Source organism: Sturnus vulgaris, chromosome 4 (genome assembly GCF_052056855.1).
Source record: "Sturnus vulgaris isolate bStuVul1 chromosome 4, bStuVul1.hap1, whole genome shotgun sequence".
Taxonomy (NCBI): Eukaryota; Metazoa; Chordata; class Aves; order Passeriformes; family Sturnidae; genus Sturnus; species Sturnus vulgaris.
Window position 1 is genome coordinate 417,800 of NC_142246.1, and position 120,336 is coordinate 538,135.

Sequence of the window (120,336 nt, forward strand, 5' to 3'; positions counted from 1 at the left end):
TTCCAGGATTCCAGGAAGGATTCCAGGAAGGGAAATCTGTGTCACGCCATCGCTGGGAGGGACCTGCAGGAGGCACAGCCAGGGAAGGACACCAGCCCAGAGGGGACATCCGTGGCCAGGGCTCTGTGCCAGCCCTGGCTCTCGGGGCTCTCTGCCAGGGCCCAGCTGAGCTCAGCTGTGACCCAAGCCCGGCTGCACTGGAGCACTGCTCAGCCTCAGGAACCGGGAAAGCCCCGGAGTTGGCGCAGTGTGCCCCTCGTCCACCCTGGGGCTGTCTGGGGCTGGTCCAGCGAGGAGCAGTGACAGAGTGACACCCAGAGTGACACCCAGAGTGACACCCAGAGTGACACTGCAGCCCTCCCCCTGGACTGCAGGGTGTCACAGCTTGGATTTTACAGTGGCACTTGTCGGGATGCTGGCCAAGTGGTCAATGTGCTTTTGGCTGCCAGGCTCCATATCCACTGTCACATCCACACTTTGGAGGACGATGACACATTTGGCCCTCTGAACACTCTCCTGTTCCGTGTCCAAGGCTCCTCATCCCTGATCTGAAACGTCACCAACTGGAAGTCTCTGCACAAATAAAAAAAAAAAACAAACAAAAACTCCCGGTGATTTCTAAAAATGCAAACCCAAGTGCAAATCGGAGCAGATTGGGCAATTTCTGCACACCCAGGAAGCAGAAATGCAAGGAGATTTTAGGAAACAGTTGGGGAGAAAGCAATCAAAAGGACAACAACAACAACAACAACAATCAAACAACAAAAAAAAAGAGATGTAGATGTGGAAAAAAATGGTGTGCTGGAAATGGCAGCGTTTAGCTGGAAAGGAACCCCCAGGAGAGCAAACAGAAAATGCTGAGGGAGCAGCAGAGGGGGGAAGCAGCAGCAGAGAGGAAAAGAAGCAAAGCTGGGGGAAAGAGAGCAATGGAAGCAGCAGAGAGAGCACAACCCATGGTTAATTAGGGAAGCAAACAGAAATAATGAGCAGCTAATTGCGGGAGGTTGGGCAATGAGCAGCAGGGAATGCTCCGGGCTCCAGGACAGGGAGCTCGGCTCAGGGGCTGAGCAGGACCCCAGCCCAGGGCAGGGCGGGCACAGCTGGCACAGCTGGCACAGCTGTGTCACCACAGGGAACAGCTGGGATCTACAGGGAGCGTGTGACAGAGGGGGTTTAGCACAGAAATTACCTCAGGAGCCCGAATCTGTTCTGAGAGCACATCTGAGCACCTGCATTGGATTTTCCTTCGTATTTCTGAGCCCTTTTTCCCAGCTGTCAGCACTGCAGGCACGGGCCATGGAACAACCTCGAAGTCCTGCAGAGCTGAAGGAAAATAAACCAAACAAATCAAAGAGTCCCCTTGAAAGCCATTGGGCTGGGACACAGCTGAGTGAAATATTTATGACAGAGTTCCTCCATCAAAAGGGCAAGAGGGAAACACGAGCTGAAGCAATGGGTGAGGAGCAGAGGCAGGATCTGTCAGTCTGGTGGAGCCAAATAGAATTTCAGATGCAAACACACTGGTGTTTGAAAAGAAACTTCTTGGTGGGGTTTTGTTTGCTTGGGAGAGCTCTCCTATTTCATCTTTTCTTATTCTTGTCCTTGGAATTATTGAAGTATCCAGGACAACTCTTGCAAATCAAATGTGAGTCCAATGCCTTTCACTTCTCCCTCAAAGAAACCTTTTCACCAATTAAAAATGAGAGGAATTCAAAGCCCGACTGAAGGCACATCCTATTGTCTGTAAATGCACAAACACCAAGCTTTCCATTTGAGGATTAACTCGATTTTTTACCTGTATTATTCTGGGGGAACAGTGCAAACCCCACTTTTGCCTGGTAGCCCATGGATGTGGGAAATGATTCCCCCTGCAAACCAGAGCATCCCGTGGCACTGAGAGCCCTCCCACGCTGGAGTCAGGATCTGAACCTCACACCTGTGCCAGGTATTTATTGGTTGCCATCCTTTGTTTTACCTCCTTAGCTGACTTTCCTCCTGCTCTTCTCTCAGAGGTGCCATTCATTTCTCAGCTAAACATTTCATTCAGGAGCAATGGATTCTTTTTTTGGGATAAATGGCTGTCACTGTCTCCTCTCAGCAGCAATTAAAGCTCTCAGCATCCCAGGTGACGAGCAGTTCGTGCCTCTTGTCACAGGTAACAAGTGTTTCTGGGGAAGGAGCTGGCAATAATTCCTCTGCCAGGAGCCCCTGCCAGCTCTGGATCTCCCAGGGAAAAGGCACTGGGACCCCCAGCCCACTGTTCCTGGGATCCCTCAGGATTTCAGCTTTTCTATTTCCATCGATTTGTAATCCTGCAATTCTCCAGTGTATAATTCCAAACTCCATATCCAGTGCCAGCTGCTGCTCTCCCATTTCGGGCAGACACAACAATTCCTCTCCAGGCTGGGAATCCAGGACACCTCAGGCCTGAGAGATGGAAACAAAAGGGATTGGGGGGAGCAAACTGGGGGTAAATGACTTCATTACCTGGAGCTGGAATTGGGAGATTAACCCCAATGTGCAAATGGACCAAACTTATCAAAGTGTGGAAACCTATGACTTGTCACCCATCCCATCCCATCCCATGGATCCCATCCCATCCCATCCCATTATCCCATCCCATCCCATCCCATCCCATCCCATCCCATGGATCCCATCCCATCCCATCCCATGGATCCCATCCCATCCCATCCCATTATCCCATCCCACCCCATCCCATCCCGCTCTGGGATGGATTTGAGGCCATGCACAGACAGGAATTTCCCTCTCTCTGTGTCTGACAGATAAATCCTTTGGATTGCCCTTGGTGCCCACCCTGAACCCGGCCATGGCATCACAGCTCACCCACTGTTCCTGCCAGTCCTCAAAGCCTGTCCCGGGGATTGCTGAAAGGAAAACTGAACTCCAGCAATGCACAGTGAAACACAGTGAAACGTGTCCTGGGGATTGCTGAAAGGAAAACTCCCTCCCATTCCCATTCATTTCCTCTCCCATTCCCATTCATTTCCTCTCCCCCATTCCTGTTCAGTTCCTCTCCCATTCCCATTCCCGTTCTCCCCATTCCCGTTCTCCCCATTCTCATTGCGGCTCAGTTCCATCCCAAAGGAGCAGGAATCCCCCGTGCAGCAGTGGATCCCTTCCAAGGCAGTCAGAACCCCACAAATCTCTGCAGTATCGGGGCGTGCCAAAGCCGGGAGCTGTTCTCTCTTCATTTACATCTCCATTGTTCCCGGGCAGCAGAGCAGCGATGTTCCCGTGTTCGGACTAAACAGACACACGGGGAGGTTTTGTTGCTTCCCTGAGTGCAGGAAGATTAATCCCAATTACACATCTGCTCTTCTCCCCGTTCACACCTCGGTTCCACCTTTGCTGGAATTACAGAGCCCCCCTTGGGGTGTTCATGGAGCTCCTGCATGGAGCGGGGTTGGGCCCCAGCAGGAAGGTCAGGGGGGTCAGGGGGGTCAGGGGGGTCAGGAGGGTCAGGGGGGTTCGTGTGGGAGGATGGAGCTGATGGGGGTTCATCCCACCAGGGCTGATCCCCATTCCCTGGACCACGGCCCCATGGAGACCCCATAGCCCAATGGGGACCCCATGGAGACCCCACAGCCCCATGGAGACCCCAGGAAGGCCACAGCAAACCAGGGTGGGGCCAGCCACCCCAAGGGGAGCACCCAGCACCAAATCCCACTCTGGATCTGGAGGAACAAACCCCACAGAACAAACCCTCCCTCCAAAGCTGCCACGAGCTTTACAGATCACATCCCGTCCTCCCTCCCTCCTTCCCCGCCGTGCCTGTCCTCAGACAGCCCAGACCGTGCAGGGACAATTTCGGTGCCCCTTGGACTGTCTGGAGTCTGGGCTGGCACGGGCAAAGAGCCAGAGGAGGAGGAGGAAGGGTCAGGAGGAGGAGAGGAAGAAGAGAGGAGCGAGCAAAGCTTTGTGCACCAAAGTGGGCAACGGCTGCTGCTGTGAAATACGGGTAGAAAGGAGCCAGAACAAAGGATGGGTTTTGCTCTCTGGCCTTCCCACGTGGAGGGAAGAAGGAACCATTGGTTGAGGGTCTGGAAAAGGAAATTAAAGTCCAGGTGGCGAGGCTGGGTGAGGGCATCAACCTGGCAAAGGTGGCACCGGGTTCTGCTCAGCTTCCTGAGGAAAACAAACACCCGGTGCTCTCCTTAAATCCTGGTTTGGGGGTGCTGGGTGCAGAATTTGGGATCCACGCACAGCCTGGAGCTGGGTGTGCTGCAGGGGGATGGAGGCACTCGGGATTTGGGGTTCAGGGGTCGATTTATCACCCTGGGTGGAAATTTGTGTTGTGTCCATCCCCTTTGTCACCCTCCAGGCTGGATATTTGTGCCCAGGCAGGTGGGGACTCCTCAGGTGCACGCAGGAATCAGCAGGGATGGACTCCCCATCCCAGGCAGGGCGGGTGGGGCTTGGGCAAACCTGGGATGGCAGGGCTGGGGCTGGGTGGGCTCTAAGGTCCCTCCCAATCCCTTCTTTGATTCTGTGACTCCCTGGGCAAGCTGGGGGAGGGGGGCTCCTCATCCCAGCGGTGCAGGGGCCCAGGACCCCCCTCAGCACCCTGACCCTCCCTCCCTCCCCCCGAGAGCCTCTCCCTGTCCCTGCAGCCCCCAGGGGAGGAGATTTCCCGCTGTACGAGCAGCGTTTCCCTGCCCACACACCGGGGATGGGAGCAAGGCAGAGCAGGATCCCAGCCCTTTCCAGCCTCCCGGGTGATCCCTTGGAGCTCCTGAACCCCCACCCAGAAACGGGGCCTTGCTGAGCCTTTAATGCACGGAGCAGCTGCTGCCCCTGCACCCCTCACCTGCTCCGAGAGCATCACTTGGGATCCATCCCTGGGGATCTCCAAGGACAGCCAGGGATCAAAACAGGGATCAAAACAGGGATCAAAACAGGGATCAGCCCCAGGCAGCCGGGTCTGGAGCGTGTCCAGAGCTGGGAAGGGGCTGGAGAATTCCTGGGGGAGCTGGGAAGGGGCTCAGCCTGGAGAAAAGGAGGCTCAGGGGGGACCTTGTGGCTCTGCACAACTCCCTGACAGGAGGGGACAGCCGGGGGGATTTGGGATCTGGGAACAGGGACAGGAGGAGAGGGAAGGTTTAAGTTGGATTTTGGGAATATTTCTCCATGGAAAGGGCTCCCCATCCCTGGAGGTGTTCAGAGCCCTGTGGATGTGGCACTTGGGGACTTGGGGCAGTGCTGGGAAAACCCTGGACTCGACGTTGGGCTCAGACAATTCCATGTTTCTCTTTACTCTTCCCCTTCCAGGGTTTTCCCAAGTTTCTCTCTGTGCTCTCCAGAGGTTCCTAACCTACATCATCCCAGGCACTTGTGGTTTCCTACAGATCTGATTTTTAAAGGCCAGGTTTTCCTAAACCCATCCCAAGGTCCAGCTGCAGCCACTGCTCACAGACAGGGTCACCTTTCCCTCCTCCCTCAGGTGCCAGCTTGGCCTCGGCCCTTTCTTCTACCCCAGGGAGATAAGAAATAAAAAGAAATAAAAGGAAATCCTGGCATATTCCTCATTTTTCCTCCTCAATTTCATCCTGAGTGCATCCCACCATTTTTTCAAACATCCTGCAGCACCAGAAGAAAATCAATTTTCTGGGGCTGAGACCCGGATTTCTCTGCTGTGCCCACTCCTTGTTCCAGGGAGGTTTCAGGGCTCTTTGTGGCCCCTTCCCAGCCACACCTGCCGGGGTTATTTCCCCTTTCCCTGCCCAGCCCGGAGGAGCCGAGCTGTCACCAATTGCCACCCTGTTCTCACACTTCCCTGGCTGCAGGGGAAGCAGGAACGGACACCTGGCTTTGTTTTTCTGTTCAAACTCTCCCAGCCCAGCCACATCCAGAGCTGAGCAAACGGATCTGATCTCCAGAGAGGCACCAGAGCCAGAAATTCAACCAGAAACTCCCTCATCGAGTGAGGAGGCCCCGGGGCAAGGACAGCTTCAGGTCCTCAGGTGTGCAAACCTGCCTCAGGTACGTGGGGAGGATCAGGACCCTGCTCAGGTGTGCAGACCTGGCTCAGGTACCTGGGGAGGATCAGGACCCTGCTCAGGTGTGCAGACCTGGCTCAGGTATCCTGGACAGGATCAGGACCCTGCTCAGGTGTGCAGACCTGGCTCAGGTACCTGGGGAGGATCAGGAAACCCCTCCTGCTCCAGCGGCGCTCCCGGCAGCGGGGGGGGGGGGGTCGGGGGGTCGTGGGGCAGGGGAGGGGCTGAGCAAAGGAGAATTCTGTGATGAAATGATTGAACTGGAGCAAAGCCTCCCTTTGGCCCTGTCCCAAAGCTCTACTTTGCCATTTTTCACTGGCAAATCACTGGAACAAAACAAACCCATTTTGTTTACGTGGGAATTTCTTCCCGTTTAAAATAAATACTTTTGTGTTTTAAGCTGAAGTGAAACAAGGGAAATATTGTTTCAAACAGAGACATCAATTGGGTTTTTTTGGGGGGGAAAAAAGGTAAATTGAAGCTTTTCTCTTTCAAAATTGTCTGGTTTGGTTATTTCAACCCAAACAAGAGACTGAGATTGATATAAAACCACAGCATGTTGCAGGTGACCTGAAAGTGGATCTGTCAGTGTAAAAAGTTCCAAGGGAAAATGTTTTCCTGGCTCCACAACAATTGATTCCTGAGCAGAATTAGGATTTAAAGCCTGGGCCACACGGTTTAATCCACTCCCCCCAGACCCAGTGAAATCCTTGTGGAGCACGAAGGGGGAGGAGGGGAAGGGGGCACAGAAAGCTGCAGGGGAAGGGAAGGAGCAGATAGAGAGAGGAGGCTCTGCCATCCACTTACCTTGAAAATGAGAAAGAAAGCAAGGAAAGAACAGGACAATTAGAGCCCGAGCATCACAGACCTTCCCAAAACTGAGAGACAGCAGGGGGAATTAATGGACAGAAATGCAACCCAGTAATTAATTGATAAATGGCATTAGAGAGTTTTCTAAAGAAGGAGAGGCCAACGTGACTTATCTTCCCCGAGGCAGGAGACAACTTCTCCCTGCTTTCACCTTGCAGATAAGGACACAGGAGGGGGAATCTTCCCATGTGGAGGCTCGGGAGGGATCTGGAAGGTGAAGACAAAAGCAGGAGCACAAGCCCAGGGCCCCACCTGCAGCTCAGGGGCTGTGAGCTGGGCAAGAAGAGCCTGGAGCACCCCAGGAATTCCTCCTGCAGGGATGGGGGCAAAGGGGGCAGGAAAACGGGAGTGAAGTGACTCCTGCAGGAGAGGGACCAGGATTCTCCTTCCCCCAGCACCGGGTGGGATTTCCTGGAACGATTCCTGCAATGATGGATTCCCCTGGACAAGGCAGAGCCAGCTCTGGGCTCCCCACCTGCTCCAGGTGTCCCCATGTCCTGTCCCTGCTGTCACCTCCTGACAATCCCACCAGTGTCTCTGCCCCTGAGCTGCCCAGCCGTGCAGAAATTCTTTTTTCAAGGCTGAATAAACCCAATAATTGGCACACTTGCCTCCTGGCCTGCCAGGCTCCTGCTGTTCCCAGGCACAGGGGATCCCTGAGGGAGGATTGATGGGAGCACAGGAATTCCAGTCTGGCACCACTCCTGTCACAGGCTCAGCCCAGTGACCTGGATCAGGTGTTCTGTGCCATCCCAAGGCTCAGGGACCTGGATCAGGTGTTCTGTGCCATCCCAGGGCTCTGGATCAGGTGTTCTGTGCCAGCCCAGAGCCCCAAAGGTGTGCAGGACTCCTCCACCACCCCAGGCTGCTCCAGCCCCAGTGTCCAGCCTGGCCTTGGGCACTGCCAGGGATCCAGGGGCAGCCACAGCTGCTCTGGGCACCCTGTGCCAGGGCCTCACACCTTCCCAGGGGTTTCCAGGTGCCAGGGATGTCACAGGTGCCAGGTGTGTCACAGGTGCCAGGGATGTCACAGGTGCCAGGGATGTCACAGGTGCCATCACTGCTTTTATCCTCAGCTGCCACGTCTGGGCTGGCTCTGAGCTGAAACCACAGGCACGGCTGATCTGATTAACTCTGTGTTCTGAAACCTTTCTGCATCTTGTTTAAATTGATTTTCTTTTGCTTCTGCTCAAAAAGGGGAAGGGAAGAAAAGCACGCAGCAAAATAAAACCCCAAAACGGCTCCAGCCAAGGGAACATCAAAGGAGCTGAGCTGTTCTCGGTGCTGCAGGAAAAGCCAAAGCCATGCACAGAGCAAACTGCACGAGGGATGATAATGAAGTGCCCGGGAACAGAGCCCTGCACAGGGCTGGAGCCAGGCCTGGGATGTTTGCAACACAAAAGCTTCACATGTGCTCAACCCTGCGGGAAAGGCTCTGCTGAGGAGCCTGTGCCCTGCAAAACCTGCCAGGAATCCTTTGGAGCTCAAAGAATGGCTCAGCTTTGTCTTGGAGCCACGGCTTTTGTTCCTGCAAAGGGCAGCCAGGGGCACAAACCCAACGGAGCAGGGGGGGTAAAGAGCAGGAAAAGTCACCTGAGCCTGTGTGAGCAGCAGAAAATGAGGCTGCTCAGCCACGGCTGGGCCAAGGCAGCAGAGTGGCTTTGGTCACCCCAGGTCAGGTCAGTGGGGACCCTCGTGTCCCTTTGGTCACCCCAGGTCAGTGGGGACCAGGTCCTGTTCTCCCCTGGGACACCCCTGTGCTCTCCTGGGACATCCCTGCCTTCCCTCACCTGTGTTCTCCAGACCACAGGGAGCAGCAGCTCCTTTCCATCAAGATGCCTCATCCTCACCCTCATCTTCATCCTCATCCTCATCTTCATCCACATCCTCACCCTCATCTTCCTTCAGCCACATCCCCAGCTCACCTTCACCTCACAGCTGGGGCTGGACAGGCTCTCAGCTCCCCAGGATCACCTGAGGATTCCAGAAATGAGCCAGGACAGGCTCTCAGCTCCCCAGGATCACCTGAGGATTCCAGAAATGAGCCAGGACAGGCTCTCAGCTCCCCAGGATCACCTGAGGATTCCAGAAATGAGCCAGGACAGGCTCTCAGCTCCCCAGGATCACCTGAGGATTTGGGAGATGGTCCAAGGGCTTTAGGCTCCCTCAGCAGCAGCTCTCCACAGGAGCTCAGTGTTTGCCATGCTTTGTGTCACACTCTAAAGGATTTTTCTCCTCCTCTCCGTGTAGAGAGGAGTTGATGCAGAGAACCCAAATCCAGCTGTGCTTTGTAATTTCATTTTTACCGGGCCCATCCGTGCCCCAGGGAGGGGCTGAGCAGCCTGGGTGTCTGCAGAGAGCAATCCCCTCCTGCCAAAGCAGAGAGACAGAGCAGGGCTGCAAGGTGACAAATGGCCCAACTTCCCCAGCTCCAGGAGCCTCTTCATTAACGGCTGCACTGCTTGTTTTCCCTTTCCTCTTTGATTTCTTCCTCTGGCTCCGTGCCTGTGTCTGGCTGCCTGCAGCTCCGTGTGCTCAGGATGTGCTGCTTGCCAGAGGCTGGGTGCTCCAGCTGCCCACCCCCCTCATCTCCTGCAGCCCAGCGTGCTGCACGGACAGAGGAAAAGAAAAGAGAAAATTTAAAAAAAAAAAAAAAAAAGGAAAGGAAAGAAAATAAAAGGATGAGAAAATAAAAGAGAAGAGAATATTTTAAAAAGGGAAAAAAAAAAAGGAAAGAAAATAAAAGGATGAGAAAATAAAAGGGAAGAGAATATTTTAAAAAGGAAAAAAAAAAAGGAAAGAAAATAAAAGGATGAGAAAATAAAAGAGAATATTTTAAAAAGGGAAAAAAAAAGGAAAGAAAATAAAAGGATGAGAAAATAAAAGAGAATATTTTAAAAAGGGAAAAAAAAAAAGGAAAGAAAATAAAAGGATGAGAAAATAAAAGAGAAGAGAATATTTTTTTAAAAAGGGGGGAAAAAAAGGAAGGAAAATAAAAGGAATTGTTCAAAAGTCATTTGGCAGCACACCCAGGCACAGGGTGGGGATGTTGGACTGTCCTGCACAGGGCAGGACTTGGCCTGGGTGGTCCTGGTGGGTCCCTTCCAGCCCAGGATATTCCGTGGTTTTACATCACAGGTCACAGCAGCAGTGTCAGCCCGGGGACAGAGCCTGCCTGGCCAGGACACCACAGCAAACTGGGCAGTCCTGGGGAGCCCAGGGGGAACCTTCCTGTCCCCAGAGTGTCCCGGGAAAACTCCACGTGCTGAACTCCCTGGGGGCCACTGGGACCCCCCTGTCCCCCCCCATCCCCTGGCCCCGCTCCCAGGTCCCAGCCCAGCCCCTGGGGTGGGTCAGGACAGGGCAGGGCTGGGACAGGGACAGGAGGGCTGGAGACTCCATTTGAGGGGGAATTGGGGTGGGGAGAGGGGAACCAAGGCATGGAGACAGGGAAACGGCTTCCCTGAGATCCTGGAATCCCGGCCAGCTCCACCAGGGCTGTGCTGGCTGACAGAGACCCCTGGGTGGCCGGGGAGGAGCAGACACAGAACAGGAGTGGGCTGGGAAGGGGAAGGGACCCCAAAGCCCAGCAGAGCCATGGCAGGGACACCTCAACTGTGCCAGGGGGATCCAACCTGGCCTTGGGCACTGCCAGGGATCCAGGGGCAGCCACAGCAAATCTGGGAATTGCAGCCCAGGCAGGAATTCCTTCCCAAGATCCCAGCCCAATCTCCCCTTTCCCAGTGGGAGCCATTCCCTGGGTCCTGTCCCTCCAGGCCTTGTCCCCAATTCCAGCTCTCCTGGAGCCCCTGCAGGGACTCTGAGCATTCCCTGGAATTTTCCCTTCTCCAGGGGAACATTCCCAGCTCTCCCATCCTTTCACAAATTGCACTGGATAAAAGGAAATGTCCTCAGAGACAAGCTGGAGGCTCAGCAGCTTTGGTTCCCCCAGCTGATGATTTTAATGGGTTTGGAAATGATGGGGCAGGGGAGGGAGATCAAGGAGAGAAGCAGCGCTGGAGGCCCGTGGCAACCGCGGCAATTCGGAGCAGAGGATCCGTGGCCATCTGCTGCCATCTAGTGCCACCCGGGCACCCCGAGCTCCTCCCTCTGCCAAAACTCCAGCCCTGCCCGTCCCACGGACCACTCAGGATGGACACACCGACCTTGAACCAGCAGTGTCCCCACCCCTGTCCCCAGTGTCCCCACCCCTGTCCCCGCAGTGTCCCCATCCCTGTCCCCAGTGTCCCCGTCCCTGTCCCAGCAGTGTCCCCACCCCTGTCCCCAGTGTCCCCACCCCTGTCCCCAGTGTCCCCTCCCCTGTCCCAGCAGGGTCCCCATCCCTGTCCCCAGGGTCCCCTCCCCTGTCCCCAGTGTCCCCTCCCCTGTCCCAGCAGGGTCCCCACCCCTGTCCCCAGTGTCCCCACCCCTGTCCCAGCAGGGTCCCCATCCCTGTCCCCAGTGTCCCCACCCCTGTCCCCAGTGTCCCCAGCCGTGTCCCAGCAGGGTCCAGCCCGGAGCTGGGCTGCACTGGCAGGGCTGTGCCAGCTCTGCTGCTCCCTGTGCCTGTCCCTGTGCTGGGAGGGCTCGTCCAGCCCCGGGACACCCCGGGGAGGGGAAGGGGCCTCGGGAAGGGTGGAGGGGTCTTTGGGCACGGCCTGTGCTGCTGGCCAGAGCAGCCCTGCGACACAAAGGGGGCTCTGCCACGTCCCCCCCCAGCCTGCACAGCTCCAGATGTGCGAGTGACCCGTGTGAGTGACCCAGCCGTGCACTGCTGGCACAGCTGGGGCACAGCTGGGGCACTGCCCGGCCTCCCTCCCCCCGGGGGCACAGGAAGGGACTGTGGTGGCCACTGAGGGGGCAGAGCCCAAGCCTGGGGACACGGGCCCAGCTCGATGGCATCAGGCAGGTCCTTGTCCCTCAGTGACCACAGCACTGTCACCCCTCCCTCTGTCACCGAGCTGGACGGGCTGATCCTCAAAGAGGATTTGTCCAATTCCATCACTGCAGGGACTTCTCCAAACGCCCTGCCCTGGGCAGGAGGAGGCAGGACACCCACGGGGAGCTGCTTCCCTCTCCAGCAGCTCAACAGGCCCTTCCTCAAGTCCCACCATGTCAGAAATCCTTGGGAGAGCCCTAAAGCAATGGGACTTTGGGAATGTTTAGGGATCAGTTCATTAATCCAGTCCTGGAGCTCAGTTCAGGTTGGATGATTCCAACCTCAATGACACTGATTTTCTGGGTTTGTTACCAGAGGAAATGTTGGATCCTTGATCCCAGCTGCCCATCCATGGATCAGGAAAGACCTGGAGGTGCCAGGGATCACAGAACCCCGGAATCATTGAGGCTGGAAAATCCCTCCAAGGTCACTGAGTCCAACCTGTGACTGATCCTCACCCTGTCCCCATCCCAGGGCACTGAGTGCCACATCCAGGGATGGGCACTCCAACCCTCCCTGGGCAGCCCCTGCCAATGCCCATTCCACCCTTTCCATGGAGAAATCCCTGCTGAAGATGCTTCAGGGAAGAACCAGATGCAACAACTTCAAAACCAGGCCTGAGGGAAGGAGAGCTTGGGTTGAGGTGGCCCCAGCCACAGCCTGTCGTGTGACAGTGGGGACAATGGAACACCAGGGCAGCTGCCTGAGGGCTGTCCCTGACCCAGGGCTGGACACGTCCCAGAAGGATTTTTCCCAGGCTGGGTGGGATCTGTGCTGGTGCAGTGACAGTCACCCACAGCTGGATCCCAGGTTTATGGGCCCCAGGGCAGGGTTAGGGTTTGGGATCTGTTCTCTCTGCTGGGGCCAGAGCCCTGGAGATCCCCTGGAGGCTGAAGGGGCAGGGGACAGAGAGCAAGAAAAGAGCCAGAGGAGCCAGGGGACTTTACAAAGTCTTTGTTGTCATTTCAGACCCTGATCGAGCCGCAGGTCAAGTCACAGGAAAGTGGCACAAACTGTGCAGGTCAACAGCACCTGGGATGGAGGGTTGGGAGGCCCTTCCAAGAATCCCTTTGTGAAACCTCACAACAGCCCTGTGAGGTAGGAAACACCCCCGGGGGGGGCTGAGGCACAGAGAAATGCAGCCAAGGCTTGGGACAAGCCAACGACAGGGGCAGGAGCAGCCCTGCTCGGGTTCCCTTGGGCAGAGGAGTGAGAGCAGCTCCCGGAGCCACTGCTGGCCTGGCCCGGGAGCGGGGAACAGGCAGCGCTGGGGGGGCTCCTGAGCCCCTCAAAAGCACCCTGGGAAGCGGCTGCCACCAGCACTTGGGGCATTCAGACATTCCCAGCCTTGCAGGTGACCCCAGCACCGTCACCTTTTCCTTGTGCAGTCGGGCAGGAGGGCGGGAGGAGCCTGAGAACTCGGATCCTTCATGGCAATGTCCCAGCACTGCGTGGCCCAGCCCAAACTGGGCACCACGTTGTTCTGTCATGGCAAACGCCTCCCCGAGACCATGGCAGCGTGGAGCTGGGGGGCTCCCCAGGCCTGCAGGAGGAGGAGGAGGAGGAGGAGGTAGCTACAAGGACACCACACGGTCACCAGGGACACCACACGGTCACCAGGGACACCACACTGTCACTGAGGACACCACACTGTCTCCAGCATCTTCCTTTGGTGGGGATGTTCACTTCCCCCGGGTGACCCCGTCCCAGCCCGTGTGCAATGTCAAGAGGATCCAAAGCTGGGAGGGAAACGGGCCAGGAAGGGCCAGGAGCTGTGGTGGGATCTCCATGGTGGAAACCCCCCCCCTGCAGCCCAGCCCTGGTGCCAATGTCCCCTGTCCACCCCCCACCACGGTTGGTGTGCTGAGTACAAATTCTGTCTTACAAAAATAGTCCTCTGGTATCAAAAGGGTTACTCAAACAAGGGACAGCCCTGTGGCCACAGCAGTGCAAATCACGAGAGCCAGCTCAGCAAGGGTGGGACAGGAGTCCTGGCATTGTCACTTCTTGGAGAAGGAGGTGGATTGGCCTTTGATGGCTGGGACTGGCCTGGAGCAAGAGGGAGCAGAGAGGAGATATTGGTGTGAGTGCAGGCCCCAGCCACCCCCAGCACCAGCTCCAGCTTCCCCAGGCCAGGAATTCCCCCATGGACACGGCCCCAAGGCTGGGCTCAGGAGTGGATCCTTGGGGCTCCCACACCCCCAGGATTCAGCAGTGCACAAGGGCTGGGGACAGGAGTGACACTGCAGAGGACCTGGACTCATGTCCCAGCTCCAAACTGGACACCCCCCACCCTCCATTCCCCGGGACACAGGGGCCCCATCCCAGCTGGGACATGTCCTGCTCCTCCAGGAGCCCCTGGGAACCAGGACTGGTCCCCATTTCCACCCCAGCAGGGCGATGTAAATGTTCTCTACTCACCTCTGAGGTGGCATCGGTCTGCAGGGGGGGAAGGAGAGAGCATCAGTGCTCATCCCTTCCCTCCCAAACCCAGCACAGCCCCAGCCAGGCTGGGAGGCCACGGGGACCCAGACCTTCCACCACCCACCCCTGGCCAGTGCTTGCCCATCCCAGCCAGACCTGGGGGGGGTCACTCCAGCCCTTCGGGATGTCCCCCCACGAGGCCCCCAGTGCCACCAGCTGATTTTCCCCATTTTCCCCCCTTCTCCCTGATTTTTCTCGATTTGCCTCATTCTCCCCTGATTTTCCCCATGTTTGGATCATTTTCTCCTGATTTTCCCCATGTTTGGATCATTCTCCCCAACTTTTCCTCCTTCCTGCCCATTTTTTTGCCTCATTCTCCGCCGATTTTCCCCATTTTTGCCTGGTTTTCCCCGGGTCTTGTCCCTCCCCACTCACTTGAGCGGCCTCGTGGGGTGGCCCGAGGCAGCGGCGCTGAGGTTGTGGGGAGGGACCGTGACCAGCAGGGTCTGCCCGTGGCCAGGGGGCAGCTCCGTGGCCAGCAGGGGAGTGCCCGGCAGGGGCCGGCGCGGGGCTGGCTGCTTTGGGACCTGCTGGGAGCACAGGGAGAGACCAAACCCCGAGAGGAACATCCATGGGGCGCCCCCAAAGCTCCGTCCCCTGCAGAGCTGGGGTCCCTCAAAGCCCAGAACAAGCCCCAAAAACCCCTAAAGATCCTCAGCTCTAAGGGATTCCTGCAAGGTTAGAGCAGCTCTGGCTCTCAGGGGTTGGGACAGCTCCTAAACTGAGCCCAAACCCAGCCTAGACCCAGCTTAAATCCAGCCCAACCCCAGCCTAGACCCAGCTTAAATCCAGCACAAACCCATTCCAAACCCAGCACAAACCCAGCCCCGATCCAGCCCAAATCCAGACCAGACCCTACCCAGATCCAGACCCAACCCTAACCCAGTCCACACCCAGCCCAGACCCAGAACCAGTCCACACCCAGCCCACACCCAGCTCAAACCCAATCCAAACCCAACCCAAATCCAGCCCAAACTCAGCTCAGATCCAGCCCAAACCCAACCCAAATTCAGACCAAACCCACCCCAAGGCCAGCCTAAACCCAGCCCAGACCCAGCCCAAACCCAATCCAAACCCAGCACAAATCCAGCCCAAACCCAACCCAAATTCAGACCAAACCCAGCCCAAACGAACCCAAACCCACCTCAAACCCAACCTAAACCCACCTCAAGCCCAGCCCAGACCCAATCCAAGCCCAGCCCAGCCCCAGGGCTCACCTGCGGGGTCCTCACGGGGCTGCAGGGAAGAGGTTTCCTGGGAGGTGGCAGCTTGGCCTGGGAGGCGCCGGCTTTGGGGGGGACCAGGGGTGATCTGCTGGCTGGGGGAGGGGGCCTGGCGGGTTTGGGGTCCCTGGGACGGGGGGGGATGGGATGGGGAGCGGGGCGGAGGGGGTGGACGACATTGATGGGCTGAGAGCCGGGCGGGGCAGCGCTGGATTTGGGGAGGAAGGCGGTCCCTGGACCCTGCTGGGGGGAGAAAACAGAACTGGGGGAAGGTCCTGGGTTCAGCCTCATGGCCCCTGTTCCCCTGGGTTGTCTCACAACAATCCAGGATGTGACCAAAAGTCTGGATTCTGTCAGCATTGGTTAAAACGAGGTGTGGCAGTGATCCCTTAATTTCAAAATGATAATAATTTGGAGAGAGGGAGTTTACATTCTCTATTAAAAAAAAAAAGCTCCTGCCTTTCTTGGCAGACACCTGTCTTTCAAACCAAGACATGGGTGATGAGCTGAACTGCACATGCCCCGTTTGTTTTCCTGGGTGATGAACACTGCTGTCCCCTCCAGGCCTGGGCTCTGCTTTTACAGCCACCACTTTCACCATCCCAGCCCAAAGCTGAGGTGGTGCTCAGTGCTGAACCTGCCAGAGTTGATGGTTGGATTTGATGATCTTAGAAATGGACATGAGAGGGCATTTCCAGCCTTCCTGGCTCTCTCATTCTGTGTTTGCTCCTCACTCACCCCATGGGAACACACAGGGATGAGAAACGTGCTGGAGATCCAGAGCACGAGCAGCTCTGGTGAATCCACACCAGCAGATGGAAAATAGCATCCAAAAATCCTGAATTCTTCCTAAATTTAGCCCTGGTGCTCAAAAAGCACCAGTGGATGCTAAAAGTTAAAAATTCACTGAAGTGTGGTACAGGATAAATAAAAGAACTTCTGGAAAATGAGGGAATAACCAAATGAAGGAATAATCAAACCAAGAGCAATGACCCAGAAAGGAACAACAGGACACCATAAATCAAACTACAGAGCCAAAGAGCGACTTGGTTTGAATTTTGGGCTCATTAATATCATTAACACCAACCCCACCCTACCACAGGCTGTGATCATCCCTCACTCCCATCCATCCCTTTTCCATACAGGAAATTTCCCAGTGGAGGCTCCTGGCGATCACCAGGGGAGTTTGAGCTCAGTAAATTCAGTTTTAGGAGGGATGGGCACAGCTGGCCCTGGGCTCAGTGCAGACACGAGGCAGGACCAGCACAGGGCACCAGGGCTTGCCCAGGTCCTGGGAGCAGATGGGATGTGCACAGGCCTCACATCCCAGCAGGGAAAACAAACCTGGCAGTGAGTTATCACTGATCTGAATGAGTTATCACTGATCTTAATGAGTTATCATTGATCTTAGTGAGTTATCACTGCCTTTGGTGTGTTATCACTGATCTTAATGAGTTATCACTGATCTTAGTGAGTTATCATTGATCTGAATGAGTTATCATTGATCTTAATGAGTTATCACTGATCTGAATGAGTTATCACTGATCTTAGTGAGTTATCACTGATCTGAATGAGTTATCATTGATCTTAATGAGTTATCATTGATCTTAATGAGTTATCACTGATCTTAATGAGTTATCATTGATCTTAATGACTTATCACTGATCTTAATGAGTTGTCACTGATCTTGGTGAGTTATCATTGATCTGAATAAGTTATCATTGATCTTAGTGAGTTATCACTGATCTTAATGAGTTGTCACTGCCTTTAATGAGTTATCACTGCCCTCAGTGAGTTACCACTGCCCTTAGGGAGCTGTCACTGACCTTGGCAGGGTGGCTGGAGGCTGAAATGTTCCTCAGGGTGAAAGCAGCTTTGGGACGGGCACTGCTCGACTTCCGGCCGATGGATTTGTTCCTGCTGGGGATGAGGGACGTGGCACAATAAAGCAACGAGGTGAGCAACTCCTGTCTCAATTAACAGCTCATTAACAGCCAGCCCACAGTGCCGGGGAGCAGGGCTGGTCAGTGTGTGATGGGCAGCCTGGAGGAATGAAATTCTCCTTCATACCAGGCCCCCTTCACCACTCCCTGGGACTGCCCTGTCCAGGGGACCATTGGTGTCCTGGGCTCAGGGAACTGAGCCTCGGATTTCCCAGGACAAAATTGTTCAGACTCACCCCGGGGTCTGTGCAGCACCAGCTCCCCACACCCAGTGCCAGGCTGGGTGAGACAGACCCAGATCCCAGGGGGTGAAACAATCCCAAATCCCAATGGGTGAAACAATCCCAAATCCCAATGGATGAGACAGTCCCAGATCCCTCTGGGTGAGACAGACCCAGATCCCAGGGGGTGAAACAATCCCAAATCCCAATGGATGAGACAATCCCAGATCCCAATGGATGAGACAATCCCAGATCCCAATGGGTGAGACAATCCCAAATCCCAATGGATGAGACAATCCCAGATCCCAATGGATGAGACAATCCCAAATCCCAATGGGTGAAACAATCCCAAATCCCAATGGGTGAGACAATCCCAGATCCCAATGGATGAGACAATCCCAAATCCCAATGGGTGAGACAATCCAAGATCCCTCTGGGTGAAACAATCCCAGATCCCAATGGATGAGACAATCCCAGATCCCAGGGGGTGCTCGGCTGAGGGGGATTTTGGGGTGCCCCACACACCTGCAGCCCCCGTGGCTCCTGTGCCTCGTCTCCTTGATCCACCTGCTGAGCAGGGAGTTCTCCTGCTGGTACCAGTAGTAGATGCTCAGCATCAGGGCGGGCAGCAGGAACAGGGAGATGACAACCAGGGCCATCAGGGTGGACTCGTGGTCTGGCAGGGCAAGCACAGGGGCCAGTGAGGGGCTGAGGCCTCACCGTGTGAGTGGTGGCCCCATCTGCCCATTCCTGGCCCCCCGAGCCGGAGCCATCCCTGCTGGCCACACCTCCAGGAAGGGGACAGACCCTCAGTGGCCTCTGATGACAACGGGTGGCCACCAACAGCCAGAGCTGGGCACAGCCTGGGGGGCTGCCTGGAGAGGTCCCACCCAACCCCTCTGAGAGCACCCAGCCCCCTCTGGCACCTCTGCAGCCCCTCTGAGAGCACCCAGCCCCCCCTGGCACCTCTGCAGCCCCTCTGAGAGCACCCAGCCCCCCCTGGCACCACTGCAGCCCCTCTGAGAGCACCCAGCCCCCCCGGCACCTCTGCAGCCCCTGGGGCACAGGCTGTGACTCACGGTGGCTCTGCACGGGGCCACTGTCCACGCTGCCCCCCAGGCCTGGCTTCTCACAGAACGGGGGGGCCCAGCCCGGGTCACAGTGACAGTTCTTGTTGCTGTTGCAGACCTGGGGACAGAGGAGAGGCTTGGACACCACCAGGATGTGTGGAAATGATGGTGCAGGGGGCAGGGATGGACAGATGGTGACAGAATCTGGGCTGAAGAAGCCTCACCCCTGACAATGGACATGACAGAATCCTGGGGTGGTTTGGGCTGGAAGGGACCCCAAAGCTCCTCCAGTGCCACCCCTGCCATGGTGTGACACCTCCCACTGTCCCAGTGTCCAGCCTGGCCTTGGGCACTGCCAGGGATCCAGGGGCAGCCACAGCTGCTCTGGGCACCCTGTGCCAGCCCTGCCCACCCTGCCAGGGAACAATTCCTGCCCCAAATCCCATCAATATCCCATCTACATCTCTTCTTTCAGCTTGAAGCCATTCCCCCCAATCCTGTCACTCCCTGCCCATGCCAAAAGTCACTCTCTCTCTTTTTTATCAGCCCCTTTTTAGTGCTGGAAGGTGCCAGAAGGTCTCCCCTGACCTTTCCCTTCTCCAGGCTGACCAGCCCCAGCTCTGAGAGCCTTAACCAGGCTGGGCAGAACAAAATGGTAGCAGTGCATGTTTTACCTGGCACAAAAGGGTTCATCAGATGTTTTAGGAGCCACATCCCTGCCATAACCCAGCAGGAATTCCCACAGCATTTCTGTTGCCTCGTGTGACAAATCCCTGCTCTCCACTGAGCTCAAACCACTGGAACGTTTCAGCTTTGGAGAACGGTGTCTCCTCCCATCCCTGAACCATTTCCCTGCCTTTCTGCTCTCCCACTTCTCTTTCCAGCTCTTGTTTTGCTCTCAGGGGGACCAGGCACCTGCTCTGAGCCCCAAACACTCTCCAGCTCAGATCAGACCCTGATCAGATCCAAGTTCTGCAGATGATCCTCACACCACCACCCATCTCCTTCCCCTCACTGGGACACGGGGGAGAAATCCCAAATCCCAGAGCCCCGCCTGGAGCTGGCACATGGGGCAGGTCTGAAAGGCAGAAATCCGGGGCCCATCCCTGGGGGATCGGGTTTGGCTCAAAGGCCCGCAGCTCCCAGCAGGAATTGCTGGGAAGGGCTCACCCCGTGGCCGTGGCAGCGGGACACGCACTTCTCCAGCTCGAACAGCGACACGTTCTGGCAGCGGCGGTCCTTGCACACCTGGGAGGGACACGAGGGCTCAGGTGAGTCAGACAAGGAGCCACGACAGGGGACTGGTGGCACTGTGGGGGTTCTCCAAAGGGTCAGACTGATGGAAAATGCAGGGTGGGGAAATTGTTCCAGCCCGTGGATTTCACTCCCTTTCCCTGTCCAGGACCCCAGGCACCACCACTCCCAGCCCCTCCACACACAGCCCACCTGCAGCTCCTGTAAAACCATTTCCCACCTGGCCCCAAAACCCAGGCACTGGCCAAAATAAACAATGCTGGATTTCAGATTTCCTCAGGAAAATGTCACTGTTCTGGCCTTCCCAATGAAAATTTCACTGTTCAAGAGCCAAGCAGGGAAAGCTGTGTCTGCACAGCCAGCTCTCCCTGGAGCACATCCCTCCTTCCAGCAGCCTCTGCCCTCTCAGCTCAACTGACCCCTCTAAAGGCCTTGGAGACACAGGGGCAGCAGAGACCAATGCCCAGGTAGCCCTGGATTTGTCACATTGGTTCCTGGCAGAGATCTCCTGTTTCCTCTGGGAAACAATCTCTTCATAGGAGGGATGGTTTCCATCATCCATTCATCCATCATCCATCCATCATCCATCATCCATCCATCATCCATCATCCATCCATCATCCATCATGCATCATCCATCCATCATCCATCCATCCATCATCCATCCATCATCCATCCATCATCCATCATCCATCATCCATCCATCCATCATCCATCCATCATCCATCATCCATCCATCATCCATCCATCATCCATCCATCATCCATCCATCATCCATCCATCATCCATCCATCATCCATCCATCATCCATCATTCATCCATCCATCATCCATCATCCATCATCCATCCATCATCCATCATCCATCATCCATCATCCATCATCCATCATCCATCCATCATCCATCCATCCATCATCCATCCATCATCCATCATCCATCCATCATCCATCCATCATCCATCCATCCATCATCCATCCATCATCCATCATCCATCCATCATCCATCCATCATCCATCCATCATCCATCCATCATCCATCATCCATCATCCATCCATCATCCATCCATCATCCATCCATCATCCATCATCCATCATCCATCATCCATCCATCCATCCATCATCCATCCATCCATCATCCATCATGCATCATCCATCCATCATCCATCATCCATCCATCATCCATCAATCCATCATCCATCCATCATCCATCATCCATCATCCATCCATCTCTCCATCCATCCATCCATCATCCATCCATCTCTCCATCCATCAATCCATCATCCATCCATCATCCATCATGCATCATCCATCCATCATCCATCCATCCATCATCCATCCATCATCCATCAATCCATCATCCATCATCCATCATGCATCATCCATCCATCATCCATCATCCATCATCCATCATCCATCCATCCATCATCCATCCATCCATCATCCATCCATCCATCCATCATCCATCCATCATCCATCCATCCATCATCCATCCATCTCTCCATCCATCAATCCATCATCCATCCATCATGCATCATCCATCATCCATCATCCATCCATCATCCATCATCCATTCATCATCCATCCATCCATCATCCATCCATCATCCATCCATCCATCATCCATCCATCATCCATCCATCCATCCATCATGCATCATCCATCCATCATCCATCAATCCATCATCCATCATCCATCCATCCATCATCCATCCATCATCCATCCATCATCCATCAATCCATCATCCATCATCCATCCATCATCCATCCATCATCCATCATCCATCCATCATCCATCCATCATCCATCCATCCATCCATCATCCATCCATCCATCATCCATCATCCATCATCCATCCATCATCCATCATCCATCCATCATCCATCCATCATCCATCAATCCATCATCCATCCATCATCCATCATCCATCCATCATCCATCAATCCATCATCCATCCATCATCCATCATCCATCCATCATCCATCCATCATCCATCCATCATCCATCATCCATCCATCATCCATCATCCATCCATCATCCATCCATCATCCATCCATCATCCATCATCCATCCATCATCCATCCATCATCCATCATCCATCCATCATCCATCCATCATCCATCATCCATCATCCATCCATCTCTCCATCCATCCATCCATCCATCATCCATCATCCATCCATCCATCCATCATCCATCCATCCATCATCCATCATCCATCATCCATCCATCTCTCCATCCATCCATCCATCCATCATCCATCCATCCATCATCCATCATCCATCATCCATCATCCATCCATCTCTCCATCCATCCATCCATCCATCCATCCATCATCCATCATCCATCCATCCATCCAATCCTGGGGCCATTCCCACTGGGGTTGCTCCACTCTGAATTGATTTGTTGAAGAGTCTTGGAGGCCAGAGGAACAATTTGGTGGTCTAAACATTCTGAGTATTTGGCACTGCCCACAAATGCCCAGGTGAGAAGAACCTGGTGGCCCACAAACACCTGGTGACAGCAGGTGAGGAGTCACTGAGCCTGCAGGTGTGGAAGGAACCACATCCCTGGGCCTGGCTGTGACCAGAGGAGCCCTGTGCACCCTGGGGCTGGCTCAGAGCCCTGAGGTGGTGATCTGCAGGACAGCCCACCCAGGAGGGGACACTCACCCGGGGGGGGACACTCACCCAGGAGGGACACTCAGGGGGGACACTCACCATCCCATCTCCACACTTGGTGCCCGTCAGGACCAGCCCGGGGTCGGACAGGTCCTCCTGGTCGTCCTTGGCGCTGTAGACGAAGGTGCCCCTGCACTTGACCTCGCGGCCCTTGAAGCGGATCGTGGTGTCAATGGACACCGTGTTGGTCCCCTGTGGCTTCTTGGCAGAGCTCTGGCACTGGATCTTCCCACACATGGCATCCCTGGAGCGGGCACAGCCGAGGGGAGCTGGGAGCCCTCACCATCCCAGCCCCCCCATCCCACACCTGTGGGATCGTTCCCACTGGATTTATGGCCACGCTGGGGACGTTCAGGGGGTTAAATGGACAGAAATGGTGGAGGGAACAGCCAGGGGGAGGCTCCAACATCCCTGCAATCACTGGGAATCCCAGAGAGCACACACTTCCCAAAAACACAGGGAACCCCAAAGTGCACACACTCCCTAAAAAACACAGGGAATCCCAAGGAGCACACATTTCCCAAAAACACAGGGAACCTCAGAGAGCACACACTTCCCAAAAACACAGGGAATCCCAGAGAGCACACACTTCCCAAAAACACAGGGAACCCCAGAGAGCACACACTCCCTAAAAACACAGGGAACCTCAGAGAGCACACACTCCCTAAAAACACAGGGAATCCCAGAGAGCACACACTTCCCAAAAACACAGGGAATCCCAAGGAACACACACTCCCTAAAAACACAGGGAATCCCAGAGAGCACACACTCCCTAAAAACACCTCCCTGCACTGGCTTTGATTTTCCATGGGGAGCTGGGAGGTGCTCGTGGTGGCACAATGGAATCACAGGATCCTTGGGTTGGGGAAGAGCCTGAGATCTCTGTCTGGGGACAGAGCCCAGGAGGGTCCTGGTGGCTCCCTTGAGGTGGGGCACTGCCAGTGCCCTGGCAGGGTGGCAGGGGCGGGAGGGGTCTCAGGGCCAGCGCTGCACCCACCTCTTGTCACACTTGACGTAGCGGCCCTGGCTGTCCTTGCCGCAGTTGCCGTAGGTGTTCCCAGCCATGTTCACGTCCTGGAAACAGGCATCGGGGGCTGGCCACGCTCCTGCACACAGGGAAAGCTCCTGGGGAATGCAGCCAAAACCCCACAGCACAGCTGGGTGCTCAGGCAGGGCTGGCACAGGGTGCCCAGAGCAGCTGGGGCTGCCCCTGGATCCCTGGCAGTGCCCAGGGCCAGGTTGGACACTGGGGCACCATGCAAGGGTCCCCCAGGAGCTGCTGCTGGGGGTGCCAGGCTGAGGACAGGAGGGAGGAAATTCCCTTTTTCTGGAGTCTTGTGGAAGATTTTGGTCATTGAATGGTTTGGGCTGGAAGAGATCTCAAAGCCCACCCAGTTCCACCCCTGCAATGGTAAATGAGACTGACAGTACTGCAGATTGAATCAGCACGTGCAGCTTGGCAACGAGGATGCCCTGGCAAGAGCAAACAGCTCTGACTGCAGGAAGATTGAATCAAGTCGGGCTTAGGGGAAATAAGATTTTACTTAAGTGAAAATGTAAAGTTTGTCTATGTGATGGTTAACTAGATGAGTGTAGTAAAATATTACCAGCCTTCTACAAATGGTAAATAAGCTCAGTAAAAATTGGATCTGATCAACACTCAGTGTGCCCATCTCTGTCTCGTGGTCGATACCTGCCATGGCAGGGACACCTCCCACTATCCCTGGGTGTTCCAAGCCCTGGGGCACTGCCAGGGATCCAGGGGCACCCCCAGCCCCATGGGCAGGACCCCAAGGACTACAGCTGGGCAGGGTGGGAGCCAGACAGGGCACTGAGCACTGACCTGGCCCCCAGAGCTGCACACACTGCTGCTGTGGGTCACACACAGAGCACTGACCTGGCCCCAGAGCTGCACACACTGCTGCTGTGGGTCACAGAACACTGACCTGGCCCCCAGAGCTGCACACACTGCTGCTGTGGGTCACACACAGACTGACCTGGCCCCAGAGCTGCACACACTGCTGCTGTGGGTCACACACAGACTGACCTGGCCCCCAGAGCTGCACACACTGCTGCTGTGGGTCACAGAACACTGACCTGGCCCCCAGAGCTGCACACACTGCTGCTGTGGGTCACACACAGAGCACTGACCTGGCCCCCAGAGCTGCACACACTGCTGCTGTGGGTCACACACAGAGCACTGACCTGGCCCCCAGAGCTGCACACACTGCTGCTGTGGGTCACACACAGACAGACCTGGCCCCAGAGCTGCACACACTGCTGCTGTGGGTCACACACAGACTGACCTGGCCCCAGAGCTGCACACACTGCTGCTGTGGGTCACAGAACACTGACCTGGCCCCCAGAGCTGCACACACTGCTGCTGTGGGTCACAGAACACTGACCTGGCCCCCAGAGCTGCACACACTGCTGCTGTGGGTCACACACAGACTGACCTGGCCCCAGAGCTGCACACACTGCTGCTGTGGGTCACACACAGACTGACCTGGCCCCAGAGCTGCACACACTGCTGCTGTGGGTCACACACAGACTGACCTGGCCCCCAGAGCTGCACACACTGCTGCTGTGGGTCACACACAGAGCACTGACCTGGCCCCCAGAGCTGCACACACTGCTGCTGTGGGTCACAGAGCACTGACCTGGCCCCCAGAGCTGCACACACTGCTGCTGTGGGTCACAGAACACTGACCTGGCCCCCAGAGCTGCACACACTGCTGCTGTGGGTCACACACAGACTGACCTGGCCCCAGAGCTGCACACACTGCTGCTGTGGGTCACACACAGACTGACCTGGCCCCCAGAGCTGCACACACTGCTGCTGGTGGGTCATGCACATGCCGGTGCTGCAGTAGGCGTGGCCGTGGGCGCACTCGGAGCCGTCCAGCAGGTACACGTTGGCCGGGCAGTACGGGGAGGCTCCGGTGCAGAATTCGGGCAGGTCACAGGATCCCGCAGCCTCCCTGCACATCGTCCCTGCCGCCTTCAGCTGCGGGGGACAGGGCAGGGTCAGCGCACAGCCAGGGGGACCCGCCGTGCTTCCTGGCACAGCTGGCACAGCTGGCACAGCTGGCACAGCTGGCGGCCGTCAACACCTCACGGGTGCCCCGGGAGCCTGCTGGGGGCTGTACAGGGACACATTCCTCAGCTGGGCCTCGGCCACAAAGCTGGGATTCTCCTGGGGAGGGAGCTTGGGACAGGACACAGGGAATGGCTCCCAGGGTGGATTGGACATTGGGGTTTGGAGCAGCCTGGGACAGTGGGAGGTGTCCCTGCCATGGCAGGGGTGGGACTGGGTGGGATTTGAGGTCCCTCCCACCCAGCCCATGCCAGGATTCTCCTGCAGGCACAAAGCTGCCCATGAGCCCTGCCCATGGGGCACAGGGACTGTGACCTTAGGGACAAGCACAGGAGTCCCAAGGGAATGGCAGGGTCGGGACCCACCTCATCCCCTGGGCACAGGGTGGGCACAGGGTGGGCACAGGGTGGCAGGGTGGGGTCTCACCTTGCAGCTGTGGCAGCAGTCACCGTGGGCACACTGGGCCCCCTCCTTGAGCGTGCAGTTGTGAGCATTGCAGCAGGGGTTGGTGCATTCCTGCATGGAGAGGACAACTCCATGGGCAAAGGCTCCATCCCTTCCCCTTGATCCCAAAGGTTCCATCCCTTCCTCTGGGTCCCAAAGGTTCCATCCCTTCCTCTGGGTCCCAAAGGCTCCATCCCTTCCTCTGGGTCCCAAAGGTTCCATCCCTTCCCCCTGAGTCCCAAAGGTTCCATCCCTTCCCCCTGGGTCCCAAAGGTTCCATCCCTTCCCCCTGAGTCCCAAAGGTTCCATCCCTTCCCCCTGAGTCCCAAAGGCTCCATCCCTTCCCCTGGTCCCAAAGGTTCCATCCCTTCCCCTTGATCCCAAAGGTTCCATCCCTTCCCCCTGAGTCCCAAAGGTTCCATCCCTTCCCCTGGGTCCCAAAGGTTCCATCCCTTCCCCTGGTCCCAAAGGTTCCATCCCTTCCCCCTGGGTCCCAAAGATTCCATCCCTTACCCAGAGCTGCCCCCAGCCCCTTCCCCACCCATCACAGCACTGCCCTTCTCATCCTGCAGTGGGGGAAACTGAGGCACGGGGGGCATGAGGAAGAACTGGGCACTCAAGGGAAAAGTCAAGGAGAAATCAGGACTGGGATAAATGGATTCAGGGACTGGGAAAAGCCCTTGGGATGGAGCCCCTGTGCTGGCAGCCAACCCTTCTTTGGAAATGCCCAGTGCAGGAATTCCCTCAGCTGAGATGGGCTGCAGGAGGGTCCCTCTGTACCCCAATCCCACAAGAAAATCTCTGTATCCCAAATCCCTGCAGAGTCACTCTGTACCCCAATCCCTGCAGGACCCCTCTGTACCCCAAATCCCATCAGGACCCTCTGTACCCTAATCCCATTATAACCCCTCTGTACCCCAAATCCCATTATAACCCCTCTGTACCCCAAATCCCATCAGGACCCCTCTGTACCTCCACCTCCCCGCAGTCACAGTCCTCTCCCTCCTCCCTGAAGCCATTGCCACATTTCCGTGCCACCACCAGGTCCTTGGTGTCGGGCAGGTTGAAGAGGCACATCCCCCCTCCCTTCTGGAAGTAATTCTCCAGCTGCCTCTTGCTGCAGGAGCTGAACACGCGGGGGAAGGGGTGCCTGTGTGGGGAAAGGGGGAGCAGGGCCGGGGCAAGGTGGGCAGTCAGGGAGAAATGGGGATTTAGGACATGGGCAGAGTGGCACAAAGCCTGCCAGGAGCAGATTCCCCACTGTGCAGTGAGCCCAGGAACCCCTCCCAGCCCAGCTGGCACAGCCACACCAAGAGCCAGGGCACAATTCTGAGCCAGAACCCTCAGGAATGGGGTGGGGGGCAGGCACAGCCTCTGTCCATCACCCCTGGGACATCAGTCCCCCCATCCTGAGACTGGAACCCCCCTGGGGTGAGCCCCAACCAGCCCAGCACTGCTGCAGGTGTCACCTCTGCCCTGGGGCACCACAACCCCCCCGAGCCACCCACAGGGCAGGGCCCCACACCTGCGGGGCCCCTCTGCTCCCCACACAGCTCAAACCAACCAAACTCTTCCTGTTCTCACTGAACCACAGCTGCAAACACCCACCTGGGCTGGCATGGGCGAGTCACTTAAATTAAAGAAATACAGAAAACAAAAAAACACCCAAAAAACACCCAGAGAGCAGCAAAAAAAAAAAAAAATAGAGCCTACAATGTGCAAGGAGCTGAGAAAAACTCATTTCACCTCAGGACAAACACTCATTTTCTACAGAACCTCTGAGCAAGATTCTTCTCTAATTTCACCGTTTGGGGGGTTTGGTGGTTTATGAAGAAGAAGGAAGCATTTCCTCCTGCTTAGAAACAGTCTCATTTCCTCTTAAAGCTGAAAAAAATTTTCATATCAGGACATCTCATTCTCGAGATGACTCAGAGGACATTTTATAAAAGAGTTTTGAAATCTCCTGAGCTGGAGGGAGACCTGTAAGTGCCTGCAGCTCATGGAGGCTGAGCAGGCCAATGTCCCCTGTTTGTATTTGTACATGTTCACATTCATGGCTGTGCAATAGGGACGGCCTGAGCAGTCAGAAATGTGCTTTTCCCCCCACAATCTGCCCAGGTTGAATCCTGTGGGGTCAATGCCAGGGTCTGGCAGCCCTGAAACCACAACTGGGGTCCCACTGTTGCTTCCCAATAGGAAGAGCAGGTGGGTTCAAATACCAGGGAATAAACAGGGAATAAACAGGGAGTACAATCCCTGCTTTTCCTCAGTGCAGGGATATCTGGGATGGGTGAATCACCAGGAGCTGGAAATCCCAAAGGGAGGAGGACTCTGGAAAGGAAACTGGCACCAGCCAGATGGGTTATGGTGCCACCCCATCCATGTTCAGGGACACCTCAGCTGTCCCAGGGGGATCCAACCTGGCCTTGGGAACTGCCAGGGATCCAGGGGCAGCCCCAGCAAATCTGGGAATTGCAGCCCAGGCAGGAATTCCTTCCCAAGATCCCAGCCCAATCTCCCCTTTCCCAGTGGGAGCCATTCCCTGGGTCCTGTCCCTCCAGGCCTTGTCCCCAATTCCAGCTCTCCTGGAGCCCCTGCAGGGACTCTGAGCATTCCCTGCAATTTTCCCTTCTCCAGGGGAACATTCCCAGCTCTCCCAGAGCAGAGGTGACAACATTCCCTGCCCACCCCCACCTGCACACAGCACCCACAGCCTGCTGGTGGCTTTGGGGACACTCCCAGGGCATTGGGGACACACGCAGGACTTTGGAGACACTCCTGGGGCATTGGGGACACTGCCGGGGCCAGCCCCACTCACCCGGTGGCTGCTGCCATGACACAGCCGCCCTGCTCCGGGGTGGCCTCCACGCAGCAGCCCTGGCTGTCGTGGACCATGCCGAAGTTGTGGCCGATCTCGTGGGCCATGGTGGCCGCGGCTCCGATGGGCTGCTCCGCGTGGTCCTGGGGACCGGGGCAAGGGCACGGGTCAGCACGGCCAGCACGGGCAGGGGACAGGGCCACCCACAGCAGGGATGGGGGATAAAGGCACCACACGGCCCTGGGATGCAGCTGGACCCCGCAGGAGGAGGAGGAGGAGGAGGAGGGCTTGGAGGGCAGAAATGGGGTTGGGACTCCTGAGATTCCAGTGTTGGGGAGCTCTTGGCTGGAGCCAATTTAAATCCCGGGGCACATCCCAAAGCCCAGACACCGGGGTGTCCCCCACCACCCTGCCCAGGGATCAAAGGTCACCAAGGCCACCCCGACCACCCCATCGTGCCCAGGGCCACCATCAGGAGCAGGAGAAGTTATCTGGGCAGGGGTGGCCCCAGAAATGCAGGCAGGGAGCAGGCAGGGGCTGCCAGCTGGGGATGAGGCTGGACCTGGGCTGGGAGACCTTGACCAGCCCCTGCCCGCCCCACCGGAGGGGTCAGGAGCTACAGCATCGTCCCTCACCTTCAGGCTGCCCCCAGACCCCCCCCCCCCCAGGCCGGGGTGGCACAGGGACCCCTCCCCTTACCACGCTGACCCCCCCGGAGTTGTCGGCGCTGCACATCCCCTCCAGCGGAGCCATTCCGATGGTGGTGCCCCCGAACGTCTTCCCCCTGCCCGGGCAGGACAACGGGGCACTTCAGCACCCAGGGGTGGGTTTGGAGTGCCAGCCCCAGCTGGGACCCCCAGCCCGTGTCCCCAGCCCAGGACCCACGTCAGCAGCTGGGCATTGTCGTGTTTCTTGCGTGCCCTCAGCGATTTCTTCCACTGCAGGAACGCCCAGAGCGTGGCGTTGGCGTCGCTGCTCACCGCGCACTGGTCCCGCTCCGTCCACACCTCCAGCCCAATCAGGGCCACCTTGATGTTCAGCAGCCTGTAGAACTGCGGGAGGGGACAGCTGCAGGGCGTGGGGACAGGAATTGCCCGGGCACCCTCCCTCCCTGGTGTGGCCGTGTTCCCTCTGGCTGTGACTGCAGAGCACACCTGTCCCAAAACAGGCACAGGTGGAGCCAGCCAGGGTGGCACAAAGTGACAACACCTCCGTGTGTCCCTTCTGTGCCAAAGATGGTGGCACTGATCCCAGGCAGGGCCCAGTGAACGCTCCCCTGTGAGCTCAGCCCAGGGGGACAAAGCCCTTCCCGTGCTCTGAGAAATCCCCAAGTCCCTGATGGGAGGCCAAGCCCTGGCACAGCTGCCCAGGGCAGGGCTGGAGTTCCCATCCTTCAAGGATGGGGATTTAAAGTCTTTTAAATTTGGGGATTTAAAGCCGTGTGCATGTGGCACTTGGGGACATGGGCAGTGGTGGCCTTGGCAGTGCTGGGCATGGATGGACTCAAAGGACTTCAAGATCTTTTCCTGCATTAACAATTCCATAATTTGATGATTCCTTGCCCTGGTGGCACGGGGACAGTCCCTGAGGGCCACAGGGGGGGCTGCAGGTGCCTCACCTTGTCCACGTAGTTTGCGATCTCCACGATGCGCTGCTTGGTGTGGCCCAGGTTGAGGTTCTGGTTCCTGTACTGGAGAGAGATGAGGATGAGGAAGGGTCACGGGGTAAATCCAGGGTGGGGACACAGAGGGAGCCTGGTTTTCTGTCCCCAGCACTCACCAGGGTGTGATCAGCAACGATGAAGAGCTCCATGTACTTCATGGTCCTCCAGGCATCTCTCCTGGCCTGCGGGCACACACAGGGCTCAGCAAAGAGGGGCAGCCCTCGGCTCTGGGCACCCTCCAGGCACCAGAGCAGCCCAGGAGGGACAGCTGAGAGGGGAAACTGAGGCACAAGGTGACAGGGAACCTTTGGGTGACCTCGTGTCATGTCCCACACCGTGGGACATCAGACCCAACCCAGGTGTCCTCTGGGCTCTCCTGCCCAAACTCAAGCCACCCACACGGACCCTCCCAGCCCACGTGCCTGCACAGCCCTGCCCAGCACATGGCAGCAGTGCCAGGAGACCCTGCCAGGCCTCTGCCTGTCCCCAGACACGTCCCGAGAGGATTTACCCACGTGGATTTACCATGAGGATTTATCCATGAGGATTTACCTGTGGGGATTTATCCATGAGGATTTACCCATGTGGATTTACCATGAGGATTTCCCTGAGAATTTACCATTAGGATTTCCCTGAGTGGATTTACCCGTGGGTGCTGTGGCTGGAAGAGCTGGGCAATGCCAGCCATGGTGCTCCCCAGCTCCTGGCCGTGCCCACAGGTGCCCCCTGGCATGGGCAGGTGCTCTGCTCGGTGGATGAGGTGCACACCTGGCTCGGGGCTCCCCAGGGGTCTCAGGTAGTAGCTGCTGTTGCTGCTCAGCACGATGAGGCCCCTGGAAATGGGAACAGCCCCAATGGCTCCCGTGCTGCCTCCACCCCACAAACCCTGGCACATCAGCCTGGTCCATACCCCAGGTGGGAGCAGGGACAAGAGCTGGGGATCTCCTTCCTCCCTACCCTACTCCTTCCCCCATTCCCAATCCCCCATTCCCAGTTCCCCCATTCCCAATTCCCATTCCCCATTCCCAGTTCCCCCATTCCCAGTTCCCCGATTCCCATTCCCAGTTCCCCGATTCCCATTCCCAGTTCCCCCATTCCCATTTTCCATTCCCAGTTCCCCCATACCGGATTCCTGAGCAGGTGCTGATCACGACCCAGGAGCCGCGGTGGCCTCGGACGTGGCCGTGGTAGTGACAGTGCTCCTGGAGAGAGGGGACACCTTCCTAGAGCAGCAGCCCCCACGAGCTGATCCCAGAAAGCTCCCAGGAAAGCTCCCCTTTTCCATTTCCCCATTTCCCCTTTTCCATCTCCCCATCTCCATCTCCCCATTTCCATTTCCCATTCCCATCTCCCCATTCCCTTTTCCCATTTCCATCTCCCCATTCCCATTCCCATTCCCCTCTCCCCATTCCCATCTCCCCATTTCCATTTCCCATTCCCATCTCCCCATTCCCTTTTCCCATTTCCATCTCCCCATTCCCATTCCCCTCTCCCCATTCCCATCTCCCCATTCCCATCTCCCATTGCCCTCTCCCCGCAGCAGGGGCGGGAGCAGCCGGAGTTCAGCCGGGGCCAGGGCGGAGCTCTCGGCGCTGGGAGGGTGACAAGAGGCGCTGGGGACAGGGGGAGCGCCGGTGCCGCCCGTGTTTGTGTCCCGGGCCGGGAGCCGCAGGAGCCGCATTCCTGCGGTCGGGAACCTCCCCCACCCTCCCGGAGCGCCTCTGGCTCCGTCCCGAGTGCCCGAACCCCGAAACACGGAGGGGACCCCCCCTGCACCCACCGTGTGGTTGGGGGTCACGGTCACGGGCTCGCCCTGCTCGCTGTAGTGAGTCTCGGTGTAACCCGGGGCCAGCAGCCTGCGGGGACAGAGGGGCAGGAGCCGGGAGCAGCACATCCCCTGAGCTGAGCCTAAACCCGGCTGGGCCATCCACACATCCCCTGAGCTGAGCCTAAACCCGGCTGGGCCATCCACACATCCCCTGAGCTGAGCCTAAACCCGGCTGGGCCATCCACACATCCCCTGAGCTGAGCCTAAACCCGGCTGAGCCATCCACACATCCCCTGAGCTGAGCCTAAACCCGGCTGAGCCATCCACACATCCCCTGAGCTGAGCCTGAGCATGGCTGAGACAGAAAAAAGAAAAAGAAAAAGAAAAAGAAAAAGAAAAAGAAAAAGAAAAAGAAAAAGAAAAAGAAAAAGAAAAAGAAAAAGAAAAAGAAAAAGAAAAAGAAAAAGAAAAAGAAAAAGAAAAAAAGAAAAAGGTTTCCTGCATTGCCCAGATCTTTGTGACCTTGCCCAGATCCCGGGGTGATGGGAAGCCTGCAGTCCCCCTGGGGGTGCCAGGTCCCCCTGGGGGTGCCAGGTCCCTGCAGGGGTCTCAGCCCCCCAGAGAAGGACAAAGCCTGCCAGGTTTTCCCCTGCTCTCAGTTTAGCTCTCACTTTTGGGGGTTTGGCACCATCCCAAAGGTTGAATGGTGCAGATGAAAATAAAGCAGCAGCACTCCCAGAATAGCCCTGTCACCTCTCACTTGCTGCTCGGCACCAGTGGCCCCAGCCACGTCCCTGGGGGCACCCTGAGTGGGTGCCTGGCACCAGTGATGCCAGTCACAGCCCAGACAGGACACAGCAGCTCAGCTGCTCCCTGCCAGGGACACGGGGACAGGGTGGGGACACGGGGACAGGAGGGCTGAGGACACGGGAAAGGCAAATCCTGAGCCCAGGGCATGTCCTGTCCAGGCAGGACAGAGGCCCTGGGAGGGGAGGGCAGCACGAGCCTTGTCCACCAAAGCAGGGGGAGGAAAACACCCCAGGACCCTTCTGGAGACCCAGCAGATCTCCCAGTGCCAGGAAAAAGATGGAAGGTCTCACCCAGAGCTCCCCCTCCTCCCTGCCCACCCTGCCAGAGCCCCCAGGGCTGCTCCTCACCCTCCTGCCCCCCTCAGCACGGCAAAGTGGCACCGAGCCAGAGCAGGGGCAGGACAGGACACTCCAACATCTGCAGGCCTGGAGCAGCAGCCACACACAGGCTAAGCTTTGCTCATCACCTTCCAACCCCATTGCCCTCAGCCCTAGAATGTGCAGAGGGACCCCCCAGTTCCCATTCTTGCACACCCTGTGCTCCCCTGCTGTCACTGGGGGCCCTGGGGGACACGGTGGTGGCCGGGTTTGTGTCCCAAGAGCTGCAGGAAGGGGATTCTGCCAGGACCAGCCTCCCCCAGCTGCTGCTGAGAGGCAGAAGTGGGAGCAGAGGGGTCAGCTCTGCCCTGCTCAGCACGGGGACACAAACCCACCAAGGGACACGGAACTGGGGCAGCCTGGGCTGGTGGAAAATGTGCCTGCCCGTGGCAGGGTGGCACTGGATCTTCAGGGTCCCTTCCAACCCAACCCTCTCTGGGACTCTGGGATTCTGTAAAATGCCGTGGGGTCTCAGGCAGAGGGACAGGAGGGCAGGGCAGAGGGACACAGGTTCTGTCCTTGGCCCAGGGGAGGCCAGGCTGGGGGGGTGGCACAGGGGACAGGGGACACGTGCTGCTGCCACCTGCATCCAAACTGAACCAGAGGAGGAGCCCAGACTGAGGTGACCGAGGTGGCAAAAGGAGCCACACTGGGCTGCCCCTTCCCTGCTGGCCAGGGTGCCCAGAACGCTGCCAGTCCACGTGGGACCCTGGCAGGGGTCCCCAGTGTCCCCTCCCCAGTCCCAGCCCCACACTCACTGGTTCCTCTCCAGCACCAGCACCAGCTCTTTGCCCTCAGCTGTCACAGCCACCTCTGCCCGGGCAGGTGCCGGCACCTGCAAGGAAAGGAGGGAACGGGGTTAGGAAAGATCCAGAACCTTCCTCTGCCCCCAGCTCCAGGTGTATCCCAGCCTCTCCTCCCTGGGGCTGCCACGGGGGAAGGAGATTTCTTTCCCTGAACTCCCGGCCCAGCAGGGATAACACAGGATTCACACGGAGATTCAGGGCTGAGGCAGCAAATCCCAGCTCTGCGGGGAGTTTGGAGCAGGGGAGAACCAGGATGGGACCTGGGATGAGGAGCAGCACCAGAAGCATCCCGAGCTCTGTGTGCTCCATCCCACCACGGCTCTGTCCCACTGCAGATGCTGAGCCATGGAAAAGGGCCCCAGCCCTGGCAGGGTTGGTAGCCACGTGCACCCCTGGGGGGGATGGAAATCACCACCAACCCCTCCCCGGGCACCGGATAAGGGCTGTTAAAAATACCTCAAAATACCGGGCAGAGAAAGGAAAGAGTGACTCAGCTTCCCCAGGATGCCGCTGGTTTTACTCATTCCCTCTCTTCGGAGGGTGTGAAATGGGAACCCGGCCTTGGATCCACCCCAGCACGGCCCAGCTGCACGGGACACGATGGGCTGGAGCCCCAAAGTGCTGCCCTTGCCTGTGTCCCCACACCCTGGGGACACTGAAAGCCTCATGGCCTGGGCTCTCCCTGGTGTCCCCCTCAGTCCCATCCATGAAGGATTCAGGGAGCCCAGCAGCTGCCAGCCCTCGGGGTCACCACGGGTCAGGGGACCTGGCCACGGCCCCGCGAGGTTTGCCCGGCTCTGAAGGGAGAGGGGACACGGGAAGGAGCTGTCCCAGCTTTGGCCACTCCTGGCACGCCCGGGCTTTGCAGCTGGAGCACAGGAATGCAGCAGGGAGGGGCAGAGCTGGTGATCCCCTGCTTGGGATGGAGCAGAGCTGAAATCCTGCTTCCCGCTGGTTCCTGTGGGCTTGGCTGCACTGCTCCCAGAGCAGAGGGGAGCCCCAGGGGACCCCCGGGGACCCCCACCCTTAGCACGGGACAAAGGGCGTGGAGCAGCTGATGGCAGCACTGCTGCACCCGGAGCAGTCTGGGGTTTGTCCCCCACGTTCCTGCACATCCACCCCAAAGGCAGCTCCAGAGCTGGAACCATCCCACAACCTGCTCCGCCTGGCCAGGGCACGGCTGTGGGTCCGGGGAGCCCCGTGGGGCTGGGGCACAATTCCAGAGGGCAGGGAGGGGCCGCTCCCCCAGGCGGGATGGGGATGGAGCCGGGGATGGAACCGGGGATGGGACCGGGGATGGGGATAGAGTGGGGATGCAGGGATGGAGCTGGGAATGGGGATGGAGATGGAGCCGGGAACGGGGATAGAGACGGGAATGGGGATGGAGCTGGGGATGGGGATGGAGCTGGGGATGGGGATGGAGCTGGGGATGGGGATGGAGCTGGGGATGGGGATTCAGCCGGGATGCGGGGATGGAGCCGGGCTGGAGCTGGATCTGAAGCCGGGCTGGCTGAGCTCCCCCTCCTTCTCCGCCTCCGTCTGCCCAGCTCCAAAAAAGGCGAGCGGGCACCGAGCCCTAAGAACAGAACGGCAGAGCGGAGCGAGGCCAGGCCCCGGCCCCGGCACTGCCCGGTGCCCAGCGAGTGTCCCCGGTCCCCGGTGCCCGGTACCCGGTGCCCGGTGCCAGACCCGAGCCGAGCCGGGCCCTGCGGAGCCGCGATGGAGCCGGGCAGGGGCTGCAGCCGCTCCTCCGGCGGCGCTGGGAACGGGCGGTATTTTTGGAACATGATCTTGTACAAACATCGCTGCTCCCTGGCCAAACATGGTCCGGACATTTTTCTTGCCGTTTCCCTCCTTTTCCCCCCTTCATGCCCTCCTTTTTTTTTTCTCCCCGTCTCTAAACTCCCCGACACTCGCTCCCTGCAGCCCTCTCCTCCTCCTCCTCCTCATCATCATCCTCCTCCTCCTCCCCACGGCCCTGCCGGCTGTTCCCGGTTTAGAATTCCCCAGCAATGACTCCGTGCCTCGACTCCAGGACCGTTATTGGCAAAATGTTCTTTCTTTCTTTCCTCCTTTCCCAGCTGCTGCCTTAAAGGAGCCGTGCGTGTCCGGGGTTATCCCGGCACTGGCAGCTCCCATCCCGTGCCCCGGGCTGCCAAAGGCTGGACAGCAAACGGCTGCTGGAGGGATGTGGGAATGGAGCCGGGCTCTCCGGATCAGTAGCAGTAAAAACAGGGAAAAGGGGAATTTGGGCAGCACTCGTGCCAGGCAGGAGCCCAGTACCCAACCCTGGGGCCAGGCAAGGTGATGGCACTAATTAAAAACTGCTCATTGTGCCTCGGGCACTAATTAAACGCTGTTCATTGTGCCTTTGGCCTGGCAGGGAGCTGAGCCCCAGGGGATCCTGCCACAGGACTGCACACTGGGAATGATCCAGGATCAGCCTCTTCCTGCACTCCTGCATCCTCCTGGTCCAGCATCTTCCAGTTTCCAACATCATCCCAGGCTCCAATATCATCCCAGGCTCCAACATCATCCCAGGCTCCAACATCATCCCAGGCTCCAATATCATCCCAGGCTCCAGCATCATCCCAGGCTCCAACATCATCCCAAGGTCCAGCATCATTCCAAGGTCCAGCATCATCCTGGCCTCTGCCATTGCCTCTGGTTCCAGCATCATCCCAAACTCCACCATCATCTCAGGCTCCAATATCATCCCAAGGTCCAGCATCATCCCAAGGTCCAGCATCCTCCTGGGTTCAGCATCTTCCAGGCTCCAGCATCACCCTGGATTCCAGGACATTCCTTACTCCACTATCATCCCAGGTTCCAATATCACTCCAGGTTCCAATATCATACCAGGCTCCAGCATCATTCCAAGGCCCAGCATCCCCCAGGGCTCCAGCATCATCCCAGTTTCCAATGTCAGACTGGGCTGCAGCATCATCCCAAGGTGCAGCATCACCCTGGATTCCAGGACATTCCCAAGTCCAGCATCATCGAGGTTCCAATATCATCCCAAACTCCAGCATCATCCTGGGCTCTGCCATTGCCTCAGGCTCCAGCACATTCCAAGCTCCAGCAACATCCCAAGCTTCAGTATCATCCCAGGTTCCAATATAATCCCACAGTCCAGGATCATCCCACACTCCAGGATCATTCAAGGTTCCATCATCATCCCAGGCTCCAGCACATTCCAAGATCCAGCATCATCATCCTGGGCTCCAGCAAATCCCAAGTTACAATATTATCCTGGGCTCCACCATGACCCCAGGCTCCAGCATCCTCCTGTGTCCCAGCAATCCTCACAGGCTCCAGTCTCATCCTGGCTGGATCCCAGCAATCCTCACAGGTTCCAGTCTCATCCTGGGTGGATCCCAGCAATCCTCACAGGTTCCAGTCTCATCCTGGTCTCCAGCTCCTTCCCAGGCTCCTCCTGCTCCCTGATCTCCTTTTTCCAGCAGCCATGAACAGAATGTCCCAGTCCCTGCCAAGGCTGCAGGACCCCCCTTCTCTCAGTCCTGGGTGTGCAGGTGGTGCAGGCCCCTGTCCAGGACATCCCAGCACAGCCAGTCCCACAGGAATTAGGGAATTATGGAATTGCAGCTGGGATGACTCTGCCTCTGGACTGGCCCAGGGACCCTCCAGGTCCAGCTCAAGTCTGGTTTTATTTTTCACTCCATTGATCAGAAAAACCTCAGTGCTCTCTGCAGAGGGCCAAGGGGGTTGAGCTGCTCTTCCCTGTTTCCCCACAGCTCCTGGGCATCCTCCCCATCCAGGCTGGGAAGCTCCTGCTCCAGCAGAGTGCCTCACCCAGGAGCAGGCTCAGGGAGCACCGAGTTCCTTGGGAAATCACCGGTTAAGCCAAGTCCCAAAGCCCAGCTCAGAGCCCAGCCCATCTGTCAGGCAGCTCCCACAAGCCCCGGGGCAGCTCCCAGATCCGGCTGTGCCGGAGAGGACAGGGCTGGAAGTTCCCAGGAGAGCTCCATGGAGGATTTGCTGATGGGATTCGCAGCTGCTGGAGCAGCTCAGCCACACCAGGGCCTCCCCAGGCAGCTGCATCCCAGCTCTGAGGCTTGGGGGAGCAGCTCAGGGGTTGCATCACTTGGCCAAGGCCAGGAGCAGCAGCCGGGAGCTCATGGACGAGCCTCTCACACCAACTGCTCTCTGCAAAGGCATCCCTGGGAGTCAGGAAACGGGGCAGCGTTGGGGATGGTTCACAACAAACCTGGCAGGGTTTGCTCAGTCTGGCCACACCTCGGAGGGGGAAAAGGGGAAAAGAGGAAAAGGGGGAAAAGGGGAAAAGGGGGAAAAAGGGGGAAAAGGGGGAAAAGGGGAAAAGGGGAAAAGGGGGAAAAGGGGGAAAAGGGAAAGGGGGGAAGAGAGAAAAGGGCTTCCCTGCAGGGAGCAGGGCAGGGAAGTGCCCTCAGCACCTGCAGCACATCCTGATCCATGGTTCCTCCCCTCCCCACCCTTCCTGCTCCAGGGCAGGGCTGGGACCTCCCCAGGGTGTGCAGAGACCCCCGGGAGGGGCCGAGGGTCCCGCTCTGACCCTGCCAGCTTGGGGTGCTCCAGCTCTGCATCCCATTCAGCAGGGAGGAGGGGACAGGGGACAGGGGCTGCTCCAGGGCCAGCCCGGGGTGTGAGGGGACTCCATCAGTGCCAAGGGCTGTCCCTGCACAGGGATGGGATCCCAGGAGACCCGGAGGGCAGTGGAGGAGCTCCTGTGCTCCTCCACATGGAGCAGGGCTTGGAGCAGCCTGGGACAGTGAGAGCTGTCACTGCCATGGCAGGGGGGTGAGAAGCTCTTGAAGGTCCCGTTCATCCCAAACCCTTCTGGGATCTTGAGGCTGAGGAGAAAGAGGGGCAGGAGGGGAAAGGAGGGGCAGGGGGGGAAAGGAGGGGCAGGGGGGCAGGAGAGGCAAGATGTGGAGCAGGATGTGGAGCAGGATGTGGAGCAGGATGTGGAGCAGGATGCAGGGCAGGGTCCGAGGGAGCTCTTTGCAGTCAGGGTCCCCACGACCCCCTCCCAAATTCCCTCCATGTGTGCCGGGAGCCCGGGGGAGCTCAGCCCGAACAATGGCACAGGGGAGGGGGCAGGGCCAGCCCACCCAGCGCTGCCAGCCCGCACACGATGGCACCGCCGGGCCGGCACCGCCCTCCTGCTGCACGGGGGTGTCCAGGGACCACGGGACAGCCAGAGCATCCCACGGCATCCCACAGGATCCCACAGGATCCCACAGCATCCCACAGCATCCCACGGCATCCCACGGCATCCCACGGCATCCCACAGCATCCCACAGCATCCCACGGCATCCCACGGCATCCCACGGCATCCCACAGCATCCCACAGCATCCCACGGCATCCCACGCCATCCCACGCCATCCCACAGGATCCCACAGCATCCCACGGCATCCCACAGGATCCCACAGCATCCCACATGATCCCACAGCATCCCACGGCATCCCACGGCATCCCACAGCATCCCACGGCATCCCACAAGGAGCAGGGCCAGGGCAGGGATATAGGGATGAGGGGATGTAGGAGCAGCAGAGATGAAGGGGTGTAAGGGATGATGGGATGTAGGGATGAAGGGATGTAGGAATGAAGGGGTGTAGGAATGAAGGAGCAGCAGGGATGAAGGGATGTCGGGATGATGGGATGTCGGGATGAAGGGATGAAGGGGTGTAGGGATGAAGGGATGTAGGGATGATGGGATGTAGGGATGAAGGAGCAGCAGGGACGAAGGAGCCTGGGGGGGTCACCAGGCTGGATCCCATCACTCCGAGGGATGGCTGGGCTGCTGGCTCCTGGCACGGCTTTCCCCCAGCCGTGGTTATTTCCAGGAGCTTTGCTGGAGGGCAGGAGGAGACAGGGTGGGGACAGAACCGACTGAGTTCATCCTAAAAATACGAATGTCAGCAGTACCGGGGCAAAAAGGGCCGGTGTGGGGCTCAGCCCCATCGCTGCCCCATCCTTCCCCCACAAAGCCTCCCCTCTCCAGCACCGACCACGCCTCTGTCCCCTCCTTCCCCGCTCCACGAACAGGAGGCTCCTTGTTCCAGCCTGGAGCTGGAGGCACAGCAGATGCCAGGAAACACGGCGGGACCAGCCCAGCCCCCGAAATCCCCCGAAATTCCCCAAAATCCCCCAGCTGGGGTTTGCACCCCCAGCACCACTTGGGCACCGGGTGTTGGCAGGAGCAGGAATGAACTCCCCTGGCACGTGTGCCCATCCCGAGTGGCTTCCGGATTAAACACAGACAGACCTGGGGCTGGGAGGGGACATTGCTCCTGTCGGGGAGGGGACATTTCTCCTGATAGGGAGGGGACATTTCTCCAGGCCAGCACAGCGCCCAGCCGGGCTGTCCCAGCCCCGATTCGCAGGGAATTCCTCAGGACAGGGAGAGCCAGGGCAGCACCAACCCCTGAGCCCCGCTGGCCCCGCCTTTGGCATCTCCCGGAGCCACAAGGGCTCACCTGGAGCATCTCAGGTGGCACCAGAGTCCCCTCCCAGCAGTGTCCCCAGCCCAGCTCCAGGGCACGGCAGCTCCTCGGAGCTCTGAGTCCCGGCTGGGGAGGGGCTGGAGCTGCCCGGAGCAGCCCCCGGCCCCTCCCAGGGACAGCTGCAGCTGTGGCTGAGCCCAGGGCCGGGCAGGGGGCCAAGCCCTGGCCACAGGAACCTCATGCAGGGATCTGGGGACAGGGGGGGTGCCAGGGAGGGGGTGACAGCCGTGGGAGGGGACATCCTCTGCTCCCCCCCGGCCTCTTCCCAAGGGCACAGCTCTCAGATCTGGCAGCACTTCCCCTTTCCTTCTATCCCAGCCAAACCTCGAGCTCCAGATCAGCTCCAGCTCCTCTCTCTGAGCTCTCCAGAGCCTTCCAGTCACCCTGCAGCCCCTGGCCATCCATGGATCCTGCCCAGCATCGTTAACACCGTGTTTAATTAACCCCCTCTGCATGCTCTGCTTTCCCTGATCATCACCTGAGGATGGAGATGGATCCTGAAACTCCCCAAGTGCTCCTGAAAATCCAAACCCTGCTCATGGATCCTGAAATTCCACAACTGCTCATGGAAACTGAAATTCCAAATTCCACACCCTGCTCATGGATCCTGAAACTCCAAACCCTGCTCATGGATCCTGAAACTCCACACCTCCATCCTTGTCCCTCCAGGAAGACCCAGGCCGAGGAGGGAGGAAAGGGAGGGCTGGAGGAGGAGGAGGAGGAGGAGGAGGAGGAGCTCTCTGCCCTTACCTGCTCCTCCAGGCTGACGGCTCTCCGGGCACGGCCCCCCAGGAGCCAGTGTGGGGTGACCCGCTCTCCGTGGGACAGGGGCCCTGGGGAAGAGAAGAGCTGGTGAGCAGACCCAGTGAGAGCCTGGGAGCTGGAAATCCTCCATGGCCACCCCAGAGGGGGATTGGGAAGGGGCAGAGCTGAGGAACAACACCCAGAGCCTCCTCTCAGGTGTTTTTGGGGATGGGCACAGCACAAAGTGTCACCCCCCAGCCCTCGTTACTGGCTCCAACCCAGGTCCCAGAACAGTGCCCTAAACCCCCTAAATCTCCACCCTGGAGAAGCAGCTGGCACGTGGGAGCTGTGGCTGCCCCGGGTTCCCTGGCAGTGCCAAGGTCGGACACTGGGGCTGGGAACAGCCTGGGATAATGTTGGAGTCCCTGCCATGGGACATGGGAGTGGGGCTGGATGGGCTTTAGGGTCCCTTCCAACCCGAAATGCTCCATGACTCTGATTCCTGGGACAGGGAAGTGTGGTCCCATCACCCCAAATCCAGCCCTGATCTTTGCAGCCAGAGTTGGGTGGGAGCAGGAGCAGGAACAGGGCAGGGACAGGGACAGGAACAGGGGCAGGAACAGGGGAGCTGGGAGGGCTGTGGCTGTCAGGGTTTTCTGTGACTGCCAGGATTTTTCTGTGGATGTCAGGGTTTGGCTGAGCCATCCCAGCCCCCCTGGGCAGAGCAGCACAGGCCATTCCTTGGCTCCATCCAAGGCAGACAGACTTTCTAAGATTATTTTTTTCCTAAACAATGTGGCTGGATTTGACTCCAGCACAGGGAGCAGCCACTGATGACTTAAGCCTGGATGACAACACAACAAAAAATTAAAATCTGAAGCTGCTGCAGAGAGGGGACGGGGCTCCCCTCATGCCAAATGCCAGGGGTTGGGGCCACCTTGCCAAGCCAAATGTTGTCAGGGAGAGCTGGGATGGAATGATCTTCCCCAGCAGAGTTATTTACTCAGGGAGTGCAATAGCAGCGCTCAGGGCTCTCCAGTTTTATAGCCTTGTTTTGGTTCCTCGTGCAGAGACCCAGCGCTCTGGCTTGAGGGAAGCTCAAGTTCTTGAGGAGACAAAAGAAAAGCCGAGGTGGGGCCATGGGCTGGGAATTGCTGCCGGGGTTTGATGGGATCGGGTCACCCCCGGCGCTATCGCCGAGGTATTTAATCAGTGCCATTAAATATAGCCCGCAATCAGATTCCAGGAATAACTGCAGATAAGGGGTGGCACCATCCCAGCCTCCTTCTGCTCACCCCCTCCCAAAGCCAAGCCAAGGCCCCCAGCCCAGCTCCTTTTCCACGGGGAAACTGAGGCTCAGCGGGGCCGGGGGAGCGGCTCCGGCGGGGTTTGGTGCCCTCCCATTCCCGAGTAAAGGAATGAATCCCAAGAGCTTCCATTCCCAAAGGGAGGAGGGCAGGGAGCCGGCCCCGCTCCCGGCTCTCTCCCACGCCGGCTGGGGAGGGGATGGGACATGAGAGCCCCGCTCTGCTGGGCTGGGCTTTGGGCCACGGCCCAAAATTCCCTCAGCTGCGAGATTTCAGAGATGAGATGGCAGTTACGATATTTTAAATTTCCCACTGCTTTGGCTTTAAGTTTTGCTGGGAATCCAAGAGACTCAGAGCACGAAACGGAGCCTCAAAACCTAACTCAAATAAACCCAAATGCAGCACAGAAAGGGTTTCCCACACCCCCCTTCCTCCGATTTCCTGGAAAACGCTCACTCCCAGCCCTTTTGGGGAATGCTGTGGGCAGCAGCGCTGCTTTGGCTTTTGGGATGTTGGCACCCCGAGTTGTGGGGCCGGGGGAGCCCCGAGGGAGCCCCGCAGATGCCGGGATCCCCCCGGGGCAGGCAGCTCCCCCTTCTCGGGTTATCCAAACCCAGCTTGGGCTCCCACCGCCCTCCCCGCTCCTCTCCAGCTGCTCCGGCTCTCTTGGAGCCGCTGGAAAACTCTCAGCAGCAGCCGAGAGAGAACACGGCAAAGCTCGGAAGTGAAAAAAAAAATAATAACCAAAAATGTGCTTCGGGTAGAGCAACATCAGCCCTGACTTCTTGAATGGTTGGGGAAGGAAACAGGGATGAGGAAGAGGCTACAGGCGGCCGAAGGGGAACCGGCACCCCCCTCTCCTGCTCGGGTTCCCATTTAAAAAGTGATAGAAGCCTCTGGGGAAAATCCTGCATTTCCTCACGCACAGAACGAGCCGCGTTTCACCCCAAAACCCGCACGGCAGCTTTACAAACCCCGAACCCCTTCCCAAGATCCACGGCCGGGATGGGCACGGGATGGGCACGGGCTGGGGGCTCTGAGCCGGCCCGGGGTTCTGGGGGGTGAGAACCGGCCCCGTCCCTGTGCTGGAGGTCCCCGATCCCGATCCCGATCCCTCCCCATCCCCTCCCATCCCAGCGGGAGCCGCAGCGCCGAGCGCGGCAGCGCCGGGACGGGAGCGGAGCCGCGGGTGCGGGGTCTGGGGGCTCCCCGGGGGGAGCGAGAGCAGCCCGGAGCCCCCCATCCTATCCCATCCCATCCCATCCTGACCGCATTCCCATCCCACCCTCACCCCATTCCCATCCCATCCTCACCCCATTCCATCCTCATCCTCATCCAATCCTCATCCCCATCCCATCCCGACCCCGCGCCCCCAGCCCCCCTTACCTGCCGGCCCCGCCCGGCCCCGCGGGGGGAGCCCCAGCAGGACCCCCAGGAGGGCGAGGCGGAGCCCCCAGGCCTTGGCCGAGCCCCGGCGGAGCCCGGGGGGGCCCGGCCCGGCCATGCCGCCGCTCCCGGGGCTGTCACCGCCCCGACTCGGCGCCTCCGGCCCGACCTCCTCGTCTTTATCCCGCCGGGTCCCTCCCCCGGCGCAGCCCCGAGCGCGGCCGGCCCGGCCGGGGGGCGGCGGGGAGGGGGCTCCTTGTTCGCCTTTGTTCCCGTTATTGATTGCTGTGTTTCTTGGCCCGGCCCGACCGCTTAATGAGAACCAGACCCGCGGCTCGGCGGCTCCCAGGCTTCCCCCGCCCGCCGCGGCTCCAGCCGTCCATCATCCCATAGCCATGGAGCCATCATCCCATAGCCATGGATCCATCATCCCATAGCCATGGCTCCATCATCCCATAGCCATGGATCCATCCATCATCCCATAGCCATGGATCCATCATCCCATAGCCATGGAGCCATCATCCCATAGCCATGGAGCCATCATCCCATAGCCATGGCTCCATCAATCATCCCATAGCCATGGAGCCATCATCCCATAGCCATGGAGCCATCACCCCATAGCCATGGCTCCATCCATCATCCCATAGCCATGGAGCCATCCATCATCCCATAGCCATGGCTCCATCATCCCATAGCCATGGATCCATCACCCCATAGCCATGGCTCCATCATCCCATAGCCATGGATCCATCATCCCATAGCCATGGCTCCATCACCCCATAGCCATGGCTCCATCATCCCATAGCCATGGATCCATCATCCCATAGCCATGGCTCCATCACCCCATAGCCATGGCTCCATCACCCCATAGCCATGGCTCCATCACCCCATAGCCATGGAGCCATCACCCCATAGCCATGGAGCCATCATCCCATAGCCATGGCTCCATCCATCATCCCATAGCCATGGCTCCATCATCCCATAGCCATGGAGCCATCCAGCCATCCATTATCCCATATCCATCCCTCCATCCATTATCCATCCATGGATCCATCTATCCCTCCATCATCCCATATCCATATATCCATCATACCATCATCCCTCCATCCCCACCACGTCCCCCCTCTCTCCTGCCCAAGGAAAGCCTGGGAGGTTCCCACAGGCTGCCTGCACAAGGAGAGGAAACAAAAGTGATTAAAGCAATTAAATAACTCCACATATCCCACCAGAGACACCTCTGTGACCCCCCATCTGCTCCACAGTTGGTGTTCTTAATAATATTAATTATACTGATAGATATCATTAGTATTTACAATATTATGTACATTAATCAATATATTATACTTCCCTCCCACTCCCAGCCCCTTGGGGTGCTTCCCTGGGCTCTCCCAGGCCTCCCTGCCACATTCAGGGCAAGGATTTATCAATAGTTATTAAAATCCCAATAGCAATATTGATTAATGGTAGTAATTAAAGCTTTGCAATGATTTTACCCTGCAAATGGGGACAGCTTCCAGGCCCCCTACCCAGAGTGCTGCAGGCCCCACTGCCCAAGGTGACATTTGGGGACAGGAAGGCACCGGGGACTTTTCTGGGGTTTCCTGGTACAAAAGATGAATTGAAAGAGCCCAGCCCAGCAGCAGCAGAGCCCTGCTGGCACCAAACACGTTGGGATCCCGTCAAAGGGCCCTGGGGTGCAGCTGCAAACATCTGGATGGAGGTGGGGTCTTCCCCAGCACCTTGAGCCCCCATGGGCCCCCAGCTGGGTCAGGGACATTCAGCTGCTCCTCCCATCACCACGAGCTCTCCCCAGGCACCTTTAGGGAGCATTTGGGGAGAAATTCCCCCCTGGGAGAAAGAAGGGGAGAAGCTGTGGCTGATCCCTGGCAGTGCCCAGGGCCAGGCTGGGACAGTGGGAGGTGTCCCTGCCCTGGCAGGGGTGACACTGGATGGGGTCCCATGGACTTTTCCTGCACAGCCTCGGGGCTCCCTGGAGCTTCCACTCAGCCTGCAGGTCCTGCCAGCTCCACGAGAGCACAAATAGGGGACAAAGGCTCCAAAGAGGGTCCCTGTGGAAGGGTGGTGGGTACCGGGCACAGCAGGGCCGGTGCAGCCGCTGGGAATCAGCCCTGGCACAGCCACGAGAGATTCCAGGGCTCCCTGATGGGAAACAGCAGAGCCTGGCAGGGATTTCCAAGGAAAGGCGGTGGGGCCAGGGCTGGGATGGAGCAGGAGCCAGAGGGAGCCCTGGGCAGGCAGGGACAGTCCCTGGTGTCCCCAGCTGTGTCACAGCGTGGCCGGGCTGCTCCCCCAGGGAACATGGGGACATTTCTCCTCACTGCCCCTGCTCAGGCAGCAGCAGAGCCTCTGCTCCCCACCAGGAACGTGAGCAGGGCTGGGAGCAGCAGCTGGACCTGGTGCAGAGCCACAAAAGCCTTTCGTGGGCAGGGACAGGAGCTGTCCTGGCACCCAGCACGGGCAGCAGCTGAGCCTGGCATTCTGCAGAGAGCCCAGGGCAGCACGTGGGGAATGGGGCTGGGGTCACCATCATCCATCCCAGAACTCTGGGATTGTGGAGCAGGAGGGGCCCTGGGAATGGGGCTGGGGTCACCATCATCCATCCCAGAGCCGTGGGACTGCAGGGCAGGAGGGGCCCTGGGTGTGTGACCCTGCCAGGCTCTCCCTGTCCCCAGCACAGGGACATGGGCACTCCAGGGTGACCCTGGGCAGCCACAGCTCAAACTCCATCACCCCAAACCTGGCACGGGTCCTTCTGCCAAGGACACCCTCAGGTGTGACAGTCACAGAATTTGGGCATCCTTGGAGTTGGAGATCTCTGGGATCACCGAGTCCCAGCCGTGCCCAATCCTCACCCTGTCCCCATCCCAGGGCACTGAGTGCCACCTCCAGGGATGGGCACTCCAACCCTCCCTGGGCACTTCCAATCCCTCACCCCCCTTTCCATGGAGAAATTCCTGCTGGTTCCACCCTGAGCCTCCCCTGAGGCTGTTCCTTCTCCTCCTGTCCCTGTTCCCAGAGCCCAAATCCCCCCGGCTGTCCCCTCCTGTCAGGGAGTTGTGCAGAGCCACAAGGTCCCCCCTGAGCCTCCTTTTCTCCAGGCTGAGCCCCTTCCCAGCTCCCTCAGGAATTCTCCAGCCCCTTCCCAGCTCCCTCAGGAATTCTCCAGCCCCTTCCCAGCTCCCTCAGGAATTCTCCAGCCCCTTCCCAGCTCCCTCAGGAATTCTCCAGCCCCTTCCCAGCTCCCCCAGGAATTCTCCATCTCCTTCCCAGCTCTCTCAGGAATTCTCCATTCCCTTTCCCAGCTCCCTCAGGAATTCTCCAGCCCTTTCCCATCTCGGTGCTGCCCACACGAGCTGTGCCCTGACAGACCCGGTGCAGTCTCCTCAGAGCTGGTGTCCCCTCAGTGCCATCCCGGGGACAGCTGGGTCACACTGGTGGCACAGGAATTCTGTCCCACCCTGCCCATCCCAGGGGCTCTTCCCTGGCCGCAGCAAGGTCAGGGCTGGCTCTGGTTCCTCGTGGCTGAGTCAGGGGCCAGCCTGGACAATCCATGGAATGTCCTCAATCCATCCTGGGCAGAACATTCTGGAATCTCTTTGGCACTGTCAAGTTCGAAGGAGCCTCTGGTGAAGCAGCAGGGCTGCAGCACATGGCTACGTGAATAAAATTGGGTTCAAAAATCCCCTTTTTCCCTTAGGAAGGCTCCCACAAGTGGCCTCATCCCCCTGGAATTTGAGCATTAATCACCGCGGCTTCCATTTGTCACGCCGAGGTCGCTCACCCTCCTGCAGGGTCCCATTTGGCCGGGAGAATTCACTTTATCTGCTGATGTAGGGAGAAAAATATTACTAAAAGCTTGACTTTCAAACCTTGCTCGTGTGAAAGCGTGGGGCCTTTTCCATTTCCAGCCAAATTCCTGCCCCAGGCTGAATTCCTGCCCAGCCCAAGAGCTGGCCCCGAGTGCATCACTGGCTCATAAAGGCAGCACAAAGGAAACAATATATTAAAATCTGCTCCACTGCATTAAAGTGGGAGCTGCACTAATGAACAGGCAGTCAGGAAGTCCTGCCTTCCTCAGGGAATTGTTTCAGGAAAAGTGAATTATGATCCAGGATGTAGTCACAGAAAAAATGAGATGCACTTCGGGGAGGGCTGGTGTAAAATCCATAATCCGTTTAATCTGATGTGAAATTTATAATCTATTTATCTAATGTAAAATCCATAATCCATTTAATCTGATCTGAAATTTATAATCTATTTATCTAATGTAAAATCCGTGATCCATTTATGTGATGCAAAATCAATAATCCATTTAATCTGATGTAAAATCCATAATCTATTTAATCTGATGTAAAATCAATAATCCATTTAATCTGATGTGAAATCCATAACCCATTTAATCTGATGTGAAATCCATAATCCATTTAATCTGATGTAAATTCCATAATCCATTTAATCTGATTAAAACCCATAATCCATTTATGTGATGTGAAATCCCTAATCCATTTCATTTTAGGTCCAGTGCAGGGCTGGGTCTGTGTGTTCTTTCAGTCCAAGCCCTGCTGGAATTGTGGGGAACTTTCCTTACCTGCTTTGGCACAGGGCAAATCCCTCAGCTGCTCCTCTCCAAAGCCAGTGACAAAACAAACACCAATCTCCAAAGCACAAATCAGCAGCTGAGTGGCCTTGAGGGAGCTCCAAACCTGTCCCCGAGTGTCCCAGGGGATCCATCAGAGAGCTCAGCCCCAGCAGTTCCAGCACCTTTTGCTTCATTTGCAGCCCCAGCACAAAATTCCAAAGGCAAGGCAGCGATTCCATCCCAGCTGGTGCCAAGGACCAGGCAGTGCAAGGAGCAAAGCCCAGTTCAGGCTGGGCAGGGCAGGGCAGGGGTGGCACTGGATGGGCCCCAACCACACAAACCAGGCTGTGATAAACAGGGAAAACTGGATTTTGGGAAGGTGTGAGCTGATTGATCCCAGCCATGGGATGGTGTTAATCTGTAATCTACATTTTAACTTCCATTTCTGAGACCACACCACGGAATCCTGGAATGGTTTGGGTTGGGAAGGACCCAAATCCCATCCAGAGTCACCCCATCCATGGCAGGGACACCCCCAGGGGGATCCAGCCTGGCCTTGGGCACTGCCAGGGATCCAGGGGCAGCCCCAGCAAATCTGGGAATTGCAGCCCAGGCAGGAATTCCTTCCCAAGATCCCAGCCCAATCTCCCCTTTCCCAGTGGGAGCCATTCCCTGGGTCCTGTCCCTCTGTCCCTTGTCCCCAGTCCCAGCTGTCCTGGAGCCCTCTGGGCTCTCTCTGGACCCTTCCCTGGCTGTGCCCAAACATCCAGCACAGCTCACAGCCACTCTGCTCTCCTCCCTTTCCTCTTTATCCATCCCAGCGAGTGCTCGGTGCTGAGCACAGAAACTGAAACCACGAACCCCCCCGGGGCAGGACAGAGCCACCCCAAAAACGGGATTGTCCCAGCAAAGGCCTAAAAGCTCCCAGAGCTGTCTCTGCTCAGCCCCTGCACAGACACAGCTCTAACACCTACCACAGCTCAGGGCTTTTATTGAGGTACAAAACATAACAAGTGCATTTTCTACATCGAAACGGGAATTTAAAAAAATAATAATAATAAAAAAAATCCTCGTTAAAACCTATTGAAAATAAATATATAACACTTCTATTCCAATCAGGGAGTTATAAATATATCATGAACCCAGTTTTTCCAGCCTCTGTTTCCTCTGGAAGTGCCTAACACCACTATAAAAACCCAGCTATTCACTGCAAACCCTGGCACTGCCCCCAGAGCACGGATTCCTACACAGGGCAGGATGAATGAGCACAAAAGGGACCCAAAAGCACCAAGTCAGGCTGCAGAATCATTTAGTGCCTCCTCCCTGTCCCAGCCTGGCATCCTCAGCTCCAGGACACCTTCTTGCCCAGCACACGGTTGGTGATTTTCTGAGAGAAAAAAAAAAAGAAAAAAAAAAAAAAAAAAAGGGAAATAAATTAATTTTAGTGCTTGGAAAATGAAGAAATGCTGAGCACAGGTTCTCTGCACAGATTGATGTGGAACCCCAGAGGGGTTTGGGTCCCTCAAGCCCCTCCAGTGCCAGGGCAGGGTCACCTCCCACTGTCCCCAGTGGCACCAAGACATGTCCAGCCTGGCACCAAGGGGCAATAAACACTAAAAAAAATGGGAATTTACACCTTTTTAGCACAATTCCAGCAGCTCAGAATCGATCTCTGAGAACACCAGGATACCCCTGTGGTGGCTGCAGTGGGAATGGTCAGGAACATTAGCCCATAAATCCATCCCATAAATAACCCTTGGAATTGGCTGAGACTGCTCCCTTAGGCACAAATTTCTGGGAGCCCCAGGAAAAGGAGCAGAGCTCCAGGCAAGAGGCACAGGGAGAGGGGAAGGGGCTTTCCACCAAAAATCATGGAATAAAACAGGACACAACGAGGGAGGGATGAGCCGAGGCTGGGGGGAAGAGAGGAAAAATGTGAACACAGGAAAAAAGGGAAATGTGAACACAGGAACACAGGGAAATGTGAACACAGGAAAAGAGGGAAATGTGAAAAGAGAAAAATCTAACATAGAACAGAGGGAAATGTGAACACAGAGCAGGGAAATGTGAACACAGGACAGGGAAATGTGAACACAGAACCTTCCCCAGAGCAGCCTGGCAGCTCCAGAGCTGCTCTCTCCCTTTGGGGCAGTGACACCTGCTGGTCCCTGCCTGCCTGGGGACATCCCCATCCCTGCAGAAAATCAAAAAAATCCAAAAATCCTCAGGGCTGGGGCTGGGCTCAGTCTCAGGGACAGAGGGAAGTGTTGGCCATTGCCTGCTGCTCCCTTTGGGAATTTTCTCCCAATTTACTGGAATCACAAACTCACTCCACCAATGTAAAACCTCAGTAATGGAACAAATCTGGATCTGGTTAAAAAAAAATATAAAATCCAGTTCCACTTCACTGGGGTTGGAAGTTCTGATTGCTGCTGCCATCAGATCAGAGTGTGCAGAATTCCAGGGCACTGCCCATCCCCTGATGTCTCTGGGATGATTTTATGCTCTATTTGAAACTAAAAGTACAAAAGCAAAGGGCTGCTGGGACAGAACATCAGCCCAGATCCACGAGCACCCTGTGATAAAAATAACTTTGCAATCTTAATGAAGGGAATTATTCAACAATTTCAGATTGTCTGGGCACTCCAGCCCAGGGATTTGTATGGTTCCAGTCCTAGGTGGGCCAGTGTTGATCTCCCCCTCACTCAGTGCCAACAGAATTTGTAATTATTCTCTTTTCACCTCAGTGAGCTGCCCCAGTGCCTGAGGCAGCCCTGACAGCCCCTCCCAGAGCCCTCAGGGATATTTGCACTCTGCTGTACAGAAGGGAAACCGATTTTGTTCACAGATTCACCGATTTGGGGTCTGGTTTTGAGTCAAATCAACTCAGCTGCATCTCACCCCTCAGCCTGGACACTGAGATTGTCCCTCACTGGATTTTCACTTTTTGTGGAGCTCTTGGAGCAGCTCCTTCCTCCCCCAAAGCTCTGCCTCATTTTTGGAGCCATCCCACAAAATCCGCGGTTCATTTTTCAGGCACGAGGAGCTCGCTCAGGAGCTCTCACCCATCCCTGCCCTGATTTACAGCTCCCTCCCCTCGGTGCTTTTCTGCACCAGCAGGGAGAACTGCAGCACTGGGAGGATTTACTGCCAGGAATCATCACCTCCCTCCCAGTCAAACCCAGATTTATGCACACAAGTTCTGATCCTGTTCCCTCACTCTGCCACTCCAAGCCACTGACTGCCAGAACTCATTTATTCCTCAGAATTTACTGTACCAGCATCTGGAATTCTCAGACCAGGGAAAAAAAAAAAAAAAAAAAAAAAAACCTGTCCTGAAATTACCCAGCCCAAGTATAGCAACAAATTAAAATCTTGCTAGTGGTGAATCCCCCAAATTAGAGTAGGAAGATGTTCTGGAGAATACAAGTGCTGACTTTCAAAATCCAGTGACTGCTGTTCCCAACAAATACCCAAGCCTGGAATACTCCAGGAAAGGAACTGTTCCAGCCAGGAGTTTAACACCAAAACTCAAGTGCAAGTTTAAGATCCAGAGTTTTAAAAAGGCCAGTTTTGGTCTCAGGGATTTGTCCCAGGGGTTCCCAGACTGGGACCTGGCTGATGCCAGTGCTGGGCAAACAGAAACTGCAGAAATGCAGAGTTAAGTGTCCTGCAAGCTTAGACTGAATTAAGGATGACTCCAGGCTTTGTTAGGCACGGCTGGGAATTCCCTGAGCCAAACCCATCCCCAGCCAGGGCACAGGAGAGCAAAGGCAGCAGCCCCAGGGACGTTTGTCCTCCCTGGGATGTGCTCTGGGATCCCTCTGGCCCACCTGCACAATTCCTTTGTGGTATCAATTCACCAGGACCAGTTCCTTGGCATTTCCATGGAATGGGAGGAATTCAGGCAAGGAAAGGGGGAAGCTGGTGCTCAAATCTTGGCTGAGGGAAAGGAAGGAGCACCCTGAGCATCCCCTGTGTCCACAGCAATGGAATTCACACCCTGAGCATCCCCTGTGTCCACAGCAATGGAATTCACACCCTGAGCATCCCCTGGTGTCCAGAGCAATGGAATTCACACCCTGAGCATCCCCTGGTGTCCACAGCAATGGAATTCACACCCTGAGCATCCCCTGGTGCTGAAATCTTGGCTGGGGCCATGGAAGGAACACCCTGAGCCCCCCTGCAGCCCAGCCCCTGAATTCCCACTCTGCAAATCCCTGGGGAATGCTGGTGCTCCAGAGGGGGGCTACACACAGGGAAAACCTTCTAAAACCAGGCCTTGTTAAACCAGGCCTTGTTAGTCTGGCCAAGCTAACAGCCAGCCTGAGAAATTCCTGTGAGAAAGGAATTGTAAGAGTGAGAATCAGTTTGCAGAACTGTTCCTGTGAGAGGACCATTCACACCTGGGGAGAGGGAAATGCTCCCGGTGTGAGAGCAGGAAACAAGAATGGAAGCAGCTCCAGAAAGGGAAAAGCCTGATGGACACCAAGAGCAGCCAGGACCAAGCACTGAGCTGAGCTCAGTGAACGGCTCAGGTTTAACTCTGTGCCTGCTGATAACCACAGCCATATGAGCTGTGTGCAATTCTCAATTTTGTGTGAGTATTTGTGTGTGTGAGCCAAGGCTGGGCTGTTGTGCACAGGAACAGTGCCCTGCTCCATGCCCAGCGCCCAGGGACACTCACAGTTTTGTAGAGCTGAGCCCTCAGGCGGTAGGAGCTGTACTCCAGCTTCCTCTGCTCCTCCTCCCTCTTCCTCCTCACCTCGGGCAGCTGCTCGTAGATCCTGGAGGGAGGGGAAAGGCACAGACGGTGATTGGGAACTGCCCGATCCTAAAATCCACACCCTGTGCCCACCCACACCTTCCCTCAATGACAAATGGGTGTGGAGATTGCTGGTGTCCCACCGGGAAAACGGGGGTCCAGGGAATTCCTGCAGCCAGGAGGCCTCTCCTAGCCCGGGAATGCCTCCCTTAGAGACACAGAAATAGAATAGAAATAGAATAGAATAGAAATAGAATAGAAATAGAATAGAAATAGAATAGAAATAGAATAGAAATAGAATAGAAATAGAATAGAAATAGAATAGAATAGAAATAGAATAGAATAGAATAGAAATAGAATAGAATAGAAATAGAATAGAATAGAATAGAAATAGAATAGAAATAGAATAGAATAGAAATAGAATAGAATAGAAATAGAATAGAATAGAAATAGAATAGAAATAGAATAGAATAGAAATAGAATAGAAATAGAATAGAATAGAAATAGAATAGAATAGAAATAGAATAGAATAGAAATAGAATAGAATAGAAATAGAATAGAAATAGAATAGAATAGAAATAGAATAGAATAGAAATAGAATAGAAAAGAAATAGAATAGAATAGAAATAGAATAGAAATAGAATAGAATAGAAATAGAATAGAAATAGAATAGAATAGAATAGAAATAGAATAGAAATAGAATAGAAATAGAATAGAAATAGAATAGAAATAGAATAGAAATAGAAATAGAATAGAAATAGAATAGAAATAGAAATAGAATAGAAATAGAATAGGAACAGAACAGAATAGAATTAAAATAAGAAAGAATAGAATTTGTGGAATCCTGGAATGGTTTGGGTTGCAAGGACCTCAAGGCCCACCCTGTGCCAGCCCTGCCATGGGCAGGGACACCTTCCCCACACACCCTAAGAATACTTTTAAATGCTAAAAATCATTAAAATCATTAAAATGTTATCATAGAAATCATTAAAAACCACCAAGAAGGCCACTTCTCCCTCTGAGAAGGCCCCTGCATTTTTCAGTGGAAAAGCTGAATTATTTGCACACCCAGTTCTGTGAGTGCAGACAGGAGCCAGAGCCCCTCCCTACCCAGGGCACTGATCCACCCAAAATAAAACTCCCTCAACTTTACCTTTTAGACCTTTGAAACATTTCTCTCTTGGGAATTGCTCTTCTCCTTTCTTTCATCAGGAAACCTGAAGGGAAAATTTTGAGAGAAGGGAACGATGAACAAATTTGTTACTGCAACAACCTGAGGGAATCCTTTGGAAGTTTTAGAGAAGCTTTTACACAAAATTCCTTACAAGATCTTACAGACTAACTGTAATGAGAAACACAGAATAAAAACATATTTCTTCATGAGAAATAAATAAGAAATAAATACACTGTAAGAGCCTGATGGAGAGATGGAGACTTCAGAGGGCTCTTAAAATTTTCTTTTCTTATGTTTATTGCATAGACAATAAAAATCAGGTTCCAGCAGTTGGGGGCTGTGGGTGAGCCTAGTTCTGGTCACAATACATTAAATACTTTTCATTGCAGAGCATCTCAATACATGACAACCAATCAATTCCTTCACTATCACCTACAGCCCATCATAACTGCTGACATTTCATATTCATGGCACTGTTTTCCCATCACAAAAGGTTAATATGTTACAGTTTAAGCTAGAGGGTTTTTTTCAGTTTTCTTGCAGTGAAAATTTTTGAGATCTTTTCTCTACTTGCAACATTGGCATTTTTGTTTGCCTGTGAAAATCTTTTTGCTTGGTACAAACATCTTTTGTTTGAGGTGGATTTATCCTTTTCTCTTTTATCCTTCCAACTCACTTGTTCTTTGCCTTCTAGTTACCCACTAAGCCTGGCTCAGCAATTCTCTTCTTCTAGATCAAAATTTGCCATCATTTCTATTCCTTCTCCAGCTTCTACACTGAAAATTCTTTCTTTCTGTCACACACACACATCAGTGAGGCCTCCCTGTCCAACCCTTCCCCTTCCCACCAATCCCCGGAATCCCAGCGTGGGGGACTCAGGTACCTGGCTCTGACACCAGCTGTGTCACCGTCCTGTGCTTCTTCCTCTTCCCTGGAGGCTGCAGCAGCTGTTCCCTCTGGGACGGCCGCAGGTGCTCCAGCTGTTGCAGCTGTTGCAGCTGTCGCAGCTGTCCCCTCTGCTCCCTCCTCTCCTGCAGCTGCCGCAGGCGCTGCCCCGAGCGCGAGATGAAGTCGGGGCGGTGCAGGGCCAGCGCCTCCTGGGGACACAAACACCCCCCTGCCAGGTCAGGTGGGGCTGGGGGCACCCACAGCATCCCCCACCAACCCCAAAGCACGGGGGGAACCCCATGGTGGTGACAGGAGTGATTGTGTTATTTATATAACAGAATGTGTAATATAAAACTGCTGTCATTGATGCTGGGGAGGTGCTCAGAGAGCTCATTTCCACCAAATCACAATCTGGAAATAAAGTGGCCAGAAAGGAGAAAAAAAAAAACCCTAAAATAATAACAAAGAATAATAAAATCTCATTCTGATCTCATGGTCTCTGATCTCATGGTCTCTGCTGTCTCCTCTGAGCTCTGTACACCTCAGTGTTATTTCTGTGTGGGAATAAATGTGCTGGGATGTTCTGCCTTGGCTCCTGAAGCCAAGGATTGAATCCCTGCAGCACCAGACCAATCAAACTTTGGGGGAATGAACTGGGGAAGTGTTCTGGGGACAGCCAGACTGCCACAATTCCCCAGTTGCCACCTGGGTGCCCTCACCTGCAGCGTGAGCCCCTCGTGGGGCTGTGGCAGCCCCCTGGCAGCCCCCTGGCCCCTGCTGGGCTGCTCCCCCCAGTTCCTCTCCCGCAGGGGCTCCCTCCAGGCTCTGCTGATGGCCCAGGGCTCAAACCAGGCTGGCCCGGGGCCAGCAGAGCCTCGGGGCTGGTTTTCTTTCCTCCATTCACAGCTCAGATCCTCGGCTTGGACGAGCCACGGGGTCCCTGTTCAAGGAGCAGGGGAGAGAAAGGAGATTGGAAAAAATTCCTGAGCCTGGAGCAACCCCAGAGGCTGAGGGGACACCAAGAGCCAGGAGGAGATCCCAGGTCATGGTCAGGGACAGAGCTGGGAATGCTGGAACACTGGGAATGGTGGGGGGGACACTGGGAATGGTGCTGGGAGCACTGGGAATGGTGCTGGGGACACTGGGAATGGTGGGGGGGACACTGGGAATGGTGCTGGGGACACTGGGAATGGTGGGGGGGGACACTGGGAATGGTGGGGGGGAACACTGGGAATGGTGGGGGGGGAACACTGGGAATGGTGGGGGGGGACACTGGGAATGGTGGGGGGAACACTGGGAATGGTGGGGAAGGAACACTGGGAATGGTGGTGGGGACACTGGGAATGGTGGGGGGGGGAACACTGGGAATGGTGGGGGGGGACACTGGGAATGAGCTGTGATTCTGAATTTTCTAAATTAAACGCTCATGAGAGAGAATGATCAGTCCCCACAACAACAACAGTGATGAGGAAGGGAAATATTTTTAAACATTTAATTATGACGTTGTGAAGAGTGGCAGGAATTTAAGAGAGACAAAAAAACCCAATAAATGAAAATGTCAGGGGACTCCACCACATTCCTAAAAATGCAACTCTCAAACAACTCAAGACCAGCCAAATTCTTCCCAATTTTCACTCAAATACTCTGGAAAAATCTTTTGGGAAGCCTCAGGGCACGAGGCACTAAGGACAAGTTGGTGACCAGCACTGAGAGTTTGAGAGAATGTTTTGTATCCCAGAAATTAATATGAAATACCTGCAAGATTCCCACCTCTCTGCCTCATTAATTCCTTCCTAATTGCTGCATTTCCTGTGTGTAACACCCCTACCCTGACTGCACAGGCCACCAGAACTGGGCACCACGGGCACCAAGGGGCTTGGCTGGGCTCTGATTAAAAGTCAGGGCAGGGTTTAATGCTGGGCTCAAATTAAAAATCAGGGCAGGGTTTAATGCTGGGCTCTCATTAAAAATCAGGAGAGGATTTAATGTTGGGCTCTCATTAAAAATCAGGGCAGGGTTTAATGCTGGGCTCAAATTAAAAATCAGGGCAGGATTTAATGCTGGGCTCTGATTAAATCAGGACAGGGTTTAATGCTGGGATCTCATGAATCAGGACAGGGTTTAATGCTGGGATCTCATTAATTAGGGCAGGGTTTAATGCTGGGATCTCATTAATTAGGACAGGGTTTAATGCTGGGATCTCATTAATCAGGACAGGGTTTAATGCTGGGCTCTCATGAATCAGGGCAGGATTTAATGCTGGGATCCCATGAATTAGGGCAGGAAGGGGCAGTGCCAGGGCCAGCCCTGGTGTCCCCGTGCCTGTGTCGTGCTCACCTGGCTGCAGGTGCAGCCTGCTCCTGCTGGGGCCGTGTCTGCCCGGGCCCTGCCGTGCCCAGGGCTGGTGCCAGGCTCCTGCTGGGCCCCCCTGGCACAGCCCCGGGGGCTCCTGCAGCTGCTGGCTGCTCCTGGGCGTGGGGAATGTCACCCCAACGTCCCTCGTGTTCCTCCTGGTGCCGCTGCTCACGATCTCCAGGGCTCCTGCAATGGCAGAGCAGGGACAGCACCTCAGCCTGGGTGTGCCAGGGCAGGGACAATCCCCCTGGATGTGCCAGGACAGGGACAATCCCCCTGTGTGTGCCAGGACAGGGACAGCACCTCAGCCTGGGTGTGCCAGGGCAGGGACAATCCCCCTGGGTGTGCCAGGACAGGGACAATCCCCCTGCCAACCCAGAGGGAAAATTCTCTTTCCTCACCCATCTCCAGCCAGAAACTTCCATTCCCACTTCCCCCAACCAAGGTGAGTTTGTTACTTTCGTTATTGTGTGATAATCTGAGTGAAATTAAAATCAAATATCCCAAGCAAGGGACAGCCCCCCCTGTGTGTGCCAGGACAGGGACAATCCCCCTGCCAACCCAGAGGGAAAATTCCCTTTCCTCACCCACCTCCAACAGCCAAAACTTTCTCTATTGCCACTCCCCAAACCAAGGGGAGTTTCCAGTGGTTCAGGATTGTTAGTGTGTGATAATCTGAGTGAAATTAAAACCAAGTACCCCAAGCAAAATCTCCATTGATCTGGGGGTGGGAATTCAACTGGAATTAACTCTGCCCTATGAAAATCCTTCCCTGATTCAATCTGCTTGCACACAAGCAGGAATAAATAAATAATTGCAGTCTCTGATGAATAAACCAAGGCCATTACTCGATGTGATGATGGGGAGTTGGCGTGGAAATGAAAGCAATGAAGAAACTGCAAATTACCACCAGAAAAAAAAAAAAAAAAAACCCAAGTGCAGAACTGCACCAGGCCAGGAGCAGCTCAGGACTGAAATAGAACTGAGCACCCAAAATATTCCCAGGAAGAACATGGAACACTTCTGAAATAGCACATGCCTACAAAAGCCATTCTGGGAGGAACAGATGTCTTGGGGAAAAAAACAGATTAAAAAAAAAAAAAAAGGCAGATCACCTTTGCCAGTACAACGGGGCAGGAGCTGGGGTTAATCAAGTTACAAGTGAGAAAATTGGTAATTAGAGCAGCCCAAGAGTGGTAATTAAAGAGCTGCTGTTGATTGAGCACAGCACCCTGCTCTGGCAGCACTGCAGTGGATTTGGGGAGTGCAGAAACGTCCCCCAAACACCCCCAAACACCCCCAAACACCCCCAAAAACTCCCCAAACACCAAACACCCCCCAAAGACCAAACAAACATCCCCAAACATCCCCAAACATCCCCAAACACCAAACAAACACCCCCCAAACACCCCCCCAAAGACCAAACAAACATCCCCAAACACCAAACATCCCCAAACACCCCCAAACACCAAACATCCCCAAAGACCAAACACCCCCCAAAGACCAAACAAACATCCCCAAACACCCCCCAAACACCCCCAAACACCCCCCAAACACCAAACACCCCCCAAAGACCAAACAAACACCCCCAAACATCCCCAAACGTCCGCCAAACACGAAACACCCCCCAAAAACCAAACACCCCCCAAACACCAAAGAGCCCCAGACACCCCCAGACACCCCCGGCTGCCGAGGGGGTCCCCAAGGCAGGAAATGTGGAATTTGGGCTCTCACCTGCCTGGACGCCCTTGCTCAGCATCCGCGAGCGCCGCCTGCGGCCCGGGGCGATGGGGACGGGGCTCTGTGAGAGCAGAGGGGACAGAGAGCGCTGAGAGCCCCGGCGGGGGAGAACGGCACCGAAAACACAACGGGAGCGGAGAGCTCAGCACTGCCCGGCCCCTGCCGCGCCCGCGGAACCGCGGAACGGCTGTTCATGATGTTATTAATGCTGTTATTGCTGTTATTAATGCCGTCATTAATGCCGTTATTGCCGTTATTAACGCTGGAATTGTTATTAATGCCGTTATTAATGCCGTTATTAACGCTGTAATTGCTATTAATGCCGTTATTAATGCCGTTATTGCCGTTATTAACGCTGGAATTGTTATTAATGCCGTTATTAATGCCGTTATTAACGCTGTAATTGCTATTAATGCCGTTATTAATGCCGTTATTGCCGTTATTAACGCTGTAATTGTTATTAATGCCGTTATTAATGCCGTTATTAACGCTGTAATTGCTATTAATGCCGTTATTAATGCCGTTATTGCCGTTATTAACGCTGTAATTGCTATTAATGCCGTTATTAATGCCGTTATTGCCGTTATTAACGCTGTAATTGCTATTAATGCCGTTATTAATGCTGTTATTGCCGTTATTAACGCTGTAATTGCTATTAATGCCGTTATTAATGCTGTTATTGCTGTTATTAACGCTGTAATTGTTATTAATGCCGTTATTAATGCTATTAACGCTGTTACTGTTGTTATTAATATTATTAACGCTGTAATTGTCGTTATTAACGCTGTAATTGTCGTTATTAAGGCTGTTGTTAATGCTGTAATTGTTGTTATTAACGCTGTTATTGTTGTTATTAATGTTATTAACGCTGTTATTAATACTGTAATTGTTGTTATTAACGCCGTTATTAACGCTGTTATTGTTATTAATTGTTGTTATTAATGTTATTAACGCTCTTATCGTTGTTGTTAATACTGTTATTAACGCTGTTACTGTTACTAACGCTGTTATTGTTGTTATTAATATTATTAATGCTGTAATTGTTATTAACGCTGTAATTGTCGTTATTAACGCTGTAATTGTTGTTATTAATGCTGTAATTGTTGTTATTAACGCTGTCGTTAATGCTGTAATTGTTGTTATTAACGCTGTTATTGTTGTTATTAACGCTGTTATTGTTGTTATTAACGCTGTTATTAATGTTATTAATTGTTGTTATTAATGCCGTTATTAACGCTGTTATTGTTGTTATTAACGCTGTTATTAATGTTATTAACGCTGTTATTAATGTTATTAATTGTTGTTATTAATGCCGTTATTAACGCTGTTATTAACGCTGTTATTGTTATTAATGCTGTTATTAATGTTATTAACGCTGTTATTAATGCTGTTATTAATGTTATTAACGCTGTGACCCCAGGCTGCTCCCACTGCTCTCACAAAACCCAGCCCTGGGCCAGGGGCATTTCCAGCAGCCCGGGTTTGGAGGAAAATCACATTTCTGTGCTTTAGTAAAAGCACATTATTGCTGTGGGAATATTAATTATTAATTATTTATTATTATAATAATAACTGGGGCTGCTCAGCCGAAGGGAGAGCCCAGAGCTGGGAATGTTCCCCTGGAGAAGGGAAAAATCCAGGGAATGAAATTCCCACAGGGAGTGGGGCAGGAACCCCTCTGGGAGCTGAAATCTGCCCCACAACCACAGAGATTTCTGCTAAAAACACGAACAAATCTTGGCTTTTCCTCAGCCAAAATCGGAATTTTCAATTCCATTTGCCATTTTGCCATCTAGTTTCTCTCGCTCCTTATTTGAGGGGGAATTATTTATTTTTTTTAAAGAATATTTCAGCAGCAGATTAAAAAAATGAGAGTTTCTAAAGCCATGAGGGCTCAGTGAGCCTTTAAAGGCTTTATTCCCCATGGCATTAATTCCATTTGTCAGCTCACAGGTGATCTAACAGGTAAAAAAAAAAAAAATCAGATTTGGGTTTCAGGTTCAACAGACCCTGAAAAATTAATCTTGTGAATGGAACTTGGAATAAAATCATCTTTTAAATTCTATAACCATGCCAGAAACGTTGGATCCTAATGCTGGTGTCTGCTTCATTGTCTTAATATTGCAAAGTTCAGGCCAGTTTTACTTTACCTTCAAATAAATGTTAAAAATAAAAATATTAAATAAAATAGTTCTGAACCATTCTTCACCTTCAAAAAGATTATTTCTCCCCCAGATTTATTTAGTTATTTGCATTATTTTTTCATTATTTCATTATTCACTGGCTCATTTGACAAATGGAGTTGTTTCTATAAAATAAAATAGCTAATTTCAATTAAATCAGGTAGCAATGATGCCAGTTCCATTTTCATCTGGAAATACCAAAAAAAAATGAAAGTATTAATCCAATATTCCTCACTTGTTCTGTACTTTTCAGCACTCCTGTTTTACAGAAGCCCCAAACTCTGGAATTGCTCACTAAAATCACCAAGCCCAGGCTGAGTCCCTCTTTAGGAACATTTCCATTTCTCCTGCAAAGGGCCACAGCCAAAGCCACCTGAAGGAATTTATTTATTTATTCCCTCCCTTTCCAAGAGCTGCACTGCAGAGCTCTCACCTGCAATTCGCAGCTCTTTAGAGATAAAAAGAATTCACAAGCAGCCAGACAAAACCATCCCATTATTTATGAGACAAACAGCAGGAAAATTCTGAGAATTGTACGGATCCCTGCCCAGGGGGAGTGGTTTTGGTTTGTTAATTCGAGATTTTTTTTTTTTGGTTGGTGTACTAATTTGTGTGGTGGGGGAAGGAGAAAGGGGAAAGGGAAAAGGGGAAAAGAAAAGGGAAAGGAAAGGGGGAAAGAGGAAAGGGGAAAAGAAAGGGGAAAAGAAAGGGGAAAAGAAAGGGGAAAAGAGGAAAGGGGAATGGGGAAAGGGTGAAAGGGAAAAGGAAAAGGGAAAAGGAGAAAAGGGAAAGGGGAAGAGGGAATGGGAAAAGGGGAATTGGAAAAGGAGAAAAGGGAATGGGGAAAGGGAAAAGGTGAAAGGAAAAAGGGGGCAGAAGCCTCCCCTACAAGCCCTGCCAAGGAGTTTTCAGTGACTCCCAGCGCCCTCCCGGCACTGGGAATCCCCCGGGAACGGCTCTTACCTGGCCCTGCTGCCCCTCCCCAGGGCTCCGAGCATCCCCCGGGGCACGTCCCGCACTGCCCGCGGCTCTCTGCTCATCCTGCAGCTCTGAGCGCCTCCTCTGCTGCCTGATGGCACCGTACAGCCGGGCCAGCCCCGGGGACAGCCCCGGGGACAGCTGTGGGGACAGCTGTGGGGCCAGCTGTGGGGCCAGCTGTGGGGACAGCTGTGGGGACAGCTGTGGGGCCAGCCCCAGCCGGCGCTGCCCGAAGGCTCGGAGCAGCCTGGCCGTGTCGATGGAGGACAGGGACAGGGACAGGGACACGGAGCTGCTGTCCCCGCACGCAGGGGACGTGTCCAGCCCTGCCGGGGTCGCCGTGTCCCAGCCCGAGGTGCTGCAGGCGCTGGGCTCTGAGCTCAGCCGGGTGTCCGAGGAGCTGTCACTGGCAACTGCCACGGGCTGCTCCTCCAGAACCTTCTCCAGCTGCTGGGCCACCCTGTGCCCTGCCCTGTCTGCCCTGAGCTCCTCCAGGGCCACCCTGTGCCCTGCCCTGTCTGTCCTGAGCTCCTCCAGGGCCACCCTGTGCCCTGTCCTGTCTGTCCTGAGCTCCTCCAGGGCCACCCTGTGCCCTGCCCTGTCTGTCCTGAGCTCCTCCAGGGCCACCCTGTGCCCTGCCCTGTCTGTCCTGAGCTCCTCCAGGGCCACCCTGTGCCCTGCCCTGTCTGTCCTGAACTCCTCCAGGGCCACCCTGTGCCCTGCCCTGTCTGTCCTGGGCTCCTCCAGGGCCACCCTGTGCCCTACCCTGTCTGCCCTGAACTCCTCCAGGGCCACCCTGTCCCCTGCCCTGTCTGTCCTGAACTCCTCCAGGGCCACCCTGTGCCCTGCCCCGTCTGTCCTGAACTCCTCCAGGGCCACCCTGTGCCCTGTCCTGTCTGTCCTGGGCTCCTCCAGGGCCACCCTGTGCCCTGCCCTGTTTGCCCCGGGCTCCCCCGGGCTGTTTTTGCCGTGCCTCAGCCGTGCCCTCTCTCCCTCTCTCCCTCCCCTGGATTTTCCTGCCACTCTCACTCCTGGCTGTTCCCTTCCCTGCATTTCCTGCACTCCCTGCATTTCCTGCCCCCCAGCAGCTGCCAGGCTGTGCCTGATGGGGCTCTGCAGGAGCCGTGCCAGCCTCTCCAGCCTCTCCACCAGGGACAGCTGTCCCCTTGTCCCCAAGCCCTGCTGCTGCTGCTGTGTCCTCTGGCGCTGCAGGAACGTCACCCACAGCTCCTCCAGGCCGGCCCTGGGCTGCCTGCCCTGCCCCTGTGCCCTCCCCGGGCTCTGGCCGGGGGGAGCCCCTTGGCCAGGGGGCACAGGGGCAGGGCCAGCGGCTCCTGGCAGCCCCATGCCAGCCCCATGGCCCAAGGGTGCCCTGGCACTCAGCTCCTCCCTCCTGCTCTCATCGGCCTCTGCAGGGAGAGGGAAAAATTCCTGCTCCTGCCCTGTGCCCCGGGGGACACGGGGAGTGTGCTGGGCTGGGGACAGGGCCAGGGCCAGGCTGGGGACAGTCCCTGAGCCCCGGGGGACAATCCCTGAGCTGGGGACAATCCCTGAGCTGGGGACAGTGTGCCTGCAGAGCCCCCTGGGATCCGGGCAGCAGCTCCCAGGGACAGCACCAGAGGGTTTCACACTCTTGGAAGGCTCTGTCAGCTCTGCAAGAGAAGAAAACACATCGATGTTTCGTTTCTCAGCTTCAAGTGGAGGATTTTCATCCCAAAACTTCCAAAACACGTCAAAGGAGTAAAAGCAGGAACACTGAGCTCGCTCCCAAATGCAGTGAACTTGGAAATGCAGTTTGAGCATTATTTAAATCACATAAATCATATTTCCTGTCATTTGCAGCATGGAATCCAAGAGAAGATCATCTCCAAGTGAATCTAATTCCACCCCAGGGAAGTGCCCTGGCCAGCACTGAAGTGAGAGCCACGGAAGGGACCCCAAAGCCACCCAGTGCCACGGGCAGGGTCACCCCCCAGTGCCCCAGGGGCTCCAATTCCCAGCCAGCCTGGCCTGGGCACTGCCAGGGATGGGGATCCCTGAATCACACACAGCACGTGCCAGGACCACTCCCCAAAACAGCGTCAAAGTCATTTTTACTCGATTTACATGTTGTAAAATGTGCTTTTTGTTGTGGGGTTTTTTGTTTTTTTTTTTTTTGGATAAAGGACTGGCTGGATCTCCTCCCTCCCAGCACAGGGGATCAGGGATGCTGCAGCCAGGCCCAGCCTCACCAGCTCACAAGTGCAGGAATTTTTCTTCCCATACAAGGGCAATGTTTATAAACTGGTGTAAGAGGCTTCCTCCACATCCTCCTGACAAATGAGATCAGGCTTGGGAATGCCAGGCAGAACTTTGCTATTCCTGGATTTTTTAGAAAGTTACCAAGAAATGGAAGGAATGTAAACAGGCAAAAAAAAAAAAAATAAAAATAAGTTTGTATAGAGAAACTTTTTTTTAAAAAAATACATAACTTGCATAATTTTAAGCTCTAGACAAGCTCTGTGGGTAGAGGTAATCTTTTATTAGATCACCTAAAAATACAGTTGAAGAAGTCAGGGAAGATTTAAGACATTTTCTTCTGAAAGCTTCTAAAAGTTCCAGCTGCACTGGCTGCCTTCACAAAAGATTTTTTTCTCCTAACAGTTTTTTTTCTTACCTGGGCCTTGAGACCATCACAGCTATAAAAAAATGTTAGGAGATAATTTTACATTAACACTTTTGCTCCCCTCTCATTTTTATCCAGGTTATTGATGTTGCAGCCTTACATAACCACCGAAATTTTTCCTCTGCAAACAAAAATTGTCTTCTGGAAACACCAAAGCCTCTCCATTCTGAGAGGAAAAAGCTTCGAAGAACAAAACCCTACCTGAAGTGAAAAATGGAAATAATCAGCTGGAATCCCTGTCAGCACATCAGGAGAATTCCCTGACAGGAAAGTCAGGACAGCAGGAGAGAGGTGGCAGCACCCAGGAGTGTCTGCTGTGCCCAGGGAAGCCCCCAGGAGGGTTTGAGCTGTGCCAGGAGTGCCCAGGAGGATTCACTGCAGCTCCTGTCACCAGAGCCACTCCACACTGGGCTCAGCCTGATCCCATTTTGGCAACCTCCTCCCCAAAATAAGCCTGGGGTGGCCACTGGAGGAGCAAACCCCAAACCTTCCTCCAGCAGGGCCAGGGACAGCAGCTGGACCTGGGGACACCCAGGGGACACCCAGGGGACACCCAGGGGACACAGGAACCTGATGTGACATCACAGGACAGCAGAGTTCCATGGGCAGGGACAGCCCCAGCCCAGGTTCCCCAGCTGGAACCCCTGACAATCCCACACAGGAATGTCAGGAAATGCTGATTTCATTCAGCATTCCAGGGAATCCTGGAAGGCCTTGGGTTGGAGGGACCTTAAATCCCAGCCAGGGCAGGGACAGCTCCCCTGCCCCAGGTGCTCCCAGCCCTGGGACATTCCAGGCATGCAGAGCCCACAGACTGCCAGGGAAATCTGCATTTTAGCACTCAGGGAGAAGCAGAAAGGAGAGGAAGGGAAAACAGAGTCAAATTTAGCATTTTCTGGCAGACTGTCAGCAATGTCACCAGAAGCACAGATCCCGAAATGCCAATCTCCTGCTCTGACTTCCTTCACATGGATGAACACACATCAACGAGCACAGAATTAAAACCACATTTTAATTACCTGAAAACTGCTCCAGGGGCATCCTCTGCTCCTCAGCGCAGGCCAGGCCAGGCCCAGCCCTGTGGCCATGGACTGTCCCTCTCTGCTGGGCAGCTGCCCTGGCTCGAGTGGCATCGTCCCTGAGAGCCAGCACTGGGGACAGGAACCCTGCAGGAGCATCCTCTGAGCCTGGAGAGAGAGAGAACAGCATGGGGACAATGGGGACAGGGAGAGAACAGCCTGGGAACACCGGGAACAGCATGGGGACAGCCTGGGAACAATGGGAAGAGGGAGAGAACAGCCTGGGAACAATGGGAACAGCCTGGGAACAATGGGAACAGGGAGAGAACAGCATGGGAACAGGGAGAGAACAGCATGGGAACAATGGGAACAGGGAAACACACACACAAATGGCACCAGGAACCAGCAATGAGGAACCCTGGAGTGCCCAGGCCAGGCTGGATTGGGATTGGGGCAGCTGGGACAGGGGAAGGGTCCCTGCCATGGCAGGGGTGGGAGGGCATGGGATGGGATAATGGGGTGGGATCAGTGGGATGGGATGGGATCAATGGGATGGGACAATGGGATCAATGGGATGGGACAATGGGATCAATAGGATGGGACAATGGGATAATGGGATCAATGGGATCAATAGGATGGGACATTGGGATAATGGATGGGCTTTAAGGTCCTTCTAACCACACAATTCCACGATTCCATGATCCTGTCTCAGCATCAGAAACCCAGAACTGTCCCCCACAATCTCCCATCCTTGCCAACCCCACCTGGTCACATCCCTTGCATTTCCTGCACTCAGCTGCTCCCCTGAGCTGAGCCCTGAGTGCAGCAGGGACTGGAAAAACAAAATGTATTTTTTTTTTCATTTCTCTGTGTTTTCCTAGAACCTTGTGGTGCTGCTCCATTTGCATAGGGAATTTTTATATGTGGCATCATCATTTCTGCAAAACAACAGATTTGTACCACATTTGTTTCTCTCATTTTGGACACGTTTCCCCAGATAAACTGGAGAAAGTTGAGAGCAGGGACACCTGCACCATGCCCAGCACAATTTGTGGCTGCAGTGACTGATCTGGGCCCTTCAGGAATTCTTGGATCAGCCTGATCCCTTGGTCACCACTGCTGGGATTCAGGAACTGGACATCTCTAACAGCAGTTTTATCCACAGAGAACTCTGGGCATTAAAAAGCTCTGAGTGAAACCAACCTGCAAATAAAACCTGCAATGGATCACAGATAATTCAATGCCCATGGATCACAGATAATTCCATACCCACAGATCATAGACATGGATTATTTGTGATCCATGGATAATTCCATGTCCATGGATCACAGATAATTCAGTATCTATGGATCACAGACATGGATTATTTGTGATCCATGGATAATTCCATGTCCATGGATCACAGATAATTCAGTATCTATGGATCACAGACATGGATTATTTGTGATCCATGGATAATTCCATGTCCATGGATCACAGATAATTCAGTATCCATGGATCACAGATAATTCAGTACCCATAGATCACAGATAAATCAATGCCCAGGGATCACAGACATGGATTATTTGTGATCCATGGATAATTCAGTACCCATGGATCACAGATAATTCAATATCCATGGATCACACTCATGGATCACAGACAATTCAGTACCCATAGATCACAGATAAATCAATGCCCAGGGATCACAGACAATCCAGTGCAGAATATTCCATCCCCCCTGGAGGAAGGCTGCAGTACCTGAGTGGGAGCTGTCTCCACTGGCCTGGGCCTCCCCTGGGCACAGGCTGTTTGCTGCTCTCTGGTAAGGCACATAATACATGCCAGTGCTTCCCCAGGGCTTGTAGGGCAGCAGCAGGGGCTGGGCTGGGGGAGAAAGGCAAACAGTGAGAGGAGCCAGGCTGGAAACCTGCCATGGAACAAGGCAGCAGCTGGGGAGGCTGCTCAGGGTGTTCCTGCTGCTGAAATCTGAGGAACACCCTGTTCTTTAGCAAAATGGATTGTAACTGTTTCATTCATTCAATTAAATTAATTGAATTTTTTTAATCCCCACCCACAGGTAGAAGGTTACCATCCCTTACCTGGAGAAACCTATTCAATGTTACAATTGTGATCAGTGACTTGCAGAAACATTTTCTGTACCCACAGAGCTCCCAGCTGATCCCAGTTTGAGGGAATCATTTTAAAGGAGTGGGGATGTGTCCCTCAAGTCAATAAAAACAGCAAAGCCCCAGTACAAAACTGGGGTGGGAACCCCCAGTGAACATCCTCGTCCCTCTGCTGACAGCTGTCCCAAACCCTGCACCCTGCTCTGTTTTATTTTACTAAAAGCAGCAATGTGCACATTTCCCTCTGATTTTTTGGTGTTATCTTGACTAGAGAGTAAATCAGGAATCAGATCTCACTGAAATCCAAGTGAATCAAGTCCAATCATCCACACTCAAACCCAGAAAATATTCTCCAACCACACCTGGGCACAAAGAGTTCAGTTCCAGAGAAACCCACACAAATCCCTCCCCACTGAAGGTGGATTTATGATTTAAGGGTTTGGTTTTTCCCCCCATATGAGCAACTTCAAATATCCCAATCATCTCAAGGATGTTATTTCCCCCAAAGAGCTGGGTTTGCTTCGGGGTTTTAACATTTACAATGTGATCCATTGTACAGATTCGAACACAGGAGACAGGGATGTGCTCACCAGGCTGCCTCGGGAAGGGAGGAACGTCCTTGTGGGATGAAGGTGGGACCTGGGCAGCCTCAGGGGCAGCGTCTCCCCCGTCCTGGGGCTGCACACACTCTTCTGCCGACAGCGTGCTTTGGGTGGCACTCTCCACGGGGATCTGGGTGGCAGCATCAGAAACGCTCCTGGCAGGTTGTGCAGCAGGAGGGGCAGAGCTGGGGGTCCCCTCTGCACCCCCGAGCTGGGCTCTGGCCCTGCCCTGCAGCCTGGAGGAGAACATCTGGCTGGGATCTGCTGGCACAGCTGGGCTGGGACCCTCTGCAATCCCCTGGGCACCACCTCCCACTGCACATTCTGGAGCTGCTTTTAAAGGCTGAGCCTGTGCTGGAGCTTTGTCCCACTGCCCCATCCCAGCCCTGCTCAGCTCGGGCTGCCTGAGCCTGGAGGACAGGGTGATGTGCACACAGCTCAGGAATTTCCTCACCGGGGCCGAGGTGCTGGATAAACGTGCAGCTGCAGGGTGACCAGGAGCCGTCTGCTCCTCCCCAGCCTCCTTTGGAACCAGAGCTGCCTCCTGAGGGCTTCTCCTGCCCTCTGCCAACTCCTCACCAGGGCCCTGCAGCAAAGCCACGTGTGCAGCTGCTCCCGAGCCCCCACAGGGCTGGCTGTGCCCACCTGGCATCTCCTCCTGCTGGGCAGCTCTGATGGATTGGGGGTCACCCACGGGATTGATTTCCTGGCTGACTCTGAGCCCCCCAGCTCTGTCCCCAGCTGCAGTCACAAATTGGGGCTGCTCTGTCCCCAGGCTCTGTCCTTTGCCAGCCTGGCTGCTCCCAGGCTCCTGGGCTGGTCCCTGAACAGCTGCAGCCCTGGCACTGGCCCTGGCACTGGCCCTGGCACTGGCCCTGGCAGCAGGGACAGGAGGAATCTCTGCAGCATCAGCAGCCCTGGAGCTCTGCAGCTCAGTGCCCAGCCTCTGCTCCCCAGGCAGCAGGGCACTGCCAAGGTTGGGGCCGGGTGCCAGGGGCGAGCAGAGGGTGATGGAGCTGCTGGGCCTGCCCAGCTCCCCCTGGGCACGGGGGGCACACGGGGGGGCAGCTGCAGAGCTCCCTGCACAGGGATGCCCGGCCAGGGGGGCACCGAGCTCTGCCATGGCACTGGATGGCTGCTGGCTGCACACCTGCAGCTCTGCTGTGTTCTGGGGGTCCAGCTGCAGGTCCTGCAGCTCTGCAGCGTTCTGGGGGTCCAGCTGCAGGTCCCGAGCAGGTTCCAGCTGCAGGTCCTGCAGCTTAGCAGAGTTCTGGGGGTCCAGCTGCAGGTCCTGCAGCTCAGTAGTGCTCCAGGATTTCACCTGCAGGTCCTGCAGCTCAGCAGAGTTCCAGGATTTCACCTGCAGGTCCTGCAGCTCTGCAGTGTTCTGGAGGTCCATCTGCAGGTCCTGCAGCTCAGTAGTGCTCCAGGATTTCACCTGCAGGTCCTGAAGCTCAGTGGTGCTCCAGGATTTCACCTGCAGGTCCTGCAGCTTAGCAGAGTTCTGGGGGTCCATCTGCAGGTCCTGCAGCTCAGTAGAGTTCCAAGGTTTCACCTGCAGGTCCTGCAGCTCAGCAGAGTTCCAGGATTTCATCTGCAGGTCCTGCAGCTTAGCAGAGTTCTGGGGGTCCATCTGCAGGTCCTGCAGCTTAGTAGTGCTCCAGGATTTCACCTGCAGGTCCTGCAGCTCAGTAGAGTTCTGGGGGTCCATCTCCAGGTCCTGCAGCTCAGTGGTGCTCCAGGATTTCATCTGCAGGTCCTGCAGCTCAGTGGTGCTCCAGGATTTCAGCTGCAGGTCCTGCAGCTCAGTGGTGCTCCAGGATTTCAGCTGCAGGTCCTGCAGCTCAGTGGTGCTCCAGGATTTCAGCTGCAGGTCCTGCAGCAGGGAGCAATCCCAGGGCTCAGCTCTCGGGGATGGTGCTGCTGGTCGGGAGCTGGGCTGGAGGAGCTCCCGAGTCCTGGGGATTTGTCTGTGCCTGTCCCTGGGAGCCTGGGAATGCTCCAGGTCCTGCTCCTGCTTCCTCTGATACTCAGGAGCTGCTTCCAGACCACAGAGCCACGGATCCTGAAAAACAGAGCACAGCTCACAGAGGTGCTGTGGAGAACTCCCCACCCCGGCCAAAACCTGGGTGTGAGGAGCCAAAGGTCAGAGCTGAGACAACCCAGAGTTTGGGAAGGGAGAGAAACCAGAGTTTGGGAAGGGAGGGATCCCAGAGTTTGGGAAGGGAGGGATCCCAGAGTTTGGGAAGGGAGGGATCCCAGAGTTTGGGAAGGGAAGGATCCCAGAGTTTGGGAAGGGAGGGATCCCAGCTGCTAACGACCTCATTCAACTTCTCCTTTTTTAAATGCCCAGCTCCCGTTCCCAGCCATTTATCACCTCAACCCCGGGAAGTGTTGGCCTGGAGCACATCAAGAGCAGCTCTCACCTGAGCTGACATCTCACCTGGATTTGTACCTGGATAGAACAGAGCTATCCCAGATTATTCCATAGCCTGGCTCAATTCCAGACTGCACAGAGCTATCCCAGAATATCCCAGAGCTATCCCAGATTATTCCAGCCCTGACACAATTCCAGACCCTCACAGAGCTATCCCAGAGCTATCCCAGAATATCCCAGAGCTATCCCAGATTATTCCAGCCCTGACACAATTCCAGACCCTGCACAGAGCTATCCCAGAGCTATCCCAGAATATTCCAGAGCTATTCCCACCCTGACACAATTCCAGGATCAGGGCTGGGGACACTGGCAGGGGACAGGACAAGGGCACAATTCCAAGGGGATCCAACCCCTCATCCCCAGGGATTTGGGGGGGGGTCAGGCCCCACCCTCCTGTGCAGAAAACTTCTGCATTGTCCCCAGCTGCACCAGAGGGTGTTTAGACAGGAATTTAGGAAAAGCCTCTCCCTGGAAAGGGCTGCCAGGCATTGGAACAGGGAACAGTGGAGTCACCAGCCCTGGAAATGTGTGCAGGAGGCACTTGAGGAGATTTTAGTGCTGAACGTGGTTGGGCTGGATGATCTCAGAGCTCTTTTCCAACCTGAATGATTCCACGATTCCAACCATCAACGTAAATTTAGCCATTCAAGTGCAATCCAAAATTCCAGCACTTCCAGTGAAGAGAGGGAATCTGAGAGAAATGTGCTGCCATGGAGATGGGCCAGATAAGCTCAGTTAGAGGAAAAAGACCCAAAAATCGAGGTTATATTTACTTTTTCCTACTGGCAACAAGCAGAGTGTAGTCCAGCAATGAAGCACCACGGGTCCCCGGGTGATTTTATCCCCATCAGCCACTGGGAATTTGGCAACGAGAAGCAGTGGGAAACATTTTTGGTGTAAACCAAACGTATAAACAAGTATTTCACAACAGCTTTCCCAGCCTTTCTCCATCCCAGATGTCATGGGCCTGGATCATTATCCCACTTTTCTATTCCTTTCTGGATTTTAAGGCAATAAATCAGTTTATTTGGCATTTCCTGCAGCCAGGAGGGGCAGTGGGAGAGCACAGGGATGAGCCCAAAACTTCTCCTCCCTGCACCACGTGCCAGTTCAACAGGCTGAGGTAATCCAGAGCAACTCCCACCAGGCACAGGAGCTGTGATAAACTCATCTCCCCAAGCCTTTCACATGTTTCATTGTGCCTCTCATGTGTCATCCTTCCAAAAATGCTCCCTGTGCCATATGATCCACAGGAGCCTGCAGAGCAAATTTAGAGCTACAACTCCCTGAACTTCCTGGAGAAGTGAAGAGAGCTCAGGGAGTGGAAAAGTACAGCAGGGAGTAAAAAAAAAAAAAAGAAAAAAAATCACAGAAAACGTTGCACCAAGGGGGAAGGAACTCACAGCAAAGGGAACAGGGGGAATCTGGCACCCCAAATTCCAGCTGGGGGGATCAGGGCTCAGCTCAGGAGGAAAATCCTGAGGCTGAAGATGCTGGAATTGTATTTACATCCAACAGCAACTCCAAATCTGCCATGGCAGGGACACCTCCCATTATTCCAGGTGGATCCAACCTGGCCTTGGACATTCCCAGGGATCCAGGGGCAGCCCCAGCAAATCTGGGAATTGCAGCCCAGGCAGGAATTCCTTCCCAAGATCCCAGCCCAATCTCCCCTTTCCCAGTGGGAGCCATTCCCTGGGTCCTGCCCCTCCAGGCCTTGTTCCCAATTCCAGCTCTCCTGGAGCCCCTGCAGGGACTCTGAGCATTCCCTGCAATTTTCCCTTCTCCAGGGGAACATTCCCAGCTCTCCCAGCCTGTTCATGTTGGACATTCCAGGGGTTTTGAGCCCCTCCTGAATCCTCAGCTCAGCCAGAAATCCTCAGGATTTTCCCTGCCTGGGACAAAACAGCTCCCAGAGATCCTCAACTGCCTCAAAAATGGAAAACCTTCCCAAGCAAAACATCCCAGAGGAATTCCCCAAAGTGCCCTGCTCCTTTCCCTGCCCACACCCCTCACACACTTCCCGTGGCAAAGGAGAAAATGCCAAGAAAATTCAAGGTGGAATTGTCAGGAACCTGTGGACAGGAGAGGCAGGGTCTGAACATTCCCCAGGGATCCACAAACAGGACCCTGCTGCAGGGACAGTTTGTCTTCCTCAATCTTTCACAGCAGGAAAATGTCTTTTCCTCATCTCTGATCTTTTCTTTTTAGCTCCATGCACGGCCCTGTGGCTCTAAAAGCTCCACACTCTTTGTACACCACAATTCCCATTAAATTTACAGGAGATTCTTTTGCCTGCCTGTGGTTTGTTTTTTTCAGTGCAGTTTTGAACATTCTGTATTTTTTTCAGTGACTGTGTTTGTCTTGGAGGGGAAAATACATTTATCTTAAGTACAATAAAAAAAAACACCTCACTCACCTTCACTCTGCAAACTCAAACCATTTTTATCTCAAATTAAAAACACTGCAAGGCAAAAATATTTTCGAGATCAAAGCACGAGGTGCTGTGGTTGAACTAAAGCAATTTCTTGGGAGCTTGGTTTGCAAAATTATGGTGAATTTCTTCCTACTCCAAATGGGAATAAAACAATCCCCAGCTGACTCTGAGTCACAGAAAGGTGAAAGCCTTGGTTCCACACTGCATAGAGTTCACTTTAGGGACAAAGCTGTGACCAAATCTAAAAGTTTGGGGGGAAAAATGCTTTGATGCCTCTGGTTTTTTTTATTTTATTTGTGTTTTGTTTCTCTTTTTTAAGAAATCTGAATTTAAGAATTTTAAGAAACGTTAATTTCTAAAATAATAAATTATTTAGTTAGATACTGATTATAATAATTCATTATTTATTTTTATACTAATTATTTATATACTAATTATTTATATACCAATCCTAATTAGTGTATTAGTATATTAATTATTAGTAAAATAGTCACTTCCTTTTTCCCCAGCTGCCCAGAGACTCCACCAATGCAGGAATACCTGGGAAATTTGGGAGCTGCTGAGTCTCTGAACACTGAGCACTCCTAAAGCTCTGACTGTCATCCCTGCTAATGAAGGGCTTTTAATTAAAACAAACAAACCAACCCCTGCTGCTCCTCCTGGCAGGCAGCAGCAAACAGGAAAAAAAAAAATCGAGGGGAAAAAATAAAAAGGAAATTCTTCCTAAAGCTCGAGTCTGAAACATCAGCCCCTAAAAAGCTCAGCAGAGTCACCCTGAACAGAAATGGACAGAGAGAGAGAAAACAAAAGTGACACTTCCTGCTCAGGATAATTCCAGCCCTGAAATGCATTTTATATATGGGAACATTTTATATGGGAACATTTTATATGGGAACCTTTCATATGGGAACATTTCATACATGAAAATTTTATATGGGAACCTTTCATATATGGGAACCTTTCATATATGGGAACCTTTCATACATGAAAATTTTATATGGGAACCTTTCATATATGGGAACCTTTCATATATGGGAACCTTTCATATATGGGAACCTTTCATATATGGGAACCTTTCATATATGGGAACATTTTCTATGGGAAGTACAAACAGCCCAAGCAGCTCCAGGCCAAGCTGGCCCAGGCAATGGGAGCTGCAGGAGCCTGAAGCTCCTGATCCCAGCCCATCCCCAGCACCTCCACACCCCACAGACACTTCCCAAGCTCTGTCCTGTCCCCATTCCCAGATTGTCCCCCTGCCATCCTCACCTGCAGGAATGCTGGAGCAGCCCCTTCCCAGGGCCCAGCTGGGGACAATTCCCTCCCTGCTGGCCCAAGGAAGTTTTGGGAACATCCCATGGACACCCAGCCCCTCCACAGGAGGAGTTGCCCAGGCACAATCAGCATCTCCACAAATATTTTTGTGGCAAGAATTCCTGCAGCCAATGCAGAACCAGGAGCTTTGGGCACTTCCCCACAGCAGCACCAGTTCCCTCCCCACATCCCTGTCCTTCCTCTGGGACATCAGCTGATTGTCACCTCCCTGCCAAACCACCCCAAACCGCCTGGGAAAAACCCAAAAAAACCCCTAAAACCCCCAGAGCAGCATTTCCCCCAGCCTGAGCTGGTTTGTACCCTGGCTTGTGCAGATCTCCTGGCCTTGGGGAGCAGCTCTGCCTTGATTTCCTCCATCCTGTGCTGGGTCTCTTCATCCCAGCCTGGCCCCGACTCCTGGGACAGTTTCAGCTTCACCCAGGCTGCCAAAAACACAAAGCAGGACAGGTTTTCCTTTCCCATTTCATGCATGTAGGTATTAAAATCGAAGCTGAGTATTATTTCTGGCTCCCCCAGGTGAGAGAACAAAGACCAAACCAAATTCCAGAGCTCCTGCAATGACCAGGAACACAATGTCCAACAGCTCCTTGAATTATTTCTTTGCAGAGCTGGATCCAAGACCCTTTCCAGGTTTGTCATCCTCACAAGTCAGAGCTCACTCACACAACCCCACATTCCTGACTCAGTAACTGCGTGGACAAAATAATTCCTTACAGTGATGTCAGGAAAAGGAGGTTTTTGAGCTGGAAAAGCCCAATTCCATCCCAGCACAGATGACAGGGAAGTGTCCCTCACTGTCCCCTTAAAGCTTCTCATCACAACCCAAAACATGCAACAGCAGTGGGAGTTCTGCACTCTATTACTGCTGTGTCCCAGCCTCTTCTGCTTTTCCTCAGAGCCAGGATTAACAAAGACACGATGGAAATGGATTTTCTGCTGTTTGGGGTTGGTTGTTTACTAAATCTTATCAGAAAGTACAGAGAGTTCAAGAGCACTTCCAGCACCTGCTAGAAGAGAGGAAAATGGAGAGCTGCAGCTGCTACAAAGTCTCTTAAAACTGAATTAACACCTATATTATTTCTACTTTTACCTAATAATTAAATTCCCATGGCCCTCAGTGTGACACCGAGTGACCAACCAGAAACTGCTGCCTGAAACCATGGAGGAGGAAGATGAGCAAAGAAAGAGACACCACCCCAAATCCTCCATCTTGTCCCATACCTGCATCATAAAAACCTCAAATTTGAAACCCTCCACCATGTGAAATCACACACCTCTATTTCACTCCATCACTCATATTTAGAAGTTTTCTCCAAGGTCTCAGGTCAAAAGCAGAGTTCTGCAGGGGGTCAGTGCCTGACAGCACAGAGAGCTCAAAATCCCCCTATCAGCTGTTCTACATTTTTAAATTTAAACCATTGTTCATAACAAGTGCACTACATCAGCCATTTTTCAACGTTTTTCTGCAGTTTATCCAACTTTCTGAAACTCTTCAAAGCTACTAAAACATAAATTGTGCTAAACTGAGACAGAAAAAGCTGAAAAACAGAATACCAAAACTTAAAAAGCCAAGCTAAAGGTGGGCAGTGATGCTCTGGGCTGCAACCAATCCTTTGACCTGCAAGGCTCGTGCAAAGCAAACAAAATAAAAGCAAAATCAAAAAAACGTGCGATTGAGTGGTTTTAGAATAAGTAAAAAGTTAGCAATAAATCGGCTTGAGCATAACCACATGGATTTGCTGCCCAGAATTCCTTCATCCCCACTCACCTCGGATCTTCCTCTCCTGCTCCTCTGCATTCCTCAGCATCCGGCTGGCATCGATGCCAGGGGAGCCAGGGGCCCCCAGGAGCTCCCTGACCCGGGCACTGAGGGAGTCCCCACTGCTGCTGCTGCCACTGCCCACCCGGGTCCTGGCAGCCCCACTGCCTGTCTGGGTCCTGGCAGCCCCAGCTGTGCTCCCTGTCCAGGTCCTGGCAGCCCCACTGCCTGTCTGGGTCCTGGCAGCTCCAGCTGTGCTCCCTGCCCAGGTCCTGGCAGCCCCAGCCCCATCTCTGCTCCCTGCCCAGGTCCCCCAGGTCCTGGCAGCCCCAGCCCCATCTCCACTGCCTGTCTGGGTCCTGGCAGCCCCAGCCCCAGGCAGGATGCCCTGCAATGCCCCTGGGGCACTGCCCAGCTGCTGGGAGCTCTGAGGCCTCTCCAGGAGCTCCCTGACCCGGGCACTGAGGGAGTCCCCACTGCTGCTGCTGCCACTGCCCACCCGGGTCCTGGCAGCTCCATTGCCTGTCTGGGTCCTGGCAGCCCCAGCCCCATCTCTGCTCCCTGCCCAGGTCCTGGCAGCCCCAGCCCCAGGCAGGATGCCCGGCCATGCCCCCGGGGCACTGCCCAGCTGCTGGCAGCAGCCAGGTTCCCCCAGGAGCTCCCTGACCCGGGCACTGAGGGAGTCCCCACCGCTGCTCTCCTCGCTGCCCCGTGTCCCTGCTGCCCCTCCAGCCTGGGATGAGGAGCCCTGGGAGGCTGCCAGGACACTGGGGACAGTGCCCAGGGGCTCCAGGGCAGGAGGGTGGCCCAGCTCTGGAGCTGGCCCAGCGCTCAGGTGGCTGCTGGCCCTGCCCTGTGCCAGCCCCGCTCGGGCAGCCTGGTTCCTGCCCGTGCTCACACTGCTGCACCCCTCTGGCTCCCACCTTCCCCTGGATTGTCCTGTCCCTGCCTCCGGGGCTGGTCCCTTCAGCCCTTCCCTGTGCTGCAAACCCACGGCTGCAGGATTTCCCCATCCCAAAGAACCCACAGCATGCACCCCAAGCCCCTCTCCCTGCACACCCCTCGGGGTCACAGCCCCATCCCATGACAGCCTCCTCTGCAGCTCAGGGATCCAGCCCTTCCCTAACCTGGAATCCTTGGGATCACCTTTGGGATCACCTTTGGGATCACCCTCCTTCCTGACCAGCACTGGGGGAGAGTCCCCAGTGTCCCTGCAGGAGCCTGTGGGGACAGCAGGACGGGTCCAGCTGGCACTGAGACCCTCTGCCTGTGCCAGCAGCTCCTGCAGGGTGGTCCCAGATCCCAGCAGGGAATTCCTGTCCTGCAGGGTGGTCCCAGATCCCAGCAGGGAATTCCTGTCCTGCAGGGTGGTCCCAGATCCCAGCAGGGACTCCGTGTCCTGCCCCTGGCTGCTCTCACTCCCCACCCCAGAGCTCTGGGACCCTGGCTCTGATTCCATCTGATCCCTGCCTGCACACAAAGCCCCCGCAGCCCATCCCTGCAGGGCACCCCAGCTCCTGGGCTCCAGGGGCTCCTGATCCCCCCTGCCCCCAGCCCGGGGGCTCTCCCTGCCCGAGGAGCAGCTGGGCAGGTTCTGCTCTGCTCCAGCACACCCGGGGGACCCAGGGGACCCCTCTGCACCCCCGGCTGGGCACCCTGGGGCAGCCACCTCCTCCAGCTGGGCACCTGGAATGCTGCCCTGGCTGGCTGGGGGCTCCCCAAAGAGCTGGGGGGGGCTGGCACACAGATCCTGGGAGCTCCTGGCACACAGATCATCCTGGGGGCTCCTGGCACACAGATCATCCCGGGGGCTCCTGGCACACAGATCATCCTGGGGGCTCCTGGCACACAGATCATCCCGGGGGCTCCTGGCACACAGATCATCCTGGGGGCTCCTGGCACACAGATCATCCTGGGGGCTCCTGGCACACAGATCATCCCGGGGGCTCCTGGCACACAGATCATCCTGGGGGCTCGTGGCACACAGATCATCCTGGGGGCTCGTGGCACACAGATCATCCCGGGGGGGGCTGGCACACAGATCCTGGGGGCTCGTGGCACACAGATCATCCCGGGGGGGGCTGGCACACAGATCATCCTGGGGGGGGCACAGCACACCCGAGGCAGCCTCGGAGCCCAGGGCAAGGGACAGGCTCAGAGGGGACACGGCCGAGTCCCAGCTGGCTTGTGACATCTCAAAGGCTGGCAGCAGTGCACCTGCAAAACAACACAACACTCGTTAATCCGGGCCAGCAAACATCCCTTCCTGTACTACAGGGCACACACAGGAAGAGAAGAGCTCAAATAATGGGAAATATTCAAGGTGCTGTTCTTAGGATGAGACTTGAACTGAGATTTCCATGAGAATGAGATCCTGAAAGAAATCTCAGGAGTATTTCAGGTAAGTTCTGTATTTTCTCTGATATTTATCACAGAGTTATAGAATCTCTTGAGTTGGGTGGGTTCATCCATCCAAGGCCCACCCTGTGCATCCCTGGGAGCTCCTGGAGCTCTGGCAGAGCTGAGTTTTACAAAGCCACACTAATCTGGATGATGATGATGGGCGGATGGATTTAGGAAAAGATCTGCTCACTTATAAAAACACTGACAACTTTTTGCCTCACTGAACACACCAAGAAATCCAAGAATGCAGAAGAAACCAGGAATTATTCCTCTCCCAAGAAGGAAAGGTCCAGTCCCATTCCTACAATCCCAAGATACAAACATTTCCTCCTGAAGGACTCTTGGAAAAAGAGAAATAAATGAAATACAGACACTGTGTCCCTGCACTGCCCCACAGGCACCCTCCTGATTCCTTAGGAGCTTTCCAAAGGTTTGAATAAATCCCAAAGCCAAAACCTCCTGCTGGGGATGGGAGAAGGTCAAGGAAGGATCCCAGGAACATCCCAGCCCCAGAGATGAGCCCCTGCCCTACCCTGTGCCTGTGGGGGCACCCTGGCCAGCGTGCCCAGGGGATCCTGCAGCCTCCTGAGCTGCCAGGGGGAGAACTCCAGCTCCTGGAGGGGCCTCTGGGGCAAAAACGGTGCCAGGATGGTGCCAGGGGACTGCTCGATGCCCAGGTTCCGCAGGTAGATCTGGGGAAACAAGGAACAGCAACACTCAGGGAGGGCAGGGATGGACTCTAGGATGGCACAGGCACAGGGATGGACCCTGGGATGGCACAGGGATGGACCCTGGGATGGCACAGGCACAGGGATGGATCCTGGGATGGCACAGCTCCAGGGATGGACCACAATGGAAAACGCTGGAAAACCAATGGGAAAACTCAGAAAAACAAAGGGGAAACTCTGGAAAACAAAGGGGAAACTCTGGAAAACAAAGGGGAAACTCTGGAAAACAAAGGGGAAACTCTGGAAAACAAAGGGGAAACTCCGGAAAACAAAGGGGAAACTCTGGGAGCAGAGTTGAAATGAGAGCCAAACTCACCGGGATCCTCTCCTCAATATCCATCTCCTCTTTCTGGGGAGTGTCCAGAGGGGCTCCAGGGGGGACGGGGCAGGGCCCAGGGGACCCCCAGGGACCCCCAGGCTCGTCCCAGGTGCCCGAGGAAGCGGCTCCAGCTTTGTCCAGCCTGTGGTGCCCAGCGGCAATATCGGGACTGACACATCGATTTTCCTTTTGCCCACGATCCTCGGCTGGGGAGCTCCCGTTGTTTTGGGGGAGCTGAGCAGCGCTGGGTGCAAACACATCTGGGGCTGAGCTTCTCCTCGGCCGCCCCACATCTGCAGCACGAGATGCAGGATGAAGGCAGAGCGTCCTGGAGGGGGCTGAGGTGCTGCCAGAGCCCCCCGGAGCAGGATTCTCCTCCTCCCCTGGGAGCTTGGGTGCCCGGAGGGCTCTGCTGCCTTTCTCGGTCACGGCATTGTCAGACTGGCACCTGCGGAGGGCAGGAACGCTCCTGCCAGGGCAATGCCAACTCCCCGGAGAGCCCCCGAGAGCAGGGCACTCCTCGGGGCCGCCCGGGTTTTTGTGTGCTGGTATAAAAACACGGCTGGAAGTGCCGGGAGGTGCACTGGGGGTTCTCCTTGCAGGAGGAATTGCAGCTGGCACGGCCGAGCTGGTGGCATCGGGACATTGCCCCGGCTGGGGCACAGTCCCGGCTCCCACATTCTCCAGGAAACTCAGGCATGGGAAGGGCTGGATCCTGCCAGGGCAGGGGGATCCCAGCTTCAGGGACTCCAAACGTGCACGAGTTTCTTTCACAGCACTCTCGGGAGGATGCTCCTTCCCAAGGGATCCGGGAGATTTCCCCGAGGCTTCATCCGAGCAGGGAGGAGAATCCAAAGGGCCCAGCAGGGCTCCGGGTCCTCCTGCCTTGCCGGGTTTCTTGAGGAACACGCCAGGAGTGGACTGAAAGTTGGGCTGAGGCAGGAGCACAGAGAAGGAGCCCTCGGCTCCCAGGCTGAGGGAAGGGGAGATCTCGGTGCCTTTGTGTCCCCTCTCGATGGAGAAGTCGGATGCTGTCAGCTCATCCCTGCTGATGTGCCCGGGGCTGGGGGCAGTGGCCTGGGGTGGGCTGGGTGCCCCAGCAGCCTCTGTGCCCTGCCCTGTGCCCGGCCTCCCTGCAGCCTGCAGCTCCTCAGGGGCAGCCCCAAATCCCTGAGAGCCCCTGAACCCCGGCCCACGTTCCTCACCCCCTCCCCCTGCACAAACATCCTCAGCAGCCGAGCTTCCAGAACGACCCGTCCTCAAATGGCCCAAAAAATGCTGTGACAAAGCAAGCTCGGGCACCTTCGTCCCTTCCTGCTGCTCCTGCGGGGCTCCTGCTCCACTCCCAAGCACTTCCACCTTCTCCTGCTGCTTCCCCCCCTCACTTCTCCCGGAGAATTTGGTCAGGGCAGTTTTAAAGGAGTTTCCTGAGGATGAGGATGAGGATTCCCCCTGCCCTGGGGACTCGCTGTCCTTGTCTGAGAGCTCGGAGGCAGCAGTGCCCTGGGAGGAGTGACCAGAGCAGTGTCCATCCTTCCCAGCTGTGCTCCAGCTGTGCCCCTGGCCCAGCACCTCTGCAGCTGCGTGTGCTGGATCCCCCCTGCTGCCCAGCAGCTCCCCAGCACGCCCGGCCTGGGGATACTGGGATGAACTGGGAAGGGCTGGGCCCTGCAGGGAAAGCTCAGAACGCTCCAGGGATGCTCCAGAAACGTCCGGGATTCCTCTGCAAGGGACAAGAAAAGGGAATTTCTGATCATTTCTTTCATTTCAGCATCTCTGGTTTACATCAGAGGCAAAAGAACTTCGGGGGACAACAAAGGGTTAGCAATGTTCACACAAATGTACACAAATCCCTCTAAATGCATCCTCTAAAGGGGAAAACACCTGAAGGAATGCAAGGAAATAACAAAAAAATCTCCTATAAAATGAAGGCTCAAAATAATACAAAATAGAATAATATAGAATATAAATATAAACATAAAATATAAAAATACATCATATAAAACAAATATAGAATGTAGAAATTATAATAATGATGATATTATAATTAGTAATATAATAATATCAATTTCTACTTAGCATAGCAATATTTTTTCTATTTTAGGACCAAAACATTTTTTTACTGACAGGCTGTTATTAGTTACATAAATAAATAATATTAGCTAATTAAAATATGCAATAGGTACTTACACAAGTCTCAGCTTGCCTGTGACTTTTTTTCAATATAAATCACCCACTTCAGTTCATTGTATCAATTATTTTTTAAAGGATATAAAAGCAGCCAACAAATTCCTATAAAGTTCTAATACTCATACTGAGGATTGCTTAATTAATAGTTCCTTTATATTAAACCCTAATATATCAAATATTGTTCCATTCAAGCAGAGCACCTCGAAATGAAGGTGCCAAGGCCTTTTACTCAAACAGTTTTTTCTTTCTGCATTTGAACCCCAGCTTTGTATTGTACATCACACACATTGCTCCAGCATGTACAAACCACTGTGGTTTATATATTTCTATTTTGTGTATTTAATTGATATCCATGTATGTTTTACTCCTGTAAATACAGAAACCTTCTCCATCACCCATTTTCCATTATCCATTTTCCATCACCCATTCCCCAGGGAAAAGGAAAAGCCCCAGGAATCCCCATCCCACCTCAAGGGGAGGAATTCCAGCTGGGATCTCTGCAGGAACGACTCGGCAGGGGCTGGGCTCAGCAGCAGGGGCAGGCAGGGGGAGAATCTGCTCTCCTGGATATCTGGGAGAGAGAAAAACACCCACAGGGCAGTGAGAGCTGGCAGCAAAATCCCAAAGATCCCAGCTTCAAATTCCCAAAGACCCCAGCTTCAAATTCCCAAAGATCCCAGCTTCAAATTCTCAAAGATCCCAGCTGCAAATTCCCAAAGATCCCAGCCCCACATTCCCAAAGATCCCAGCCCCTCATTCCCAAGGATCCCAGCTGCAGGGAAGGGGAGGGAATCCCATCCTTAAACCCCTGGAGCCTCCCCCATCCCAGATTAAATCCATCCTTCTCATCCCATACCAAATCCAGGTGTCCAAACACTCACTCCTGGCACTGCCATTCATCCTAAAATTCCTTCTGTGCCATCCCCAATTCACCCTAAAATTCCTTCTGTGCCATCCCAATTTATCCTAAAATTCCTTCTGTGCCATCCCCAATTCATCCTAAAATTCCTTCTGTGCCATCCCCAATTCATCCTAAAATTCTTTCTGTGCCATCCCCAATTCATCCTAAAATTCCTTCTGTGCCATCCCAATTTATCCTAAAATTCCTTCTGTGCCATCCCCAATTCATCCTAAAATTCCTTCTGTGCCATCCCCAATTCATCCTAAAATTCCTTCTGTGCCATCCCCAATTCATCCTAAAATTCCTTCTGTGCCATCCCCAATTCACCCTAAAATTCCTTCTGTGCCATCCCAATTTATCCTAAAATTCCTTCTGTGCCATCCCCAATTCATCCTAAAATTCTTTCTGTGCCATCCCCAATTCACCCTAAAATTCCTTCTGTGCCATCCCCAATTTATCCTAAAATTCCTTCTGTGCCATCCCCAATTCATCCTAAAATTCTTTCTGTGCCATCCCAATTTATCCTAAAATTCCTTCTGTGCCATCCCCAATTCATCCTAAAATTCCTTCTGTGCCATCCCCAATTTATCCTAAAATTCCTTCTGTGCCATCCCCAATTCATCCTAAAATTCTTTCTGTGCCATCCCCAATTCATCCTAAAATTCTTTCTGTGCCATGCCCAATTCATCCTAAAATTCTTTCTGTGCCATGCCCATCCTGTTCCACCCCAGCCAGCACCTCTCTCCTGATTTCCAGGATTCCCTGTGGGATTTTATCCCATCACCTTTTTCTTCTTTACAAACCCAGGATCCAACTGGTTCTTTCCCTACTCTCTGTTTTTCCATAAACCCTGACTCCAAAAAGGCTGGGGGCCATTTTTTAATTGAATTAAAATAATAATCAAACCTAGCAGACCGTGGTGATTGCTGCAGCAATCCATTTTAGTTTCTGTCCTGCATTTCTTTGCTCTTTGGGGCACTTAATGTTTTTTTGGGTTTTTTTTTCCAGTTCATTACTTACAGAAACAAATGGAAATGGTTCATAGCACAAGAATAAAAGCAACTCTAATATCTGTGTAATTATCTGTGGGGTTTAGATATAACTGCATGTTTGGGGGGGTTTCTCCTTTTTTTAGCTCTGAGCTGGAATCTGAGGAGTGTAAATAACTACACACGTCTGAGGGGTGCAAAAAAGATTCCCAGTATTTTAAGGAATTTTTTATTTGTAAAGGGAAAGAGCAATTTGTGCTCAAGGGAGTGACTTCCTAACCCAGAAATGCCATTTATTTCCTTCAGGCTCATTAATTTCCAACCACTCACACAAGCCACAGTCTGCACTGCTTAGAGGAGCACAATCACATCACAAAAAATTATCATTACACACACACAAAAAAAAAAAAAAAAAATCAAATTTTCATTAATCAGCTCCACCCCAGGCCTCCCCACCCACACTGCATCACCTGACCAGGGGCAGCCAACCACAAGGCAACCTTGCTTATTAATTCTTAATTTAATACTTCCAATCAACATCTTTAATTACTTTAGAACTCTAGGTGGTGAGAAAATAATTACCCAGATAGAAATAACTGAATTTGCAACACCAAATACGATTAAAATGCTTTTATGGAAGTTTAGAGAAAGGAAATGAGATGTAGCTTTAAAAAATAAATCGAAATAATTCCTGAGCAATGGGACACAGCAGCAATTCCAGAGGGAAAGCAGAGCTGGGTGACAAAATTAATTGTGACACACGGGGAAGTGACAAAAAGGAGAGGAGAAAAGGGCAGGATCAGCACACAGGGAGCAGAGCCAGGAAATGCAGGAATTCAAAAATTCATTTATAACCCAGCAGCTCCTCAGGGCTTCAGTAAGGGCACCCCAAAACTGGGGGGTAAGGAACCCCAATGGGATTGGGACAGGGATGGGATTGGGGACAGGGATGGGATTGGGGGATTGGGGACAGGGATGGGAATTGGGGACAGGTGACAGGGATGGGGATTTGGGGACAGGGATAGGAATGGGGACAGGTGACAGGGATGGGATTGGGGGATTGGGGCAGGGATGGGATTCAGGGATTGGGGACAGGGATGGGATTGGGGCAGGGATGGGATTCAGGGATTGGGGACAGGGATGGGATTGGGGGATTGGGAACAGGGATGGGATTCAATCAGCCTCTGAATCCCTTTTCTAAGCCAGGACCAGGACCCTGAGCTGCCTCCCTGTGATCCCCCCACGTTTCTCTCCAAGCACAGAGAACACAGAGGTCTGAGCAGAGCCTGGGCTTGGCATTCCCTATTCCCAGCAATTCCCTGGGAGCACACAGGATTTCCTGTGCATGTGGAGCACTCGGTGCATCCACCCCAAGAATTTTTCACTGTTACACCTGCAAATGCTGAGCAGATTAATTTGGATAGAGAATTGCATTAAGGATGCACATCCATGTCTTTGAATAAAGCAAATTGGAATCTAAGTCTCTGTTAGATGGACTTTCTCCCCTCCCAAATCTTGTTTTCTATTTGAAATTACATTAATGAACAAATAATATTAATTGCAGTTATCAAATCAGACTTGTCAGCTGCCATCATGCCACACTTCATGTGGCAGAGCTGGCACCTTATTTTTAGTCATGCAAGAGAAGAGGCAAACAAGCTTTTCTGATTTCAGCTTAACTTCTCCTCTTGAATGGAAATGTATTTTCAAGCTAAATTGAAAAGCAGGAGTGATTAAAGAAAAGGTTGTTCCACACCAAAAAAAAAAAAAACCCAACCTGGGTGTGCTTTGGAAATGAAGAAACAAAGAGAATGAAGGGAGGGAGCAGAGAATAATTGGGAAAAAAGTTGTCAAAACCAGATGTTCCCAATCTTTTGTGTACATTCATTAATAAAGTAAATGTGGATATACAGCCCATAAATCACAACATGTGGCTGATAAATCAGTGCTTTCAGGCTCTGTTATACCAACAAAAACCTAAGTGCCACTCGACATTTGTATCAAGAAACTCAAACAGATGAAAAAGATGAAAAAGTGACTGAACATTCTCCAAGCAGAGCCATGAACACAAAACTCTCCCTGCACTGAGGCCCCCCAAGAGCAAATCATTGCCTACATGGAACCCCAGAAATCCCAATCCAACCCATTCCCAATCCAACCCAACCCATTCCCAATCCAACCATTCCCAGCCCAAACCATTCCCAGTCCAAATCCAACCCATTCCCAGCCCAAACCCAAAGATTCCCAGCTCAAACCATTCCCTCACCTGCCCCCACATTGGGATCCCTCACCTGCCCCCACCTTCCCCAGGGATTCCCCTCAGAACTGGGGAGCACATTTGGGATGCTCAGGGGGGGATCCTGGGCACATTTGGGATGCTCAGGGGGATCCTGGGCACATTTGGGATGCTCAGGGGGGCTCAGGAGGGATCCTGGGCAGATTTGGGGTGCTCAGGGGGCTCAGGGAGGGATCCTGGGCACATTTGGGGTGCTCAGGGGGGCTCAGGAGGGATTCCTGGGCAGATTTGGGGTGCTCAGGGGGCTCAAGGGGGATCCTGGGCAGATTTGGGGTGCTCAGGGGGCTCAGGGAGGGATCCTGGGCACATTTGGGGTGCTCAGGGGGGCTCAGGAGGGATTCCTGGGCAGATTTGGGGTGCTCAGGGGGCTCAAGGAGGATCCTGGGCACATTTGGGATGCTCAGGGGGGCTCAGGAGGGATCCTGGGCAGATTTGGGGTGCTCAGGGGGGCTCCCATGGCTGTGCTGGAGCAGGAGCCCGGGCTGGCAGCAGCAGTGACATCAGTGCTGCTCTCCCAGAGCTCCTCATGTCAAAACAGGAATTGAATTTTTTGCTGCTGCCACTCTGAAGGTCAAACTGCTCAGTGGATGGAGCTCAGTGAGCAGGCAGGGCTGGGCCTGTTGCTTTTTCTCCCAGGCTGCTGACAAGTCTGAATGCCACAGTCAAGCTGCCATTTGGGGGGGATAAAAAAGGAAGGCAAAACAAAACCAAAGGCTCAGCTCTGTCAAGCTGCTCCAAGGAGCAGCAGGAACACTTGAGTCCAAGTGTCCCTGTCATCCCTCCCCTCCTGACATCAAACCCCAGACACTTTTCGAGGAGGAGAAGAAGAAATAAATGAATATTGCAGCTATGGCTCCTTCCCTCTCACCTCTCCTCCCCTGCCTGGGAATTCTGAGCTCACACAGAGCCTGCAGCTCATCTCTAGAGAGCAGCAGATAAAACAGCACAGGACAGGAGCCTCACACCTTTTATCTCATCACTGAGCCTCCTGCTTGCTCCTTAATTCCAGCTGCACTGCCAGCACAGAGCTGGACAAAGAGCAAAAAGATTTTCTTGATTAAATGGTTTCCAGCTCTGCAATTAACAATCATGGGGAAAGGGCTGTCAAACACAGAATGGTGCCCAGAGGATGTGGGCAAGCACAAGGCATGGCCAACCTTCCCTGTCCTCCCACTTGGACCTCACTTTCCTACAAAAATGGGAATTTATTCACTCTGCACCAAGTCCCTGTGATGCACACACAGCTTTTCACCACCACGCTCCTGCAGACCCAAATCTGAGACACCCAGGAATGATTTTCCTTTCATGGAGGAGAAAAACTCCTCAAAAAAACTTCTCCAGGGAGCTCCAGATGCAGAGCAGTCAGCTGTTCACTGAGGCTGCCAATGAACTCACACAGAAATCTTCTGAACCAGATAACCCAGGCTCTTGGGCTGCAATCCAGGATGTGACCAAAGGTTTGGATTCTGTCACCATTGGTTGAAACGAGGTATGGCAGTGATCCTGATCCCTGTGGGGATCTCTGCTGTTCATGTTCCAGCTGTTCACCCAGCTGTGGCAGTGATCCTGATCTCTGTGGGGATCTCTGCTGTTCATGTTCCAGCTGTTCACCCAGCTGTGGCAGTGATCCTGATCTCTGTGGGGATCTCTGCTGTTCATGTTCCAGCTGTTCACCCAGCTGTGGCAGTGATCCTGATCCCTGTGGGGATCTCTGCTGTTCATGTTCCAGCTGTTCACCCAGCTGTGGCAGTGATCCTGATCTCTGTGGGGATCTCTGCTGTTCATGTTCCAGCTGTTCACCCAGCTGTGGCAGTGATCCTGATCCCTGTGGGGATCTCTGCTGTTCATGTTCCAGCTGTTCACCCAGCTGTGGCAGTGATCCTGATCCCTGTGGGGATCTCTGCTGTTCATGTTCCAGCTGTTAAATCCAAGTAAAGCAGTTTTCTTTCTCTCTTCCAGGACCCATCCCCTCATAATTCCCAGGAGATCTCTGCTGTTCATGGGCCAGCTGTTAGAACCAAGTTTTCTTTCTCTCTTCCAGGACCCATCCCTCCTGATTCCAGGAGATCTCTCCTGTTCATGGCCATGCAGTCCCAGGGCAGGGCTGATCAAATTCCATCATCCCATGGGGAGATGCTCCAGCCAGGGCAGGAGCCGAGCATTTCCTACCCAGATCAAAGGGGAGATTTGGAACAGCAGAGCAGCCTTTTCCCACTGGATCCCAGAGGAAAACCAGAGCCTTGCACATCATCCCTGCAGCTTTGGAGGAAAAGTGCACCTTGTGCAGGAGCCCTGCTCCAGCAGAACCACATCTGTCACTGCAGGAGGATGCAGCCACCATGGAATGGGACTGCACCAACCCTGCCTGACTGACGGGGGCACCTTGGATTCTCCCTCTGCCCCTGCTCTGGGTTTGTTCTCTGCAATGCTGCATTTCCATTTTAATTTTCCTAATAAGGAACGGTTACTCCTATTCCCATATCTTGGCCTGAGAGCCCCTTAATTTCAAAATTCTAATAATTTGAAAATAAGGAGTTTACATTCTCCATTTTTAAAAGAGGCTCCTGCCTCTCTTGGCAGACACCTGGCTTTCAAACCAAGACACCAAAGTCACCAAAAGCCAATTCAACCCATGCAGTAAATGTGACAGGAGACACCAGGGACCCAGAGCAGGAGGGACTGAGCCTTGGGATGAACCAAACCCCACCCAAGATGCTCCTGCTCCTCTTCCAGGCTCCTTCACCAAGGATGGAGCAAAGCATTCCCAAAATCATCTCAAAAACTGATGGAAATAACCAAGAGCTTTGCATTAAAAAAATTTAAAAATCAAATTTCCTAAACTGCTCAGGAGCTGCTAAGAGGCAATTCCCAAGTTCAACTCCATGGCCCTCAAGTGATGTTTAAATCCCAAACAAAACCCCAAAAAAAGCAGCTACACACAGGCAATGGCAAATGGCACAGCTGAACGTGCAGTTAGCTGAAAGCACTGAAGGTTTATTTGAAAAATATCACAATTATGTGATTTGCCTCACAATCATTTTGTTTTTTTGTGAAGAAATTGGTGAAGCAGCTTTAGAGGCACCTTCAGTCACATCCTGGAAAAGTGAGTCCCAAAAGGAAAATCCCCATGGGCAGGGGAACTCTTGGATCAGTGCAAAAACAATCACCCTGGGCTGAGCAGGAGAGTTTTTAAATTGTGTTTCCAATGAGGTGGAGCTCTGAGACCACATGAAAATGAATGGAAGCAAGGAAGCACAAAGGTGAAATATTAAACCCTGGGATTCCTCAAAGCCCTCTTTAAGTGACCTGCTGGGATTAGAAAAGGAGCAAGAGAGGCAGAACCTGGCTGAGGGTGAGTGCTGGAACTGCAAAGTCTCAGCAGCAGGAACAGAAACTGCACCCAAAGCCAAGGGGGAGCAGTGAGGAGTAAAAACTCTGGGATGGTTTGGGTGGGAGGCATTTAAAGATATTTAAAGATATTTAAAGACATTTAAAGACATTTCAGTGCTCCCCCTTGCACTGCTCCAGGCTCCTCCAGCCTGGCCTTGGACACTGCCAGGGGTGGAAGGTGCATTCCTCAGCAGCTTCAATAATAACAACAAGAATAAATTAAGGATTAATTTAAAAATAATTAAGATTTATTTTTAATTCCACAGGGAAGCAAGAGTGAAGCTTTACCTGGGACCTGTTCACTGTTAGAAGATCCAGGGGAGGCACACAAACCCTTCCCCTCATCTTGAGGGGACTCTGACACCAAAAATCCCCCCAAATCCTCTTTGTAAACCTCATTTCCCACCCAAGAGAGGCCAAAGCCAGCAACGGTGACATCAGAAGCGTGCAGCAGTCACTGTGAACTCACCCAGCAGGGAGGCAGCAGTTCCAGAAGCTTCTGCAGAGGAGAGCAGCCCTTCCTCCAGCGTGGGGGGCTGGGACAGGCCCAGCTGTGAGCGCTGGCTCCAGCTGTGCCAGCTGTTGTCCACCTGTGCAGGCAGCTGGAAGCACGGCTCCTGCAGGAGGGAAAGCAGCAGAGCTGGGTGAGCCTGGCACAAAGCAAACCCAGCAAATCCTGATCCTGCACACAGCATCAGCCTGGAACGTGGCAGAAGCGTGGTCAGTCCCCAGGGGAGCCCTGGGAAATGAGAATTGGAAACTTTCTGTGCTGCCAGGCCCAGGAGAAACTTCCAGAATGGAAGGACAGAAGTGGGAGCGTGGGGGTGTGGTTTGAATAAAGTGTGTGATGGCACATGGGGGAAACTCAGAGTCTGAGGGGTTAGGATACAGGGATCTATAGAGGGAGGTTTTGGGGTGGAGGTTTTGTCCTTCCTGGGTTTGGGGGATTTTGTGTGATTGGACAGAAAATTCCACACTGTGGGCCACGGGTGGTGAATTATTGGGTAAAAGTAAAAATAACTTAAGTGGCATTTCTTAATTGGATCATGGGTGTGCAGTTTGAATAGAAATGTGTGATATCACACGGCAGAAAACTCAGGGTTTAAGGGTTTAAAATTATTATATAGAGAATATATAGTTTATATCATAAATTATAGAATATATTTAATTTACAGAACTATTATGTAGAGAATATATAGTTTATATCGTTATAATTTATAGATTTAAGTTACAGAATTATTATATATAGAATATATATAATTTATATCATTATAATTTATAGAATCTATTTAATTTACGGAATTATTATATAGAATATATAGTTTATATCGTTATAATTTATAGAATATATTTAATTTACAGAATTATTATATAGAATATATAGTTTATATCGTTATAATTTATAGAATATTTAATTTATAGAATTATTATACAGAATATATATAATTTATATCATTATAATTTATAGAATATATTTAATGTACTGAATTACTATAGATAGAATATATAGTTTATGTCATTATCATTTATAGAATACACATAGTTTATATCGTTATAATTTATAATTTAATCTTCATATTTTTAACATTTGTTATTTCATTAAAACAGGATTCTGCCTCATCCTTGTGCTCCACAAATAAAAGAAAAAATAAAAAAGCTGAAGGTGTTTTAAAATCTATTCCAAAACTGTTCATCCACACTGGAACCCCAGCAAGGGGAGTTCACTCTTGACCATTTCCTAATGGAATTTTTTTTCTCAATGCATAACATCCAAAAAAAGCAACTACAGCCACCACAGGTGAATCTTCACCCCTCTCCTTTGTTCCTTTTTCTGCACTTTTCAACGCACCTGGTGGTGAAAAATGTCACAAATCCATCACCCAAACAGGTTTCTTCTGCTCATTGAATCATGCTTTCATATTCCACCAAAATACTTCATTACAGAGTGAAAAAACAATAGTGACAATTCCCCATGAGGTGCAAGAACACCCCTGGGAATTTCATTTGAACAAGTCCTGGGCGTTTGGGGATGAAAAGAGATGATGGAAAAATAAAGATTTGAGTTTCTACTCCAAGGCCATTTCCAGGAGCATTCCCTCCCTCCTCCCCACCATTCCCTGTCCCCAAAGCCACTGAGCTGCACAGGGTGTGGGACAGGCTGCAGCAGGGGAGCAGAGCCGTGAGCAGGTTTGGGCAGGAGGGAAGAAAAGTGAATTCCTGAGTGAGGGTGAGATGGAAATCCCAGTGATCAGCAAAGTGCCAGCAGCCTCAGCCGTTTGTATTTTACACCATCTCTGCTGCTCGCTGTGCAACTCCCCAACTTCTTGTCAGCTGTTAGTAAGGTGTTAGTAAGGTCTTAGTAAATTCTTTGCACGTTTTAGTTGGGCAAAACAATTCCTTCCCAGCTGGAGAATCGAGGACAACCGGTACCCAAAGATCAGAAATAACAGCGAGGGAAAGGGGGCAAGGCAGGGGCTGAGAGTTCATAGCCCGGGGCTGTGGGTGGATCATTGACCCCAAGATGAACCAAAACTGATAAAAGTAAAAATTCGTGCCCAGGATCCATCTGGAATTTGATTTGGGTGTAGCCCCAGCCAGGCTCTTGCAGTGCCCAAGGTGAATCCTTTTAATAAATTCTGATTTTATTCCTTTGGTTCTGTTCCAGCTCAGCTTTTCCAGGCAACAAGAGCACAGCTCCATCCCAAAGAGTTCCCAAAGAGTTCCCAAATTCCTTCAGCAGGAGGAGCAGGAAGGGACCCAGGGCAGCTCTGACTGCTCACAGCCCCTCCCTGCACACACCAGCCCTGATTCAGGTCACCAACATTGGCTAAAATCATCAATATTGGCTAAAATCACCAACATTGGCTAAAATCACCAATATTGACTAAAATCCCCAACATCCACCCTCCTGTGTGCAGGCAGAGATCTGGGGCAGGGCAGCAGAGCTGTCCCTGATCCATCAGATCCCAGCAGCATTTCCTATGCAATGCTCCAAAATCCCATTTATCGTTGTGGGACACAGGCTCAGAGAACACCCACAAGCCAAGGGCTCTGAAGCTTGAATGAAATCAGCCCTGGAATAAAGGTTTGGATCACAATCACATAATTACTGCCTGCTGCAGTGTCTGATTCTGTGGGTGCTGTCACTGTCACAGCCACGCTGAAAACACCATGAACGTGAAGGGGTCTGCACAGAACTGCAGCCAAGGAATTTATGGAGTTAATTCCTGTTAGAGCAGGATCCAGAAGGGATGGCAGCAAGCACCTCACAGGTCTAAGCAGGAAATATTCTTATTTTTTTTTTGTTTAAGGAAGGAGAAAACACACAGGATGACAGAGAATGCTACAAAACCTCCCAACTCCATCCAGGTTTGTTGATTCCCGTTTCCATCTCAGTTTTGTCCCCATTTCTTATCCAAGTGCCCCTAAACTCCAGAACTGCCTGCAAAGCTCCTGGGGAGTGGCAGAGGGTTTGGTTTGGGAGTGGGGGGTGGAAGGGAGATGAAGAGAAATAGAGAAAGGAATAGATTTTTATTAATCAGGAATTCTCCACAGTCCACAGAAAACATCTGCAGTGTTAAACCCAAAAACTGAATATGAAAAACGTCACCATTAATGACTGATTCTCCCAGGAATGCACCAACCCTGAAAAAGCAGCACCCAAAAAGCCAAAAGCTCCAAAAATCAGGGAGCAAACCCAGCTCTGGAGCAGCCACGTGCAAATGTCCCAGAAAGCCCCCCCAGGCCTGACCCAGGAACCACAGCCAGGGTGTCCCAAAGGGACCCAGGGACTGAAACCAGGGACTGGGGACAAGGGGACCCAGGGAATGGCTCCCACTGGGAAAGGGGAGATTGGGCTGGGATCTTGGGAAGGAATTCCTGCCTGGGCTGCAATTCCCAGATTTGCTGGGGCTGTCCCTGGATCCCTGGCAGTGCCCAAGGCCAGGTTGGATCCCCCTGGCACAGTTGAGGTGTCCCTGAACATGGATGGGGTGGGAATGGGATGGGATTTAAGGTCCCTTCCCACCCAACCCATTCTGGGATTCTACAGCACCAAAATATTCCATAAAATCATCCCAGGCAAAAGCCAAGACTCCTATGGAGTTTAATCTTTCAAAATTTCCTTCAAAGAAAGCAAAATGTCGAGTTTTACACCAGAGCATTCACCCACGCCTGCATTTATCCAAATGTGCTGCTCTGGGGAGGATCAAAAGCCTGGAGGACACTCAGCTGAAGGATCACGGAATGCTGGAAATTCCTGAGGCTGGAAAAGCTCTCCCAGCCCATGGAGCTGTGCCTGCTGCCCACCCTGTGCCAGCCCAGAGCCCCTGAGGGACCCCCCAGGAATTCCAGGGACCCCCCCCAGAATGGGCACCCCCAGGAACCATCACCCATCCCCTCCTGGACTCACTCCCCAAGCTGAGCCCTGCTTCCCATGGGAGAAATCTCAGGAAAAATCCATCCCTCCTCCTTCCAGGAGCCTGGCAGGGCAGCAGGGAGGCAAGCAGGAATTATTCCACTTTTAATCCTCATTCCAGACACGACAATTAAGGGTAAAAGTGCCCCAGGTTAGCACTGGGTGTACCAGAGGCAGCTGCGAGCAGAAGGGGAGAATTCACAGAACCAGTGTCATCACCTCTGAGAGCTCCCATTTAAATTAAATGAAGAAAATTTAACAATGTTTTTTCTCCTTGAAATTCAGTGCATCAGTTCTGCTGCTGAATACATAAAGAGGGGAAAAGACAGAAATAAAACTGAGCAACTGCAGCCACCCCCAGAGCACAGAGCTGGGGAAGCAGCTCTGAACTCACACCGTGCCTCAGGGACAGAAATATCAACGTTACCTCAGCTCCTTCAACATCCAGGTGAGCTCTCCTGATGTCACTGTGCCCCCCAGACCACTGAAAACATCCCAAATACAACGTGGGACAACAAAGCAAAAATCTAGGGGGACAAGGGGAACAGATCTCCCCGGGTAATTAACGCCAATTATTAGAAATCATCATAGAAAAAAAAAAAATCAGACATCAGAAATACTCTGATTTATCCCAACACCTCCAAGCACATCCCCAACCACATCCACTCGTGTTCTGGACACTCCCAGGGATTCTGAGTCCAGCCTGACAGCCCTTCCTGGGGAGAAATTCCCCCTAAAATCCAATTTCTCCTCCCTCCTGCCCTGATGTGTGACACGGGACACCGAGAGCTTTGCATTTGTGCTTTATTTCGTGTTCAAACTGAACCCGGCAGCGATTTAAAAATGGAAAAGTTGGCACAAATCAAAGGGAAATGAAAAATGAAATTTCCCGGCCTGTTGTGCTGCCTTTCTCCCCGGGCTGGAGTGCAGTGAGAGCCCGGAGCCACTGGGAGTCAGCAGCCACTGCTGCAGGGACAGGCTGGGAAAACTGGGAAAACTGGGATTGATCTGGGGAAAAATACAGAGATTTACCGGGAAAAAGAAACGGGGATTCAACCGGGAAAAAAAAAAAAATGGGGATTCAACCGGGCGGGGAAAAAAAAAAAAAAAAAAAAAAAAACAAACGGGGATTCAACCGGGAAAAAAAAATAAAAAAAAAAAAAACGGGGATTCAACTGGGGGGGGGGGGAAAAAAAATGGGGATTCAACCGGGGAAAACTGGGATTTACCAGGAAAAATTGGGATTCATCTGGGAAGAACTGGGATTCACAGAGACAAACTGGGATTCAACTGGGAAAAACAGGGATTGATCTGGGCAAACTGGGATTCAACCAGGAAAAAACAGGGATTCACTGGGAAAACTGTGAAATCCCGGGAAAAACTGGGAGTCACCAACTGGGGAAAAGTGGGATTCAACTGGGAAAAAACTGAGATTTACCTGGAAAAACCTGAGATTCACCTGCAAAAACACTGGGATTCACCTGGGGGAAAAAAAAAATCCACAACAGCCCAACCCTTTATTTTATCGTGGCTTTATAGCCCATATCAACCCTGCTACACGTGCAGAAAAATGTTGATAAAAAATCAAAATTGCATTAAATTTAATGGCACCAGCCACCCCAGCTCCCCCAGAGCCACCTGTCCAGTTTATCCCAGCATTTCAGCTTTTCTCAGGGATTTTATGGAATGAGAAGCTACCACTCCTTCACTCAGCTTTGGACGACTGAAAATCCCCTGATTTTTCATTCGTTCTTTATTCAATCCATACTTACAAGAGCTGCACTTGGCATCCCACTGTCCTCCAGTTTTTAGGAAAATGCTCATTCCTATCTTTTCCACCACTGAAATAAAAGGTACCTCTGTCAGCAGGTACCTTAGTTCATTATTCCTACTTACCATTGAAAAAGAAAAAGCAAAAAGCAGAATTTCAAGGAAATATGGACACTGTGGAATGTAGCCACCAATTAGCAGCATTTAAAAATGAAAAGCAGAAACCTGATCCTGCTGGGTCTCATTTGTCACACTCAAGCTTAGCTAAATGTAGGATCAAAAACTTGGCAGGGCAGGGCTTAAATCATCCTCAGCATCAAAAATAAACTGAAAGAGGAAATGGACAAAGTTGAGAAAGCTGAAATTAGAAGTGGTATAAACAAAGAAGCCTCATAGTGTGGGTTACAGAATTCCTCCCCAATGTTAAAACAACACCTTGAAATTACCATGAACTGGGAGCTTGGCTGGGACATCATTCCCTCAGTGAGCAAAACCTTGAGGGGAGTGTGGAGCAGAAGTTTTTTAAGCCAGTTTGAACCCCAGCCCAGTGCAAATCTGTGCTGGCTTCTGTCACAACGTGTGACAACACAGCCCAGAGGCCAGGACAGGTGAGCAGGGCACAGAGCTCAGGTGACTCCTGGGCTGGGCTCGAGCCTTGTGACAGCCCTGGCAAAATCCAGCCTGGCCTGCCAGAAGTTCCCAAGACAGGAGATTTCCTGGAATGAGCTGGAACCATCTGGGAATGGAACAGAAGGAGACAGCAGAGGTGTCAGAGCACGAATGCTGCTCCTGGCTGCTCTGGCTGCACCTGCAGCCCCAGGGAGCAGCCCCAGGAGCTGGGCTCAGCTCCAGCTGGCATTGCCAGAGCCCAGCTCAGGTTGTCAGAGCAGCTCTCACACCCCAGGGCAACACAAACACAGAGGGAAGCAACGGCCACCAGCAAACAGCAGCACCTGACACCCAAAAAAAAGACCCCAAAAAACTGCCCTGGGATGAGCAGAACCAGGGTGGCACCAGGAACAGGAGGTAAAATATCACAACTGGGAGTCACAGTCACTGGGAGATTCCCCTGGAAAGCAGCACTCAGAGGAGCATCATTTCCATTTCAATTGGCACGAGAAGAAGCAGCAGTGCAGGATCCAGCCCTGCTGTCCTGTGGCAAATCATCCTTCCTGCAAACACACAGGGAGGCTCCTTCTGCAGAAGGTTTATGGAAAGTGCATTAAAACCACACCGAGTTCCCATGTCCATCAAAGCCAGACTTGCCTTTAAAGTGTCCCAGTTATTCCCAGGCCTGTTTCCATCCTTTGTCCCAGTTTTTATTATTTGTCCTGGTAAGACTGAACCTGCACCAGCCTGTCCTTCCTCCCAGGGAATGTTTCTAAAAGTTAATAAAGCGTCTACCTCTGCTTTCCACACGGCTGCTGCACCTCTGAGCTCCTCCCTGGCTCTGGAGTCACCACCTGGGGACTTTTCACTCCGAGAACAGGGGACAGCCATCACCCAGAGCCACAGCAGTGCACAGCACAGGAAGGACCTGCCCAAAGCTCTCACACGGTGTCAGCTCAGCACGGCACCGATTCCTGCATGGATGGCGTGGGCACCATTTCCAGGGATCTCCTCCCAGTCTCCAGCACGGATGTGAGCACGGCCAAGTGCACAGAGCCCTCCATGGAGCCAGCTCAGCCTGGAGAAGACTCCAGGGAAACTCCAGCACCTCAAAGAGGACTTTTAAAAAAGAACAACAACTTTTTACACTGGCAGATACTGAAAGGACAAGGGGGAACTGCTTTGAATTAAAAGCAGTAAATATTGGGAATAAATCCTTCCCTGGCAGGGTGGGCAGGGCTGGCACAGGGTGCCCAGAGCAGCTGTGTCTGCCCCTGGATCCCTGGCAGTGCCCAAGGCCAGGCTGGACATTGGGGACAGTGGAAGTGTCCCTGCCATGGCAGGGGTGGCCCTGGATGATTTTTAGGGTCCCAGGCCATGCCGTGAGTCCACGATGCAGCCCCTGCAGGCTCCGTGACTCAGGCAGCTGCACTCACCTGCCCGCAGGGCAGAGCCGGGCCCGGAGGGAACAGAGTCACCCACAATTATCGAACTCTAATTAACATAACAACAGGACACACGGCCTTCTCCAGGAGAGCAGCAGGAACCCGGATCAGCGCCCGCTTCTCCCGGGGCAGAGAGAGCGAGGGGCGCGGGGGGACCGGGACAGCGCCAGGCCCGGCTGCAGAGCAGGGGAGGGGACTGGGGCCAGCCCGGGCCCCTTCACCGGGGAGGAGTGACCGAGGGACCGCTTAAAAACCCTTACAGGGGACACGAGGGGACCGCGGGCCGGGAGGGGACCCCGGGCCGGCTGTCCCGGTCCCGGTGGGATGAGGAGCACGGAGAGAACCAGAGCACACACACACACACACACACACAGGGACGGACAGACACACGGACACGGACACGCACACACACGGACACACGGACACGCACACAACCGCTGCGGACGCTGAGCGGCTGCTCCCGCCCGCCCGAACCTCTGCTCACCTGAACCCGCTCTTCCGCCGCCTCCTCCTGCTGGCTGTGCTCCATGCTGGGGGGGCGGGACGTCCCGGTGTGTCCCGGTCTCCGGGTCCCGGTCTCCGGGTCCGTGTCCCGCTCTCTCTCCCGCCGGGGCCGTCCCCGTCGCCAGGGACTCGCGCCCGCCCCGCGCGCGCACGCGCAGGCACCGCCTCTTCCCCACTCCGTGATTGGTGGGTGAGGGGGCGGGGCCGCGGCGCGAGCTCCGCCTCCCGCGCGGTGATTGGCGGGCGGGACGAGGTGGGGCGGGGCTGCGGCAGCGCGCGCGCGGGGGTTTTGGCGGGCAGGGGAAGGACCCGGATGGAGCCGAGGGGGCGGGGCCGGGGGCGGGGCCAGGAGTGACCGGGAGTGACCACGGAGAGTGGGGCGAGACCGGACCGGACCGGACCGGACCGGACCGGATCGGATCGGACCGGATCGGATCGGATGGGACTGGACCGGACTGGACCGGAACATATGGGATTGGACCGGATCGGATCGGACCAGACTTGATTGGCCCGGACCGGATCAGATTGGATTGGATCAGATCGAATCGGACCGGACCGGATCGGACCGGATCGGATCGGACCGGAGGCCATGCACAGACTCACCATTCCCTTAATGCCAATAGAGGTGACTGAAATCCACAACAACCCAACCCTTCCATTTATCGCGGCTTTATAACCCATATCAACCCTGTTACATGTGCAAAAAAATGTTCATAAAAAATTAAAGTCTCTTTAAACTGCAGAATCAAGTTTTACATCTTTTTTTTTGGGCAGAAGCCCAGTGGCACAAATTAAATACAAATCATTCACATTTAAGTGCAGCTACTGAAATGAATAAAAATTCCCCGTGTGTGCAAACAGCTCAGCACCAGAAGTCCCCCTGTGGACAGACAGACGTGCCAGGGGCACGGACACCTTCCCATGGCCAGGGTGCTGTGCCCAGCCTGGCCTGGGCCACTGCCAGGGATCCTGGGCAGCCACAGCTGGCAACCTGTGCCAGGAAAATTCCTCCTAAATATCCGATCTGCCAGGATCACTGGGGTTGGAAAAGCCCTTCCAGAGCACCGAGTCCCAGCTGTGCCCAATGCCCCCCTTGTCACCAGCCCGGGGCACTGAGTGCCACATCCAGTCGTTTTTTGGGGCACCTCCAGCCCTCCCTGGGCAGCCCCTGCCAATATCCAATCATCCCTTCAGTGAATAAAACCTTCCTGATGTTTGTCCTCTAGTCCTAACTCTACCCCCTGGCACTGGGAGCCATTCCCTGTGTCCTGCCCCTCCATCCCTTGTCCCAAGTCCCTCTCCAGCTCTCCTGGAGCCCCTTGGTGATGGATGGACACTGAAACCCCACATCAGGCATTCTGAGACAGCCCTGGTGTTAGCAGGAAATGAGATGGGATTTTCCTCCATGGGAATTCCATTCACCTCACTCCCAAGCTCTCCGTGGGAGTGGGGGTCTCTGGTGGTCTGGCAGGAGCCATTTCCCAGTTGGGTTGAAAGGACAGACTCAGAGTTTGGGGAGATGCTCCACAGTCTGGGCAGGTGGAGATGAACGAACCTCTCCATGGACACCTTCAGATCTGGGTGTCCATGGCTTCCTGATCCATGAAATCCTGCATAATTCCTGATCCCTGCCATCCTGCATCAATCCCTGATCCATGAAATCCTCCATAATTCCTTTTCCCTGCCATCCTGCATCACTCCCTGATCCCTGATCTCTGCTCCCTGCCATCCTGCATGGCTCCTTGATCCATAAAATCCTCCATCACTTCCTTTTCCCTGCCATCCTCCATGGATCTCTGATTCCTACAATCCTGCATGGTCTCCTGTTCCCTGCCATCCTGCATCACTCCCTGATCCATGAAATCCTCCATAATTCCTGTTCCCTGCCATCCTGCATCACTTCCCTTCAGGGCCATGGGGGAAGGAGGAGCTCTGCTTTCCCCTGCTCTCCTCAGCCATTCCCTGCTCCAGGGGAAGGTCCCTGCCCCTGATACGGGGGTTGGAACTGGGTGGTTTTCAGGTCCCTTCCAACCAATCCCATCCCATAATTCCATGACTCTGTGATCTCTCCCTGAGGCATTCAGCCCAAGCACTGATTAACATTCCCAATTTCAGCTGGTGCCAGCAAGGGCAGAGGCAGAATTTCCTGTTAAAACCAGGATTTTTCTTTATTTTCCTGTGGCATTTGGCTCCTCTGAAGCTGCAGAGCAGGTGGCAGCTGAGGCAGCAGGTGCAGCTCTGTGACCTGGCAGTGCCAGTCCTGCCCAGGAACAGGGACAGGAGTCCTGGGCCACCAGCTGGGACAGTGCCAGTCCTAGAGCAGGGACAGGGACAGGAGTCCTGGGCCACCAGCTGGGACAGTGCCAGTCCTAGAGCAGGGACAGGAGTCCTGGGCCACCAGCTGGGACAGTGCCAGTCCTAGAGCAGGGACAGGAGTCCTGGGTCACCAGCTGGGACAGTGCCAGTCCTGCCCAGAGCAGGGACAGGAGTCCTGGGCCACCAGCTGTGGCAGTCCCTGGCCATCTCTGTGACAATCCCTGGCCATCATCTCTGTGACAATCCCTGGCCATCTCTGGGACAGTCCCTGGCCATCTCTGGGACAATCCCTGGCCATCTCTGGGACAGTCCCTGGCCATCATCCCCCGAGCCAGGTTCCACTGGCAGAACCCCAGTTAATCTCTCTCAGTCACTGAGCTCCATCTCAGCAGCAAATTCAACTTTGCTGGTGGTTTTAAGGTTTTTTGCAATGTATCCCTCTGTCCACACGGATCAGCTCCACACTGCCCAGCTCTGCAGCCCAAATAATAAATAACTGCACCCGTTTTCATCCTCTACCAGCAGGGAAGCTGGAGAAACTGGAAAATAAAGGCACTTGCACGAGGTTTCCTGGCTCCTGAGTTATTTATTCTGCTCGGAGCAGTTCTCTGCCGTGTATCCAGTAGAACATCTCCCAAAAGGCAGTGTCTGCACTGGCTCTGCAGTGACTTGGGTGTTATTTTTCAGCACTAGATAAATGTGAACGCTCAAGTACAGCAAGGCAAACATTCCTTAAAATAATTAAAGTGCTGACAAGGAAATGCAGCTTGATATTCAAACCCATCTCCTGTTACAAATCCAATTAAATGTGTTCGGCTCAGCCTGCCCCAGCGCTTGTTTATCCACATCCTCAAAAATCATCACCCCCTCATTTGTGAGACAGGCAAAAGGAAACAGCACCCATGGGGCTGCACGGAGGGGGGGACTGGCTGAGGCAGAGGAGAGGCAGCAACCAAAATAAAATTAAAAAAAAAAAAAAAAAAATCAAATCCTGCTGGAAGGAGCAGCAATTCCCTGGGAGTGCAAGGAAGAGCTGCTTGATGTCAGAGCTGTTGCCCTCATTGCAGAGGTGCAGGGCGAGCAGAATTGCCAGCTGTGGTGCTGAGAACAGCTCCAAATGTCACCTGCGAGGAAGCTGCAGTCGCTGTTCCGTGCTGCAAGTGACTGAAGGGCTCCTCTCGTCACACAGCCCCGAAATTCTGTCACTGCCTGTATTTTTAGCAGAGCAATTCACAGGCAGGGAGGGGAGGAGGAAGGGTTTGCTGAATGTTTATCGCTCACACATCGCAGAGGAAGCTGTTCACATTTTTATTAATTGACTAACAATATCCAGAGACTTACTCAGGCTGGCGTGGAATATGCTCAGATCCTTTCCAGTGAAATGTCACTCGGAATGAAAATGAAAATGGCAGAGGAATTTTTAGAAAGGCCATGGCTGGGGAAGATTCTTGGAGAGAGAAGAACTTGCCTTCCCCCAAAACTCTGTCAGCCTCAGGGGCTTTTAAAGGTGACATGTCATATATTAAAATACAGGCATTGATTAATGTGCTAATTGCAGGGGAGAATATAAAATACAATCGTGACTACAAATACCTTGGGAAAAAGGAATGTTTGAACATCAGGCCGTGGCTGGTGCCAGTGATGTGTTAATTGCCAAGTTTTCCACGTGAGGATTTCTATGCTCCAAGGTAGTTGGAAACTCATCATTACTGGGATCTGATCAACAGGATTCTTCAAAAATTAAAATAAATCAAATAAATCACAGCTGGTTTCGTGTCTGTGTATTCAGTATCAGGTAACTCAAGAACACTTACACCTGACTGAGCTTTTTCTCGCTGGTTTGTGATTGAAAAAATGAATCTGCTTCCATGGGAGAGATGCAGGAAATCTCTACATCCAGCTCCAGTTAAAAGAATGGAGAGGAAGAGGCAGGTGAGGGAAGGTGAAATGTGTCAGAAGGGTGGGCAGCAAGGAGAAAGCAAGAGCTGGCACAGCAGCAGCCGTGAGTGAGGTGATTCAATGGGAGAAGGGCAGTGGGAGTTCCCAGCTGGGATGTTATTGTTGGTGCCAGGGAAGGAGCTCAGTCTGAGGCTGCAGGACATGAAACCAGGAATTAGGAGGAGGATGCTGATGAGAGGTGGAGCTCCTGAGCAGAGGAGGATGAAGGGGATGGAAACATGAATGGGGAGGGTGTGATCCAGGGAGAGCATGGAGGGGGGAGTGGTGGGACAGGGCTGGGGGAGCACTGCCACCAAAGCTGGGAGCAGATCCTCATCATCATCCTCATCATCATCATCATCATCATCATCATCCTCCTCCTGTGCCCTGATTGCTGAAATCCCAGCGGGCTTTATTGGCTGATTCTGCCTAAATCAGATTGAGGAATCAACAGAATCTGGGCTTAGCTGTGGTTCCTGAGCCGAAAAGAGCAAATCAGGATTAAACTGGGAAATCGGTTTAATGGGATAGAATGAGCTGGGGAACTTGGGCTCAGCATCCCCCCACCACAGCTCACACTGGGATAGTTCAGTGGTGATGCTTCCTCAGAGCCCAGAGCAAGGGACGGGATCATGGGATGGTTTGGGGTGGAAAAGACCCCAAAAACCACCCAGGGCCACCCCTGCCATGGCAGGGACATCTCCCACTGTCCCAGGCTACTCCAATCCCAGTGTCCAGCCTGGCCCTGAGCACTGCCAGGGATCCAGGGGCAGCCACAGCTGCTCTGGGCACTCCGAAATTTCTGCTCTGAAATTTCAGCCGTGTCCCTGTGCTGTGGGGAAAGGGACTCAGGAAGTCTGTGAGGGGACACAGCTCCTTCCAGTGAGCCCAGAAGGAAAATCACAAACCTGCTTCAGGTACTCTGGTAAAATATCCCAAATTAGGGTAAATAAAGCCAGGTCTTGGGAACCTGAACCTAGAGAAAGCTCGGGATTTCTTCCTGTGAATGGTACCTGAGTTGTTTAAAATAAAAATCCATGTGCAGTGATGAAAGCCCTGCATTGGAGAGGTCTGGACCCGGGGGAAAAACCCCCCAAGAGGGGACAGGGGATAAACAGGGAGCTTAAGAGAGGGAGCAGGAGGACAAATGAAGATTTACCCTGAGGAACCCAGCCAGCTCCAGATGCAGTTTGGAGTGGGATGGGATGGGAGAAGGAGCTCCAGCACCATCCTGGGTAATGCTGAGCCCCAATTTCAGACAAAAGGGGAACCCCAAAGAGGGCTGGGAGCTGCTCTGAGATGGTCCCTGGCCCTGCCACAGGCACAGCTTCAGGACCTGTGTCTTGACTCACGTCTTATGCAATCCCTCTCCTCCCCAGGAAGTGAGAAGGAACCGATTAAATCTGCCCACACAGCGTCTCTAATGCCTGAGCTGAAAGTGGTGGGGAATTATGATGGATATGAGGAGCCCTTCCCCAGGTTTTCAGGCAAATCAGGGGAAAGTTCCTTCAAAAAATGTACAGCTAATGATGGATTTTCCAGCTGCGATAATGTTTGAAGGTCTAAGTCTTTAATTAAATCAGAGGTTTACGAGTGAACATTTCTGGTAGGAGTCTGTAGGGAGTAGCCTTTGAATTGGTAAATCAGCTCCTGAATAAACCACTTGTCAAGCTGAAACACTGCGTTCCCTGAGTCCTGTGCTAAGTTTAAACAAGAAAATAACTGAATTTCATGGAGATGAAAAATGGCAGCGCTGGGAACTGGAGATTTTCTCTCACCCTCAGGTGCAGTGCAGCTCCTGCACAACATTTTCTGCCTGTGCCACCCCAGCTGCTGCTGCTGCTGCTGCTCCAGCAGAGGAATCCTTTGGGCTCCTTCACCCACTGACACCAGCTCTGTGTGCTGCCACTGCTGCCACATTCATCCGTGGACACACCCAGGGACACACCTATGGACACACCCACATGGACACACCCACACGGACACATCCAGGGCCCCCAATTCCCTGGCAGGGTGGGCAGGGCTGGCACAGGGTGCCCAGAGCAGCTGTGGCTGCCCCTGGATCCCTGGCAGTGCCCAAGGCCAGGCTGGACATTGAGGTTGGAGCACTGGGGCAGTGGGAGGTGTCCCTGCCATGGCAGGGGTGCCCCTGGGTGGTGTTTGAGGTCTCTTCCAACTCAAACCGTCCCAAGATTCTTTAATTGTACTGGTGCACTTCAGAGCCAGATGTGCCAGCACTGCCCAGATCCTCAGACTGATCTCCCTGATCCCACCTGCAGCAGCATCAGGGCTCTGGGGCTGGGCCTGGGATAGCCATGACATCTCTTTTATATCCCTTTTATATCTCTTTTATCTGATTAATGCCTGAAACATTGACAAGTGTGATGTTCCCAGTGTTTCCTTCCCCTGCAGGCTGAGCAGGTGCCCATCAGGGCTGTGCCCTCGTGGCACTCAGGGATCAGAGCTGCAGACCAAATTTTGTGCTGTTTGTCCCCGAGTTCTGGAGCCCCCTGCTCCGTGTTCCATGCAGAGAGCTTGGGCTGGATTGGAGTTATGGAAAGTTCAATTCCCTCAGCACAGAATAATCCAAACCTGGGTGTGTGTGAGCTCTCTTGGTAATCTGTGGGGGAAAATCAGAGTCTTTAGGGGCATGAGTCAGCTAATCTGTTGTAGTCTCTATTTTGGGAAGCATGTCCTCAAATTTGCTGTTCTTCTCTGTTGACTTCAAAGGAACCCAACGTGCCTTGCTGGAATGGAGGAGTCTGTGCAAGGAAAGTCTATCTTTGGGCAGATGAATCTAACAATGAATAACATCCATTATCTATTCATTCTTTTGAGGAATCCACTCCATTTCAAGCTCTGCTGCCTGCCTGATGCCCTGCTGGCTCCTCGAGGCTCCCTTTCTTTGCTCTGCTTCTTGCCAAGGACTCCCAAGAGTTTATGGGATCTTGCCAAGGACTCCCAAGAGTTTATCTATGTGGTGACCCTTCCCTGCCCTCCACCTGCCTCTCACTCTTCTCCCCGTGATGTGAGAGTTCCTTGATGTTCCCCACTCTTGCCCCAGGTACCTGGCAGTGTCTCTGCTCTCCCTTCCATCCCCCACAGCCCCACACCCAACCGTGACTGAGAATTTCTCCTCACAGTCACACCTCAGGTTCTGTCCTGGCCAAGCCCCTGCAGTCTGACCCCCCCCATTCCTGCCCCACCCTCCCCTGTTCCCCCTCCAGGATCCCTGACCACACTGAGCAGTTGCTGTCACAGACTGAGGAGTTCCTGGACTTGGTAAAATCCACCCGGATCAGATTGCTCAGGACTTTGTCCAGTGCAGTTCTGAATACCTCCAAGGATGGGCGTAGCAAAACTGTCCAGGATCCTTCCAGTGCCCATCCCCTCCAAGACCTAAGAAATGCTCATTCCAGGGTCCCTCATGGAAGTTCAATGAACAAAACGTTAAAAAGTTAAATCTCAAAACCAGAGGTTCATCCTCACCTTCCCTGACCTGTGAGTCAATTCCAGAAGTTCCACTGACCTCCAAGTCTTTTCCTTCTCTGGAATCTTCCTGTTTCTCAAGTGGCTCCTCCAGGGCAGATGGTGTCCAGTCCAGTGTGGACTTGAGAGGATTTTCTTTCCCCTTTATGAGCTGGAAGAGAACTGGACCTGCCCCAGCCACGTGGGCTGATCCCACAGGAAAGGTGGGAATTGTGTCCCTGTGCCCCCTGATCAGGTGAGACCCCACCTGCAGAGCTGCCCCAGGCCTGGATCCCAAATTCAGGAGGACCCGGAGCTGCTGGAGAGAGTCCAGAGGAGGCCCCGGAGCTGCTGCAGGGCTGGAGCCCCTCTGCTCTGGAGGCAGCCTGGGAGAGCTGGGAATGTTCCCCTGGAGAAGGGAAAATTGCAGGGAATGCTCAGAGTCCCTGCAGGGGCTCCAGGAGAGCTGGAATTGGGGACAAGGCCTGGAGGGACAGGACCCAGGGAATGGCTCCCACTGGGAAAGGGGAGATTGGGCTGGGATCTTGGGAAGGAATTCCTGCCTGGGCTGCAATTCCCAGATTTGCTGGGGCTGCCCCTGGATCCCTGGCAGTGCCCAAGGGCAGGCTGGGCACTGGGGCTGGGATCACCCTGGGGTGGTGGGAGGCTGGCAGGGCTCGGCAGCTCCTTTGGGTCCCCTCCAGCCCCCCCCGATCCCCCAGTGCTGCTCCCGGTCCCTGCCCTGCTCGGGTCCCGCTGCCAGCGCCGCACGAGCCCTGGCGAGCAGAGCTGGCCCCGCTCCTGTCCCCTCCCTGCGCCATCTGGCCCGACACAACTGCTCCGGCCCGAACCCGGGGGCGCACGGACACACGGACACACACAGGGACACACGGACACAGGGACACACGGACACAGGGACAGACACACGGACAGACACAGGGACACACGGACACACACAGGGACACACGGACACACACAGGGACACACGGACACACACAGGGACACACGGACAGAGGGACACACGGACAGAGGGACACACGGACAGAGGGACAGACACACGGACAGAGGGACAGACACACGGACACACACAGGGACAGACACACGGACACAGGGACACACGGACAGACACACGGACACAGGGACACACGGACAGACACAGGGACACAGGGACAGACAGACACACAGACACATGGACACACACACTGTGCTTTTTAATCCTGCTCGGGGCAGCGAGAGCTGCAGCCCTGCCTGGCTGGGAGCAGAGCTAATGGGCACTGCAGGGAGGAAATTCAGGGAATAAACCATTATTTTATACCAATTCTATATAAAAATCAAAATACCATATTTATATAAAATTCATATATGTGTATAGATAAAAATATATTATATTTATATTTTAATATATATTCATATTTTTTATATATATGTAAATATATATATATATCATTTTATATCTAAATAAGAGTTCCCTCTTTTGAACTCGCACCAATGGGGGCCTGCCCTTTGCCTGGCATGAGAAAGAAGAGAATCCTGGAATTTGTGCAGGGCTTGACCTCCCCAAATCGTCCCCAGGCTAACGAGTGACTGCCTCAGCTTTAACCATCTGAGCCTCCTGAAATTGCTGGAGTTATAATTATAAAGCTCCAAAGGAAGAGCAATAACGTGCAACTGCAGCTCATTTTCAGACTTGGCTGAGAAAAGGCTGGAACCAGACTGAGCAATTTTAATTTAGGTAAATTAAGGGTTTAAATTTAGCCTGGTAACTAAAATCCCACAAATCACAAACCATCTCCCCGTGTTAATTGCACCCCCATCCTCTCATTATTTCTTGGTTTGTGACCAGTCAGAAAATCCTCATCCCAGTATTAGTCATGCCCTGGGTGTCTGGGAGCTGTAATATTTTACATTGTGTTTCTTCCTTACTTCATGGGAAGGGGTTTTTTTTTTATTGCTTTACTATTAAAGTACAGTACAGGGCTATTTTGGGACAGAAACCTTTAAAATTAACTGAGTTTTTATACTTTATAAAAATGAGACCTACCTGAGAAACTATTTCAATGCTCATTCTTCAATTTAGTACTGAGGAGCTGAAGCAGTAAAAGATTTTGCTCTTGATCATATTAATGAAGTTGATTATTTTAGGAACCCGGGCTGCCAAGCAGGTTATCTATTTCAGTCTGTAACTGCATCTTCAATTAACAGAGCAATTAAAAGCAAACGTGGAGCCAATAACAAATGTGTGAAGGGTTTCACAGGTGGGAGCTTGGCCAGGGGGGAATGGGAGGAAAGTTCCAGCAGAGTTCCAGGAAGGGATTTTACAGGATCCACTTGTCCCATTGGGTCATTCCCAGTGCAGGAAAGAAAGAAATGGGATTTCCTTGCACAGAAGTTGGAATTGTGTTCTCCATAGATGTTTTCTACAGGGACTGTTTATTTTCTTCTCTCTTGAAGGGAGAATGACTTTAAACTGAAAGAAGGAAGGGTTAGTTTGGGTATTGGGAAGAAATTCCTGGCTGGGCTGCAATTCCCAGATTTGCTGTGGCTGCCCCTGGATCCCTGGCAGTGCCCAAGGCCAGGCTGGATCCCCCTGGGACAGTTGAGGTGTCCCTGCCATGGGTGGGGTGGGAATGGGATGGGATTTAAGGGCCCTTCCAACCCAAACCATTCCATGATTCCAATATTCACAGGATATGCATCCCAGAAATGTTTCACGTTTTGGACACAGATTAACTCCAGAGAAATCCAAGAATAAAAATCAATGTTTTTAACTTGTGGCTGTAAAAGTCCCAGCCAGAAGCAAAGTGCTGAGCACTGAGGAGGAGGAGGGTTTTGTTATTCAGAGTTATCCACCCAAGATGGGACAAGGATCCCACTCCAGGGCCTTGGGCTGCTCAAAAGTCCTGGGAAGTTTTGTTTCACCACCAACCCAATCCTCTGGGAATTGCAGCTCCCTCTGCACTGGGAGCTCTTCCTAATTATTGCACCAGGGAATGGTTTGGGTTGGGAGGGACCTCAGATCCCACCCAGGGCCACCCCTGCCATGGCAGGGACACCTCCCACATGTCCCACCTGGCCTTGGGCACTGCCAGGGATCCAGAATTTCTTTGGGCACCCTATGCCAGGGCCTCACACCCTCCCGGGGAACACTTCCTGCCCAATATCCCACCCATCCCTGCCCCTGGCAGCTCACCCTGACAAATTCCAGCCCCAGCTCCTCTCTGGGCACTGCAGACTTCGGGTTCTGCTGGGGGTCAGAGCCAGAGCAAGGACTGGGAGCCTGAGCTGAGCTTTTCCTGAGGGCAGCACCCATCAGCATCCCTCAGCTCCCATTCCTGTGGTAGCTCCTTTAACTCTCCAGTGTCTCCAGACCATCAGAGAGGAAATCATCCTTCTGCACCACAGCAGATCCCAGTTCCAATGGAGGAAATTCCTGCTGGGGAATGGGGGATGTTTCCCATGGCAGGTTCCCTCCTCACACCCCCAGCTCCCCATGGAGCTCTGCCTGAGCCCAGAGCCAGCAGGGCTGGGGGCTGTGATCCCCAGGCCTCAGCCATCCTTGTCCTGAACCATTTCATGGCCCAGATGGATCCCAGGGGTTTCCTTTTTCCTTTCCCCTTTCCCCTTTCCTTTCCTTTCCCCTTTTTCCTTTCCTTTCCTCTCTTTCCCTGCCCTGGAGGAGCTCGGTTACTCACCCGTGCCCCTGGTGATGAACACTCCAAACACTCCATCCTGGGCTGCCAACCTCGAGCTGAAGGGTGATAAAAGAAAGATCAGAGGAAAGGAAATGTGAGATGATTGATAAAAATATAATTCCTCTGATAATTCCATCTGTCAGACTAATACATCGCTCGTAGTGGATTTTTAATAATAATAACTCCTGCTTACATAACAGCTCCTGTATGTGGCTTTTTAAGTCGTTTGTAAGTATTAATTAAAGCCCAAACCAGGCATGTGAGGCAGATGGGAATTCACATCCCATCTCCTGTCATCACTCCCGCATTCCACAGGCAGGGAAGTTGGCAGGGCTGGCTCCAGGCACTGCAGGCGAAATTCAGATTGCTGTGAAGAGAGCAGCTCCTCCTGGGTGTGCAGGACCCCGGGCAGGGTGGGAGGAGCAGCAGCGAGGGTTTGGGGCTCCTCCTGCTCCCTGAAAACCTCGGGAGTGAGATCCAGGAGTGCCGGGGTGACACTGGGCTGTGGGGAGCCTGGGTACCCTGGGCACAGCTGGGGTGGGCACAGCTGGGATGGGCACAGCTGGGATGGGCACAGCTGGGATGGGCACAACTCAATGGGCACAACTCAATGGGCACAGCTGGGATGGTCAGAGCTGTGGTCACTCCTGGGATGGTCAGAGCTGTGGTCACTCCTGAGATGGGCACAGCTGTCCCCACCCTGCTGTCCCCACCCTGCTGCCCCATCACTGTTAGCAGCATTACAATCCTTGTTTTTCTCTCTGCTGTTGTTATTCGGGTCCTGGCCGTGGTCTAACAAAGCAAAGCCTCCCCTTGGCTTTCAGGGTGCAGACACAGCTCCAGGTCACTTGGCCCGAGCTGGAGCAGGACAGGCACACAAGGTGACCGAGCTGTCCTGGCCGGCTTGTGGCCACCACCCGGGTGGCTCTGAGCCCCCAGATGGGCAGAGGGGCTCAGGCAGGGGAGCTCAGGGGGACCCACAGGCCCTGCCCCGGGTGCTTCTCTTGGCTGGGATCTTTTCACCCATCCTGAGCAAACCAGGCACGTGTGGGACACGGAAACAGAGGCCAGTTCCATCAGCACAGAATTTCATCTCCCCATTCAAAATCCAATTTGTAATTGCCCTGTGAAGGTGCTGGTACTGACCCAATATCCACAGGGAGCTCTTTCAGGTTCTTTTGAGCTGCAAAGACAAAATTTAACCCCCAGAGCAGGAAGGGTCACAGAGCCACGGGGGCAGCTCCTGGTCTGCAGCCCCAAAAGCCAGGCTCAGGTCCCAGCTTTGCCCATCCCCTCCCAGTGACCTATTCCCTGCTCAGTCACTTGGCCTGTGCTGCCTCAACCTTGTCGTGCTCTCCCTTCAGTACAGAAACCAATCTAAAATGGGGATTGATTTCAAAAGTGCTTTTCATTTCTCTCCTGCCTGTTCACCCAGCCCTTGTCAGAGCTGTCAGCAGCTCTGTGATGGGGACTGGTGTCTGGGAGGTCACCCTGAGTGTGGGGGCTGTGAATCAACTCCTGGGAGGTGTAAGACGTCCTTCCTCATCCATCCTCATCCTTCCTCATCCATCCTCATCCCCGGGGCTGCCTCACACGTCCCTGAGCTCGGCTCCCTTGGAAACCAGGCTGAGGTGGCTGCACATCCATCCCTCCTCTGTTCACACTCCAGATTTGAGAGGAATGAAGCAATAACTGGGAGCCTCGGGCAGCCTCAGCCACGGGACCACGAGGATGAGGAGGAGTCCAGAGGGGAACTCACCTGAGGGGTGGCTGAGGGCAGAGCTCAGTGGGGGCAGCTCCGATCTCTGGGACAGGGACAGGACCAGGGAAGGGCTGGAGCTGGGTCTGGGGGGTTTAGGTTGGGTTTTAGGGAAGGGTTCATCATCCAGAGGGTTTGGGCACTGCCCAGGCTCCCCAGGGAATGGGCACTGCCCCACAGAGCTCCAGGAGAGTTTGGACACCAGGGATGGACAGGGGGGGATTTTGGGGGGTCTGGGCAGGGACAGGGGTGGGACTGGGTGACCCCTGTGAGTCCCCTCCAGCTGAGGAGTTTCTATAATTTTATAACCCAAATGTTGTGAACGTCCCAAGCACGGGAAGATTTTTGTAGAGGCTCTTAAAGAGAACCCCAGGAGGTATCGGGGGACCCAGTTCAGAGCTGCAGCTCTGTAGGACCTCAGAGCGCCCTGGTGTCCCCAACACTGCTGCCCTGTGTCCCCAACACTGCTCTCCTCCTGTCCCCAACACTGCTGTCCTGGTGTCCCCAACACCGCTGTCCTGGTCACTCTCTTGGCTCTCCTGTCCCTCCCCACCTGTCCGGGCTCACCTGCCATTCTCTCATGTCCCAGATGTGAGATGTCGCCCTCTCCACCCCCATCTCGTCCCCAGCCCCTCTGTCCCTCCATTGTCCTTGTCCCCGTGTGGTTTCCGTTCAGGGCTGTGCCAAGCCCAGCCTGTGAGCCCTGGCAGGGACAGGGGGCCGAGCTCCGGGGCTCAGCACACATCCCACTGTCACCCCCGGCCACGGGGACAGGAATTGTGTCCCCTCGGGTGGCTTTTCCAGCTGCTACAGGAGCACCCAGGCCGTGCCTGTGCTACCCTGAGTGCCGGGGGTGTCCGGGAGCTTTCAGGAATTCTGACACAGGGATTCTGACACAGGGATTCTGACACAGGGATTCTGACACAGGGATTCTGACACAGGGATTCTGACACCGGGATTCTGTCACCGGGATTCTGTGCCTCCCCACCCGGCAGGGAAGGTGCCCTGGGCTGAGCTGTTTGAGACCCCTCTGCAAATCCGTGTGACCCGAATTTGGGGTTTTCTGTAGCAGAACAAAGCCATGGCCAGGCAGAGGTGTGGAAAACATCCCGAGATGGCTCCAGGGGCTGGTGGGCCCTGGGATCCCATGGAAATGGGAACGGATTCCCCCTTTTTCCATGAACTTAACCACGACACAGGGCAGGTGAAACCTGGCAGCCCTTGGACATTCCAGGCTGGGCTCAGGCAAGATGCTGGCATTTGGGAAGCAGCCCCAGCACGTTATGGAACAGGCAGAGAAGCAGCAAACATCATCCCTCACCTCATTGCTGCGTGCAGGGAGGGGCTGGGACACCTCAGCTGCCACTGCCCCAAAGCCTGGAGCACAGCGAGGTCACAGCAGCGCCAGGGAAATGCAAAACTCGCCCGTGCCTTCCTCAGAAACCTTCCAAATTCCAGTGCCTCCGGGGCTTTGCAGCTTTCACTATCAGTGTTTGAGGATGAAGTCTAAAAAAAAAAAAAAAAAAAAGGGGGGGGGGGAAAGAAGAAAATGCCACGAGGAGGTTAAAATAGAAAATATTTAAATGTTCTGTATCAGAACCGGTTGTTTCAGAGCTGAGAGGGAATAGTCATGAGCATATTCAGGCCCTGAGGACAATTTCCTACCTTGGACACGTCAGGAAATTCAGGAAATGGGGATTTCCTGAGAAATCAACTTTATTTCTTCCATTGGGAAAAGACCAATCAGTCACTGAGGAAAAAAAAAAAAACTGCACAGCATCAAATGTGTGTGAGAGGCAGGGCAGGAATGGATGTGGGATTTCCACCCAGCCCAGGTTCAAAAAAACTGGGTGAGGGATTTTAGCTTTCCCTTCAAACCAAGTTGTAATAAATTTCTAGTTTCTATTTCTCAATTTATCAATAAAATGCTTTATGAACATAAATCACGACCACTTCTAGGACCATCATTTAAACTGTAAAATTTAATTCAAGCCAAAATTTCCTTTATATATATATTGGGGGAAAAAAAAGTATTTCTTTATAAGCTCAATTTTTAAGGCTCGAAATAAAAATTAAATAAAATTATTCAAAAATAAAATTAACATAAAATAAAAATAGAAATATTTTTTAAATAAAAATTATAAAAAATTAAATCGTTTCCATATTTAATTTCAAAACCATTGCATTTTTTAAATAGAAAATCAAAACTTATTAATTCATAAGGAGGGCATTGCAAAGACTTAGAAGCTGGGTTTTTTTTTGTTTTGTTTTGTTTTTTTTAATAATTAACATAGGAAAATTAAAGCTTAATGTTAATATTTGAATAAGTGTGACCAGGGCTGGATGAGGATGTCCATATAAATGTGCCTACTCCTGCACTAAAAATCCCTTTGTCAGGAAATGAACCCACAAACAGCAGAGGGTGCGAAAAGAGAGAGGGGAATTGGGATAAAAAGGGAGGGGAGTCCTCAAAAATGTGAGAGATCCCAGGGGAATCCCCCATGGCCTCTCCTTTATTGGAATAAAATAAAAGGACTCCTCTGCCTCCTTTCTGGACATAAAACCTCTGCTGTTTGTGGGTTCATTTTCCTGACAGTTTTTAAAAAATAGTAAATAAAATTATATTTTTTTGTATTCAGATCCAGCAGCCTGGGGAGTCACCTTTGTGTTACCTGAACACTCTGGCTCCACAGCTCTGACTGAGTCCTCATTTCTGGGTGTTTTTCCTGTCTGTAAGGGAAAGAAATGTTTGTTTTTCACAGAGAATCATTGATTTGGTGAATTTTTTTTATCCTGGGCAGAAGTTTAAAGGTCCAGCACTGAAAAAGGTGATCAAGCTTTAGAAGTGTCTCCCCTCAGGAGCACATTTTTCATTTTTATTTATCTATTGGCCCAGAATTCCTTGAAGCAGACTCAGCTCCTTCTCCTGTTTATTTTTAGTCGTGAACTGGAGCAGGGCAGGAGGAATCAGTGTGAGCTGAGGCTGCATCTGTCATCCCTGGCTGTCACATCCCCACAGACACCCAGCGAGCACATCCTGCTTTCCTCAGGAAAACAGTGGCAAAAAAGCTCAAAGAAAAAAAAAATAAAATAAAATTACAGCTTCAACAGGCTCCAGCATTGCTGGTAAATCAGCACCAGGGTCTCTAAGGAGATGCTGCCCTGTCCTGGCAGCACTTGGTGCTTCATGATAATTCTGTTTATTGGGGTTTGTCAGAGGGGCCAGGCCCTGCTGTGTCCGTGTGGGATAACCCAGGATTCCCTCTGGATCCACCCAGCACAAAGCAAGGGGACAGCAGCACCTCCTTCAAACTCCTGGAGGATTTAACCGGGGCTTGGAGCTCCAGCTCTGCCCGGAGAGGAGGTGGAGAGAGCAAACCTGTCCTGTGCCATGGTCTGCTGGGAGCTGGAAAGGGCTGGAGAATTCCTGAGGGAGCTGGGAAGGGAATGGAGAATTCCTGAGGGAGCTGGGAAGGGGCTGGAGAATTCCTGAGGGAGCTGGGAAGGGGCTGGAGAATTCCTGAGGGAGCTGGGAAGGGGCTGGAGAATTCCTGAGGGAGATGGGAAGGGGCTGGAGAATTCCTGGGGGAGCTGGGAAGGGGCTCAGCCTGGAGAAAAGGAGGCTCAGGGGGGACCTTGTGGCTCTGCACAACTCCCTGACAGGAGGGGACAGCCGGGGGGATTTGGGGTCTGGGAACAGGACAGGACAGGGATCTGTAGTAATTATGTAGAGATGGACATGACTGGCACCATCACCAGTCCTTAATGAAAAGCTTCTCACGCTTTCTTTCAGTGGATTTCTCTCAGGCAACTCTGACTCCTTTCCTCATCAGCTGCTTCACACAGCACTGACTCCTTCTCTCTGCAAGTTTCCTTCTTCCTTCTGCACGACTGGCTGACCCCAAGCTGTCCCTTACCCGGCCCACCTCACCCTGCCTGTCCTGCCACAGCCACACGTCCCTTCCTCCTCACAGCACAGCCAGCACACCCCGGCCCCGAACCCGCAGCAAACTCACCCAGCCCAACCCCGAACCCGCAGCAAACTCACCCAGCCCAACCCGAACCCGCAGCAGGCTCGGGTTACCCAGCCCGGCCCCGAACCCGCAGCAAACTCACCCAGCCCAACCCCGAACCCGCAGCAAACTCACCCAGCCCGGCCCCGAACCCGCAGCAAACTCACCCAGCCCGGCCCCGAACCCGCAGCAAACTCACCCACCCAACCCCGAACCCGCAGCAAACTCACCCAGCCCGGCCCCGAACCCGCAGCAAACTCACCCAGCCCGGCCCCGAACCCGCAGCAAACTCACCCAGCCCAACCCCGAACCCGCAGCAAACTCACCCACCCCAACCCCGAACCCGCAGCAAACTCACCCAGCCCAACCCCGAACCCGCAGCAAACTCACCCACCCCAACCCCGAACCCGCAGCAAACTCACCCAGCCCGGCCCCGAACCCGCAGCAAACTCACCCAGCCCGGCCCCGAACCCGCAGCAGGCTCGGGGTACCCAGCCCACACTTTATAACCCCCGTGCTCATCGGGCAGGCACGGCTGTTTGCACTCCTCAGGATCAGTGCAGCTGTAATTTATTGGGAAATATTCCCTCCTGCACTATCCTCACAAACCAACTTTCCCCAGGGAATGACCTCGGCCTGGGCCAGGGAGGTCAGGGTGGGAATTGGGAAATTCCTAAATGGAAAGGGCAGTGATGGAGTCCCAAACCCTGGGGGGATTTCAAATCCCTGTGCATGTGGCACTTGGGGACGTGGGGCAGTGCTGGCGCTGGGAGTCTCCATAATCTTGGAGGGATTTTCCAACAGAAACATTCCCGTGATTCCAGCCCCAGAGCCCAGAGGGTGCTCAGTGTGTGACCTCAGCAGGAGGAGCTGGAACAGCCCAGGGACATCTCCTTGCTCATGGGATCGTGTCCTGGAGCAGGGTCCCTCACTCTGAGTCCACCCGAACACAGATCCACGTTTTCCATCCCATTTACTTTGGGGTAAAAAAGGCCCCAAAAGCGTATTTACACTTTTTTCTGCTCCTCTCATGGCTGAGCTACACAGCACAGATTTAATTTGTGTTCATTTACATCCCACACTGCAGCTCAGAGTTTTCCTAATTACACACTGACACAGCAAAGCAGCTCATTTGAAGAGTTTCCACGAGTGTCCCTGCATTCCCAACCTTTGGCACGAATATCACGGAGTTTTATTAATGCAATTAATGCTAAAACAAAGGACTGCTCTCATTGCACTCCTGGATTCTGGAGTTGAGTCAGGATCACAACACTGCAGCCACAGGCAATAAATCAGGGCTGGCTGGATGGACTTGCCTTCGTTAGCAGCCTTTAAATTTGGAGGAGGAATTGATGCACAGAGCTGCCTTTGGAGCCTGATGGGTTTATTGCACGGAGAGCAGAGTCAATAATCTTCCTGCTGCTCTGATTAATGATTCTGGAGAGTGTCTCTCCACATTCTTGGAAGCTTTCCTGAGAAGGAGCAATGAGCTGGTCAAGGAAGCAAATAACTCTCACAAATGAAAAGCTGTTGGATAAATTCATCTCAGAGCGGGGCTGGGCCAGGAGTTGTTCCCTCCTTGTGACCAGAGGGAAAAGGAGCCAAGGGGGGGCCGTGGGCACAGTGGGAAGTTGTGATGGGAAAAGCACCAAGGGCAGCAGGGAGCATGGAATTACCTCTGCAACATCCCAGGCCAGTTCAGTGTGTGCACAAACACAGAATCCCAGAATTGTTTGATTGGAAAAACTCTCCCAAACCCATCCAGTCCAGTTTTTCTCCCAACACTGCCAGGGCCAGCACTGCCTCATGTCCCCAAGTGCCACAGGGCTTTGAAATCCCTCAGGGATGGGGACTGCACCACTGCCCTTTCCATTCAGGAATTCCCCAATTCCCAGCCTGAGGCTGTTCCTTCTCCTCCTGTCCCTGTTCCCAGATCCCAAATCCCCCCGGCTGTCCCCTCCTGTCAGGGAGTTGTGCAGAGCCACAAGGTCCCCCTGAGCCTCCTTTTCTCCAGCCTCAGCCCCTTCCCAGCTCCCTCAGGAATTCTCCATTCCCTTCCCAGCTCCCTCAGGAATTCTCCAGCCCCTTCCCAGCTCCCTCAGGAATTCTCCAGCCCCTTCCCAGCTCCCTCAGGAATTCTCCAGCCCTTTCCCAGCTCCCTCAGGAATTCTCCAGCCCTTTCCCAGCTCCATTCCCTTCCCTGGACACGCTCCAGCCCCTCCAGGGCTCTCAGAGCTGTCCCAGCACTGGAGGTGCCCCAGCAGTGCCAGCACAGGGGACAAGGACACTGCCCTGGCCCTGCTGCCACCCCAGAGCTGGCACAGCCCAGGGGCCTCTTGCCCACCTGGGCACACCTGGGCACACCTGGGCACACCTGGGCTCGTGTCCAGCCGCTGTCACAGCTCCCCCAGGGCCTTTCCCAGCCTGGAGCTGTGTTGGGATGTTCTGACCAACCTGCAGGACCTGGCACAACTGCCTGGAGTCTCTGCAGGAGCTCCCTGCTCTTTCCCAGGGCCAGCCTGAGTTCCCAAAAATCCCCGTGGGCACTGGAAAACTGGGTGTGGGAACAGGATGGCTGCCTGAGCAGGGAGGGGACAGAGCAACCTGGAGGCTTTTTCCCTTCCTGGGGTGAGGAAACTCCTCCCTGTCCCAGCTCAGCTTCGTGCCCTGTCCAGGGCTTCATCCCCATGGTTCCTGAATTAATGCCTTGATCTGACTGCAGGGCTGGGGTTTGCATCTCATCTGGGCGGTGTCCCCACACACTCACTGTCCCCACACACTCAGTGTCCCCACACACTCACTGTCCCCACACACTCACTGTCCCCACACACTCAGTGTCCCCACACACCTGCCCAGGCTGGGCTCCTGCCCTAAAACCTTTTCCCAGGCTGGGCTCCTGCCCTAAAACCTTTCCCAGGCTGGGTCCCTGCCCTAAAACCTTACCCAGGCTGTGTTCCTGCCCTAAAACCCTGCCCAGTCTGGACTCCTGTCCTCAACCCCTGTCTAGGCTGGGTCCCTGCCCTAAACCCTGTCCAGGCTGAGCTCCTGTCCCTAAACCCTGCCCAGTCTGGGCTCCTGTCCTCAAACCCTGCCCAGTCTGGGCTCCTGACCTAAAAACCTTACCCAGAATGGGCTCCTGCTCTAAAACCTTACCCAGGCTGTGTTCCTGTCCTAAAACCCTGCCCAGGCTTAAACCCGTGCCCACGCTGAGCCGAGCAGGAGGGCCCAGAGTGGACCCCCAGCCCCCGTGATTGGCACCTTCCATGGGCATTGGGGTGCCCTGCAGCTAATTAGGAGCTTAACGATGCTCAGGGCTCGTTGGGGAGCTTCAGCTGAAAACTAAAAAATTAAAGTTCAGCGTTTGCTCCAGGCTTTTTCTAAATAAAGCAGTCCAGTAATTTGGTTTAAAACATGTTTTATTTAAAACATGCACAATTTGTTTAGAGGTGATTAAAACCAGCATGAGATAAATGAAGAAAGACCTATTTGGGGCTCAGTGAATCATTTCATTCAAACTGAAAGACATGGGAACGTTTGCAGCTTCCCAGTCGATGTATAAGGCACACAAACTCTTCGGATAAAAAGGTGATTTCAGAAAGAAGTTGAGAAAATGACCCCCTGCTGCTTTCTGGCTTTGTTCGAGCCAAATCTGGTGTTCCTGGGATCAGCCCCGTGCTCAGCCTGGGCTGGTTAATCCTCCTGCCCTGGCTGCTGTGTGCAAAAC

At 53.7% G+C, this 120,336-nt stretch overlaps 2 protein-coding genes across 11 annotated transcripts; both read right to left on the reverse strand.

Annotated features, from left to right (window-relative positions):
* Positions 1–12,736: 12,736 nt before the first annotated feature.
* Positions 12,737–44,575, reverse strand: ADAM33 (ADAM metallopeptidase domain 33). Of its 5 annotated transcripts, none has more exons than XM_088162866.1 (24): positions 44,421–44,575; positions 41,734–41,816; positions 34,429–34,505; positions 32,496–32,571; positions 31,841–31,917; positions 31,362–31,548; positions 30,832–30,897; positions 30,671–30,742; positions 29,938–30,104; positions 29,752–29,836; positions 29,053–29,195; positions 27,207–27,384; positions 26,217–26,306; positions 25,505–25,700; positions 23,691–23,799; positions 22,733–22,937; positions 19,938–20,015; positions 18,777–18,885; positions 18,223–18,373; positions 17,360–17,450; positions 15,528–15,773; positions 14,686–14,840; positions 14,248–14,265; positions 12,737–13,875 (listed from the first exon to the last, which is right to left on the reverse strand). In XM_088162866.1, exons 1-24 carry the CDS (start codon positions 44,536–44,538, stop codon positions 13,827–13,829), a joined length of 2,826 nt encoding a protein of 941 aa, XP_088018992.1. In that variant the 5' UTR covers positions 44,539–44,575; the 3' UTR covers positions 12,737–13,826. The 5 variants fall into 5 exon arrangements, with proteins under 5 accessions (XP_088018992.1, XP_088018991.1, XP_088018990.1 ...); XM_088162865.1 differs by having other exon boundaries at positions 15,528–15,776; XM_088162864.1 differs by having other exon boundaries at positions 17,360–17,453.
* Positions 44,576–49,994: 5,419 nt separating this feature from the next.
* ALMS1 (ALMS1 centrosome and basal body associated protein) lies at positions 49,995–99,479 on the reverse strand. Of its 6 annotated transcripts, XM_088162873.1 has the most exons (21): positions 99,407–99,479; positions 91,151–91,298; positions 83,574–83,676; positions 80,913–82,638; positions 80,401–80,560; positions 78,035–79,682; positions 77,675–77,773; positions 77,475–77,614; positions 76,007–76,128; positions 70,786–71,562; positions 69,486–70,722; positions 68,528–68,653; positions 66,788–66,955; positions 63,089–64,755; positions 59,937–60,003; positions 58,185–58,388; positions 56,567–56,787; positions 55,843–56,056; positions 54,939–55,002; positions 53,708–53,807; positions 49,995–50,407 (listed from the first exon to the last, which is right to left on the reverse strand). In XM_088162873.1, exons 1-21 carry the CDS (start codon positions 99,449–99,451, stop codon positions 50,363–50,365), a joined length of 9,081 nt encoding a protein of 3,026 aa, XP_088018999.1. In that variant the 5' UTR covers positions 99,452–99,479; the 3' UTR covers positions 49,995–50,362. The 6 variants fall into 6 exon arrangements, with proteins under 6 accessions (XP_088018999.1, XP_088018998.1, XP_088018994.1 ...); XM_088162872.1 differs by having other exon boundaries at positions 77,475–77,773; XM_088162868.1 differs by having other exon boundaries at positions 77,675–79,682.
* Positions 99,480–120,336: the final 20,857 nt, after the last annotated feature.

Bases quoted from the DNA above. Each gene is read 5' to 3' on its own strand.
- ADAM33 (XM_088162862.1), bottom strand. From the start codon at position 44,538: ATGGCCGGGCCGGGCCCCCCCGGGCTCCGCCGGGGCTCGGCCAAGGCC. The intron at 20,016-22,732 runs GTGAGTGTCCCC...TGTCCCTCCCAG, and splicing joins CCAAGTGTGGAGATGGGATG to GTGTGCAAGGACCGCCGCTG. The intron at 15,777-17,359 runs GTCAGTGACAGC...TTCTCCCCCCAG, and splicing joins CCTCCAGCCACCCTGCCAAG to CAGGGTCCAGGGACCGCCTT.
- ALMS1 (XM_088162867.1), bottom strand. From the start codon at position 99,451: ATGGAGCACAGCCAGCAGGAGGAGGCGGCGGAAGAGCGGGTTCAG. The intron at 79,683-80,400 runs GTAGGGCAGGGG...GTTGTTTTGCAG, and splicing joins GGTGCCCCCACAGGCACAGG to GTGCACTGCTGCCAGCCTTT. The intron at 70,684-70,785 runs CTGCAGCTGGAC...GAGCTGCAGGAC, and splicing joins GCACTACTGAGCTGCAGGAC to CTGCAGCTGGACCCCCAGAA.